We start from the raw sequence: 121,896 nt of genomic DNA on the forward strand, positions 1-121,896 counted from the left end.
GCTAAAAGCAAGAATGTAATAATCAACAAGGTATTTCATAGAATTCAGAATCTTAACTATGAATCTCCAGACTGATTTTCTGATTCCATTTTGGATTTAAGAGCTGAATGGGAAAATAAATAATAACATGGTTCTCACAATATTGTTTTATATTGTATCATGTTATACAATCACAGCTAATAATTATTAAATTCATACATTGGACAAGCAAAAAGGTAGGTTAGCTTTAACTTAGCATACTGTGTTAACTCAGCCTCAGTAACTAGAGCAAGTCTCCAAGTTAAAAATGTCCAGTTTTAAAGATAAGAATAGAGCTTATTGCAGAAAAATTCAAGTTAAAAACATAATTATACAGGTTAAATGCACAATGATTCAAGTCCATTACACAGTAGTACTTATACAGTATTATACAATAGTATTCATTTTTAAATTAGAGACACTGTGAATTAAGCATCACTGTGTTTTTCAGAGGATGTATAACTTATTTAGGTTTTAGGATGAAAAGAAAACTTTTTTTTATTGAAAAAGTTTTAAAACAAACAATTTCCCCACAGCCCTCCCACCCAACCCCCCCTCCCCCTCCCCGACTTCCCAGAGCAGAACACAAGGTATTTCTATTAACTTTAAACAATAAACTAAATTGCTTAACCAATTATTAAACTAACGCCCCCTAAAACAAATTCTTAACCCCCCATAGATTGGATGAAAAGAAAACTTTTGTTGTATTGCAGAACATCAAGTTTATTTCATGCTAAAACAAACATTGTTGAATTTCAGAATGTGGTTGATAATGACACAGAATTCACTTCACCAACTATACTCATATTAAACCTGTGCTATCGGGTGGCAAATGAGAAATGTGCTGCAAGTTACTTCTGGTCAAAACCGACAAACCATTTACTTTTTACACGGTGTAAAAGCCCCAATTAAATATAGTTGCTACATCCAGTCAATCCAGAAAGCTATAAGTAGATCTGTACACTAAAAGAGGAAACAGCTCTCTCTGAATATGCTCATTTTTTTTCTGAAAAAAGTGAGGTTCTATTGAGAGTAGAAGACACTATCATATTTCCCATTACATTTGAACCTGGGCAGTTTTTGAATTAAAGAAATCTGAAGGAAAAAAGTCATAATAGCATGTTTCCATTTCATAAAGAACTCTATTTAATTACTTCAAGTGACTATATCATATTACTTTTTCTCACCCTGATTCTCAGATCTCACTCCCTGGGGAATCACGTACTATCTATTGTAAGCATCCAGCTCTCTATGAAGTGTGTGACTGAGCTGAAGCAATAGTCTGTTGAAATAATCACATGGTTGCAATTCCCCAATCACATAGTTAAAAATAAGCTACATGCTGGCTTAAAACACTGCATGTTGTCTATGTGGGTGTCTTGGGTAAACTCTATTCTGTAATGACAAAGCATTACCATCTCAAAAGACATTTTAAGCTTATAGGTAGTCCCTGATTTAGGACTGGTCGCTTAGCGACCATTCAAAGTTACAATGTACTTCCCCATGAAAGTTGATTTGGTTCCACACTCCTGACAGCTGTCCTTCCCGTCCCGTCCCCCCGGTCCACCTTCACAGTCACAGAACTGCATGTTGGGTGCTTAGCAACCAGCCCACATTTATGGCAGTTTGCAGTGTCCCAGAGTCATGTGATCATGTTTTGCAACCGTTTTGCTGAAAACCAACATTTACTTCCTATTTTTGGCAAAAAATAGCAAACCATTGTTCATTTAATGACCACAGCAACCACTTTATGACCACATTTATGACTACTACCTTTGCTTTGCTTAATGACCACAATACAGGGTTGTAAAATTGAATGGGTGACCTATCCTACAACCATCACAATCCATTACAGTTGTAAGTCAAGGACTACCTGTATTCCATTTTTTGGCAATGACTTCCATCATCCCTCCCTGTACTACTTAAAGAAAAATAACTTTAAACATCCCACGCAGGCATGCCCACCACTTGTGCAAATGGAGCTTCACAGGCTCGCCTGCTGCTTGCATGGCCCGGTTCTCAATAGGCTGCAGACTGGCACCAGGCCACGAATCAGGGGTTGGGAATCCTGTCGTACAGCATGTTAGAATAAAACCTTCTAATATTATAATGATTATAATGATTTGGTGGTGTAATTATTATTATAATAACATAACTAGCAAAACTAAATCAAATGAAAATTTCTGACTTTATAGACAGTTGGAATCACATATCGTACTAAGAAACTACAGTTTGTCTGAACATGGCTTTAACGTTGATTATAAGCTTCAGCAAATTTGATTCAGCAGTTTACAAGGAATTATCAAAAACAAAGCTACTTTATGTAAGTGTAACAAAAATACATATTTTTGAAGTGTATAATTTATTTTACAGTGTTGTCAGAAAAAGGTCCTTCCATAGTCACAACTTCTATTACCAGTTCTTCCCAAACAGTTTGAACTGATTTTTGAAAAACAAAGACTAGTGATTTTGGGGTGATCACAAACTGGAAAGGCAGGATCAGGGATCCCATTCACATACTTGTTTCATGTTGGTGCAAATTCGAAATAATAAGGAAGGGAAAGCTATCAAGACACCATCTCTGTTTTTTGAGAACACGTATCAAATAATAGCATCTTAGGAAGACATGTCAGCTTAACGTCTGTGATGTTGGAGGACAGGCTAACAGAAGTTGCATGCTGGTAATAATGCTAGTTTCTCCTAATGAGGAACCAACATACCTTCATAGTCTTTCATCTTTCAGAAGGGAAAATGGTTAAAGTTCATTCTGAAATGAAACCACAGCTGACAGAGAAATAAATAAGCTCGGTTAAGAAACCGATGATGACATGATCAAACAGATGCATGGCAAAGATATCATGGAGAAGCATCCTTAGGTCCAAACAAATCGACCTGAGTTAAAAGGGTGAGGGGGCTTGTGAGAACTCAATGAAGTTTCATATCTTTCTAGTTCAGAGGCAAATCAGGCTGAACTAGTAGTTTCTTCTTTCTGGTCAGCTTTTTGCACATCATAGAAGGCCTGATTTTCTTCTTCTTTGAAAGAGGTTGAGCAACTGATCTAAGAGGAAAAGCCTTTCCTGAGAAATAAAAGTTGCATGCCTAATACTTTTAAATTCAGCTTATTTATGTTTAAATAAAAACAGATCCACCCCCCCTTGTCCTTCAGTTCCCATAGTCATTGTTCTTTTTTTCCATTTTTTCAAAATTACGAAAAACAAGTTCCTCATTGTATGAGGAAACTGAAATATTTGATTTATTGGTATTTGGAATATCCTGGAAATAGGCTGTAGATAAACATATGTTGCAAAAAAAAGAATCACAAATAACTAGACTTTCATCCTCCTTGACCCATCATTACCTACATAAGTATCTTCCAGCTGCATTGGGACTATTTCCAGAAACATGTTGGGAGTTATAGCCTTCCACGCATGTAAAAGGCCACATTTCAGAAAATGTTGCTTTATCCAGCTGTTGGGACATCTCATATTATTAAAGAATTGCTTGTTTGTTTTCTATCCATCTTTCATTTCAGGAGCTTAAGATAATGTACATAGGGCTCTCTTCTGGTTTTTCTTCCCAATAATTTCCTTCAATTATTTTACTTGTTTATAAGGTAGATTAGGGTGAAAGAAAATGTATGATTTTTTAATAATTTGATAAATTAATATAATAAATTATTTATAATTTATGATATGGCTGGCTCATCATTAAGAAGCACTATGTATTTGGGACAATTGCAAAAGTGACTGGAATAGATCATCAGTCTGATAACACACATCTAGTCATATATTCATTTGTATAATTTAAACTGTGTTGGAACAATAGGCCATTCTCCCCCAAAAGCAATACTTTGTACAGCTGCCAATGGCCTTTGCCAGCTGAGAAGCCTGGATTACTCTCTCCCCAGAGTCCACTCAAGACGCCTAAATGAGTGGCTTCTACTGAGTTCTTAATTACATTTAGGACTCATATTCAAGCGTGCTTAATACAAATTAATTACCTTCTAGCTCACTATAGCTGCTCTTTTGAGTGAATTAGCAAGGTGGTCAAAAGTTGGCTTCCTTGCTCATTCATTACTGCCTATGGAACAGAAACTTTACTTCCTTTTAATGTTTGTGAATCTTTACTTAGGAGAATTGTACATATCTGTATTATCCTGCCCTTATTATTGTTAGATTTCTCTTTATATATTTTGGTAAGGAGCATGGTGGGCTTGTGTGGTTAGGACATTGGGATGGAGGTTAGCAATCTCATGTTTGAGACCTGAGTGCTCCCACGCAGTGGGGTTGAATTTCCATCCAGCTGCTGCAGGAGACATGAAAGGAGCCCTCAACTGGGCGTGCCCTGGGCAGCAGTGATGTCACCGGCTAATCCTTCCAAACCGGAAGCACCTCGGTGCTTCTGACACAAGTGCAAGCAATATGTTTTGATTTACTCAAGGCAGATAGATAGCTGGATGATAGATAGATAGATAGATAGATAGATAGATAGATAGATAGATGATGAATAGATAGATGATAGATAGATAGATAGATAGATAGATAGATAGATAGATGATAGATAGATAAGAGACAGACAGACAGACTCCCAGAATTCTCCAGCCAGTACTGAAGTCCATACATCTTAAAGTTGTCAGGTGTGAAAAGTGCAGAATATGTTTCTCCAGGTGTTACAAAATATGTGCCTTTTTTTTATATGGAAAGAACTAGAAATGTCAAAAAGGCAGGCTTGTAGAAATTGCTTTCTATTTGGTGGAAAAAGTAATCATCTCAATGGAAGCTTATCCGCCAGAGTTTGTCCTTTAAAAAAAGAAGGCAAAGTCATTGTATATTGGGGGAAAAAGAGATAAAGATGCTATGTCATTTTTGGAAAATGTTTTTATTTTCCCTCTGGGGAAAATTGGTCAGTTGTGCTGGATAGGCATTTTGGCAATTATAGCCCTACATATCTGGAAGTCACCAGGTTTGAAGCTGTGCTAGAGAGTTATTAGCAGCTTCTTTCATGAAGCTGAATGTTTTTTTCTTGGAAAGGAAACATTATGAGTGGTGATGAGATTGATTATTTCAACGTATGTAATTCACTACACCAGTTGTTATAGGGAAAATAGGAGAAAGGACCAAGAAATGGAATATAAATTAGGAAATACATACATGCATGCATATATACATACATACATACATACATACATACATACATACATACATACATACATACCAGAGGTGGGTTTCAGCAGGTTCTGACCAGTTCTGGAGAACCGGTAGCGGAAATTTTGAATAGTTCGGAGAACCAGTAAATACCACCTCTGACTCGCCCCGCCCCGATCTATTCTTTGCCTCCTGAGTCCCAAGCTGATCAGGAGGAAATGGGGATTTTGCAGTAACCTTCCCCTGGAGTGGGGAGGGAATGGAGATTTTACAGTATCCTTCCCCCGTCACACCCACCAAGCCACGCCCACAGAACCAGTAGTAAAAAATTTTGAAACCCACCACTGATACATGCATACTACTTTGGTTATGCAAAGGTTTACCAGGCAAGGTACTGGGGAAATAGCTTTCTCATTGATTACACCTAGATTTTTAAAACTGATCACTGCTTTTGTTTTATGAGCTAGATGTATATGCCACCTTTTCCCTAGAGTTTCACAGCAGCTTTCCTGAGATTTGTTTCTTAGTATTTTATGTTGAAATACCTAGTTAAGAAAAAAATGGTTTCATGTTAAATTTGATTTTTAAAATGTATTTTGTTCCAATATGGTAAAAATTCTCCTTCTGTCTTGTGGCATTTCCAGCATTTATTACTATATAAATTGTCTATCTTGGCAATTAATGACAGGATTGTATAGCACCCTATAAAACATTATATACCAGTTTTCTTTTAAGTTGCAATTTGGGGTAAAAAAGATTTGTTCCATAATTCTTCCCTCTGGAGAGGGCAGCTGAATAATAATATAATATAATAATGTAATGTAATGTAATGTAATGTAATGTAATGTACTGTACTGTACTGTACTATAATATAATTAATATAATATAATATAATATAATATAATAATATAATATAATTAATATAATATAATATAATATAATATAATATAATATAATATAATATAATATATAATTAATATAATTAATATAATATATAATAATAATATCTAAATAACATTTTATATATACATCCTAACATATGGTCTTGATTCTGTAGAACATTTTAAATTTTGTCATTTTTAGAAGCCTTTCTAAACCGTTGAGGTCTGTTTTTCTTCTTCCAATAATTTGTAGATATATCAATCATGATATATTCCGACCTTCAACAAAAGCCTGCTAAAGATAGATTCCCCTTTCTTTAGACTGTTTGGGCTGACAAAAATAATTTACTGATTTTAGTTTGGTCTGTTGTGTGAACCTATTCACTGGGATTGGGAAATCATGATTAACACCTGCCAAACCTAGTTTAGCATCCGCAAGAACATTTAGAACTATACAGCTAAGGTTTGTTGGCATATTAATGGTTATTTGGGGTGACGTTTTTAATAAATTAAGTTCTTTTATCACTCTCCTTAAAATAAAAAATTAAAAGTAGCCTGAAAATTTGGATACAATCCACTCACTGTCATTATGTAAAAGGGAGGTCTGATATTGTCTCTGACACTGAAGATAATAACAACATTGTGCAGTCCCTTCCTTCCTTCCTTCCTTCCTTCCTTCCTCCCTCCCTCCCTCCCTCCCTCAAAAACTTAAAACCACATATAAAAACGTCCTACTATTGCAGCACCATTGAGAGTGTCCTGACATATGGCATTCTTGCATGGTATGGGAGCAGCTCTGTAGTGGACAAAAAATTTCTACAGAGAATCATTAAAACTGCCCAGAATATCATTGGACTCCAGCTACCAGCCCTGAATGACATCTTCGAATCTCGTTGTTTGAGGAAGTTGCATAACATTCTCAGAGACTCTTCCCATCCTGCTTACAATCTTTTTGGACTGTTGCCTTCTGGCAGAAGATACAGAACAATTAAAACTCGGACGACATGTTTTCTGAATAGTTTTCATCCCAGAGCTATAATTGCACTCAACAATGAACTAAAGGCCCACCATCAGTGAGCTGTTGGACAGCATTACTTGATCTGTTGTGTGGATGTTTGGGTGGTTTAGCGATGGGGAATTGTGGTGGGTGGGAATGTGTTTGGGGATTGTTATGTATGTTGGACCTGGTCTTTGGGTGTTAAGTGAATTTCGTTGTATGGATATGCTGGGTATACACGTACAATGACAATAAATAAAGTTGTTGTTGTTGTTATTATTATTATTATTATTATTATTATTATTATTATTATTAAATAACAATTGATCTACAGTGAAATACTACTAATTAAAATAAATAATTAAACAATGAAGATAAAGAAGTTCCTTTAAGTTCCTTAAAATCAACATACAAATATATTAAAAGGCCTGAGAAAATCAAAACATCTTTGCCTAATGCTGACAAGACAGTAAAGTTCCAGGACCACATCTGAACCACAATATAGGAGGATGCCTGGAGTAGGTTTATGGTTTATAGGTAACACATTGTATGTGGTTTTATGTAATAAACCATAATTAATAGTATAATGTGACATAGAAACCTAATCATAGGTATATTAATGAGAAACAAATCTAAGTAGCAATATAATATTTTAACACACCCACACCCAAATTAGTTTGTTTTGTTGCTAAAAGTATAATCTGCCTTTTGGCTTATGCAAAAATCAGAAGATTACACCAATTACAAAAAAATTAAAACAAAGCAAAAGTGTAACATCTGTCCAATTAAATCCTTATTTATACAGTATTCTTAAAGTATTATTATTATATATCAGTAGTATTTTAAATGAATAGTTTTGTGATTGAGATATATTCTTTGTCATTTGTGGAGGGGTCAAATACTTTTTCTTGGGGAATTTTTTAAAAAAATATTTTGGCAGCTATGCTAAACTCTGCTGTTTACCAGATTAAGGATGGCAGTAAGGTATGTTCCAACTGGGCCTCAACAAGCTTGTTATGCAGTCCCCAGTTTCCTTGGGTTTTAGCCCTGTAGACCTTCTTAAGTGAAATTGCATTTTATAGTAAGGCACAATTTCAAATTAATGTATATAGGGTTTGACTGCACACAATTCCATTGTGAATTTACTATACACAAACTGTTATGAATATAAACATCTTTATTTTTTTCAGTAATTCAATAATATAATATTAAAAATGCAGTTTCATTCTGAGAGCATCCTAGTTTTCACTAATGCCTCAAAAACTAAGGAGATTGGAAAAATAAGACCACAATCCTCTATGCTGTGCTGCAAAAGTCCACAAACATTATTCAATTTGTTAGAGCAGTATAAGTTGGAGGGTTAGAGGGGCTACACAACTATTTTGCATATGTCTCCCATGTCAACCTTCAGCTGGAAAGGAAGCTGAACTAGGCAATGTGGTTCCTCAAAATCCCACCTACTATAGTAATTGTGCAGGCAGAAATTGGATTCCTAATTTATCCACAATAACACCCTGCAGATACATTGGATAGATTCCTGCCGAAAACTATGCAGCCAGCCAGAGACTCTTTACAACTTTTGTGAAATAACATGTAGGTTCTTGATTTTCTTTTCTAATTTCCTGGGAGTGTGAAGAATTGAAGTGATTTTACATTCTCCCCTGAAGCTGAAAACATTGTTCTCTGCATCCCGATAGAGAAGGGTTCCTTGAGGATGGGCTCCAACATGAGTCCAAAAGCTTGGAAAACTAAACCTCTGGTCCTGGTGACTGATCAAGATTGGATCCTGGTGACTGATCAAGATTGGATTCAGTTTACAATTGACTCCTGCATCACATACATTCCCCCTCCCCCCACCACGCCAGTCATAGGGAGAATAAATACTGGGAAATGTCAGATCAGGTAAGCAATGATGCAATCAGGTAAACAGAGGCTGGATGGAATTGGGGGAACTGTGTATGAGTGGTGACTACTAAAGGCATGAGTGAGGGAACCATAGCAAATTCCAGGTGTTTGCATAGCCAACCTGAAATCTGGGAAGAAGGAGACAGAAACACCCCCAATGCAAACACTTAACGGCAACAGTTACCAATCAATTTGTTCATACCAAAGGTAGTAGTTGGTTCTCTGTTAGATGTGGAACTGGAAGATATTTGAATAAAAATGACATATCAATAAGATAGTTGTAGGAAGTGAGTACTATATATGTATGAGCCATATGTGAAAGTGAATCTTTTCCTCTTGCAAGAAATTTCAAAAAATAATGATGCTATTCTAAGTTGAATACCACTGAGCTCACTATTTATGTAGTGTTCTCTAGTTGTTTCTCATCTTGGTTTATGGCATATAATATAAGCAAAATCAGGCTCTAAGACATAGACATACATGATTAGAAAATGCGCCTGCTATTGTCTAGCACCGAGCTACTCGTGTTTTCCCGAAAATAAGACCCTCTGTCTTATATTTTTTGAACCCTGAAATAAGTGCTTGGCCTTATTGCCATGAACTCAAAAGCCTGATTGGGCTTATTATCAGGGGCTGTCATATTTTGGAGGAAACAGGGTATAATATTGACCAAGGTAGAAGCTGAGGGCTTAATGTACCTATGATTTCATCAGCACCACTTCCTGCTGCGCTGCCCAGTTCTGATGCCTTAGAGATCTCTTAGCTCCAGATCAACATTGAGCACATGTATTGTTTTCTTTGCTGGAACTTAACCCAAGTAAAGTAATTTATATTGCAGGCAATTGGAGTAAATATTTAAAAACTAAGCACAACAAGCTAGACATTTTTATTGAATGCCGCCTCTATATAAATAGGAATGGAATTTTCAAGCAAAGAGATTTGGAGACAAAATCCCATTTACCAAAAAAAAAAATGTAACCTCTACTTTGGTATTGATCTCCTTAAGCCTGAAGAGTCCCAAATCAAAGGTATTATGTCCAATTTATTTTCAGAATTTGTGCACAAATTGTAAGATTCTTTCTAGACAAAGAATTACTGTTCCCATGTAAACAAATCTCAGTAGGACAAAATATATAAAGATTTATTATTCCAGGAGAAAGGTTCCAGAAAGGGGCAGAAATCATATAACTGTTAAGTTATTTTGTTACCCCCCACCAATTGCGGCTTAGTTAATAGGCTGGAATTAAGTTAGTGTTGGTGCAAGAAATTTGGTTTCTTAGACCATAGTCTGAGTTAGTTAGATCATGGATTGCTGGCACAAGATGAACTGGAAAAATTGTATCTGGCTGAAGAATGGCAAGTTTGATTAGGAATGTTGATTACTATCCATAGTCTTTCATTTATAGGTGTTTCTTATATCTGTCATAAACAAGGGCATAAGTATATACGTTACTGGTAATCCTCGATTTAAAATCAGTCACTTAGCAACTGTTTGAAGTTACAACGGACTCCGAAAAAGAGACATGACCTGGATTCAAAGTTCTGATGGCTGTACCCTGTCACATGGTTACATTTTGGGTGCTTGGCAACCAGCCTGCATTTACATCCATTTGCTGTGGTCACATGGTTTACTGTGATTTACGACGTTTTTGGCAGAAAGTGGCATTTATTTCAGGTTTCTGACAAAAACTGCACCATGGCAAACTGGAATTCAGGACCTCTATGTTCACTTTTATGACTACTGCATTCATTTTATGACTGCCACAGAAAATCTTGTAAAAATGGCTGCGGTCATTGGTGACCAGCTTAACAACTGTCATGAAATATGACCAAAATTGCAGGCTCAACTATGGTCGTAAGTCAAGGACTACCTGTATGTCAAGCTCTGAAGAGTTCTTTCCTTAGGCTGGGAAGAGTCAATGGGCTCAGATAGTTCACAGGTATTCATGGTAATGGTGAGCATTCTGGAGTTACAGTTACGGAGCTAATTTCAGTTTGTAATTCTATGTCTTATTGTCTTTGATATATACTGTATTCTTATTTTGGCTTTATCATAGCCAGCAGAGATTAGCTGTTCTTTAGATAAATCAAGGGTGGCTTGTTTATTTTTAAAGATAAAAAGCTGGGTGCAGTAGAAAGTGGGAGTATTGCTCAAATGAGGCCCCTTGAACCTAAAAAGAAATAAGAAAGAATATTGGATCATAAGGTTCAGGATCTTCCATCTATATACTATTAATGTTCAGAGCATGGCAAATAAGCAAATTCTCCTTGTACAGAAAATACAATTTAATACAAATAGAAGAGCGATACTGTTTGAGAGATATGACTAGAAGATAGAAATTTTCAAAAGAAACACAAGAGAAAGGGAAAATTGTATGTTAACTGTTTCCATTCCTACTTAGAAATCCAGAGAATGAATCTGGCAGTGCTGCTGAGAACATCTGGATTAAAATAAGTAGAAGAACAAATAACAGCAGTACTGTTATGCTATTGTTGCCAATCTACTAAGAAAAAAAATTGCAGTTCTTTTTGAAAGACACGAAGTTGTAATGATGGGAAACTTTACACCAAGTATCTGTTGGAAAAGAACTAAAGCAGGATTCTGCCAGGAAATTCCTGACTTTTATGCTGATACTTTTCACTGTCAGAGAAGAGTGGAAGACGCTTGAGGATCTTCACAGTCAAGTGAAAATAGCAGGGATTTTATAGGGGGAAATGTAATGCTGGAATTCTTGATTTTAAGGAAAAGTAACATGGAATATAATCAAATACATGTCTTGACTTAAAAATAGCAGATTTTAAGAAACTCTGAAATAAATATAATCAAAGCAAAAAGAGGAGTCAGAGTTCCTAAAGAAAGAAAATATATACTGTATACTAAAAACACAGTAATTGCAACCAATTTCAATAACAGAAAAATAAAGACAGTTGAAGAAATTTGTGGTTGCATGAAAAATCTAGATTTTTAACTAGATTTAGTTAAAATCTAGAAAAAAATGGGCATATATAGGAAATGGAAAGAAGGCTAAATTATAAAGGAAAATGAAGGTAGCCTGAAACTCTAGAATAAGTGTTAGAAAAACAAAAATTCTGAATAAGCTGAAATTAATGAAGGATGCTAGGAATAGCAGTACCTTATTTAGTTATGAAATTAAAAAGAAAAGACAATTTGTATATTGTTCTTCAATGAAGACAGCAAATGGTTTAATAGATAACTAAAGGGAGAGTTTATTGACTTGTATTTTATTCATTTTTTCCAATAGAAATATGTTCCATCAGATAACTGTGAAAAGTGAGGTGAAGGAGAAGGATTGAAGCTTGAACATTATTTCTGAATGAATTTAAAACTGCAGATTCAGATGAACTGTATCCTAAGGTACTAGACAACTGATGGTCTGGCTCTACCTTTCTGTATTATCTGTGACCGCATGCTAGGAAGAAATTGTTGTTTAAAAATGTGGGGGGTGGGGGTGGAATCCAGCAAACTACAGGCCAGTCTGCTATGGATATCTGGAAAGATTCTAAAGTAGATCAGAAAGAGATCAATCTGTCTCTTTAATTCATCACAGTACAGTAATTAGCAGAGGGCAGCATGGATCTGTCAAGAACAAATCTTATCAATTAATGTTATCTTATTTTTGCTTGGGTATTTGCTTTAATAAACTGTGAGAACATTGTAGACATGATATAATCTGAGTTCATCAAAGCATTTGACAACGTGTGCCATGACATGCCTGTTAGCAAGCAAAGTGTGATTTAGATGGCATGACAATTAAGTGGATATATAGCTGCCTCAAAAAAATCACAATTCAAGAGTTTTTCAATGAATCCTCCTCAAACTGGAGAGAGGTCCAGAATACATTGAGTACTTTGCAATATTTATATTACATAATTATTCATTGAAGAGCTGGAAGGAATGCTTATCAGATTTGTAGATCAAATCTGGGTCAAATAGCTACTAACTCAGAATTGAAAATAAGCATGATAGGTTGGAAACTGGACTGAAAGAAATTGAGATAAATGAAATACTCAATAGAGAGGGGAAAAATCAAGAGCCCAGATATAGAATGAGGAGTATCTGGCTTGGTAATCCTGCTTGTGGAAAATATTTTGAAATAGTCATTGATTGCAAACTGAATAAAAGCCAAATGTGTGATCTGAGTGCATAAAAGATAAATGCAGTTTTAGACTGCATCAATAGAAGTATAATTTCCAAATCATGGAAGGTAATCATTCCACTTTATTTGCTTTAGTTAGAATAATATTATCTTGTGCAGCACCTGCAAACATCTAACACAGGTGCCTTATTGTATGAAGCTTTGGGGATAAAAGAGAGAAGAGAGGTTCTACTTGGTCTTCATCATTCAGTAGAGGTTTCCCCTTCGTATAGAGTATCAGAAAAGTTTGGGTTGGGGTGAGTATAGAGACACGACTGCACATATCTGCTTCCACTCCCCAACACCAAGGGGTACAGAATAATGTGCAGTAATAAGGAAGATGAAACAAAAGGCAGCAAGAGGTAATAGCCAGATGGACCCCCAAATCCATCAACCCTTCCTCAGCAAATCTGTCAGGTTCTTAATGGACTTCCAAAGCAGCATAAATGGAAAAAAAGGCCTGTAGAATTTCTGAGTGCAAGAGCTATTGCACAATGGTTAATTATCACACAGATTTCCTACTGCCACTTCGGTGATCATTTTGCATACATGGAGACCACCTGCTATGTATAAAGGTTAATATAGTACATACAAAAGGCAGCATTCTGTATGAATTGGAAGCTTAAGGCTCAAGCTCTTACAAGTATGTGTTAGGGCAGAAAAAGCTGTGTTTTATCCATGCACTACAGTAGATTTTACAGGTCTAGAGCTGTAACTATACATTCTCCTAAACTAAGAAACGGTCAAAGCTGTTGGTAAAATTCAAGTATCATAAATAGTTATACAGAGGTGAAATGTAGAAAGAATGCCTCTAGATATCCATTTAGACAAGAGAGAGATGGATCACTGCTTGAATTTTTAGTGAGGTGGAAGCTTCTGGCAAAAATCCCCTTTTCACTGTTTTTCAGTATCATCCAGCTAAGCCCTCCTTATCAAGGTCTATTTTCCAGTCCCCAGGAAATCACAACCCAGTTCCAGGAAGACAAAACTGTTCTCCTACACTGATTGGGTAGGAAGAGATCCCATAACAATTTATTGAGGTTATTGTTATTCCTTGTTACTTGCTTTCAGGCTATTCTGCAGATCTCTGAGGGTACAATGCCATTATTTGGGAGAAGGGTCCACCCTCACCATTGAAAACCAGCAGGACCTAATTTGGGGGACAGTTCCATACTCCATGACTAAAATTAACCAAACATTTAATAAATCAGAAATGGCTGGATTGATATATCACTCTATTAACACCACTGGTTAGACTCACACTGTCAGGCCTGGAAGCCATCTTTTGCACTAGGCCTTCAGACCTGCCACGTTTTCTACTGTGGGAAACTGGAAGGGGGGATTGTATGGAGCTGGGGTAATGTATAGTCATAATAACATTCCTTTCTCAGAAAGTCAAGGACAAATTGCCCTGCACCTGAAAGGCTGGACTTGGGAGGCATCTCCAGTTGGGACGATGTGTGATTGGACCATGTGATGGACTTGTGGGTGTTGGGCAGGGACTTGAACTTTTCTTTGGGTGGGGAAAACCTGGAAACTTTCAGATTCAGGTTTTCCCATTGTTAGTTGCAAAGTCGTGTCCAACCCATCATGATCCCATGGACAATGTTCCTCCAGGCCTTTCTGTCTTCTACCATCCTCTGGAGTCCCTTTAAGCTCATGCCTACTGCTTCAGTGACTCCATCCAGCCACCTCATTCTCTGTCGTCCCCTTCTTCTTTTGTCCTCAATCTTTCCCAGCATTAGGCTCTTCTCCAGTGAGTCTTTCCTTCTCATTAAGTGGCCAAAGTATTTCAGTTTCATCTTCAGGATCTGACCTTCTAAGGAGCAGTCAGGGTTGATCTCCTCTAGGACTGACTGGTTTGATCACCTTACAGTCCAAGGGACTCACAGGAGTCTTCTCCAGCACCATAGTTCAAAGGCCTCAATTCTTTGGCGCTCAGCCTTTCTTATGGTCCAACTTTCATGGGTTTTCCCAGATGTGCCAGTATGATATCTCTAATAAAATGTAGCTTTGAGGAATTTCAAGCCTCGGAGTTTTATTTCGTTGGGGGTGTTACTTGGAACCCTGACACACAATTCACACCAAGACATTTGTCAATTGCAGTATACTGAAGAATCACAAATTATACTAATATCTAACAGATCATGTTATGGCTTAGTATGCTTTTTAAATCTGAGTTCATATGTTATGCTTCACCATAAAGCAGTTTGTTTGGTTTTGGCTTAACATGATGTATGGGCCAACCATTTGTGATCTGCAGGTATGGTTTAGAATTTAGCAGAATGTGGGCACAGCTATCATGGCTTATTCTGCACATTATACCACAGATGTAATGCAACTTGTAAAAATAACAAGCATTGTCTGCCTTCTATAAACTGAAAAGCAGGACTTTCCTGATGGCATAGTACCATAAATAACTGAAAATCATTTACTTTCACCAGCATTTTCAGTTTTATATATCCCAGCATTTCAAAACATATTCAGTTAGCCTTGTATTATAAACAGGTCTTTTCTCTCTCCTTCAGGGAACACAATAAATATATCCAGTTTTAAATGTATTCCAATTATAAATATTGTGCATTGATAAGGGTAGAATAGAGGGAAAATTGGAAACTAATAACATGTTTCCCCAAAAATAAGACCCTGTCTTATATTTTTTTGAAGTCTGAAATAAGCGCTTGGCCTTATTGCCATGCGCTCAAAAGTCTGATTGGGCTTAATATCAGGGGATGTCTTATTTTGGGGAAAACAGGGTATTTATCAATAATCATAAACAGTTTTTTCACCTTGGTATTTTTGAACTGCAAATTTTGGTATTTAGCTCAGACATTTAAATTCCTATATTGTTAAAATTTATATTAAAGTTTAATGTGATTTAATGTTTTTCATGGTTAATTTTCAAATAAAGATACACTGTGCAGTAACTGTACCATCTTGGTAATTCTTTTGTTCACTTATATATATATACTGTATTTCTGTACTAATTAATTTTTCTTCATCATTTTGCTTCTTTGTTTACTCTGTTTTTTTCTAAAATTAGTAATAATTTAAAAGTATCTCCAGTCTAATGTATACATAGCACTTTAAATAGAGGATATCCCAATCACACGTATGAGCCCAAAATGTAGGTTGACGCAGCAATATAACCATTATTTACTTGATTTTTACCCCTCTATTATTTTTTAAGTAATATAAAATTAAATTTCTTATCCAGATTATTCATGTAGTTCTATTTCACTATTGTATATGATGTTTTTTAAAAAATTAATGAATCTATTGTGCTGAAACCATATTTTAATGTATTAAATGAAGAAACAAAACTAAAAGGAGGAAAAGGAATAATACACAGATGAGAAAAACAAAAACAAAAGCAAATAATAAAAATACTAATTGGCAGCAGACACATTCACATGCATGAATATTGAGAAATGCCATTTTTATTTTCTATACAAAACAATATTTTTTTAAAATAGAAGTAATGTACTAGTATTAAAGAATAAAATACTTTAAGAAATCATGATGATCAAATTTAACCAAGTTTGGCCTTCACTGTAAAATTTTCAAGTGAAATTTTTTAACTAAAGCCATTTCCCAAGCTTTTTAATATCACAAATTCAACAAAATAGGCAATTTGGTTTTCCAATCTTTCACTATCAACTAGAAGGTGATAAAGTAGGAAAATGTGAGTTAGACAGCATCACCACCAGATGGATTTGTAACTGGCTGACCAACCGCACTCAATGTGTAGTTTGCAATGGAACTGCATCTACATGGAGGGAAGTATGCAGTGGAGTACCCCAAGGCTCTGTTTTAGGCCCAGATGTCTTCAACATCTTCATCAATAGGGGGGATAGATGGGGAACTCATCAAATCTGCAGATGACACTAAGCTGGCAGGAATAGCTAATACTCCAGAAGATAGGCTTAAGATACAGAAGGATCTTGACGGACTTGAACATTGGGCGCTATCTAACAAAATGAAATTCAACAATGAAAAAAGCAAGGTTCTACATTTAGGCAAGAAAAAATGCACAGGTACAGTATATGTGGTACCTTGCTCAATAGTGGTGACTGTGAGAGGGATCTTGGAGTCCTAGTGGACAACCATTTAAATATGAGCCAACAGTGTGCAGCAGCTGCCAAAAAAGCCAACAGAGTCCTAGGCTGCATAAACAGAGGGATAGAATCAAGATCACGTGAAGTGTTAATACCACTTTATAATGCCTTGGTAAGGCCACACTTGGAATACTGCATTCAGTTTTGGTTACCACGATGTAAAAAAGATGTGGAGACTCTAGAAAGAGTGCAGAGAAGAGCAACCAAGATGATTAGGGGACTGGAGGCTAAAACATATGAAGAACGGTTGCAGGAACTGGGTATGTCTAGTTTAATGAAAAGGACTAGAGAAGACACGATAGCAGTGTTCCAATATCTCAGGGGCTGCCACAAAAAAGAGGGAGTCAAGCTATTCTCCAAAGCACCTGAGGGCAGGACAAGAAGCAATGGGTGGAAACTAATCAAGGAGAGAAACAATTTAGAACTAAGGAGAAATTTCCTGATAGAACAATTGATTAGTAGAACAACTTGCCTCCAGAAGTGGTAAATGCTCCAACACTGGAAGTTTTTAAGATGTTGGATAACCATTTGTCTGAAGTGATGTAGGGTTTCCTGCCTAAGCAGGGGGTTGGACTAGAAGACCTCCAAGGTCCCTTCCAACTCTGTTATGTTGTTCTGTTCCGTTCCATTCCATTTTATTCTAAACATTCAAAATGTTTCAAAATAAACATAACCATTTTCAATTTACATTATTTTGTAAAGTTACATTGATTTATATGAATTCAATTTTTTATATTAATGTTTGATTTTCTCTTAACTTCAAAGCATAGGAGCCAATACTGTGCTGTCAGCGGCAACCTGATAATAACTGTTCGATCGATCAATAAGCAATGTTTAGCAACCAAATTCAGCTCTGTGACTCAGTAGCGTATACATGCTGTGACAGCCCCTTCCATCTCTATTTCCAGCCCATCCTCTAGTCTAGATAAAGCAGTTCTTCACTTTCCCAGTCCAATATAGTATAATTATTACTGACAGTTAGTTTAAAGGTTGTGGCTCACTTATCAAAGCTTTAGGCAGCAATAAAGCCCCTATCTTAAGTTGCTTGAGTCTCTGGAGATCATCTGCCGCTCAGGGCTCTTCCTTTGTTTCTTAGATTTTTTCCCCCTTTAAATCTTCATCTTGTTGGTATTCTTTTTGGTTGTTGTCACCCGTTTCTTTTGAGGCTTAACTAAAAATATGTAAAATGTTTAAAATAGCCACTTAGATTAAGTCTTGGTCAGTGGAAATGGATATGTCAATAAAATGTAAAAATAAACATAATAAAATACAAAATGGAATAAAAGCTACTGTCCCTCTACAAGATCAACATTCTAGGAAGAGAGAGAAATTAAAAATAAAAACATGATACGTTTTTAGGAATATTCAGTGAGATTACACATCTCAATTCTTCCTCAAATTAGATATTATTTTTACCTATTATTTGATTTTCATCCCTTTATTATTTTTAAGTAACTCAAGGTGGAAAACATACACATTACTCACCCCTCTTCCTATTTTTCCTACAGCAACAGCCCTGTGAAGTGGATTGGACTGACTGACTGGCCCAAAGTCACCTAGCTGTCTTTCATGCCTAGAATGGGGCTAGAACTCACAATCTCCTGATTTCTAACCTGATGCCTTTACCTCTAGACTAGACCAAACTGGTTTAGTGCAGTATTGTATATCCAGTCAACTGTGGTTTTATCAAAAATCCATGGTTAAGATACAGCATGGTTTAATGTGAAATATGGATCAATAGAGAACAAAACTACTTTCTCTTTTTGTTCTTCAAAGTTCTTGTATGCTTATTTGTTGAACAGATTACAATTTCAAAAAGCTATTTTGGCAGGCAAATGGGAGAATGACAGAAGAAGGGTAATGATGTATCTAAGTGAATGTATCTTAGCAAATTATTTTTATCATCTTTCAAGAATCCAGCAGCAATAGCTGCTTCATTTTAAGATGTCAGAGATTGTGTTGTAATTTAGGAATATTTTTTTCCCAGAAAGAAAATAATAGTAGAGAGGAAAAATTCTAACTTTTAATACCAAGACTTACCTCACTTTTTATGCGGGACAATTCAAAGCCACATTGCTTTAGGTGTGGGTTCAAGATCACTCACTTTGGATGAATTATTATCTTCATGGACAAATGACCTATGCTTTAAAACACCTTTGATTAAAATAATTTATAAAAGTAGTAAAGGAACAGAAATCCCTGCAGAACCCTGTGAAGTACTATTTTCTAATTGGGAACAGATCATCTAGTGAAAATTAAGATGAATTTGAATTATTCACACAAACTTTACACAGCTAATTTTTCTATCAACTAAGAGGTGGCAGTGATGTTACTCTATGACATCTGAGAAGCTAAAAACAACCATGTGTCCTGGATGAAATACTTAGGCTGTAAATACGTCAGCATGAGAAAATTCACTAGGGTAGGGCAGTGGTCCATACCCACAGATATGTCATGAGTTCACCTGCCAGAAATACCTTAAAACACCTGCATCTTTTCCTGGGCCCACCCAGCTATCTTCTCCAGCTGCTGCATGATCTCAGAAAAAGTTGCTTGGGTTTAGGATGTTCAGGGCAAGTGTTACATGCATGATCACAATCACATTTTGTCTTTCAGATCTAGATTGCTGTGATGTTCTATATAACCTATTCATGACTTTGCAAAACCAAATAGAAGATGTACTATTTTTCTGGACAGAGTTATATTTGACTTTTGAGTGGGATGCCAAAGTCTCTTAAAAAATAGTGGGTCAGGCCAGGACAAAAACTAAATTTTATTTCATTTATAGTAAGTTAAATATAAACATAGTTAATATGATTCATCACCAGGGTACCTCAGAATTAGGCCTGGTTATAAATAAATAGTATAGTATAAATAATATACTGTTCTGTTACTTATTACATTTTGATAAAAAATTTTAGAAATTCCTAGGATGTAAAAGTGATTTATTCTGTATTGGAAGGAAATATTTCTTGTCCTAAAGAATCACCATGGGAATTGCTTTCTATTAAATCAAGTGCTGAACAAATGTGTAATGATATATGGGTAACAAAAAAATGAACATATTTACTCTGTTAGCATTGTTAGCATTGATTAGTACCATGGTTATCACTGAAATTGTTACTTAGTTGACTAACGTTGGATAATGAAATATCTTTAAGAAAACAACCATGCTCTCAGAGAGCATCAAGGACCCCACAATTCAACCCTGAGCTACAAATATTATTTTATATTAGCCATGGTTTATTTAACTGTAGTTTACTAAGTTACAGCAATAGCATTAGCACTTAGACTTATATACTGCTTCACAGTGCTTTACAGCCCTCTAAGCGGTTACAGAGTCAGCATATTACCCCCAATAATCTGGATCTTCATTTTACCGACGTCAGAAGGATGGAAGGCTGAGTCAACCTTGAGCTGGTGAGAACTGAACTGCCGAACCGCTACAATTGGCTGGCTTTACAAAATATACTAAGCCTCAAACAGACAAACTAAATGACTTACTATTATAATACATAAACCTAGTAACAGTAATAAAAGATTCCAAACATAGTGAAGTTAGTATGTAGTGAAATTAGTATGCAGTTGTAAATAATGTAAAATGATTATAGATGGGAAACAAATGTATATATTCATTAATTCTGATGATTCCCAACTCCAACTGACTCAAATATTACCTTTTATGTTGTGTCAGAACTAATAAAGAAAATAGTTCCTACCAATGATGGCAAAATTGTGATTTTCCAATTTTTTCTGTGATATGTTCTTTAACTTGAAATAAAGCTATGTTATTTATGTTAATGTTATTAATGATGTTTGATTATCATTGTATCATTGTACTGCAATACGTGTACTGGCAGAGCTGTTGATATCCCAAAGGTGCTTTTTCAAAAGGCAAGTGGACTTTGTTTTTCCCTTGAAGACTTTTTGCTTCTCATCCAAGAAGCTTCTTCAGTTCACTTCTTGGATGACAAGCAAAACGTCTTCCAAGGAAAAACAAAGTCCAGTTGCCTTTTGAAAGAGCACCTTTGGGACAACCATTACCTGGATAACTGAGAATCTCCATAGACATAGCTATTGATATCTACATTGGCACTCCCCATCAAGAAAGATAAAAGAGCAGTTCTCAGAGATAGAATAGAATATAATTTTTTATTGGCCAAGTGTGATTGGACACCCAAGGAATTTGTCTTTAATTTATAAGAAAGAAAGGGACTTTCCTATAAATACCAGACCAACCTAAGTCTTTTTTACAGGACATGGGCAACAAGGGTTTGTGATAGTTCACAGAAAAATAGTCACTGCAATTCCCATCTTCTCTGCTAATGCTGGGTTTGGCAGGCAGGGAGTGAAGATGTACCTGACACAGCTGGAGAACACCAGGCAGTTGGGATAAACTTCACTGGGTGCTGTGTCTGTTATTTTTCTAAGTGTTCCCAGTAGGAATATCATATCTACTTTGCTATTCATCAGATCACCCCATTGGGCATGAGAATTTCAGACTACTTATAGCAAAACATTTTTAAACTAATAGGCTGAGTGAATGGAGGCTAAGAGTCATACCACAATACAGATTTGCAACCTCACATTGGCAGCTTGATTTGGCTGACCTAATATGTTAGGATTGAAGTAGAGGGCTTGCAAGAACGTAAGGGAATAGTTTGTTGCAAATTGACCCGAATGAAATTTCAACAAACACATTACAGTAAGGTTATGATTTGCAAACCAATTTACAGTATCCCACAGCCTACAAGAGATGATTCTATAGTACAGTATGCCACTACAAGGAACCTTAATGCCCCAAACTGAATCATGCAGCCATGAGCACATAATCCTGGTCTCCGGTCACTAGAAATTGAAGGAACAAGAATAAACATGGATAGAAAAAAACAGTACATGACCAGTAAAATGCAAGAAGAAACATTTTGTCACATGGAACTCATGTTATCTTGTGGGGTGGGGAGTGTGTGTGTGTGAAATCCAGGATTTGTAAAACCATCAGGACTACGGCTTCACATTTTACAATAAGGCTTAATCTTGCAATGTTAAGTAGCAACGAATTAGTTGCACGGTAGTTTCAGAGAAGGGCGAAAATCGTCAAAAGTAAGGCCAAAGAAAGGCTGCCTGAAAGGAGAGTTTCCCACCACCACCACTCCCTTTCCAACGTTTTGGGAGACGATGGCGATGCCTAAATGGTTGTGGCCTGGAAAACGGGGTAACAGAAGTAACTACATTCTCAAAACGTGAAAGTCAGGTTGAGTAGCAGCCGACATTCCCACCTGTAGCAAGAGGTGCGAGCTTAGCTAGCCATCCCAAAGATTCGCACCCCCAGGGGCGCAAAATCGTTGGGAGGGCGATGGGAACTGGAGCCGATGCCCTGAAGTAGTGGACGCTACGTGGAAAGCGAACTCTCACTGAAGAAAGGGAACTAACCCGGGGGGGGGAGAACCTCCAAACCCGTGGCGCAATCGAAGGACGCCTGAAGCAAGGAAGGCCACAGGGGACCGGAGGCGGGAGGCGGCCCCAGAAGGAGCTGCTAAAAACCCGAGCCGAAAAAACTTGAACGCGGGGTTGCAGCTGGGGTCGGGAAGGCGCGGGGGGGGGGGAGAAATAGACAGCGCAAGAGCTTCCATTTGGTGAGGGGGCCAAAGGCAGAGTCCCCCCCCCACTCAGGTCCACGGGAGAAGCAGATGGGGACTGACTGGGGGGCGCACAGCGGGGCTGCGGAAAGACAGGTTAGGCGGGGGGGGCGGGGCCGGCGCAGAGGCGGCTGCAGCTGCGGCTGCTGCTGCTACTTCTGCCGCTGCTGCTGCTGCTGCCGCCACTCGCGTGGGGACGCCCCTCCCCCCGCGCTGGGCGGCCGTGTCCGTGTCCGCAGGGAGCCGTCTGCCTGTGCTGGGACCTGGTGGCTGGTGCGGAGATTGGTTAGCGGGGGCGGGCAAGGTGCCGTTTGATTGGCGGGCGCCGCAGAGCGGACAGCCGAGGAGAGCGCCATGATTGGCCGCCGACGAGGAAGCAGGAAGGGAGGACGGAGCGGAGCTGGGGCTCGATGCTGCCGCTGCCGCTTTCGGGGGAGTTAGAGCAGAGCGGCGGCGTTGGAGGCGGCGGCGAGGACGACGGAGCAGCGGAGGTGAGGGCATAGCGGCGCAGGGCAGGAGCCTTTCCCCGCGGCCGAGCGGCCGCCACCGCCCCCCATCGGCCTTGCGCGCGCGGGCCCCAGAAGGGGGCGCGCCTCCTGTCCCCATCCTGTAGCCGGGCGGCGACGCGGAGGAGGAGGAGGAGGAGGAGAGGAGGAGGAGGCAGCGGCGCTGTTGCTGCTGCTGCTGCTGCTGCTGCTGCTGACGCAGCAGCGTGGAGCCCGGGACTCGGGCGCCCCGGGGCGTTCCAGCCGCCGGATCTTAGCCCGTTTGGGGCCTTCGCCTACCCTGGGTGGGCCCCACGAAGTCAAACGGCGGTGGCGGTGGAAGCCACGACGACGGAGCAACCCGCGAGCGCCCCGGTGAGTGAGCCAGGGACTTGGCCAGCCCGTCAGTCAGTCAGTCCGCACCGGCCGGCAGCGCGATGGGGCTCCGCCCGCCGCCAGCCTTGAACGCTCGCGTGGTGGGGCGGAGAGGGCGCCGCGACGGGGAACTTGCGGGGCGCGGGCGGGTAATGGGAACAGGTGCCGCCGCCGCCGCGGTTGGGGTTAGGGGTGGGTGGCCGGCCCGGGGGGGAAAGGAAGCGGAGGGGGCGCGGCTTTTGCGGGACGCCCCCTCCTACGAGCCGGCGCGCTGGCTTCAACGGGCGGCCCCCGGGAAGTTTCTGCCAGGATCCGGTTGGTGCTGGCCCCTGGGCCGCCGTGGACGGAGAGCCGAGGTCTTAACGCGTGGAGCCTTCCAGCTCCGGGGGGCGCCCCCGTCTCCTGCTCTGCCTCATGTCGGTCCGCCTCTCCTCGTGTCATGGTGGGTGGGTAAGCGGTTGGACTGGCTGGCTGCGTCTCTGTTTCCTTCCCCTCCTCCCCTCCGGGTATTGGTGTCTTGGCGCTGAGGATCCCGGCTTCCCCAAGGGTTCCCCGTGGCCCGTCGGGTCGTCCTAAGCCTGATCTGAAGGGCCCTCCGGGCTGCTCCCATCTCACTCTCCCTCCCCATCACCCGGCCGCTAGAGAGCAGCGAGGAAATGGCCCCCGGTGGCAGGTGGGCTGAGCCTTGACTCCGACTCCCCGGTGTCTCCTTGGATCATATTAAAGCTTCTGCCCTTCTCCCTGGGATTACCTTTGGGTCTAAAGTTATGTAACAAACCCATTAACTTTTACAATAGCGCCGGGCGTGTGGATGGGGAGAAATCCCCCCCACTTTTTTTTGTCAAACAATCCGGGCCGAGGCAGGAACCGAATCTATGGGAAGCTGAATGATTTAGGGTTTGAGCTTCTTTCTTGGCGATTTTTCTGTTTTCCTTTCTTGATGGCTCTCCTGTCTTTGGAAGGTTTAGCCAGATCGGATGCTTCCTCAGTTCCGCGGGTCAGCTCTGTCTTGGGGTTTGGGGGAAGGGATAAATGAGGCAGGGAGGCAAGATATCTTTAAAATAGTATATAGGAAGCAGAGAAACCAGTCTTGATATACCTAGTTGAACGTTTTGTTGGAAGAGGAACTTGGAGCCAGCCCCAGAAAGAAAGGATGAAGCTTTAAACTGTTCTTCAAAAGGGGTGTGTATATTTCTGTATTTATATATGTGACAGGAGCTCTAGAAATACAATTCTGAGGTATTTTCTCTAGAAACAGCCAAATACTTAACAACTTGACCCTGCTCTAAGAGAAATTTATCTGTGGAGTAAAGTAATGCAGTATAAGCGTTTGAAAATATTGAAATATTGAAGGAAGCTTTGGGGGTCATGACAACAATACTAAATCCAAAATGATGCCAGAAAATATTTTTATTTTCTTATGTAGAGAATGATTTTGCCAGTGATTCAAGAGAAAAAAAACCATATTTAGTATTCTCCACTGTGCCATGGTTATGACATCAGAATCTCATCTTTTAAACTGCTTTAGCTGCAGATTTAAGCATATTAACCTGGGAAAGAGTGCTTTGTGAGTAGACATGTATAGGAATAGTTGTTTAGTTTTCTGAAGTATTCTTCCTTTCCATTAACAGTGCTTTATCCTTATTTACAAATGTATATTCATCCTGCTTTGAATGCTACTGCATTCTTTCAAGTAGTGGTGGTTTGCTCGCTATCATTAATATACAATCAGTTGTTTTGAAGGAAAAGGCAACCCTTATCCTTGCAGTAGCAAGCAAAAATTATGAACTAATCAATTTCCCTCCCAATATACCAGTTGGAAATACGCCATAGGAAAATATGACTAAATTTTAATTTGGTGGCAATGAGGATGCTTTCCTATACATTCTATAGATAGTACAGGCAGGAAAGTACAGGCAAGTACAAACAAGCTCTTCCAAAAAATATAAGAACTGCTGGGGGAGCTGAGCAAGTTACACTGCGCTTCTTCATGTGGACCATATCTGAAAAGTAACATCAGGACATCAAAAGAGGTTTGAAATGAAATTGGTTATATGCAAATAAAATGTATAATGAGTTTCAAAATCTGATACCAAATCAGTTTCATGTCAATGGTGTGAAGGAGGCTCAGTTAAAATATGTGAAATATATATGGGGATTTCTTCTAGTACTTCATGAGGGTTTTAGGCTAATACTTAGTAAGAAAATGTTCAGGGTATTTTATTTTCAATGTTAAGAAATTATAGTTGGAGATTTACTAGCTTTTGGAGGAAAAGGCATATGGAAAACTCTAGGAAGAAAAATATATTTGGTATACATGTATGTCAATCATGCAGTTAAACCAAGACATTTCAGAAACTGCAAAGTGGCATGTCAAACCTTCTGTTTCAGCTGCTTGCCTTGAGTTGACAAAATCTTGAAGCTGCTTGCCTAAGAGGAAAAAAAACCATAGGAAAGAAAAGTTTTTCCCTCACTTCTGTATTTTCCCCTAACTGTGGAAGGATGATATTGAGACTAAAAAAAACAAAGATTGGCTTTGTATTTGCTTGCTGATTTCCATGTCTCTCTCTGTAGATCACGTGGAAGGCAGGAGCAGGTTGTTGTTTTCTATAGCAAGGAAATTATTTCTAGGAGTTCCTCTTTGGTGATGCTGTTAAAGGGAGCAGGCAGCAGAATTTATGAGATGAAGACATTGATAGTTGCTTTTTATTTATCCACAGTATTTACATTTGCTTCCTGAATAATCCCAACGCATAGGATATTTCCTTATTCATGTTGTTTTCCCATGATTGTTTAAGAATGTTTCTTTTTATTATGATTATTGGAACTAAGATACATCTGAGTAAGTTTGCTTAAGGAATGAGGAACTAAGTTTGTATCTGAAACGTGGGCTTATTTTTTGCCCATCCCTAATTTCTCCAGGTCTTTTTACTTACGGGATAATACCAGGATGTCATATAAGTCCTATGAATTGAATAGCAGAATCCTGAGGATCGTAGACAATGCAATCTAAAAATGTTTCTATGACATTCCAATATGATTTCTGGAGAGCCCTTACAGAATTCTGGTATTTGAGACAATGTCTTGTATCTTAATAGAACAAAATATGTATTGTTTGGGTATTTCTACTGTGTATTGTTTGTAACCTGATCTCACAGACGCTTCTGTGGAAACATTTATGTTTTTATGTATTAAAAATCCGTGAACATTTAAAACTATACAGCACTTTGTGGCTGATGATAAACCTTTTGTCATCAAATGTGTGTGTTCCATATTGTGAAAGATTCTTGGAATTTCTTTTCTTAGAACTTGGCTTGTGAATGGGAAAAGGAGGGGTAGTATTAGAAGTATAATAATTTGTCGGTTGGGTGCTAAAGTGGCAGTGGTTGTACTTGTTTAAAGCCTAGCAGAAGAGCTAGACACAGACAGAAGCAGCAGATAGGACTAGTAAAAGATGGAAATTGAAGGAAAATTAACTTTAAAGCTACAGAATGAAGAATATGGAGAAAGTTTTGGTGAGATTATAGTGTTCTTCAGGTAGCTATCAAGTGGCAGTTTCTTGTAATGTCTGTCATAATGAATTGAATATAATGATTTCATCAAGCAGACAAAGAATGCTGTACATGGTTGTTATTACTATGCTAAATTGAGATGAAGTAAAGTATTCTAATTTGTGTAGGAAGCTGTGCAGCATCTTAACTCACATGCCAGTTTTGAGGAAATGAAGAATTAATTTACTACTGTTTATGTCTGTCTTTTTTAACTTGTATAATAATTTTGTGTATATTTCCCCAGATTTGATAATCTCCGTATAATTTGCTTATGTCTAATTCCATCTTGATCCATAGTCCATTTGCTAGGCACAGGACACATGCTTGGGTATTCATGGCCATCAAGTGTGTAAATCATGAATAAGACTCATAAGAAGGTTCAAAGGATGATGTGTTACGGGTAACACTTTTTAGGTGTTAACTTCTTGTCTGCATCATCTCCCCAAATAAGTACTTGAAAAAGACCACCAGGAATTGGACTTTAGGTTACTTAGGAAGTTAAACAAATCCTATAAGACGACAATGGTAAATGTCTTCTGTATGGTTGGCAGTAAAACTGCCATGTATCAAACTCCCTAGAAGTCAAGCTGAATTCAAAAGTTTTGAGCTCTTTTCTTTTTTAACAGCATTTGGTTATTATATTGTAAATAAAAATGCAATTCATCCATCCTGAAATAAGCCTTCAATGCAGGATAGTATGATGTCATAAGGAGAGCAAGACTTAGCCATTATCTATTATTTTCTCCCACAGCAGAACAAAATTATTTTCTCCAGAAAATGGAGTATGTGGAAAGGGGGAATTTAAGGTCTTTTCTAGCAAGTGGTAGGATGTGAAACAGTGCTGTCTATGGAATGTTAGGAACAATTGGGAGTTAATAAATAAAATGCTGCATCAGAATTTATTTTGCTTTCTTTGTACCTGCCCTGCATAGTTAATGAAAAAAAAATCCCTGGGTTCCATATTATGAGGGTGATATTGCTTCTTGAAAATGTTTTCTGTGTTCTTTTAGCACCTTGAATCATGTATTTTATTATGTTTTTCCTAACCTTGGAAATTGCCTTAAGGAAGTTTTGCCTTGAAAGTTGTTATAAGAATATTTCAAATCCACTAATGAGCTTATGGCTGAGTGGAGATTAGGACTAGAATTTCGACTGCTCAGTTAATATCAGTAAGTTATGATAAACTGAAGAGAGTTGAAGTGGCACATTTGTGCCACATTCAGAGACTTCCTTAACATACCAATTTTGCTCAGGCTGATTTCAGACAAAAATTTTCAAAAGAAGTTGATAATTTGTCATAGATGAGTTACTGCAAGGTCTGGAGGAGTCGGCCTTCCCCCCTCCCAGTTATCCATCAGCAGTGGTCATTTATTTCCTTTGGATTCTTTGATCTAGTCAAGTACCTGGCAGTAGCCTTGTAAAGCAAAGAGAAAACTAATACGTTTAACAAAATTTTCTGGCTTGTTGAATAGATTTACTTAAATATAGATAAAACCTTGCCCAGCATTCTGATTCAAGAGATACATTAATCTCTCTGAGCAAGGTCTGCAATATTATTTATTTTGGCACTTTTTAAGAGGCCTTCATTGAGGCAAACATTATGCCTGATGAATTTGACTACTGAGACAGCTAAATAAAAATTTTAAGTGGATTTTGGTATACTCTGTTTTAAAATATAATTGAATTAACTTGTGACAAAAATGTAAGTTTGATTCCTTGACCTAAAAACACTGTTAAAAGTTCTAGATACTAAAAGGGGTGCGATCTCTATATTTTCTTCATCCAAGATGGACATTTCTGACACTTATTTCTATTATAAATTTTCCTTTTCCGTTCTTCTCATATTTTCTTGGCAAAAAAATACCTCCATTTAATATGCCTTTATCGCTTGTATTTGTAGGTTATTGGCTGTAAAGCCCCATTGCCCTTTAGCTTATGCAGCTGTACTGGCTGTATTCCTGCACAATGCCATGCCAGAATTTATTTAACTATGAATGGTTGACCAAGCTCTAGTGGACTGGATTGCACATAGTGCTAACCCATTATGAGTGAATTTGCACAACAGACTAATCCAAATACATTATGGTTTAGCTTTAAAGGTAAACTAGGCCCATACTAATTAAATCAAGCTAACTTTTAGAGAGATCTACTTTGCTACAGGAAACCTATTACTAAATTTTCAGCTCTCTACAATATACCTTAAAGACTGGAAGAAGATGCCCCACACCGAGGCAGACTTCTTAATCTGTTTGGTCTAGTTCTTTCCATGTTGGGTGACAGCTGTTTCCAACAGGATCTTTCCTAGCCTTTGTTATATATAGCAGATCTTGGTTTGTAGAAAAAATTGTTTCTGAGCTGCAGCACTAAAAATGTTTTCCTTATTTACTAGACTTGAGCAAAACATTTTTTAAAAAAATGTACCAAAGCAGTTCTGTCAAATCCAAGACTTACATGATTCCTTGAAAGTTGTCCTTGTCTGTTTCCACCTGTATATACATGATTGTTTCATTGGCAGTCCCAGTGGAAGTGTAGATTGTTTGCATAGATGTGTGCTTGCACAATCTGGACAGGCTTTGAAGTAGCACAAGCTTTATAGGAATGCAGCTGTTTTATTATTTCAAAGAATACCTTGCATAACCATATTATTTACTTCATCCCATGCAGTCCGTAAATTATAGGTGGATTGTATGTAATCTGAATAGGAAGATATATCTATTCTATGCAATAAATTGGGTACATGCACAGGTTCAATCTTACCCTGTATCGTTATTACTCCTCCCTTATGACATTGGCTGGTTGTTATCTGCTGGCCCTTTTCCAGAGGTAAGAGTTATCCTGTTGATTTAACATCTGGCCACTGTGACCAATTTGCTTGACATTTATTTATTTACATTTTGGCTGCCTAACTCCAGTAGACTTCACTGCAAAATTGCTCAAATTTATCATTGTCTGGATTCTGTGGTGACTAGGCACCATCTTGTTTGGTTACTTGGTTTTCTTTTTGGTCTATTGTCTCCAAGGAAATGGATAAGGTGCTCTCTAGGATATCTGCAACCACCTGAGGGCTGCAGTCTTGCCCCATTGACTCTTTTGGGCTGCTGGGGAGGTAATCCAGTAGATTCTGAACACTTCCCTTGCACTTGAAGCTGCCATCCAAATCATGTCCTGGTAGCTGGAAGCTGTGCATTGGAGAAAGCAGACTTATACTGTTCTACAGCTACTTATGTACACCAGAGTTTCTCTCTACATCCCTGTTTTGTCTATAGATAGGGTTGCCCTGACTTTGAAGGAGCAAGTCCATAACTTGGGAATCTGCCTAGACTCACGGGTCCTGCTGGATCAGCAGGTTGAGGCCACATCCTGGGAGGCCCTTATGCAGCTTTGCATGTACATGATGCATCAGGTGCAGTTTTACTTGGAATGAGAAGACCTGACTCCAGTGGCTCATACCTTCCATCACCACCCAACTAGACGACTTCAACATGCACTAGTCTAATTTGGGGCTGCAAACTACCACCAACCAGTTGGTGCTGATTTTTTACTTAAAAAGCCCTTTATGGCTTGGTTACCATTTCAGTCATGCCAGGAAAAACAGACGGTTGAGCCATTATTTTCTACAGATTAGCAGGGCAAAGTCAAGAAGTCTTTTTCAGTGATGGGGCTGGTCCATCAGTTGGAGATTCACCCCAATCTTGTCTTTCTTCTAGTAAAAGCTGTAGGCAGAGCTTTCCTGGCAAGCTTTTGGGGGTCTGATGCTATGTACAGGGTTTTATTTGTTACACCTTTATCTTTTATCTTTTATTCAATATTCTCATTTTGTGAGGCACAAAAATGCTGTGATTGTGGCTGGATTTCATAAATGAATGATTTTATCTAAGATATTTTAGGCTACTGCTAACTAGCTAGTGCTGCTGATAAAAGTTTTGAACAGGGCAGATGTCTTTAGACTTGCATTCTCCTTGTGGATGGTATTAAAATACAAACTGATTTAAATGAGATGTTGATGTAAATTAATATATGGGTGAAGACAGCCTTGAATAAAGCCCTTAACTTCTAAACCTAGTCCCTTGCAGCTTTACTATTCTTTAGTGTTCATTATTTGATGCTGCTTATATATCAATTTAAATTTGTATTAAAACAAATGAACGATTAAGAACATACATTCTTCAGATATGAGTGAGATGTATTTAAATACTGATTTCCTATCCCTAACAATAATTAGAAGCAAAACAAACAACCAGAATAACTCGTTAGCTTACATTGGACATGCACTGTAGGTTATCAATTGATATTACACATAATATGCAACTAATATTGGTTAATGAAAAAGAATGAGCATCAGTTTTATTCATCAAGTGGAGATGGCCACTTTGGATTTTACTTCTGCATGGCATATTTGTCATCCTCCCCCCCTTCCCACCACTTTGCTGTGAAGATCCAGATAAAGAAATATTACAGCAAGGCTACCATGGGAACAAATTCCAGTTTCAGCTGATCAATTGAGCTAATTGAAACTCACAACATAGACATGTGTTTAACTATAATTCAAGTATACTATGTTAAACCAAAGAGAAAAAGGATAAGCATTCCACTTAACATTTTCTTCACAGGCATAAGTTTTTAGTCAGAGCAGGATAGCCCTGTGTTGTTATATTCTTCGCTCTGAAGTGCTGTGGCTGCCGTTTTTGTTTTTTAAAATAAGTTTTGGTGGCTTGGATAATTTCTGCATAAATTAGTTCTACTCTTGATTGATGATAAATGGGTAGATTGTTTAACTGGATCAAATACTGCACTCTGGGAAAAGTAATTTACTTTTTGAAAATGTGAAAAGGTCAAATTTTTACTAAAAAATTTTGTCCACCACATATCTATGGGTGTAGGTTGCTTTGTTGTAGAACACCAAATTAAATGTTTCTGAGTACCATCAGAATAAAATTTGGAATCTGGTTGGTCAAGCGAATGTTGGCAGTAGATCTGGTCATAAGAAAAGAAAAATGTTAAGTATGGTAGATTCATGACTGACATCAAGAAAAATAATACCTTGATGAAGTGTTTAGCATATACTTATAACTTGATACAGTATATGTTTCAAGTTATTTAAAACTCATTTTTAGAATACATTTAAAACGTACTGATGAGAAATGGATATACTTTTGTTTCTTTGTTAAATAAAGGGTCACTTGGAGGTAGAGAGGAGACCTGTAAGCACATTGTGCTTCAGAAGGCTTAGCTTAGAAATGAGGAAGATCTTTTCCAACTCCAAGATAAAAAGAATGCATCAGCTTGAATTGTCTGAATTGCAAAATGCCAAAGCCAACTCCATCCTTTCTCTTTTAGCTCCAGAAAGGAAACATGCTACTGGTTATGTAGGCAATGCACTGCCAAAAACTTCCATCTGCTTTAACTAGAGCTCAGCTTCTAATCATCTTCTCCTGGTTCTGAAACCAAAGCTGGAGGTTGTCACTCAGTGGACTTGCAGCATGAAGTTTGGAATTAAGGTCATAGTCCAATGTACACCTTGCAAAATAATCTGCACTGAGTGCAGTAGGGCTTGTTTCCTATTAACCGTACAAGAGATTTCATTGGAAGGTTATTATTCTGGCATCCAAAATATAAAGCAAGCAAGGTCAGCTAAAATGTTTAGACCTATGATTAGTAGGAAAGAATAAATGCAATTATCCATTGAGCAAAGAATAATAATTATTTTTTTTGTCAAATTTCATGTTTGAAACTAGAAAAACTGTGAGATGTTAACTATTTCCAAAGAACATTCTCTTTAGGGAGAACTTCTTGTTAAAGTTAATTCCTAATTATATACCTATGTAAAAGATTGAAAATGATTAATTGATAAATTAAGTATGGATCCAATGTTTATATAAGCTTCCACCTAATGCCAAGCCTAGAACTATTACAAATTATGTCGATTTGTTATTTGGCAAAAAAGCATATTAGTACATGAACCATATCCCCTCCCCCCCAGCAATTAAAAATAAGAAATTGGTTGTATAAACAACTTTGGCCTAACCTCAAATTATATATGCATATGAGAAATCTCCCTGTGTTCAGAACATATAAAGTTAAAGGTAAAAGTCAAAGGGGATGCATTAAACCTTGGTGAGTCAGTGCACCCATTTTGACTTACAAACTCCCCCAAATTTGTTTGACCTCACATTGCCACCTAATATACCACTTGCGGCCCTCAGAAGTCAAAATAATAAAGTGTCCCCTTCCATAATGGTACATGTTGCCTCTCTTGGACGGCACATGGGTAGTTTTTAAAGTTTCTAAAACAGTATAGTTTTAGAGAATTGAATAGAGCCATTTCTATTGATCGTACAAAGTCCTGTACATCCCACTTTTGAATTGAAATCAAATTGCTCAATATGGTTAACAATCAAGTATTAAATTACACCCAGCCATGGCAGTCAGAAATGTAAAATCTATTCTGCCTTATAATTCTAAGCCAAGATTCTAAAGAATCATTTCTACTTCCAGTAAGTGCTGGAGAGTTTTGGGCTATTTGAAAAGCAGTACCTGTCATGGAGCGCAAGAGCAGGTGTGTGTGTGTGTGTGTGTGTGTGTGTGTGTGTGTGTGTGCGCGTGTGTGCCTGAGAGTAACTGCTCTGCAAAGGTGGCCCCAAGGCAGTGGCTGTGTAGCCCAGTTAATAAAGCCTTGCTTTTACTAGGAGACCTGCTTACTCAGGCCTAGGTGTTGCTGTCAGACTGCTTCTTTTTTGGAGCACGTTGCATTCAGTGCCATAGCTTTGCTTGGCAGTATCCCTAGCTTCACAAAGCATTTTTGCTGATTATAGAAAATTATTTGGACAACTATATGTGGCATGTAGGTTTGAGACTCCTGCACTACAGGCACAGGCAAGCCACCATATCCTTCTGAAGGCTTGACTTCTATGGCATTCTGCACAGAAGCTACCCATCCGAATGTTTTAGTAACATGTTGAAAATCTACCTCAGCATCAAATAGCAGATTTGGAATTATTAGTACAGCCCTAGTGTCTTCTACTAATACAGTGCATTTGCTGGGAGACAAACTGCCAAGTGTGATCCTTTAAAAAAAATCCTTATCTTTTTTGCTGGGAGTTTTTTTCTTATAAGAGAGTAGAAGAGGATTGATCCCATCCAATAGAAAAGATTTTTAGAAAAAGTGGAAGGAGCAGGGATTAAATGCCCATCTAATATTGAAGTTCTTGTTTTTGAACATGGACTCAATTCATTATCTGGACTTCAAGGAATCACATTTAATAAACTCAGAACAATGGTAAATACATGGGAAAAAGAGCCCATTGACTAAACTTCCTAAAAAGTATATACTGTGCTAAAAGTATAACTCTAGCAGTTCCAAAAAGGAAAGAAAATGGGAAATAGCAAAAGAATCCAATATAGCTGCACACAAAGCTCAGTGAAGTTCTGGGGAGGGGGGTAGTCACATAAAGGAGACGGAAAGAGAGACACGTAATCAAGTAGGCACACACAAAAATAGCCTGAGATGATGTCAGAAAGGCTAAAACTCACAATGAACTGAGGTTGACCGAGGAGGCAAAGAACAACAAAATAGACTTTTCCAAATATGTTCAAAATAAAAGAGAGGGAAAAAACTTTATTAGCTACTGAATGAAGGCAGCAACACGATAACAGATTAATGAAGAAAAATAGAACTATGTTGGTTCAGTTTTCTTTAACACTGAAAATACGTGGGCAGTCAAAGCAGGATTCCAACTTGAGCTTGATAGAAGCAGAGGATACAAACTGACCTTGAATAAATTTAGATATCTCTAGACCAGATAAATTGCATACTAAGGTACTTAGGAACTTATTGTTAGTATAGTGGAACCTTTGTTACCATTGAGGAATCCTGGAGATTAGGTGAAACAGGAAAAATTTAAAAGACAGCAAACTTTGTATATTTCACAAAAAGGAGAATCTATAAAACAACAGCTTCCTATTGATATATGAATATATATATTCACAGGTAGATCACTGATTGGAAGCCTCCCAGACTTGGTAGCTTTATAAATGTTTTAAAAAGTAAATTACAACGTGATTTTTAAGCACTTAGAAAACATGCAATGATTATGAGATGTCAGCATGTATTTGTCGCGAACAAGTCTTGGCAGTTTAACTGTGTAGTACTTTTTTTTTCAGTGGGTAGCGCCTCCTTTGCAGATTGTGCAAATTCTGCGTGTATAATATAAATTTTGAGTCTATCAAGAATCCTATAATATCTGATTAGCAGGGATGTTTAGTGTGGCATGTCTATTCAGTGGATTCACAACTGTCTTAATCATACGCAGCTCCTAGTTAAAATGGAATAAGATGTTAAGGGGGTATTCAGGTTGTGATCTTGGGATTGGACCTCCTCAGCATTTTGCTTTAAGACTTACATGAAATAATGCAGGGAGCCCCTATCAAATGTGCAGAATTGAATGAGATAAATTTCTTAAAGAGGGGTAAAATATATTGAAGTACCAAAATAAATTCTAAATGTGCTATTGGGATTTCTTTATATGATGGGGCTTCAGCATAAAAGTTTTTAAAAGATCTGGGTTAATAAATTTAGAAATAATAAGCTATGTATTAAAAACATCAGATATTGATGGTCTAAAAATTATTATAACGTAACAAACATAGTATATTTGTTTATTGTAACATTTATAAACTCTTAATCCCATGCAAACGTGTAGAAATTGACACGCCATCTAACAAAATCATATATTCAATACCCTGTAATTAAAACCACAGCACGTAGACAGTACAAAAACTCAGTGGTGTCAAAGGAACTAGATGCTTTCTAAAAGAAAAAAATTAGTAGCCATTCTAAAATATGTGCCACAAAATTTCCTTGTGTTTCAAGGTATTCCATAGGGATGGTATATATTGAAAAATAATGTTTTCTTCCTTCCACATCTTGAGATCTGAGAACTATCTGAGATCTGATCTGAGATCTGAGAACTAAAAGATGAAACATGTTGATGAAGATTCTCAGTCATCCAGGTGGAGTTGTCTGTAAATTGAGTCCTGGCAAATGGACTTCTTGTTGGTTTGAAACATTTTGCTAGTTACCTAGCTCAGTTCCTTATTATGGTGACTGACTAATATGATCAAATTGTGTAATATTTTCAGGAACATTTTAGGATGGCCATGGTATATTTTAAGCATTAGTGCCTTGTGATAGTGTATTTCCCAAGAATTTGAATTATTTGAGTAGAATCAGGCAATAATTAAGAGACATAAGGACTGTTAGATAGTGATATGAGACATACAAGGAAAGACATGGACAAGATAATGAAGGAGATACCTAGTTTCTGGCAAGCAATACAAATTCTTTATCATTCAAAGTCCTTATCCACATTGATAAAGAATTTGTACAACAAATGAGGGTAATGAACTTTGCAGTACTTTGAATTCAGAAACATCAAGTGCTTGTGTGCATAAGCAATAATTCAGCCTTGGATATTTTATATAAATCATCATTATGTAAAAAGATTAAAAATAAAAGAAGAAATCATTTGAAAGGTGAATTGAAACACCAATGGGCACAGATGGTTAGATTTCCGTCTACTACTTCATACAGAGATATACAGAAGTAGAAATACTATATCTGGCAAGCAATAAACATTAAACAGGCAAATCTTGATTGAGAAAAAGGAAGCAGATTGTTTTATACCTGTTTATAGCGAAGAAAGCTGTCGGAAAAGTCTATGAGCTGATTTGGATGACAATGATTTTTAGAGAACATGGATTATCACATTGCTAAACACATTGGTATTAGATTCTGTTCCAGCAAATTGTAACACTTGAAGCTGTCCATAGGGATATTGAGAGATAATGTGTATATTCTCTAGGGTCACAAAGTTGGTTATCATTCTTGTGAAGTAACAATAGCAGAAAAAATCTTAAATTTGGAAAACGAGCTGCTGTTAAGCCTGCACAGCGAACAAAGCAGGGTGTTCCATAACTTTCTGCATTTCTATTTTCCATCAGCATTTGGAAGCATCAATATCTAATGAGACTTTTCCTGCTCCCTCTGTTACGGGCAGAGTATATGCCTGTATAATAAAGCCTTAAGATTCTATACAATCCTCCATACTCGGGCCTTATCTCCGGCATTAATTTTAATTATTATTGTTTCAGCAGACCTCTAATGCTTTCATGACACTATTCAAGGTTAGTGCTTGATTAGATGTGTCAGTGCAAAATGAGAGAGCCTTTTGGTCATGGAAAATAATTGCTGTAGTGCTTAGTGGCATAAACATAACCAGCAAAAGCTGTTCTCACTACTGGTGTACCACAGCTGTGCTGCTATGATGAAAAGATGGCTAGGTGTTTGAGGCATTACTACCGTAATAATTGCTATGCCTCAAGAATGTGACACAACTTGAATCAGTTCCATTGTTGTAAACCTTTTTAGGGAATGTGGCTTAGGTGTGCTTGAAACCAAGGGCTTGAAATAAACCATTAAACTAAACCTTCCTGGTTCAATTTAATGCGCTTTAATGTTTTTTGAAAATGAGTTGTCTGGACTGTCAGAAGCAAGGAGGAGCTTCATGTATGGTTTCAGTGTTTCAGTTGTGCACTTCCTTCACAGTAATACCTTGCTGAACTTGATCTATGGCTGGGCGGTAGCACCCAGCCAACTCAGGCAGGTCTGAAAAAGCTAAGCAGTATTGGACCTGCTTGGTCTTTGGATGAAAAGACATCAAAACAGTTTTTTTCTAGGGAGTGGGGTGGAAAATCCTATGGGGAAATGGAAAATCACTTTGGTATTTTTGCCAAGAAAAATAATGTGCATGTTTTATGTACAGATAAGTTTTAATATGACAATCTGCTTCCAAATTATATGGCACTGTTCTTGAATAATCCAGTATGCGATATTTGACATCCTCCATATGCTGCAAATCAGAAAGATATATTTATAAATCTATACACAATGCCACAATGAGTATTTCCACCTTTATTATTTGAAGGTCTTTATATCTATTAGGATCATATTTCAGGCCCTCCAAAGAATAGTGCTCTTATTATACATTGCAATGCATTTATTTTTGACAGAATTTAATTTTGAAATTTAGAATAGTTCCGATTATTACATATCTTATTTAGGTCATATCACAAATTATATAGACACAAACCTAGAATTGCCCTTTGTCAAGTATACAAGACTGATTTGCATTCCAGATTTCTTAAGTGCAGATGAAACATGGTTTGGAGCAATTTCCTGTTCAATTAAAATAATTCCTATCATATAAGTTGCTGAGAGTCAAATTGATTGCAGCAAGATACAAATGTAATAAATAAATGGCATAGAGTAATTTGCATTTGAAAATGTCTTAGTCAAGGGCATTCATATTTATCTTATATACTCCATATTAATAAATACCTGGAAACACTAATTACCAAGAAAGAAGAAAACTTGCTAAAACATTACAGGTAAATATTTAGTTTCTAACTTCCCTCTTGTACTCTGAGATAGATTGATTATATGCCATCAAGTTGTTTTTGATTCCTAGCAACCACATAGACGGATTTTCTCCATGACTGACTGATATACTGTACAATATTTATAAACATTTAAATTTTTCATATCTTTATGAGAATCTTTCAGTTCTTTGGTTAGTTCTTTTCCCCCCTTAAAACCATATTCTAAATGCTTAAATTTGCCTTGTTGCAGAATATATGCAGAAGTATTAAGTTTGGTTAAACTTACTACATATATATGCTATTGATTTTATCATTACTACATATTCTCCAATTTTTAACTTCCAATCTGATATCATCAATAATATATATCTTTTACAGAGATTGCTTTGAAATTACTAAATTTGGAGTTGGCACCTATTGATTATTATTAACATACTTTGGAAGCAGAAAATGTTCCATGGAAGATTACACATTAGAAACATCCCTTACTACATTTTCTAGATTTTGGCTCGTGGTCTCTTAAGCTTTTAAAATTGTGTAAAGTCCATTTAGTGTTAGATTACAGGTTTGTGTATTTATCTTTTCCAATCAATAAGAAAGTGAAAGTTGAGGGGTGGAATTCAAAGATTACTCACCCATGCATTATTCACTGATGTTCCTTTTCCACAGCACACACTGGAGATTTTGTCATGACAGCTGAACCTCTCAGATAATAAACATACCCTATTAGAACTTTTCTTATGCCTGTGTCATGTAAGAAATTTTGCATAACTGACATGGTTTTTCCATGTAACATGGATCATCGCTAAAGAAATGGGTACTATCCCCTCTCTTGAGCAGCTGTGAAATCCAGCAGAGTGCTTAGTATTTGAACTCTTTTAAGTGTGACATTTATGGGGAAATAAATTCCACATAAAATTCTGCCTATTCTGAAATGAAATGATGGAATTTTACCCATTTGGCTGTGGACATTGAATTAAAATCAGCTTCTAAGTTCTTCTTGTTGCTCAGTCTGTAAGTGAAAACAAAACTAAATCAAATCCTTTGAATTAAGGATAGTTTCACTTTCACTATAGAGAAGAGTGTCACTTTTTTTTTCTCAAGCTGGGAAAAGTTTGTATAACATCAAGTGTTTCAGGTTGGTTAAAAGATACCATTTGACAGGCAGCAGAGTTCCAGGGCTCTGCAGAAGAATTGCTTGCCATTTTTCCTAGTTTGGCTTCTCCTCCCACTGGACTGTGTAGATTGCAAGCTGTACTTCTGTGGTTTGTTTACAGTTAAAACATATTGCCTGAGTTAACCAGGGAGTGTAGCCAAGGATTGCTTTGGGTTTGTTTTGTGACAAGGTCCCCTGTTGAATTCCATGTGGGCGCATTCCTCATACTAAATTTGGCTGAGATGCTTATTTAACATCTTTAGCCAGGAAGAAGTGGTTTACAAAGCCATGCTGCCCAAAGGCTTTGACTCGGTATACTCACGTTATTCCTTCCTCTCTGCTCCCATAAGCATCCCACCATCAACAACTACTTGTACAGGCTACTGAATCAGTTCCCTGCAAAGCTTCTTTCTTTTTCTGGATGTCTTGTAAAAATCTCCTTTAGCAAAACAATATGTGGGTCAGATCATTTTGAGTCATCCTTGTATTTTCCCCAAAGAAAGGCATGCATTTCTACCCCTAATTGCCTCAGCGGTGGGCTAGCTATTGTTCACAGAATAGAGGTGGATCTTATTTAAAAGGCAACAAACTTTAGAAAGGAAGAGGATGTAACTGCAATGAGTGAGAACTCTAGAAAAATGTATGTAGAATTCACAGGTGGAAAGTCATGAACTTCATATACATTGTTCAGACGCCTCAGTCTCAAAGACGCAGAAGAAATGCCCCTTTTAAGACAAATCAGTAGTTATTGAATTAGTTGTTCTGCTTTGCTTTTTGTCCAGAGACATGTCATTTCTGGCCAATTTGCACACAAAATACACATAAGCAAATGTCATTTATAACACTGGATCTCTGGGTTTGGTTTCAGCTGGGAGTTGGCAAATTAGACAGACTTAGGACATGCCTTTGCCTATAATTCTTTGGCGGGGTGGGGAAGTTCTTAATTAAGGGTGATTTTCTTTGCAGTACATATGGTGCTTTTCTTAGACTGAAACATATTTATTTAGCCTGTATCATTGTAAGTGACTTTTACTGAGCCAGTTGTAATTTTGAACTGTTCTTAAACGAACAGTCTATGCCGAGGACTACCTGCAATTAAAACATCTCTAGTATATGTAAATAATAAAAGCGTCTACAATTTATACATTCAGTATAAATTCAGTTTAAAACAGAAGCTTACAGGCATCATGATAGCCTGTAAGAACTCTCTTTAACAGCTTCCAAAAGCTCATTGATGTGAGGTAATTTTGTTGTGAAAGAAAAGGCTGTGTTCCCAACCAACATGACGATCCTTGAGAAGTTGATGTTTATTGTATTTCTTTACTCATTCTGTTATTTTCAATTAATCATCTGAAATGTCATGTGGAAATTATTCCCTGCCAATGTCATAAAATACAATATGCTAAAGTGGTTAAATTGTATTAGGACTTGAATAGGCCATGAAATCCATTCTAAGTTTTGCAAAAGAAGTACAGGTACAGGACTTAAAACCATTCATTTAGTGGTTGTTCTGTTACTTTGTGCATGTATAAAAATGAACAATAGAGTTTTGACTATACCTAAAGTAAGTTTTTAAGGCCTTATTTCCTACAGTCCAAAGTCAGACACTAAAAGTTCCAAGCCAAGGGACACCAGCCCTTGCCATGAGATGTACAGATGCCATGAGATGTACTTGACTTACAACCACTCGTTCAATGACTGTTGAGAGTTACGATCACTTCGGAAAGGGTGTTTTACAGCCTGCACTGCACTCTTGGCTATTGAAAAATGTCACACTACCCTCCCCATGGTCATATAGCCAAATTTTGGGCACTTGGGAATTGGTTCACATTTACAACTTGTTGCAGTGTCCTACAATCATGTGACCACAATTTGCAATGATTTTATGCTGGTTTCCAGCAAAAAATGTCCATTCGGGAGAATTGGTTCACAATTATGACCATGTGGCTTGCTTAACGACTGCTGTCATAAAATCATGTCCATGTCATGTGAGTGCTGCTGCTTTCAACCATCATGACTTATGACCAAAATTCTGGTTCCAATTGTCACCAATCAAGAACTACCTCTATTACTACAGCTACTGTTCTTCTTCAGACTCTCATTTTTTCATAGCGCCTGCCAGAAATACCAATCACTAATAGGTTATTAACGTGTAATATTCAAGTAAGTTCCACCTTACTGTAAGAAATGCAACAAAAAGGAACTGTTGCTATTATCTGTCAGAGTTCTTCAAGTTCTAAATCAAAAAGAATGCATTGTTACAGAGGATTTCAGAAGGTGCTGCAGATTTTGTAACTGTGTGTACAAAGCAGAGATGTTTTGCGTAGTTCTGTTGCTTAAAAATGACTAGATTCAGTGACACTTACTAGTGTGTTACTCTGAATTGAAGACCAACTATAAAAAAAAGTGCAACCTTTACTTGTACTGCTTACAGGAGAATTTATAACTGTACAGTTCTCCTGTCAGGGTGGTCACGGCAGACAGGACGGGAGGCGACACGGGTGCGAGCTGTTTAGGACCGAGTCTGCAGAGGAAACGAAGCCCCGCCTCCCTGCTCCAGGAGTCAGTTTTTTCGACTCGGTAGAGTAGGACAGGCGTGTCTCATATCCTTTCCTCTACAAACCCGGCTAATTTAGCTAATTTCCAGCGTGAACGGTATTGGATTCCGCTGAAGACCGCTAGACGGTAGGGCGGGCGGCTGGCTGAGCCCTCGGCGCGCACGAGCCTGCTCTTCCGCGCTACGCAGTATTCGCCGATTTCGAGCTTGGGGCTGCGACTCGGGCTTTGCCCTGCAGCCGGGAGGCGCGACGGCCATTCCGCGCCTCTTCTTCGCGCCAATTTGCCTCTGCGGCTGGAAAGCCTCCCTCTGCATCAAAGGACGCTGAGAGCTTTCCTCTTCGTCTGACAGCTTCGGATTAGCAGCGGGAGCCTAGAGCGGGCGGTGCAGTGAGTTTTTTATTAGCCTTTGCCTCAGTTTGAGTTACCGCTCCTCAGCAACCTTTCAAGATGGCGGACGCCAGTTTAAAAGTAGTTTCCCGCTCTAAGAAGAGCAGGGAGAAACGGGCCCGAGGGCCCGATCCAGAGGAGGGCAGCTCCGGGACCCAGCTTGCGAAGAGGGCCAAGAGCCAGGAGAACCCTAGACCATCAGGGACACGCTCCTCGTCAACATCCAGGCATACGAGGGACAAGGAGCGTCGTCATAAGGCCATGGAGAGGGCCTTTAATAAGGCCTCTTCTTCTGCCTCAGTTCGGGAGAGATCCCTGGCTTCTACAAGCGTGTCAAAGGACAGCCGGCCGGCTGGACCTTCCTCCACCCCTCCTGAGGCTCCCTCTCTCTCCCCTGACCGATCCACTCAGGATGACGGGGTCTCGCTTTCTGACGCAGCAGCAGTATTTCAAGGAGGCCAAGGAGTGACAGTGGGGGCCCCCGAACCTAGTCAGGCCCCTCAAGTGGCAAAAGCCCTGACCCAGGGACAGGCGGTTCCTCTGACCTCATCCATCGCTAGTCAGGGACAAGCTATTTCGCCGGATTTGGCTAATTTAATTGCACTATCCATAAGACAGGGAATCGCCCAAGGCCTTCAAGAGAGAGCCTCTTCTCGAGTCTCCGAGTTTCTGGATGATCAGGCTATTTCTCTTCGTTCGGACCCCATTGAGTCCGTCCATCTTCATGAGGATCGGGCCCTATCTCCTAGGATCAGTCAGGGTTCCGTTTCAGCAGAAGAAGAAGAGGGAGAAATTCTGATTGACCAGGATTTGTTCGGAGGATGAGGGGTTACAACCTGACCAACCCTCTTTCGTGGGTCTTTTTCGGCCACAAATGTTCCGCTCCCTCTTGTTTAAGATTCTATTCCCGTTTATTTCTCGTCCAAAAGCCCTCTGGGGATTGGCGTCCCATCCTAGACCTTAAATCCTTGAACCGGCACATAACTTATCGCCGGTTCAAGATGCAATCCCTTCAAACTATATTGCTTTCCCTTCAGGTAGGAGATTTCATGTCATCTATTGACTTAACCGAGGCCTACCTTCATGTCCCTATACTTCCGGAGCACCGTAGATACCTTCGTTTTTGTTATAATGGGAAACACTATCAATACCGTGCCCTTCCCTTTGGCCTCTCCTCAGCGCCCAGGGTTTTCACCAAGATTATGGCAGCCCTTATGGCCTATGTCAGTAATCTCCCCATAAGGGTTCTCTTTTACCTGGACGACATTTTGATTTTGTCCCGTTCAGCCGTCCAAGCCCAACGTGACTTAGTTTTGACCCTTAGAATCTTGCAAGAACATGGCTTTTCCATTAATTGGCGGAAAAGCCACTTAACCCCTTCCACTAGACTACAACACCTGGGAGCTATTATAGATACGGTTTCCTCAGAGGTTTTCCTTTCTCCGGACCGTATCTTGAGTTTAAAGTCTCTGGCAGCCCGGGTACAGGGACAACGCTCAACCTCTCTCCTCACCTTGTCTTGTCTACTCGGCAAAATGGTGTCTTCATTTGGGATCGTCCCGTGGTCCAGACTACACAGCAGGGACCTCCAGTGGTTCCTCCTGCCCTTTCAACGGTCCCGGCGGGGGTCATCAGCCATAAGAGTGGTCATTCCCGCTCATGTGCTACGGTCTCTGACGTGGTGGACCACAGACAAGATCTCCAAGGGCAGTTCCTATCGCGAGCCCCAACGGCAAATCTTGACAACGGATGCCAGCCTGTCAGGTTGGGGCGCACATCTAGGGAGCCACCTGACGCAAGGACTTTGGTCTTCCCAAGAATCACAGCTGAGCATCAACGTATTGGAGCTTCGGGCCATTTTCCTCGCTCTTCAAAGGTTCCAGCCTCTGCTGCAGGGCCAGGACGTCCTCGTCCTAACGGACAATGTCTCAGCCAAGGCCCATATCAACAGGCTGGGGGGGACGAGGTCTCGTCTTCTCATGCAAGAGACACACAAGCTAGGCGCCTGGGCGGAAACCAACCTAGCCTCCATCAAAGCGGCACACATTTCGGGGACCGAGAATCGGGCGGCGGACGCCCTCAGCCGGTCCACCATAGACCCAGCAGAGTGGAGCATACATCCGGATCTCTTTCAGGAACTGGTGCAGCGATTCGGTCACCCGGCCATAGACCTGTTTGCCTCGGGGTCAAACCATCAGACGCCTCGATTCTTCTCCAGGTTTCCGACACCGGGAGCAGAGGCGGTAGACGCCCTTCGCAGCAGCTGGCCATCGAACCTTCTATTATACGCATTTCCTCCGATACCCCTAATTCCCCTAGTCATCAGGAAGCTTCTACAACATCGAGCGGAGCTCATCCTTCTTGCTCCCTTCTGGAGCCGACGTCCTTGGTTCGCGGATCTCAGGGCCCTCTCCGTACAGCCACCATGGCGGATTCCGGAAGATCGGATCGTGCTACTGCAGGGACCCCTGATCCACCCGGACCAGCAATGGCTTCGCTTAACCGCGTGGAGACTGAGCGGATCCTTTTAACGAACGTTCCCCTTTCTCAAGGGGTTATCGACCTCATTCAGGCTTCCAGGAGAAACTCCACGACAAGGATTTATGAGGCCACCTGGTGGTCTTTCTCAGCATGGTGTCGGAGGGGTCACCGGTTACCTACTTCCGCTTCCTTGGAGCAGGTTTTGGAGTTTCTACATGAAGGGTTTGTGTCGGGTCTCTCACCAAACACACTGCGGCGCCAGGTGGCAGCTCTCTCTTCTGTCCTCTCCTGTGGTTCGAGGGATCCCATTTCTCGTCATCCTCTAGTTCGGCAGTTCTTGAGGGGCGCTTCTAACGTCCGTCCTCCGCCAGTTCGCTGTTTTCCGACGTGGGACCTCCCTAGAGTCCTTTCCGCTCTTACGAAACCTCCATTCGAGCCTTTGCGGGAGGTGTCCCTCCGGCTTCTCTCTCTGAAAGTTGCTCTTTTAGTGGCTGTCACTTCCGCTCGAAGAATCTCAGAGATGAACTCACTGTCGGTCCGCAAGGAGCTCTGCACCTTTTTCCCGGACAGAGTTGTCCTCAGACTGGACCCTTCCTTCATACCGAAGGTGAACTCCTTATTCCATAGATCCCAGGAGTTGATTTTACCGAACTTCTGTCCCCGGCCACGACATCGTTTGGAACAAGAATGGCACATGTTAGATGTGCGACGTGCTGTCAAGATTTATATTGCTCGTACGGCCTCCATTCGACGAACGGATGCCTTCTTCGTGTCCTTTCTGCCCTCATCATTGGGACTCAAGATCTCTTCAGCAACCTTGGGCCGATGGCTTCGGGCCTGCATCTCAGCTGCTTACGTCTCCCTGTCTCTGCCGGTCCCTCGGGGCATTACAGCGCACTCCACGAGAAGCGCCTCAACTTCAGCGGCCTGGTCGACTAGGGCCCCCGTGGAGGAGATCTGTCGGGCAGCCACGTGGGCTTCTCCAAACTCCTTCATCAGGTACTATCGCCTAGACGCTTATGCCTCGGCGGATGCAGCATTTGGCAGGAGGGTCCTACAACAGGTCCATCAGGCTTCCGGAGTCCGGGGCCGGCCGTTACCCTCCCGACAGGACACAGAGCTTGGGTATGTCCCATCCTGACTGCCGTGACCACCCTGACAGGAGAATGAGCGTTGGTACCTACCTGAGACGCTCCTTCTCTGGCTGGTGGGCACGGCAGTCAGCCCCACCCTTAGCGGCCGTCCCCGGTCTGGTATCTGCTCGGGGAGGGGTGGGATACACTTACCTCTATTTCTTCATTTGTTTCCTCTAGACACGCCAGTCTGCATTGAATTCCTCGTCTCAAAACTGACTCCTGGAGCAGGGAGGCGGGGCTTCATTTCCTCTGCAGACTCGGTCCTAAACAGCTCGCACCCGTGTCGCCTCCCGTCCTGACTGCCGTGCCCACCAGCCAGAGAAGGAGCGTCTCAGGTAGGTACCAACGCTCATTTTCCCAACTTTGATCTCTCCAAATGGGTGGACTTACAACTCCTTTTGCCTAAGATTTGTATGATGAATTTTTATGAGCTATTTTTAATGTTCATATTAAAAATTTTAATTATTCCTAATTATAAATAAAATTTAGGTAATTTAAGGAGAGCCTTAAGTGCATGTTGGGATAGGGCTGGAAAAACCCAGGCTCCCAGGCATTCTCAGCCATAGAAACTTATTGGTTGACCTTAAGCAAGTCACTCTCTCTAAATTCAACCTACTACACAGTGGCATTGGGTCTGGAGAAAAATAGGAAGGAGTGCTGTGTATTCTTGCTTTATTCTTCTGCTTAGATCCATCATAAAGCAAAAACATAAAGAATAATTAATGGGTTGTACTTAGTCCAAGATGTCTGGTAACAGCTTTCAAATACATTGAGATTAAGGACAACTGGTGCCTAAATTTAAAGGCAATGAAAAGGTTCATAGATAATTATTTAAAAAGCATAAATGAGGCTGCACTCAGAAGGAGATGAGAAAAAAAAAGAGTAACATTGAGGCAGAGATGGTGATCAAAGAAGATTCCTGTGAAGATTCTTGATTACTTGATTGATTTAAATATCAGACACCCTGTTTCCCTGAAAATTAGACATCCCCTGATAATAGGCTCAATCGGGCTTTTGAGTGCATGCGCTAAAATAAGCCTCCCCCGGAAAATAAGCCCTTCCCGAAAATATTTAAACGCAGAGCTGGAAATCGGGTAAAATGGCAAGAGGAGCCCCATCTTGCTCCACGTGCCCCAAAATAATAAGACCTCTTCGAAAATAAGGCCAAGCGCTTATTTCGGGGTTCAAAAAAATATAAGACAGGGTCTTATTTTGGGGGAAACACAGTACCTAAATCTTTCAGGATTGGTATGCAAGGTGCCCAGTGCTTATTTTGTTTTGCAGTTTGGAATGCTTCCCTAACAAAGCACTGGATTGGTCAATTTGCAGTCAGTGGCTAAATGAGAATTTAGTAATCCATTTGGCAGGTGTGCATTTTAATACTTTTTCTGAGCAACTTCTTTTAATCTAATTAATGGAAGAAACAGATATCTCTCTTTAATCTAATTATAGAGCATAATAGCATAATTAGTGAGGTTCTAACCTTTCTGCAGGCTTTTGGGGCCTTATTCTTGTTCCCACCATCTACCAAGCGGGTTAAATGACAATCTTCCTCTTAATCTACTTGTATATGAAATTTCGGTTTCCTAAAGTAAGAATTTTGAAGTTGTCTCTTTTAAATATCCTTATGTTATGCTTAGCTCACTTGGCAATCAGAATAATTTTGAATTTTATTTCTGTCTTCTAGCATATTAGGTTTGCCACCTAATTTGTATTATGTGCACATTTGATAAGCTTTCCTTCCATTCCTTCATCCAAATCATAAATTTTAAAATTGTGGAGAACTTAACCTCCAGCACTGATTCTAACATCACCTCATTTGATATTTTGTTACAGCTGGTGAGAAGGAATCATTGATAACCATTCAGTGGATAGGATTTCTGAGCCAGTTACATATGTGTGTGATGATAGTTTTACTTATTTAATTTTAAAAAGAAAGATACTTACAATTACAATCTAAATTTTATATATTCATATGGGTCTGTTGCATACATATGAGATCATAAATGTTACAAGATTTCATTGTTCTTACCTGAAATATCATCAGGAATTTTGAATGGATATGCCATAATTTTCTGAGATTTGAGGCTAAAACACCAAGATTTCATAAAGTTGTAGAGCAAGATCGTGAAATATCTAATCTAGTACACAAAACAGAATGGAGAATGATGCTGGCAATGATGGCAAACTTTGAGTTTTGGTGCGCTGCGCCCATCAGCTGCTGAGCAGTGGCTCTCCACAGCTGCTGAACAGAGCCTGGAGCCGCTAGAATGACAGCAGGCTTCGGGGCAGCCGTTTTGACCTGCTCAACGTTTTAGGCGCGCTGCGCCTATCGTCTATAGAGCGGGGCTCTTTGTGGCGGTGGATCAGAGTCTGGAGCCGCTCCAAAGACAGCAGGCTTTGGGGTGACTGCTCTGCCCTGCTTGAAGTCTAGGCGTCCAACGCCAATCAGCTGTAGAGAGAGCTCTCCACGGCGGCGGATGGGAGCCTTGCCTGCTTGTTAGACCCACAGCGTGAGAACGGTGTTCTTGGTGACCCCTTGGCTCTCAGTGTGGTTGGCCATTTTGGATCACTTGGCCATTGCCTCCTGCAGCTTCGTGGATCAGGCCAGTAACATTGGTGCGGGCCCTGAACTGCTTTGACAGGGTGCAGGGAGGCCTGAAGTCCCTGACCACTTGGGCAGTCATATACTCCCTTTGCCAGGGAGCCGTGGCAGCAGCGTGACTGCATAAGCCAGCCTTTACCTGAATTGCAGCTCGGGATCCTGGCTACACAGTTTCTGGCCTTTCAACAGAGCTGTATTAGGAGAGAGTCACTGGTCGCATATACGGCCACTTCTAACCTTTTAAGTCACCGCGGCAGCGGTGAATCGCATAAGACTGCCTGGACTTTAGCAGCGAGGCCAGCATACGTTCACAAGCCTGGAAAATTTCTAGCTTGTTTACTGATCCTACTTAGAATTACAGCCTTTAGGATCAAGGCCCGAGGGTCATCTGTGGCTGTGGTGGACCTCTGCTCCTCCTTGGAGCTAGAAAGGATGGTGAGCTGGCAGCAGAGCTTTCGAGGGTGTCTGCCCAGTTTCCAGGCCTGCAAGGACAAGATGGAGGACAGTGGATGAGGCTCTGGCCTACTGCATGGGGAAGCTTGGTCTCCCCATGCCTCAGGACTGCCAGGGCCCCAGTCAAACCAAGGTCTGCCAGCCTGGCAGCAGCAGCAGCAAAGATTAAGGCCAAGGCTAGAGTCCCCAAGAGCAGAGGAAAGGGTGGCACAGCAGAGGTAGACGGCCTTGGATTTGGAGTTTGCAAGGGCAACAGAGGGGTCCACCAGGTGAAGCCATTCTGCTCACATGATGGTGGAACACCCTGGTGTTGACAGTCATAGGGGATTGCTCCTAGGGAGGCACAAACAGGTCCCAGAGGCAACCTTTATCCCAACTGCAGTGGGGCTCTGCCTGGGGGGGGGGGGTTGCAGGAGCAGGATACCAGCAGTGGAAGAAGAGAGTTCTCAGGGAGATGATTTTCCAGAGCACTCTACCTAAAGCCGATCGTCCCTTTCGGAAGGCAGGCTTCCAGGAGAAGGGGAATTTTCTGACTATGAGCAAGATACCCCCTGTAGACCAGACTTTAAGGGCCTATTTAACTCCACACATTTCAGGCCTCTTCTAGCCAAGGCACAGACCACTGCTTGACTGGGGAAGGACTCTGGTACACAAGAGCCAACCCCAGACTTAGGGGAACAGGAGGATTTTTTGTTTACAGAACAGGCCACTGAGGCAGATACCATCCCAATCCCCAGGATGTTTCTGGATGTGATACGTAGGCAGTGGAGTTCTCCTGCCATAGCCTCTCGACCCAGTGGCCTGGAGAACACGCTTTATGGCGTGGACCCTGAACTCCTTCAGCTGGTCCAGGTCCCAAGGGTGGATACTCCGGTAGCAGCCTTGACCTCCTCCTCAATCCTACCACTGGATGCGGAGGATGCTTTGAAGGCTGAGGAAAGGAAGAAGATGGCCCTCCGCAGGGCCCATCAGGCAGACTCCTGGGCGATCTGGGCCTCCACAGCAGCATCCTTTTTCACCAGGGCGCTGGCTCAGGCAGCTTCAAGCCCAGATGCTGCCGGATGGTCTCAGGGCTCACCAGGATCTCTGCAAGATCATTGCTGTGGCCGAATACACCACGGACACGTCTCTGACCGCCACCAAATTTTCAGCGCGGACCATTGCATCTTCGGTAACGGTCCAGGGCATATTGTGGCTACGCCATTGGCGCATGGACGCCAAAAACAAGTGGAAGTTGGCTTCTGCCCCCTTTGAGGGGGAAAGCCTCTTTGGGCAGTCTCTGGACCCTTTCCTTGTGGAAACCAGAGACAAAAGGAAGGTGCTCCCTTCCTAAGGCAGACGGGCGGATTTCCACTCCATGCCGTACTTCAGGCGGCCCTCTTTTCGGCAGGGGGAACTGGGACGAACTTTCCCCGACAACAGAGGCCCTTCCTATCCCGGTCAGATTACCAGACCAAAAGATCTATCTTTGGTGGCAGGGGCCGACAACAGCCATGGGGAAAACACTCTTTCCATGGCAACAGTGGCAGGGGTTTCAGACGCTACAAATGACATCAGGCCTCACCCTCCCATAGGGGGCCATCTTGGACATCACAAAGGATGCCTGGATCAGGGAGACCATAAGATCAGGGCTATCCCTGGAATTCCTCTCTCCTCCCCAGAGGTTTTTCCTCCGCTGTTCCATTTCCAGAGACCCAGTAAAACGGGGACTCTGGCAATCCAGCACTTGCTGGATATTCGGGCCATTCAGCTGGTTTTGCCAGACCAGCGGTGGCTGGGCTTTTCTTCAATTTTGTTTGTCATCCGAAAGGCCTGGGTGGGGTGGGGTGGAGGGCAATTCTGAATCTCAAGGGACTCAACCGGTATCTGATGTTAAGAAGATTCAAGATGCACTCCCTTCGTTCCATTCTAGAAGGGATCCAAGAGGGGGACTTCTTGACTTCTGTGGACCTGATGGAAGCGTACCTCCACGTCTATTCATCCAAGTCACAGACAATTCCTGAGGTTTTGTTATGCCGGGCACCATTTCCATTATGCGGCCCTGCCGTTTGGCCTGGCATTGGCTCCTCAGGCGTTCACCAAAATCATGGCAGCATGCCTCAGGATGATCCCTATATGGATCCAGTGTTACTTGGATGATTTGCTTATCCAGGCGTCTTCCCAACCGATGGCAGAGAGAGATCTGGCTACAACGATCTGGATCCTTCGGGATCTTGGGTTCTCCATCAACCTGAACAAGTGCCACCTGGTTCCCACAACAAGGCTTGTACACTTAGGGGCACTCATAGACACAATAACAGGACACATATTTCTTTCTCAGGAGCATCAGGACAGCATCAGGTCCTTAATATGCCAAATTCTGAAGGCAGGCTTGTCCCAGCTCCTGGGGAAAATGATATCTTGCCTTGCCATAGTGCCTTGGGCACTGTTCCATGCCAGGCCCCTCCAATGGTTTCTGCTCCACTACCAGAGGGCAGGCCACAGTACCTCAATGATAAGGGTTCAAGTACCACTGGAGGTGCTTTGCTCGCTACTCTGGTGCAGGTCCAGAGCACTGGCAAGAGGCTGTCTCTACAAGGAACCAGACTGACGATAATGTCCAATGCCAGCCTTTTCGGCTGGGGAGCCCACTTCGACTCCCAGCTTGCCCAGGGATGCTGAACACAGCAGGAGCTCCGCCACAACATAAATTGGCTGGAGCTCCAGGCAGCCCGCTTAGCCCTCAGGGCATTCCAGCAGGAGGTTGCGGGTCACCATGTCCTCCTCCTGACGGACAATGTCGCAACAAAAGCCCACATCAATCGGGGGGGGGACTCAATCAAAGTCCCTCATCAAGGAAGCAGAGACCTTCTGCCAGTAGGCAGAGACTCATCTCTTATCAATCAGGGCAGAGCACATTGTGGGAGTATCCAATGTGTGGGCAGACTGGTTGAGCCGAGCCACTATTGATCAGTCTGAGTGGCGTCTACATCTCTTCATCTCTCCGACGAACACTTACCTCCCCAGATTTTATTTGAGGTTCCCAGTGCCAGGGGCAGAAGGGGTGGATGCACTACGATGCCCTTGGCCCAGGGGCCTCTTGTATGCCTTCCGCCCTTCCCCTGCTCCCAGCAGTAGTCAGGAAGGTGCTGTCGGAGAGGGTGGAGGTCCTGTTGGTAGCTCCCCACTGGCCCAGACAACCGTGGTTTGCCGACCTGGTCAGCCTGTCAGTTGCCAGACCCTGGAGGATTCCCCCAGAGAAGGTCTCCCTCAGCCAAGGTCCCATCATCCATCCGGAGCCTCAGTGGCTCCAGCTGACCGTTTGGCGGTTGAGTAGAGACTTCTGAAATTCTCCAATAGGGTCATAAGGATGAGCCAGGCAGCCTTCTACCACGCACATTTACAATGTGACTTGGAAGACTTTCACTGACTGGTGTGTTAAAGGACACATAAACCCTACTTTGGTCTCAATGGCGGATGTACTGGGATTTTTGCAGGAGGGTCTAGAGAAGGGGCTCTCCCTGAACACTTTATGCCAACAGGTTGTGGCCCTGACCTTAGTTTTGAAGTTTGGAGATTCAGGCTCCGTCGCTTACCACCCAAGGATACAAGCCTTCCTCAGGGGAGCCTCCAATTTGAAGCCCCCGACAGTACGCTGTTACCCCACCTGGGACTTGACCAGGGTGTTGCAGGCCCTTACTAAGGCACCATTTGAGCCCTTAAGAGAGGTCAGCCTACGTCTCCTCTTGTGTAAGGTAGCTTTCCTTGTGGCCGTCACATCTGCCAGACGGATTTCAGAGTTGGCAGCATTATTGGTGAGAAAGGACCTCTGTATTTTTCATCCGAACAGGGTGGTCCTGCGGTTGGACCCTGCCTTTCTACCAAAGGTTAACTCCTTGTTTCACCAAGCACAGGAGTTGATCTTGCCTGATTTCTGTCCAAGGCCTCGGCATGCCTTGGAGCAGACCTGGCATACTCTGGATGTTAGGAGAGCCCTCTGTATGTACATCTCAAGGACTGCTTTCATCAGGAAGACTGAGTCCCTGTTCATTTCTTTTCAGCCATCAACTTTGGGTCACAGGGTGACGCCTTCCACAGTGGGTCATTGGCTACGGGCATGTATTGCCCGTGCCTATGAGCTTCAGGCCCTCCCGGTGCCTCGAGGGATCATGGCACATTCAACTAGAAGTGCCACCATGATGGCGGCCTGGGCTACCCAGACCTATATAGAAGAGATTTGTAGGGTGGCGATATGGACATCTCTGTCACCATTCATCCGACACTACCGACTGGACTCTTATGCGTCTGCTGAGGTGGCCTTTGGCCGGCATGTCCTGCAGTGTGTACATGAGGAGGTGGGGACTCCCGACCAGAGCAGTTCCCGCCCATAGGACTGCCAAGCTTTGGTATGTCCCATCATGGACTATGGAGAAGGGGCATTGGTCTTACCTGATACGCCCTTACTCATGGTGATCGACGGTTGAGTCCAGTCCTACCCGAAGGACTGTCTGGTTCAGATTCTGGGAGATGATATGTTTGTTTTGAGCAGGTATTCCAGATTCGCTTCGTCTTCGTTGTCAACTGGGGAATGTTACCAGGGAGGCGTGTCCTCAGAAATTCAACTCAGTCCATAGAGCTATGAGGCTAGAGTAACCCATCCTGGACTCTCCCATCGATCACCATGAGAAAGGGCGTATCAAAGCCCCCTTTCAAAAAAAATTTTGAAGTTCAGAGCAAAAAACGAGTTGTTTCAAGTTTAGTTCCAGTAGAACACAGCCAATTTGACCAGTCCAATGAAAATTTCTGTGCAGAGTTTTGTTTTCCTTTTGGTTACAAGCTCCAAGCATTTTCCACATGCTTATCTCTCCATTCTCTAACCTTGCTATCTTCCATTTATATTTGTTTGACTGTGGAATAACCATCCCATAAGGAGATACATCTGGCAGGACACCAAAGAAGGGCCTTCTCCATGGTGGCTCCCTCTCTCTAGAACAGTGTTTCCCAAACTTGGCTATTTTAAGATGCATGGACTTCAACTCCCAGAATTCCCCAGCCAGTATGCCTGGTTGACGAATTCTGGGAGTTGAAGTCCATATATCTTCAAAGGGTCAAGTTTGGGAAACACTGCTCTAGAACATCACGCTCCCTAGAGATTAGACTGCCCCCTACTCTTTCAGAAGGTCCTGAAGTTGTGGTTCTGTCAGCAGGCCTGAGGAACCCAGAGCAGTATGGAGCCCATTAAATGGCTAATATGAATGTGTGTTGTTGCCGGGGTAAGGAGTGAGAGTTATTTTATTATTATTTTTTTATTATTTTTATTTCTTCTATATGGTCTTTTTATATCCTTGTAGGCCGCCACAAGTTGCCATGTGTGAGTAGGTGGCAATATAAATTTTCTAAATAAACAAATAAATAAAGCATACATACTATGGGGAAATAGTTTTTATCTAAACCTTGCAAAAAGTAAAGAAGTTGGGCAAAATTCGTGTTCAAGCTCTGGGGAAAATGCAGTTTCCAATGACCACCTGGGGAAGAAGAATAATGTATTGAGAAGGTATTTTTGCCGGTTATAATGATGAAAGAGATGTATCCAGCTTCACTTAACCATTGAGAGAAAAGCATTGAGGTATCCAGAGGCGCAGGGAAAATTGGGAGTCGGTTCCACAGTTCCCCTGAGGCAACTTCCCTGCTGCTCAATTTTATAGAATAAATTAGCACCCCAAGAGAAATTTTTATGGTAGTGAGAAGAGGTAATCTCAAGCTTGCTTTTTGTCACAAAGGTCTTTTTCTTCCTCAAATGGTGGTATTCTGATTTACAGTATCGTGGCTGCCCTTAAGAACTCTGGCCATCTCTTGTGCATTGAAATTATTTCATGTGATCACATCCCCAACCCCACAAAATATTATAAGGCTGCTCTTGATTTACGGTGTCAAATCAGTAAAGTAACTCTAACTTATGTCCCAGTGTTGCATAGAACATTGGGCAGGAAATACTGAAGGATTGTCTTTGTTATCAATGTCGTCATCATCCTCATTATTATCATCCATCATAAATAGCACCTGCGTTAGAACTTTACCATTTAAATGCCTTCAGCTTGCCCTTCCTTCTTTGCTTTCCCATTCCTTTACCTAGCTTTTTGAGGTTTGCCAAGTTTGGTTGGGTGCTGTCAGCAAGCTGGGTTAACAAACATGTATAGTCTATCTTCTAGAGTTTTATGTTAGTATTATGGAACCTGCCAATTGGATTGGTTGAGCCCAAACACTCACTTCAGCCACTCCTATGCATTCCTGATTTTCCTTGACCTGTTTGGGATATTTTCCAGTGGTGAAATGTAGCCAATTCTATCCGGCTTGGGCGAACTGGTAGCGCCAGCGGCAGGAGGCTCCGTCCACCTGCCCATTATCACATCCGTTTTTTACCCTCTGTGTATGCGCAGAAGGCTCTGTGCATGTGTGGAGGAGGCACACACGCTCACATTTGCGAACCAGTAGCGAAGGTAAGTAGATTTCACTCCTGATATTTTCCCTAGATTTTTTTCTATTTCTGCAAAGCCTTTGGATTTACCCAAGCATGCTGATACCCTTTTCTCATTTTCAGATAGCACTTTCATTGTCAAAATATCACAATATTTTTTGGATTATTAAACCAGTGTATAAGACGCACCAAGATTTCGAAGAGATAAGTAAGAAAAAAAAAGTTTTTGTCCTCCCCAGCCCTCAGGAGCACTCTGCAGGCCTCCCAAATCCTCTGCGCGCCCCATTTTTTGCAAAAACGGCCCCATGTTGTGAAAAACATGGCATGCAGAGGGTTTGGGAGGTCTGCAGAGTGCTCCTGGGGGCTGGGGGAGGGCAAAAAACCCTGTTTTTGCGAAAAACGGGCCTGTTTTTTGCAAAAATGGAATGAGCAGTGCGGGGCTTCGGAAGGCCAAAAATGGCTGTATTCGGTGTATAAGACGCACCAACATTTCCATCCTCTTTTAGGGGGGAAAAAGGTACGTCTTATACTCCGAAAAATATGGTAATAAACTGTTGTTAAAAAAAATATTGAGAGCAAAGCAGTCATAAAAACATATAACCAATCCTGAAAGCTAGATAGTTTGTATTAAAAATGTCCGCCTGTCAAAATAAGTAACTAGTAAAGAAGTTAGAGATGTTCCAAGTGAGTCCTGGGCAGGCCTGTCTTGTGAGAACATCTGGTCCTAAAATCCCATGCAGAGAACACATCAATACAAGAATCTTCCATTTTTGCAATTCTACCTCCCTTTTAAGTGGTTTTTGGGTATTAACTGGAGATTTTATCATATGTTTGTAGAGAATCAGATGCTGTTTTTCCAATAATCGGGTGGAAGAAATAGATCTTCATGATTAGTAGTGGAAATAAACACATTGCAGAACAATTTGTTTAGATTGCATAAGTTACAAGCCAAGTTAGTTGCATTTGGTTCTGCTAAAATTAATGAGATTTACTGTAAGTAGATGCCACTTTTTGTAGGATATGGAATTTGGTTTTAAGTTTGACTTCTGTTTTAAAAATGAGAGCCTGTTTGGTGCCATGGGTATGGTACCAAGCTAGAAATTTGGGGATTGTGAGGTTTTTACTTGTTTGTTTGTAGAATGTATTAGTTGCCCATCTTACCACAAGATAACTGGGTGAGTATTTACTTACTTACTTATTTACCTACTTACTTACTTACTATCTGCATATTTTAGATGCTTTTCAATACAATTTACATATTTTTATAAACATGACAGATATTGAAATGTAGCTGATAGACATGACAATTTATTTTAAAATAAATGTGGTATCATAGAGTCTGAACAGTGTTGAATCAGCTGTTAGATATTTCCTTTTGGGACAATTTAAAATGCCTTTACCAAGAAAATTGTTGTTTCCCATCAATGCTATCACATCATGGTCAACTGATTTCTTTCTTACAATCTAAGTCTGATCTTTATAAACTACAAGATGCATTTATGTACCATTTTTAAACATTTTTAGTATCCCCAAAATGGAAATAGTATACAGAAACTGAAACAACAGATTTCTGCATGGAATAATGAATAAATTCAGTTTTTATCATAATAATGAGTTTTAAAAGGGTTGAGGAGGGGGGGGTACTTTAAAATTTCATTTACAGCACGAGCAAGAATATTTTAATTAAGATAATTTGGCTGTAATATTGAGAAATGAAACTTAATAACTTGGGGGGGAATAGAAAACTTGCTATGAGTCAGAAAACTGGCTATGGGCAATGCCCCATTACTACTCCCAGTTTCACGTTCCTGTTAAAATTTTAAGCACCTTAGCTTTGTGTATATTTTTAGTTAGAGCAGAAAATCCAGTCCATCCAAAGTAATGGAACAATTTCAAGATTCAATACTGTAGCATTTTATAAGAAATGTATATAATATATATGTTGAAATAAAAGATCACTGCCAATCCTGAACTCCCTCTGGATATTATCTTCCTCAAAACACTCCCAAGATATGTCCCAGGAGCATGATGGGGCACACAGACGCAAGCATGCCCGTACATGGTTCCCATAGCCCACGAATAGGTGGGGGAGATTGGTTCTTACATGGAGGGCAGCAGGTGGAAAGAAGAATATTACCTCACACTACCTATCTTCTGATCTTTTTTTCTATGTTTAAGAGAAAGTGGTGTTGCAGTTGAGGTTGTTTGTGTGTCTTGATGTGACAAGATTTCTAGCACTGATAGACCTTTCATTGCTTCTGGGTGTTCTCTAGAGGGGGAGGGGGAGAAGCTTGATTGTTCTTGATTTGAGAAGAGTTTAAATATTTGAAAAGTGTCAGTTAAAGTGATTGAGAGAATTACCATTTTGCATGGAAGTCATCAGAAGTTTCATTTGGAACAAGATCTCTCTTCTAGAAATTTAAAAGAATAATCCATTAGTAAAATAGTGAGCTAATTACGAAACCTTTTCTAATGTAAATTATTCCAATGTTTTCCTCTAATTCATTTATATCACAGATTATATTAATACTGAAAATAGCTTCTTCTGGGCATTGTTTTTATAACAGGGGTGCTCTACAATTAAGCCGGGATTTCTCCCCAAGAAAGCAAAATTTGTGCTTATTGAGCCTCACAAAAATCTAGTTATATTCATAGACGTACCTCAGGTGCTTCAATACAATTGTAGTTGAATAGTGTTAAACCTTTGGGACAGTTTTTTTTCTAGTTGGAATAATTATTTCATTGTGTCACTGAACATATGCTATTGTTCTTCTCTATGACATGCTCCTACCACACAATTCATAGTGTTGCTTACATGGTCAAAAATTAAGACTTGCAAGCAAAGTAATACTCCGCAGAATTTCAGTGCATGCAATTAAAAAAATGTCATGAGGGAAAGTGCAAGCCTATCGCCGGAGGCTTCTCTGCATGTTGTGCCTGTAACTGCTGGCTCATTTCTTTCAGTGCCTCATAGTCTGGAAATCAAACATTCCAGCTAAGGCAATTATTGGTTTTGATAACAGTATAGTGTGTCCTGTAATTTACTGTGGAGTGGGATTGCTTGACAGCAATATAATTGCTAGGATGGGGCATACGTCCACAGAGATTCAAGGTATCCATATGTTTGCAGCTATAGTTTTCAACAAGGACTGGGATTTGAAGTGTTTGTGGGGGAAAGCTACTGCTTACTTCTTCGGATAGTCTTGCAGTTTTGGTTTGATTGAAAAAGTTTACCGGCAGTTACTCCAGCGATTATGAGATAGCTACAGAGATCATCGGATCCTCTTGGCACTTTTCTTTTACTTCCTTTTTTAAAAAAGAGCTGAGCAGCTCTGTCTTGTGCATATTTTGTCAGTGCCAGATTAAGACATGGCACTTTTTCACAGCAGTGCTTGGAAAATGAGGCAAACATGCTGCTTACTCAGTGTTTTGTGCACTTAAAATAGTTATAGGAACAGTCTTTGGGAGTAAGGGTGACACTGCTTTGACACTGCTTCCATAACTTCATTTTCCAAACAAAATTTTAATTAACTGGAGAGAGGAATTCAAAGATCGCTCTGGACTAAGAGTGAAAATGAAACTTCAGATCTGTTACTGATAAATTTCAGTAAGGTGATTGTGCTGCATTGGTTGTTCTTGGATTCTGCTGTGACTAGAGGTCCCCAATATATTCTTTGTCAAATGAACTTTGATCCTTTGTAAAATGAAATCCCAGGGTCTTTGATGCAATACATAGAGCTTCTCGAAAAACCAAATTATGTCTTAAAAGGGAATTGCTGTATTAAAATCTGAGTCGCCATGTGTGAGTAGATGGCAATATAAATTTTCTAAATAAATAAAAATAAAATAAAGAATGTATCTGATTATTTAAATTTCAATATTTGTTTTAGCCCTGCCTAGATGCCAAAAAAGTTGGCCATCCCAACTTGGGGTTTCAAGGAACCTGTCGGCCATGTTGTTTCATTTTTAGCACTTGCACACGATTGTGTACCATGATTGCCTGATTCAGAACTAGACAGCATGTCTATTATTAAAAGGTGGTACTCTGTGTAGGTAATTAATTTTCACTGACATACTGAGGACAGAGATTCAGGTTGTAAGTAGCTTTTGGGGATCCATCCTAAGCATCGCTAACGCATAAACTGCATAAATATTCTAATTCCCTCAACAGCTTTCCTTATTGCAGCTAGATTTAAAAGACTTAATTGAAAGGCACTAAAAATGGGTGATGCGTCGACATTAGCCAAATAAAATTAGCAAAAGTAGTTGTCTTTGTTCTTTATACAACCTGTATAGCCCAGTCCTTTCACAGGTAAATATTGGTAGTGATCTTGTTGCTTGGCTAGTCTTAGAGATTCTTCTAGTACTCCTACAAAAGGGAAGGGGGAAAAGAACAGATAACGTTTCTCAGTTGCGGTTTACTCCCTCAGGGCACTTTAAATATGGTATTGATTCTCTTGGCCACAGTTTGGATTGTTTCCTCCCACACAGAGGTTTTTCTTTTTACAGGGCTTGAAAACTTTTTGGATAATAAATGCTGACACTTGGTGGCCCCTTTCATTTCCAGTGAAAGGAAAAATAAAAATTTGGACATTTTCCTTGATGCAGTAGGGGGCTCCATTCTATCTTTCAGTTGATAAATGTGGATGTTTCCGTTGCTGACTGAAGACTAACTGCACTTTAGATGAAGTTTGAGACCTGTTCATTTCTGTTTCTGGAAAAAATGAAAGCAGGGTTAGCTGCCCACCCAAGGAGAAAAAAGCAGTATAGTTCCTGCATTCTTTCCTGTTGTATGTGGTAGGGGAAAGGACTAAAATATTTCCATATATTTAAAAATTTAAAAACAGGCAGATATCTGCTATCTATGTGTGCTCCTCCAATCTGGCAGAGATACTGATATATTCTGGAATGTTCCTGAATGAAGCTTGTATTCCTTTCTTGCTGCCTAATTCACAGAATTTTGCAAAGACCCTAAGTGGGTATGATCCACTGCTCATGAGCCATATTGATATTTTATGACTGCAAAAATGGAGGAAAAATAGAAACGAGAAGAAGAAGCAGAGCATCAATATTTATTTTTAGCAGGTCTAGATAGAATTGAAGTGGAGGGTGCCCTCATTTATCATTTTTCAATAATATATGATTGCATAGCTATGTTGTGTCTACAAAACAAAGCCTTTCTCTTCTCCCACAAGTTTATTTGCACTGTGAAAAATCAGAGACAGGGAGGGAAAAAATGCCGATTTTTTCTGAGCTGGTATGAAATGGACTAGAAAAAAGTTGAAACCAAAATAATTTGGAAATGAATTCACATTACATTGTCCTGAAATAATACCAACACTGAAATAATAACAATTTTTAAACATAGAGAACTGCAATGGATACTTCAAAATATTTAGAAGGAATATTTTTTTTTTATGAATGAGCAGCATTTTTAGTTTGTAGAAGCAGAGTCATAACTAGGAAATCCTGAGTGGCAGTTTGGAATTGGGATTGAGGGAATCTGATGTACGGTAAGCAGAAAATTTAAAATTATGCTATCTTGATGTGGATGTCTTAAGAGGAGAAGGGGACAGCTACTTAACTTTTTGGGAAAAAAAGTGTGTTTTTAGATGACAAAATACACTATTCTGGATATATCTGCATTAACTGAAACCAAATTATTATAGAGTATGCAGGGAAAAGTAAATGCAGCTAGAATAAATTCTAACTCTTACACCTAAAGCTGTAAAGTTATAATTGCCTAATATATCTCTGATAACCTGACCAATCAGTTCCATCTGTGTGTGGGCGGGTGTTTTCTTTTTCTTCCTAATATGTACTTAAAGGTATATGCTGGTCCCACATATATGTATTACCAATATGTGATCCAAAAGCAGTGTGCAGGAAAATCAGCATTTCTGAGTCTTGCTCATCCTGGTTTCTAAGCCTGCCCTTATAACTCTATATAGCCATTCTCTGTTGGCTAAGAGATCCTCTGACCCTCTGCAGATCGGTTTCTCACCCTGGTCAGGATGTGTTCTTCTGTATGCAGGGATTTCAGAACCGCTTCCCATATTTTCTCCAGTCCTGGTCATGGGTTCTCTCTTTCTTTTGAATGCATTCTATGCATGCAGATGATATATTGCAAACACATTTTAGAGCTTTTTAACGGGATTTTATTTAAAACATGAATATTCAAAGATAACACTTTTCAAATACCAGATAAAAAAAAGCTAAAGTAGATACTCCCCCTTTTTAAAAAATGGGTTTCCCTAGTTATGTGAGAGAAATTCTACCAGTGGCTAATCCCTGATGGAAATCATCCCTACAGATGATGGTGAGATAGATCGGTGTTGGTTGGAATTAACAAAAGAGTAGCATGCTTCTGAATGAAGAAGGAAGGCTTCAGGGTTAGTCTTACGCTGTGTCCTGTTCTTTTCCCACAAAAATGGTGTCCTGGTTATGCGAGAGAAGTCCTGGAACTGGATAATCCTGATGGGAATCATCTCTCGGAAGATGATGAGATAAATCAGTATTTGCTGGAATTAGTGTAGAATAGTTACTAGTGTAGAGTAGCATACTTCTGAGAAAGGAATGAAATTTTAGGTGTTTGGTCTTTAGCCAAATGTAACTGTCAAGTTCTGTTTTGAAATGAAGACATATTTTAGGATAGCTGAAATCCTGATTTGGTTAAACACCTTATCCCTTGCCCCCAAAGATCCATATTTTGTATAGAGCACATATGTTCTGAGTATCAGTTGGTGTATTGTGTGAGGTAGCATTTATCTACTGCTGATATTAAGACATTTTCCTTTGTGTTCGCAGGGGTGGACATTGATCCTATGACGCATGCCCGGAAGAAACAGCTCTTGCTTCTGAAATACTCAGCTGGTTCTGCTGGCCAAGCTTTGTCACCGATTGACGGTGAGAGAATGGATAGGACTGAGGTGGAGGGCAGCAAGCAAGGAAATGGTACTGAAGGGCAGAAAGTCCAGACTAGACTTGCCAATACAACTAAAAGCAGGAATTTGCAAGAACTCCGAAAGACATATCCCTTAAGGAAACGCCTCAGCTCCTCTGTGGACAAAAAAACCTGCTCCGTGCTACTCACTAGACTTGAGGATGTAGCTGGATCACTGTCAGAGGAGACTCCAAGGGTGATGAAAAGAGGTCTTGCCAGTTGCATAGATGACTTCAGACCTTCCTGCCTTCCAGAACAAGTTCAAGGAGCAGGAGCAGGGAAACAAGACTCTTCTATAGGCAAATGCCAGCTGTCATGCCTTGGGACTGAGGAGGAAGGGCATAATGTCTGCCACTCAGAGCCCAGAAAACGGAGACTAGCCTCCTTGAATGCTGAGGCAGTGAACAACCTGCTCTTTGAACGGGATGACAACTTATTATCTGGCAGGCGTTTTCGAAAAGATTCCCCCCAGATTAGTGGGATTTGTTGCACTAATAGCATATGTTGCAAAGCTCAGGGCTCATGGCCCTTGACAGAAAAACGAGGCACTAAAACAGCGAAGGGAAAGAACCAAACTAAATCAAGTCAGAAGTGTGCTCCTTATAACCAGTCCCTGGGCGGTGGCTTTGAAGGGAAAAGACGGGAGGACAAAGGAATTCCCTACCATCCTGCCCCAAAGAGATTGGCCAGTCTCAATGCTGCAGCTTTTCTGAAACTGACTCATGAGAAAGACCAACCATTAAAGCCCAGAAGTAAATCAACTGGAGAAAGCAAGATGGAAGGACACAGTTCCAAATCAAAACTCAAGTGGGCCAAAGCCAATGGAAAAAATTGTGTTAAATCCAAAAAGGAAATATCCTCTGTCAAAATAGAGGGTCAACATAGCTGGCAAGGTGTCTCTGAGGGTGCATTTAGAAAAGCAGTTCATCAGGATTCTCCTAGAATCTATGGGAAAACGGAATCCATCAGTTACACACCATCACCTAACTCTTCTGAAGGCACAGAAGGTTTCTTTCACAGACTGCCTTTGCTAATGGGTGGGCAAGCTTCCATGAAGCCTGAATATGGAAGACCTGGAGAGAAATCTCCTACCCCCAAGCAGGAATTTCATCAGCCTTCCTTCCCAGTACCTCAGTTCCATCCTTTGCCTGTTCCAGGCAATCATCCAGATTGTGGCTGTCTCTTTGAATCGTCTGACTTGACGCCGTTGAATGGATTTTATGTTTATTATGGCCAAAGTGGATATAATAGTTACAGTCATTGCTCGATATACCCGAAGGATGAGTTGTCACAGGCAACGGGTTGTGAGGGGCTTTTGGTATCTCCTGGTTCCCTACCGTCTGATCCCTCCTTTCAACCATTTCATTGGTGTAGCTCTCCATATTGTTGTGGAGAGGGACCAGCAATTAACAGCTTCAGCCTTTGTGGAGTTATGCATGTACCTGAAAGCAGAATTGGTAGTGGGCATACAGGGCGGAATGGCTACCCTTATAAGATGCCTTTTGCAGCAGGTAAGTCTGCAGCTATTTCCTTTTGTTAAAAATGCTAATATTTACGGGCAATTGAGTCTTTGAATGAAGTTGTATCCTTGTTGCCAGTAGATAATATGCTTGCATTGCCTGGATGATTGGATGCTGGGATACCGTGCTGGCCTTCAGCATCTCTGAACCTGAAATAGCAAGTCCATGTAGGTTAGGTCATTTTTTTATTCACAGGCAAAGTTAGAGGTTGGAATCAGAAGAGTTCCCAGATGAAATCTCATGCTAAAAGGAGATACCAGTTGTGTCTATTTGAGCCGTGGTGGCTCAATGGTTAGAATTTTTCCAGTCTTTTCTATTCTTCTCAACAGGGAGCCTTTAATTGCAGATATTTCCTCAAAACTCTCAAAGTTGATGGTCCAAATCTGCAGAGCACCATGTATGGGAGGACTGATCTACTCAAACAAATCAGTTGATTTAAATCCAGAGGAGCAATCTTTTTGACTATTCACTTCTTCTTCCAGTTTTTTTTAATTTGTCGGAGTCTAATTCTTTAAATGTACTTAAGCCTCTCTGAGGGCTTATCACAATTTGTGTGTTTCTGCGTGTTTGTATTTCTTATCAAAAATTGCACCACCAGTTTTGGGTGACTTGCCCCAGATTTCTGCAATATAATGCTGGGGTTTCTGAGATTTATGGGCCATGATATAGCTCACAGGTTTTCTCTCCCTGAGCTAAATAGTTCTCCAAATATAAATATCTCATTCTCCAACAGTAGTACCCACAGTATAGACACTTAGAAGGAACACTTGCTGCCCATCAGCCCTAGACACTATCGGTTTAAACATGACTGTTTAGTTTTCCTTTCAACACTCATTCAACTCCCTTAACTCTACTAAAAAAAGTATTTTATTTCTACATATCTCATGTCATGGTTCAGCTGCCTGCACAAGCTACATGATGTCAGCCACTTTAAAGTGCTGTAGAAAGAATATTGTTGTTCCCTTTCTGTGCACAGCTCTGCAAAGTCAGATTGCTTAATATACAGGTAATCTCAATTTACAACTACAATTGGGACCAGAGTTTCCATTGTTAAGTAAGGGAGTTGTTAAATGAGTCACATCCAATTTCACGACCTTTTCTGCCAGTGAAGTGAATCACAATCACACTAGTTAAGTTTATAAGGGAAGCCGGATTCATTAGCGGATTCAGCCAGCTTTCCTTATAAGCTTTGCTTGTTGGAAGCTGGCTGAAAAATTGCAAATGGTGATCACATGACCCCGGGATCAATCCAACGATACAGAATAATAGAGTTGGAAGGGCTTTAGTGCATCTTCTTCACTGTTCATTAGCTATTCTTCTGATTCCCTTTTTTTCTTCTTCCATCGTTTGGTATACTTGCAACAATGCTTCTTGATAAATAGTCTGTCAATATCTCTGTGTGTATGACAGGAATGATTCATTGTAATTATTTTTCATGTCTTCCTATCCCGGCTGTTAGTTCAGTTTAAATCCAGTCCACCTTTCCAGTTCTATATCTAATAACTGGAATTGCCCAGTGGCAATCACCTTGTGGTATTTCCACCACTGAGCTTGAACATTAAGATCTTATTCACCCTTCTGATGTATTCACTACTGATCTTCTTGACTTCACTGTGCTTGATGATGTCAGCCTGAAGGATGCGCAAATATCAGTAGGGATCTTCACCCAGACTCTTGATGTTACTTCCATAGGGCATCTTGAATCCTTCAGTTGTCACTATTTTTTTCCTTTCGACGGTAAGGGTGGCACATTTGTCTAGTTCAAATTCCATTACAGTATCTTGGCTGTATATTTGGGCAGCAGTTGCTGAGTACCATTTCAGATGGTGTTTTTCTGTGTAGTTTCAGATTGCCCATGTAAAGGAGGTGGGATAGCCTGGCAGATGTTTTTGAAGTGTGGTAGCCATGACCTGACTTGTTCAGTACTATTGACAGAGGAATCAATGCAGAGATGGTGATGATAGTAAGTCTTCTTGAAAAATTCTTCTCTTAATATTAATCTCTCCCTGTCTATTAACATTTGCCAGCAACCGTTCCTTCCATTCTTGCCATTGATCTTTGCACAAAGCTTCTGATGTCTCCACTGACTCCTGTTATTTCTAGGCACTTGGTTATCCAATCATGTGTCAGCGTGTTGGATGACTTCTTGTAATCCATCCCAGCTACATTCAGGTTGGTCTTCCTTCTCTTGCAGTTTCCCAAAATCATCTTGTCAATTAGGAGCTGAACTTTTGTCCCTCGGCTGTTCAGGCAGTTTCCTTTCTGGCACCGTCCATTAGGGGCTGTTTGGATTGCATCAGCTACCATACCAGTTAGCAATTTGAAAATTATCAGTAAGCAGGTAAATAGCCTGTAGTTTGCCTGGTGCTGGCCGTTTGTTGGATCTTTCATTATCAGGTAGGTTTAGTCAGATGTTAACCAATCTTCATTTTGGTGCAATACTTCATTGCAGTATGTTGTTAAATTGTTTGGTGATGAGTGGGTGGCAAACCAGTTAAACGTTTCAACCCAAAACTATGCAGTTCATCTTCACCTGGTGCTGACCAATTCTTGATTTTTCTTGCTCATTTGCATATGATCTTAGCTTATTATTTTCTAGCCTGGTCTTCTGTTTTGGTGATGCACTGTTTGGCTTTTTTTCCCCCTTACTTATTGATTTTGCAGCTAAGGTCTTATAACTGCAGCTCTGCTGTACATCAATTGGTTTGTGTTTTGCAGTGGGCTGGTGCTTATATTTGATACTACAGTATTGACATCTTTGAATAGTTGCCTAAGCTATTTTTTTGTAACAGCTTTTAATGCTGACAAGCTTATTCTGTTATTTTTGTGCTGTCCTAGATGCTTAGTTATTCCTCATTTAAGTTCTTTTTGTTTTCCAGTTGAGAATTTTGTTCTTTCTGAGGAGAAGGCAGAACAGAGGATGGCTGATTTGGGAAAGTAAATGGTTCAGTAGTGATGCTGGCTTTATTATTATGGTTGGTCACACTGTCAACCAGACGTTTAGGCTGGATTTGATTTTTCTGCGTGTGTGTCTACCTATCAAATCCTTCCAAAGGACCTAGGACCATGATGGTGAACCTATGGCACGCGTGCCATAGGTGGCACGTGGAGCCATCTCTGCCTGTGCGCTTCCCACCAGCCAGCTGATTTTTGGGTCCCTGCCAGGAGGCACGTGCGCATGCACACTGGATGGGGGGGTCATGTGCGCATGTGTGGGGGATGGGGTGGAGTGCAGCGCCCCCTCTGTGCCCCGGTTTTGGTGCTAGGAGGCTTCAGGGAGGCCTGCTAGCACCAAAACGGGGATTGCGCGCACATGCACCCCCACGGGGGGACATGGGCAGGAGGAGTGGGAGCGGGGGGATCACGCGCACATGCTGTGAGGTGGGGGAGCACAGAGATCATGCATGCATGCGCAGGGGGCTGTGGGGGGCATTGCATTATGGATGTCAGCGCTCGCTTTCGGCACCTGAGTAAAAAAAAGGGTTGTCATTACTGACCTAGGATTTTTATCAGGGTGGGTTTGATTTAAATCGAGTTGATTTAAATCACAATTTAAATCATGATTTAAATCACTAGTAAAAAGGCTTGATTTAAATCAACTCGATTTAAATCATAATTTTTAAAGAGCAACTGTCATCTCTGCTACTCCTTTGACCCACTGTTGACTCACCGATAGTCCCAGTGTTGCAGAATATACAGCCTCATGCTACATAACTAAGCTCCATTTCATGCTGAATAAACTAAATTATTTATGTATCTTAAATAGAAAACTATCTTACGACAGATTTTTACCCCAAAAGTTTTTTATTAAAATAAATTCGATAAAAATAAAAAAAAATCCGATTTAAATAAAAAAAATCTGATTTTTTTTGATTTTTTAAAAAAAATCATTGATTTTTATCCACCCTGATTTTTATTATGCAAATCATGATTTAAGATTATGCATGTGAACATAGTAGCCTATATTCTCTTTTTTCTTGTTCTAAAAAGCAAATTGCTTGTTTATAAAAAAGGAGAAACAGGAAAGAATGACGAAGAGGCCTTAAAAATAAATACACAGATGCTACTAGCCCATCTACCCACACATACTTAATGTAAATGAAAAAAGAAGAAAACTTCTTTAAATACTTCTCTTTCTGGTGCTCCTGTTCACAGTTTGCTAGGCAAGTAATCATTTTCAAATCTTACTGACAGATTGGCTGGGATCTAAGGATTCTGGTTAAAGACCCTAACCCAGCTGTGCCAAATTGCTACCCTCCAAGGAGCTTATTCTTCAAATTTCAGAATTCACATGGGTCACTGAAGTTGAAGTCCAGCAGACCAAGAGGACATTAGGTTGGAGAAAGTTAGTAGATGCTTTTTCAAATATAGGGATTATATTATTTTTAGATTGCATAGATATCCCTCTGGGTCCCTTCAGTTTAAAAGCAGATTTTGAGGCATCTCTTAGTGCTGTAGTTAGGCAACCTCAGAACTAGAACAAGTGATGTCTAAGCTCTTTGGAATAGAATCCAATGTTGCATATTAATAACTAGAGCAGATGGCCATATCTTGGTCATATCTTGGTAGATTCTGAGAAAACTAACCAGGTTCTGATCTTGTTAGTTCTTGAATAAAAGATCACCAGTCTCTAATCTCAGTATATTAAACTTTTAAAGTTTAAGAAGACAAAGGCAAACCAGCTCCATATGTTACCATAAAATCATCATGAATGTCTTCATGTAGTCACTGAGAGTTGAGTTCAACACGAGGAAGGTTTTATCTTCAGTATCAAATAAAGTAAAGGGCTCCAGTGCTGTTGTATCCATTTGTTCCTCTTGGCTCCCTGTACTGTGGTCTTCTCAGCAGGCCTGCTCTGCCTTCAGCTGGAATTGCTGTTGGTTGAGCAATTAAATTCCTTTTACACACACCTTTTACAGAATGTCCTTTTATATTCTTGTACATTTCTGAAATCAATTCCTTCCACTTCTTATTCAGTACTATTTTTTATATATATATGAAAACATTTATTTATAATAAATATAAGTGCCAGTTCCGCGTAATGGTTAAGGCACCGAACTAGAAGCTGGGCAATTTAGTCCTGCTTTAGGCATGAAGTCAGCTCGCAGCCCTACAAAGACAACAGTAACTCACAGCCCTACAAAGACAACAGTGGCAAATCATTTCCAAAACTCTTGCAAAAAAAAAAAAAACCTGCAGGAACTCATCTAGGCAGTCACCAGGACTGATTCAAAAACATCCCCCTCCCAAACTTGAATATAACTTAGCTACAACTTTCAAACACCTCTAAGTATAATACTTTCAGCATTGAGATGATTCCAATTTTACTCCCCCACCCCCAAAAAAGCTTGTTTACTTTTTTTAAAAAAAAAGTTCATAACCCTCCCAAACTACATTAGAATTGTTTTCTCTCATATCATAAAAAAAAATCATTTAAAAATAACAATATTCTAACTTTCCTGCCCTATCATCCTTCCCCACCAAGAAAGTAAATTTCAACCAAATACAAGACTGGTGATGATGAGTAAAATCATCATCAAAAGTGCTTGTTTTTCAGTTGCTTGGAAGAATCATAAACATTTATATTCCCAGCTTTAAACTAAGAAAAATAAGTTATCTTATCCTCAGCCAAACTATTAATCTTATCTAGCTATGGACTACTTGACTAGTAGTGGGTCTCCACAGGTTCAGAAAGGAGTCTGTCAACTGTAAGTAAAATGCTGGAACTAGTGTCCTTTCCTATGCAAAGCAGATTCTCTATGATTGTATTATATACTCTAAAGATCCAAAAAGTAACTATTAAAGTCTGCCAAGTGGATCATTGAATTGCTGACCATTGAATCACTATAGAAGCCATAAATGACAACTAATGATACCATTTTCCCCAAAGGCAAATTTTCAAATATTTATAAAATCTTAAAAACTGTTTTAATTATTACTTTATACTTCATTGATTTATATTCACTGTTTATACAGAGGATATAAAAAGTCTGCACACCACTGTTAGAATGCCAGGTTTTTGAGATGTAAAAAAAATTAGAGCAAGTTAAATCCGTTTCCGGCCTCCAGGGGGTGGGGAAGGCCGTTTTCGCCCTCCCCAGGCTCCTAGAAAGACTCTGGAGCCTGGGGAGAGCAAAAAACCGGGCCTTCCGGTCCCACCGGAAGTTGGCAAACAAGCCATTTCTGGCCTCCGGAGGGCCTCCGGGGGAGTGGGGAAGGCCGTTTTCACCCTCCACAGGCTCCAAGAAAGCCTCTGGAACCTGGGGGTCGAAAAATGGGCCTACCGGGCTCACCGTGCCATCATGTGCCAAAAGTGGGGGAGAACGGGGTCGCGTGTGTATGCGCAGGGGGGTGCGGGGTGCATTGCATTATGGGTGTGGGCACGCGCACGCTAACTCCTTGCGCTCCCGCTGCTTTTGGCACACAATGGCAAAAAGGTTACATATAAGCTGTACAATTCAATTAGAAAACAAACTGAAATCTTTAAGGGGAAAAGGAACAATAAAATGTACAATAACATGGTTGCATAAGTGTGCACACCCTTAAAGTAAAATTTTGTTGAAGCGCTTTTTGATTTTATGAATGCAATAGAACATTCAGTCTTTTGGAGTTAGAGCCTATCAGCATGGCATATCCTGCCTTGGGAATCTTTGCCCACTCTTGCTTGCAAAATCACTCCAAATCTGTCAGGTTGTGTTGTGCCCAGCTCTCTTCAGGTCACCCCACTGATTAAGGTCCGGGCTCGGGCTGGTCCATTCCAAAATTTTGATCTTCAGATGAAGCCTTTCTTGTTGATTTGGAGGTATGCTTTGGGTTATTGTTGTGTTAAAAGATGAAATTCCTCTTCATCGTCTTCAGTTTAGAAGAATTTTGCTCCAAAATTGATTGATTTTTGGAATTGTTCATAATTTCCTCCACCTTGACAAAAGTCCAGTTTCAGCTGAAGAAATGCAGCCCCAAGCCAAGTTTCATACCATGCTTCACCTTGGTCTCATCAGAGCATGACACATTTTCCCATATGCTTTTGTTAAATTTGATGTACCGTATTTTTCAGAGTATAAGATGCACCAGAGTATAAGACGCAGCTTAGTTTTTGGAGAGGAAAATAGGGGGGGAAATCTACCTACCAGGTATTCATCTGGCTAGCATCCTTAGTCTGCTGGTTTTTTATCCCCTGCTTGGGGATAAAAAAACAGCTTCTAAGGCACAGCTGAGAGGAAGCAGCAATGAGAAAAGCAGGCAAAGCGGGGAAGGGGGGGAGGAGATCACTTCACTCGGCTAGCGCCTATTTAGGGCTGAAAAAAGCTAAAGAACAGCTGAGAGTCGGAGCAAAGTATGGAGATTGCTTCACTCGCTAGCGCCTCGTTAGGGCTGAAAAAAAGCTGCAAAAAAGCTACACTTGGAGTATAAGACGCATCCAAATTTTCAGCCTCTTTTGGGGGGGGGGGGAAAGGTGCATTTTATACTCCGAAAAATATGGTAAGTTTTTGTAAAATGTAGCTAGTCTTGGATGTTTTTCTTTGTAAGAAATGGCTTCTATCCTGCCATTCTGCCCCAGACATATGAAGAATACAAGAAATTGCTGTCACATGTAGTACACAACCAGTACTTGCCAGAAATTCCTGCAGCTCCTTTAATGTTTACGTAGGCTTTATGGCAGCCTATGGGACCTGTTTTCTTCATGTTTTTTCATCAATTTTGGAGGAACACCCAGCTGTTGGTAATGTCACTATATTCCATATTATCTCTACTTGTTGATGGCTGTCTTCTCTGTATTCCATGGTATATCCAGTACCTTGGAAATTGTTTTGTACCCTTTCCTGACTGATACCTTCCAAACTTTGATGCTTTATAAGCTCTTTGCTGACCATGACTGTTGCTGTAAGAGGCAACTGGGTATCAGAAAAATCCTACTAGAACAGCTGAATTTTATATGGAGTCATCAGAATCACTTTCATGGATGGCAAGTGCGTACTGACTACTATTTAACATCAGTTTGAATGTATTTGGTTGATTTTGAGCACAGCCACATCCCTGCTTATAAAAGGGCATGAACATCTAGGCAACCACATTATTCTAGTTTTTTATTTTTTATTTTTTTGCCTAAAAGATTTCAGTTTATTTTTCAATTTATTTGTACAGCTTATATGTTTTATATTGACTCAATATATGTGAGTCCTTCCTTCCTCTGCTGTGTGAGTGAGAGACATAGTTTGAGAGGTAAGCATGTAATTTGCATGTGCAATTCACAGCCAAGTGTCATTTTCAGCATCTCCAATTAAAGCAGGGACTTAGCAGCTGTAGTTCTAGGGATGCATATTGCACACCTTGTCAGCTTCTTTGAGAGCTGCCTAAATCAAAAGTAATACCAACTACCGTACAGTTCTCCTAGAGCAGTGCCCCCCCCCCCGCTTTTGGGTACCAGGGACTGGTTCCATGGAGAGAGGTTTTTCTGAAGACCGGAGGGGGTGTGGTTTTGCATGCTGCCTGGATCCCGTGGATGGGGCTTCACTTGTTTCTGCGATCCGGTTTCTGGCATGCCACAGACCGGTGCCAGTCCACGGACCAGGGATTGAGAACCCTTGTCCTAGAGTCCTCTTTAGCTAAACTTACTGAGGTGAAAGGGATAGAACATGGGTCCTCAAACTACGGCCCGCAGGCCACATGCAGCCCACTGAACCAATTAATCTGGCCCGCAGAGCACCACAAAGTTGCCCCGCCCACATCACCCAACCCACCCTTCAGCAGAGTGCAGGACTTGCTGGAACCAAAAGGTAAGCTCAACAATTTTAGCCTGCAGAATGCTTGTGGAGGGGGGGGTTAGAAGAGGCAAAAAACAGGCAAAAATGGCCCATTTTTGGCCAAAAAACGAGCCATTTTTGTCTGGTTTTAGCCTGCAAAATGCTTGTGGAGGTGGGGGGGAATGAAAGGAGGCAAAAAACCAGGCAAAAATGGCCCGTTTTTAGCCAAAAAAGGAGCCATTTTTGCCTGATTTTAGCCTGCAAAATGCTTGTGGAGGGGTGTGTGTGTGTGTGTGTGTGTGTGTGTGAAAAAGCAAAAAAACAGGCAAATATGGCCCATTTTTCACCTTCACTGCCTCCACAAGATAGAGGGGGGGGAGAGAGATAGAGAGAGGGAGAGAAAAGAGAGGGAGTGAGAGACAGAAAGAGGAGGGAGGGAGGGAGAGAAGGAAAGAGAGGGAAAGAAAGAATGAAAGAGAAAGAGGGGGAGAGAAGGAGAGAGAGAAAGGGAGAGAGACAAAGAGAGACAGAGAAAGAGAGAAAGAAAATGAAAGAGAAAGAGGGGGAGAGAGAGAGAGACAAAGAGACAGAAAGAGAGACAGACAGAAAGAATGAAAGAGAAAAAGAGGGGGGAGAGAGAAAGACAGAGAGAGGAGAGAGAAAGGGAGAGAGACAGAGAGAGGGAGAGGGAGAGAGACAAAGAAAGAGACAAACAGAGGGAGAGGGAGAGAGAGAGAAGGAAAGAGAGAAAGAGAGAGAGACAAAAAGAGACAGAAAGAGATTTCTCAAGCTTCTTGGGGCTGAGAAGAATTGCAGCAAAACTGAGTTTCCTGAAGTAGACCACTAGACTCCTAAACAACTGAAAAAACGATCTAGTAAAAAGAAAAGGCAACCAAAAGAGCAACATGCAAACAAAAGCAAATAAAACATCCCCAGGAGCAAAACAGATTAAAATTTAATTTATGTGCATTGTTCAATGGACTGTTAAATTGGCCCACCCAGTCACATGACCTAGGCACGCCCACCTAGTCACATGACTACCTAGTCACGCCCTCCCAGCCGATCCAGCCCCCCAACAGTTTGAGGGACTGTGAATTGGCCTCCTGTTTAAAAAGTTTGAGGACCCCTGGGTTAGAATTACAAACATTTCAGCAACTGAACTGTTTCCCATTTAGAACCTAATTATCCCAAATTTATTAGGCTACTGACCTTTTTACTTTATTTTGTATAGCCTTCCTGTGATCCCACGGGGAGGCAGATCTTCTCACTGATAACAGAAAAACTTGTGAATTGGTGGTTTGAATAACCATTTTCTAAATCTCAGTCTTGGAATAAACTATTAAAATACCTATAGTCCATCCAAAAATTATTGCCAAATTATAGGTTTTAAGGGGAGAGAGTTAATAAATGCATGTTGAGTAATTGTATTTGTGCAGTTAACTAATTTAAAGTTAAATGCAAGCGTGCCTCAGCTCAAAAGTGTCTGAAAAGGTGCTATCCATTTGTAGAGTGAAGGCATTAGGTAGAAAGGCTAAGGAAGGAGTTAGAGAAGAGCCTACTGTGCCATAGAGAACAATAGACTGGCTTCTGTAGAGCCAATTTAATATGTAATCTGATTCAAAAAGAACACTTCTGGTGTTTGCATAAGTGGGTTCCAGTGATGTGTATTTTACTTCTTTTGTTGCTTGTGTATAGAATTCTAATTCAGACTATTTAAAACACTTCTCTTATTTGCTGTGTTGGAAAATTCCATACCAGTATCTCTAGTTCAAAAGCTACAGGACTATATAATTCTAATAGCGGTTATTTAGACAATTAGTTGATAAAAGAGGTATAATTTCTTCTTCTCAGAATGGCAGGTGCCTCTGTGGACATCATTTTCTGGCTGTGTGCAACCATGCTGTGAGAACAATTTTAAGATTGCAGGAAGGGATAACTAATTCAATTAAACTGCTGGAGGATTTTAGGTAGATCAAAGCAATATTTAAACTAGGACTGTGGGAAAAATGGGTATTATGACTTACTCGTTTTGCAAGAAGGATACTGCCATTCAAAGAGAAGCATATGGATAAAGACTGTGTGACTAAACTTTTTTTTTTTATCTGCGGAATTATTGATTTCCCAAAATCCTGTCTTGCACTGAAGAGTTAATAGCTATATAATTCATTTGTAAAATTAAAACAGTTTTACTTAGTTGGCTATAGCTAAGTATTCAGAACTGAGATCGTGTTTAATATTCTGAATAATGCAGAAGCATGTTTGTAGCCTAATCAGTGAATGCTTTCCCTAGAAAAAAGACGAACTTGCTACATGAAGACTGGTATCATTCTTTGAACACTAAAGGTTCAAGTGGTAGTAGAGTAATTTGTGCACTGCTTCCAGCTTTCTGTGACTAGTAAACGGTCACTTTATAGGGAAGATGGACAGCATAAAATAAAGGTAAAGTGAAGGTAAACTAAACTAAAGTAAAATTAAATTTTAAAAATAAATAAATAACAAAACAAAACAAAACAGTAGCTAGAGAAATTCCATCTTTGTTGGATCACAAGCAGAAAATTATTTCTTCATTTTCTTTCCCTGAGTTATGGGGTCCTTCAGGCAACAAACCAGTTTGAAGTTATAACATTTGTATATTTTTCACAAGCACTTTTTCCATGATATTACACCTTGTCCCAAATACAGGTAGTCTGTGACTTAAAACCATTTGTTTAGTGACTGTTCAAAGCTACAGTAACACTGAAAAAAATGATTTAGTTTTCACACATGATCATTGTAGCATCCCCATGGTCACATGATCAAAATTCAGATGCTTGGCAACTGGCATGTATTTATGACAGTTGCTCTATCCCAGGGTCATGTGATCACCATTTGTAATCTTCGCAGTTGGCTTCCAAATAAGCAAAGTCAGTGGCAGAAACCAGATTTTTTTATGGACCGCATGGTTCACTTAATATCTGCAGTGATTCACTTAACTGTGGCAAAAAAGATCGTACAATGGGGTGCAACTCAGTTAACAGACTTACTCAGCAACAGAAATGGTGGGCATGGCCAGGATGGGCATGGCCAGTTCAATGTCACTCCTGTCCGGGACACCTGTGGGTGCCTGAGCCAATAAAAACGGGCTCCCGAGCTCTGTTTTTGGCTGCCACAGCCTCCTGCAACCCTCTGCCAGTGAAAATGGAGCTCGGGAGGCCGTGGTAGCCGAAAACGGAGCTCGGAAGCCCGTTTTCGCTGGCAGAAGCACTGCGGGCCGGTCCTTTCTGTTTCCAGGGTGGCCCCGCGGGCCATATCTAAGTACCCCACGGGCCAGATCCAGCTCCAGGCCTTGAGTTTGACACCCCTGACATAAGAGGAGGACTGCCTGTTCTGTCTCCTACTTTTTTGCAAGCATATAGAGTTTCCTGCCTGAGCATGGGATTGGAGTAGAAGGATCTGCAAGGTCCCTTCCAACTCTGTTATTCTGGTATTTTTTCACAGTGTGTTTTGCTCTGCAGACAAATTCAAATTCACTTGAAGGTTTGAGAAGTGCAGATTGGGTAGGTTCATCTAAAAAATACAGACTGAAGCTATTTTCCCTTCATCCTTATTTGAGATATATGAAACATCCCTTTTCTGAAATAAATAGTATCTCTCAGTTCTCCATAGACCATTCCCTGCTTGAGATACTATGTATGCTTTGAGAACATCTCAATCATGCTACGTTCTTTAGATCAAGATCAATGGCAATATTCTTTTTTTAAAATAGTTGTCGAGATTTCAGCAGAGGCTTGTTTTTATCACAGCTTGCATGTCAATGAACTTTCTTGCTTTCTAGGGGCTACACGAGGCATTATTGATTTTTATGGGTAGTAATACCTCTGCTCATGTAAAAATGTTTCACTCATCAGGGTGAAGGATGCTTCTTGTGGAATTGGTCAGGCGTAAGCCACTTTCTATCTGTACTCATTCCTGCAATTCAGAATCTTTACATTAAGATGATGACTCTTATTCAAAACGTATTTTATAAAGTTTGCATACTTCAGGCCACATTCTGTGTTCTTGAAAATCATGACCGATGTCAAGCATGTTTAACTGTTTATGTGAAGATATCCTTCATATTAGCACTGCATCAGGAGCTACTTCCACATAGAGCTGTGGAGTGATCTAGATTTGAAAGAAAAAGGTGACAGAGAGCATACATGGAGATGCATGGCTCACCTGTTGGCATTTCCTTAGGATAATTTGTCTCTTCCTGAGTTGCATGAGCCCAGGAAAAACAAGTTTTGTTATTTTAAGCAGGTACAATACGTAGGAATGTGTCCTCATGGACATCTAAGTCACCTTTTCCCCATTTAAATCCAGATCTCTGCACAGCCGTATTGAACTATTTTGATTCCCAATTCCATTATTCCCGTGCTCTAATTTTTCTTGAGATACTGAAACTATTTGATAATTATTCTTGCATTCATGCATATTGTCAGGAAAAAAATAAAAGATTTATCCCACTGTTGATTAAACAGAAACGTGGTCATTCCATTTTGCTAGTGTGGCAGGAATTGATGGCATGATTTATAGTGTGTAAAATATTTCCATTTGAAACATTCCATTTTGAATCCGTTCTTTCAAGTTAAAAATCATTTATTTTGCTTTTGAAACAAGGTATTTTAATCCTTTTGAGGTGTTTTGAAACACCTTGTTTTGATGCTTGGAATTTAAGAGCGAGTATTTCAAAATGATTTGAATATAGAACATTTTACACATCCCTAGTGATTTGTATTTCAAAAACATGGATTTTATAAATGATTGAAAATCCGAAAAAGACATTTTCAAACAAATTTATTTGCTCCAAGTTCCAAACTTTTTGTGAGGGGGAAGATATGGAAATGGAAAGCATTTTTTTCCTCAGATACTGAAATATGGGATAATAGCTCCCTCTGGGACTCATGGGTAGAAACTATTAAAAAGTATTAGGGAGGTGAGTATCGGATACTTTTGATAAGTATAATACCTAGGAAGTTTAAATGAAACTGCTTCTGCATTGTTTTTCTTTCTCCTATTCATCAGGTGTAGCACTAGAACTGCAGATTTTTATTTTGTGGAGGAGATATTCAAGGAAAATGATGTTTTGATTCTCAAGACTGAAAATAAGATTTGATAATTTAATATAGATATAGATGTCATACATTTTGTATACTAAGAATGCTAAGTTAATTATGATGGAAGCCAACTGACAAAAATACTACATATTCATATGGCCAGTAGATCACTTTGATGTCTGTTCTGGTAATTCTCAAATGTGAGACTTGAGTTCTGGCTATAATATGGTTGTAGTTAAATTGTGCTTTTCAATGTTCCTCTTGGGAATTATTGCAGAAATTGTAAAGGTTGAATCTTGGTCTGAAAAGCAAAACTTGTATTAGTTGTTCACCTCTTGCTTATCTTGTAGATAGCTGCAAGTCCCTGGACCAGCTGAGCCTCACAATCCCAGTGGCAGGACATCCCGTTTCACCTGCCCATCCTCTCTCAGGATGTCCAGTACCCAGTGTGCCACCAGCTGCAGAACCTGTTCCTCACTTACAAACGCCAAACTCAGAGCCCCAGACTATGGCCCGTGAATGCCCGCAGAGCTCCAAGCCACCCAGCGGCTCTAAATCTGGCCTCCGGAATACCACTAGCTGCTTGCACGTATCCGACAGCAAAACAGTCGGAAGTCACTTGCATCCAAAGCAGCAACGGATCAACCGGAGGAGAGCCACAAATGGCTGGATACCCATTGGAGCGGCATCTGAGAAGGCTGTCTATGTTGTGGTAAGCATTCTGCAAATGACTTTTCTGTATATAAATAAAGAAGCAGTTTTATAGTAAAGAAGAAAAACAATTTAGGTTACATCAGGATTGCTTGTGACAGAATGTTTTATTGCCTTTTGGTGTAGGAAGAAAAGAATCTTACCTTTATTGTAATCATTGCAATCTAAATCTTAGCTATTTGGGACAGGAGCAGAATGCCTTGTAGCAATTTCTCAGCAAAGACAGCAAGGCAAAGAGGCTAGTCATAGCTTGTCTTTGACTTAACAGTCTTGCTCTGATAATTTTTAAAGTATAATTTGTCTGAAAAATATATTAGAAGACTTTCCTAGAAAATATTTAAATGACCTTTTTAAAAAAAAAATCAGAAAAATAATAGATTTGTTAAAAACTAAGTTAAACTGGAAATCTATAGATTATATTTATACATATGCACGTTTGTATAGGAGAAATAAATATTAGGTGCTGAAATGAAATATATTATACTTGTTAAGGAAGTACTGTATCTCTTTCAGTGCTGTTCACAGCAAAGTCTTCAAACATCAGCCATCTCTCTTTAGGCAATAAAATAACTGTCCTAATATTGGAAGCCAGTTTGGTCTAGTGCTGTGATGGTGAACCTATGGCACGCGTGCCACCTGTGGCATGCAGAGCCATATCTGTGGGCACGCAAGTGTTGCCCTAGCCTAGCTCCAGCGTGCAAGAGCGCTCCAGCCGCCTGATTTTCGGGCCTTCCGGTCCCACTGGAAGTCGGGAAACATGCCATTTCCAGCCTCCAGAGGGCCTCCGGGGGTGGGGGGAGATGGGAAGGCTGTTTTCGTCCTCCACAGGCTCCAAGAAAACCTCTGGAGCCTGGGGAGGGCAAAAAACGGGCCTACTGGGGCCACCGTGCCAAAAGCGGGGGGAGCGCGGGGGGATCACGTATATATGCGTGGGGGGCGGGGTGCATTGAATTATGGGTGTGGGCACGCATGCTCGCGACCCCCCATGCTCCCCCTGCTTTTGGCACGCAACGGCAAAAAGGTTAGCCATCACTGGTCTAGTGGTTAAGGCATCAGGCTACAAACCAGGAGACTGAATTCTAATCCCATTTTAGGCATGAAAACCAGCTGGGTGGCTTAAAGCGAGTGATTCTCTCTCGGGCCAACTGGGTTGTTGTAACAAAATTAAGAGGAGGAAGGAGTATTAGGTATGATAGTTGCCTATTTATAAAAATAATCTTGTCTCTCAGGTCAAAAATGCAGGAATTAGAAAGGGGGAAATTATTAATTTAAATTTAAAAAGATTTAAAATCTTTAATTAAAAAAGTATATAGTTCTAGCCCAATGTTGGGCCTCATTAATGGCAGAGATATTTCCGAACAGCAAGTCATTCTGTATGCATGTCAGTTTCAGGGTTATTATAAATTCCTAATATTATAAATTTATACTAATTTATAAATATAATTATAGAAATACAGGTATAGAAATATACTATACAAATATAAATATCTGTAAATTATAAATACTTTATAAATGTATATTATTATAAAAATAATAAAGGTGGGATGAAAAAATGTTTTTAAAAAGCTGAACCCTAAGAAGGTAGAATTCCTGTTTAAAAATTTACTAAGGTTTGATGATTGTCCACAACTATATCTTTACAAAAAAAAAAAAAAAATCTGCAAGACAGATTCTAAAACTGCACCACTAATATTCACCCATGTTACCACCAAATATGACATTGGAGTTACTGTATATTCAAATTCTGTAAACACTTCAAAATGGCATATGAGTCAATTAGTTGCAATCCCCTAAATAATTGATCATTTGATGGACTTTAATGGAGTTCTGTAATCTGCAATTGGAGGCAAGTGCTTCTCTACTGTAAAACCGTGCAGCAGCAGCCTCCATTCTTTTGGGCATCAGGGACCAGTTCTGTGGAGAGAGGTATTTCCATGGACCGGAGGAGGCGTGGTTTCGCACGCTGCCAGCATCCCACAGATGGGGCTTCACTTCTTTGTGCGACCCAGCTTCTGGCATGCCACGGCCCAGTGCTGGTCCACGGAGCAGAGGTTGTGGACCCCTGCTCTACAGAACAAGGTATTCTATAAAATCACTTAGAGGTAGTCCTTGATTTAGGACAGCATTTGTTTGTTTGTTTTTTTATAAAAAGTTTTTTATTAGTAATACAAAATTTAAAAAACCATTGGACATAGATATGACATCACTGGTTCCATACATCTTCCGTCACTTTACAGTAATATTAGTACTCATATAGACATATAGTTCTTAAGCTTTGTTCACTATTTAAGCATAATATGATATGATAGTAATACTTTTTCCCTTATTTCTGCATATTTATTTATCTCTTAAACATATCTTTATCTATAATAACATCTATATTTTTGTTCTAACACTATGCATTTGTCTTGCCTACCCTCTTGTTATCTATCCAATCATAAAATTGTTCCCAGATTTTGTACTACTTAATTTTGCTTTTATCCTTGAGTTCCTGGCTCTTCTGGCTCTGCCAGAAGGCTTGGAGCCCCAATGCGGGAGCATCACACTGGAGGTGGTTGATAGATTAAGAGGCAATCCTACACACACACACACACACACACACACACACCACCGGGTACCCTTTTCCTTCCCTCCCCATCGTTTAATTTTATTTTAACTATGATTTCATTTTTATTGTTTTAGAAATATTTATCCGTCAGGATTTTAATGTTTTAATACTGTAAGCCATCCAGAGACCTTTCAATACGAGTTGTGGGGAGCAAATAAATAAGTTTAATAAATAAATAAATGTCAGTGCAATGGGGCTGGGGGGGAAGGGTGCATGGCTGGGGAAGACACAGCAACCTTTCCACTGGAATCTGCATTGCCTTTCTTGGGAAGCAGCAAGGAAGGTTACAAATGGTGATCATGAGGTGCTGCAACTGATTGTAAGTGCAAATCGGTTGCCAAGTGACCAAATCTCAGTCACATGACCATGGCAGTGCTTGGAAAGGAAGAACTCCGAGGCCCATTTGTTGGTTCGGATATAGGTGGAAGACTACTTGTACTCAAATGTGCTTTCTATTTATGCTTTTTTCTTCTGAAATTCAGCCCTTGCAATCTTTTCTCAGTTCAGATTTTCTCATTTATATTTGCCTTTGGCACTCATGGCCACTTTTTACAAGTTATAATCCTGTAGATATATGGCTGGCTTCTTGGGCAACTTTATTTCCAGCATCTATCAGTAAATGCTAGATCTGTGCAGAATAAAACTACACCCATTCATGACATAATAGATAAATGCACGGATCTAGCCAGAGTAATAAATGAGTCTACTCCCATGAAACTTTTGTCCAGTCACTGTCCCAGGCAATATCTTGATTTTCTGAAGAGTTGAGTGAAATGAAATGACTGAAAAAAATGTTTGATTGTGGCCAAAAACCAGAAACCACAACCAAACTTTGGTAAGAGCTCATGTTTTGAGACCCCTTTAGTGGCAATACAAACAGCAAAGTTCTCCTCTGCAGTTATTGTGTCCATTGATTCTATCTAGCAACTAAGTTCAGAGTGACCCAGAATCTTTTAGGAGAGGATGGGTAAAACAAACTCCCTGCAAATATCCCGCATAAATGAGAAAATTTCCTTGCAGATAAAGTAACCTCTGTCTGCTCTGGTTTGGATGCCAATGGAGAGAGTCCATTTCAGAGAGTGAGACATTGCTTGGTGTTGCTACTTAGAAAACATTTGATCTTGTGGAGTCCAACCAAGGAAGTAGATTGAATCCCCTGAAATACTAAATCTGCCTCCTGCATGTCCTTTCTGGCTTGTTTGGGTTGCATGGGGAGATGTAAGCAGCTAGCTCCAAGAGATCATCTTGGGGCAGGCATAATGCCACCTGCCTTTAAAAAAGGGAGGTAGTACATTGTCTCCCATTTGGACAATTCTTGCCTTGTTTCTAATCTCTTTCCTTCTTCAAACATGTGGTGGGAAATTAGCAACAAGAGATTTCTAGATGAAATCTTACCATCAGGATTCATACTTGATCATGGGACAGAAATGGCATTGGTCGCTAGAACTTTAGTGGTGGTGATGGGGAGCGCATCTCATATCAGTGTTTCATACCAATGCCTGTCCAGCACCTCTCTCTCTCCCTCTCCCCCCCCCCCGAATTTGATTCTTTCTTTGAGCATCATTTTTATTCCAGATCTTATTACTTTGAATATCAAGATTGGTAACTTATTTCTCACAGATTTCTTTCGGCAATTCCTTTTTATTTTGTAGCCACACCATTGTAAACATTCTGAAAACTTATTTTCAGAGGAATTCTAAAAGCACAGGAAATATGGTGCAACATACTTTTTCTGGTAACACATGGAACATATTAGAAATGTACAATAGCAGTGAGAGAAGGAGAACTGTTATCTATGGACAAATCTATATAAAAGTGTGCATTTATGTACATACTATAGCTAGAGTTGGTATCAATTTTTCTATTTTGAAACTTCTAACTATAACACACATTTTGTATAGATCTTTATTATGTGTGTGGGCAAAGAAATGTAATAGCACAAAAAGATTTCATTATGTAGGATTATCCACATATGTCCACACATAGATGTTTGGTTACAGTGCTTATAGCTGACTAATTTTTTTTCCCCTTCACTCAATTCTCGAAGACTGCCTGGACCAGTCCCTGCATTTTCTTGACAAGGTTTTTCAGAAGTGATTTATCTTTCTTCCTTAAGGCTGAGAGAAAGTGACTCACCCAAAGTCACCCAGCTGGCTAGGTGCCCAAGGTTGAATTAGAACTCAAAAGTCCCCTGGTTTCTAGCCTTGTACCTTAACCACTAACCATACTGGCTCTAGTAGAACAAATATCTGGCAACAGTTCTCACATGGCAAAACTTATTTTCAATGCACATCTTGGGAACCAGCAAATAAGGATTTAAAAGTGTAGCAGGCATGGTCCTTCAATCGTTTAACTCTTTGCAGCCAAGAGCAGTTCAGTATCAGTGGTCACACAATAATGATTTCTACACCAGACAGGTTAAAATGGATTAATGGGGTATTAGCCCTACAGTCTCCCACAGAGCCAGGCATGAAGAAGCTCCCCTTTTGTCCGGCCTTGGTCCTTAAAATGAATCTGAACTAAGTAAGGTGACTTGAATATTTCTTCTTCTCAGCTTTAGTAATCGTTACCTTTCATTTGAGCAGCATGTTTTGCTTCTGAAATTAACCCGCTGGGAAGAGAGAAGCATCCTGCTGTTTTGTATGATCCGTCTTCTCCACGGGCTCTTTAGCAATAAAGACACCCTTTTTTGGCAGGAAGCTGTCTACTTGGCGTAGGTGGATTAGTGGAGGCTGCTGGTGTCTGTTTCTCAGTATTGTTTTTGCAGACTCACTCCTTTTCTTGGCGCTCTCTCTTGTCAATATTTGTAGAATGAGCCAGAACCAGCTGTTCGTAAGAGCTACCAGGCCGTGGAAAGAGATGGAGAAATCATTCGGGTTCGGGATACAGTCCTTCTGAAATCAGGGCCACGGAAGAAATCGATGCCTTATGTGGCTAAGATATCTGCCCTGTGGGAAGACCCCAAAACAGGTATTGAGCACAAAACATAATGGTTAATTATATGATGGATGTTAGCTGTGTAATAATGTACTTGTTTACAAAACATTTGTGGAATTGGGAGTGGTGTGTGTGGGTGTGTGTGTGTGTGTGTCTGTCTGACAGTCGTTCTGCATATCATTCCCTGTGTACCTGTCTACCAAAGGCCCAGTGTGACAGAAATCCCTAGAATATAAAAGGCATATAAATGATTCAGGCAACCTATCTGTATCCATGATGGTAATACTTGCAAGCTTGGGTCAGGTCAGGAAGATCCAAGATAAGAAATTAAATTAACCTGGAAGTCCAGTTGGTAACCTGTGGAGCTTTATTTCATTCACTTTAATAAGACAGTTGATGCCTATAGACATTCTCAGCCATCCAGGTCATGATTGTCCCAAAGGTGCTTTTTCAAAAGGCAACTTTTTTCCTTGATGATGTCTGCATCTCATCTGAGTTCTGACTGAGCTTCTTGGATGAGAAGCAAAACGTCTTCAAGGAAAAACAAAGTCCAGTTGCCTTTTTAAAAAGCATCTTTGGGAGAATATAATTGATGGTGATCCCTAATCATTAGCCCAATGGGAAAGGAACAGCCTATATCCCAAAATTATATTTATTTCTTATTTTCTTTTCTATGGCATCGTGGCCTTTGTTTAATATTACTAAATAATCAAGTAAAAAGAAATCAAGTTATCTTCTGTTTCCTAGATGACAGACTACAGATGATGTTAGCCTAATTAGAGTTTCAAGATATTCCTGCTGTGGAAATATTTTGCGGGAGCTGCTGTTCCTGATGTCAACTTGCCAAAATCAGTGCAGCTCTTTTTTTAAGTTGGCAAATAGGTGCCTTATTACTAAAATTAAAGGCATTCAGAGGCTTCTGCTCTGAAATGAAGACAAGAGTAAACAACTCTGTCCCTGAATTAGGTTTTGTATGGGCAAAACTGCCTATGTCTCTTACAACAGATAATTACATCCGGTTGGTCAGTAGTCACCCATACATCACACACACCCCAAAAAAATACTCCAAAGTGGAATCTTTCTGAAGCTTTTCAGCTTACTTTATTTCCTAAGAAACTTTAGATATTGGTTCTAATAATTAGGGACGTACACCCTGGAAGCCATTGCACTGATTTTGCCAGGTTAACATCAACTCCCAGAAAATATTTCCACAGCCAGAATGCTTTGAACCTCTAATTAGGCTAATGTTCTTTATAGTTTGTCATCATGCTGCCAGAGAATTGGAAATAAGAAATAAAAATATTGGGGGGGGGGGGGTATAGGTTGTTCCTTCCCCATTGGTTTAGTGGTTAGGGATCTCCATCAATTGTATTATTGATGAAAGTAGATGGGCCATTTTCAAAATGCTTTCATTGAAGCCAGTTAGACTATACTTGCATCTCTCCATAACTGAGGATGTGGGGGAAGGGAGTGTACTGTTAACATGCAACACAAGCAGGCAGTTTGTGGTGCTGAATTTGAATTAGTTCACGATGTTTATAGATTCTCAGAATTATTTCCACATATTTTAAAAATGCAAACATGCCTAGTAAAGCTAGGGGCAAAAGAAAATTAGAAGGTTTGCATGGGGCACTCAGTTCACATTAACATCTCTTTCAATTGCAAAGCAGGCTGACATTTCTATGGATTGAGGTGGCATGATCTCTCTTCTTTGTGCATCTCACACATTGGGTGATGAGTCTTCAGAGAGTCAGTAATGGAAATTTCTAGAACTGCAGATGGTTTCTTTGGAAGCTTAACATCCAGTCCACATCTGAGAATGTTCTCCATTGCTTCCATTAGTTTCCTTCTGACACTTTAGCATCATCTGGATTCTTCCCTTCTCAAAAATGTGCTTAGTGATTCAGATGTTGTTTTACTATTTTTGCTTGCTCCCCTGCATCTTTCACTGAGGTAAGGTTTTGAAGGAATCCTCTGAAGATGTGGGGCAAAGGCACACTTCAAAAACTAGGCTAGCAAATTGCTCCCTATCAACAACCATTCTTTCTGTCTGCTAAGACTAAGAGAGCCTCATGTCATAGAAAGCTGTCTTGGTTGTTAAATAAGCTTGAAAAACACCATTTGCTCAAGTGTGAGGCTCTGTTTACGGGAGAAGGTCATTCTCATATCTGTTTGGGCTTCAGAGATAATGACAGTGGAAACTATGCCAGTCACTTCAGAATCAATAGCTCCAATTTGATCTTCAGTGCTAACCACTTTTATGGGTTCAGACTCAACCTGTGTGCTGATCTCATATTATTTTTTTACTATTTCAAGCACGTTACTGAATTTCCCATTCCAGTCGTTTGTCCGGTGATCTTCCTGGTTAAAAAATAGTCTTCAGTACAAAGTCCCTCTTGTGATACTATATCAAATGTGTCCTCTTTTGGGCCTCATTCAACTGCATCACTTGAGAGGATTCATTTGCCATAGCTCTCTCCTTGCCTTCAGGTTTGATAGAACCTGAATGATTTTCTAACACAGAGATTCAACAGTCCAGACAAGTTGCCAAGAAATCATGTTCTTCTCAGTCCAGGTCATCCTGTTCTTACTAAGAGTTGCCAGGAACTTCCTCAACTCTTCCTATTACGGCTCCTCTGTTGAAGGATCTTTATATAAACTAATATAGATCCTGTTTCTCTATTTTTCTTCCTGGCATTGTTATCTTTCCAGTGGCATCATTTAAGGACCAGATTTCAATGTGAATTCTACCAATCTGCCCCATTGGACATCACCACTGATACCTTCAAACTTTGCCTGCATATGTTCATTCAGATTCTGAGCATTATCACTTTGACACTTTTCCACATAATCAGACTACCTATTTCACTCTTTCATTTATCTCCTGACTCCATAGCATCTATTTCCTGAATTACAAATTACCTTGAGAACATGCATGAAATTTAAGGGTATTAATACTATCTAACAAGAGCCTTGGTAGTACAGTGGTCTAAGGCACCCTGTTATTAAGCTGGTTATTAAGACCAGCTGCCTGCAATTACTGCAGGTTCGAATCTCACCAAGGCTCAAGGTTGACTCAGTCTTCCATCCTTTCTAAGGTAGGTAAATTGAGGACCCAGTTGTGGGGGCAATAAGCTGACTTTGTATAAATATACAAAAGGATGAAGGCTATTGCTGAGCACATTGTAAGCCGCCCTGAGTCTCCGGAGAAGGGCGGCATATAAATCAAATTAAAAAAAAAAAAACACTTGATACCAAATTCTGTTATTATAGATGCTTCTCAAATCTCAGGCTTACTAAATCTAGTATATTAAAGGAGAGGCTGTTACATCAGATTCCTGGGTTCTTATTATAATTTGAGTATGTAGCACAATCTTTTTAAGGATTTGTTTGTCATTCTCCCTTATTCTTCATGTTAAGGTTCTTGAGATCTTCCAGAAGTTTGCAGTAAAGTCAGCCACATATATTCTAGTCTTCAAAGCTTTTAGTTCAATAGTTTCTTTAGAGATGATAAAAGAGATGGATTTAAGAAACTGAAGCACTTCAATGTGATAGAAAAATGTAGATAATGATTCTTCAAAACCTCCTGCCTTTATTAAAATTGGTTTGTATTAATTGATTTACAACATGCCTGTTCTCCCATTTCAAACGTTACAACACAGGAAATATCATTTAGTAGATGTTCTTTTCTTTAGTTTCTAAGGTATTCCATGATTACTCATCTCTGTCTTCTGATTATCCAAATATACCTGTCAGAGACAATTGTTGCTCTTTTTAATCCATCTTTGAAAACAGATCCATAGAACCCTTCATCTTCTCCATCGTTCAGGCTTTGAGATGTCTTATTTGCATTCTGCTGTATCGTTTCCCTTCATAGGGGCAATTCTAGATTCACACTGACCAGAATACTCTGGAAAAATGCTGTAAGCCTTCCCCAGCTGGCTCAATAAATACCGTGACTTGTGGATTATGGCAGTTTCTATTTCAGGATTTAGTCCACAAAGCTTTCTGTATTTAACTGTTCTCAGTTATAACTCCCACAATCATCATCTGAAAAGCTGACTTTGTCACCTGTGCAGCTTACACTTCATTCTTGTGTAGGGTTGAATCTTCCTGGAGGATTCACAACTGACATCCCCATCCTAGTTGAATTACCCACTGCAAAAGCTTCCTAATTAATGAATATGGGTGTCACCTGTTTGCTCCTCTTATGTTAATCATTTAGAATTTTTGGCATTCTTCAGTTATGTACAAAGTTCAGTCCTATGTTTTGGAGTCAGGTGGACCAGCTGTTTTTGTATATCAACAAAAATGAAGAATTCGTTCCTCATTCATGTTGCAACTAATCTAGGATATCAGTGTTTAATCCACAAGACATTGCCTAACCATCCCACAATAAATAGTTCTCCTAACACATGACAAGGAAGGGAATTAACCCAACAACCCTTCAGATAGCAGCATGGGTTTTTTGCAGTTCTCTTTCCAAGTAAGGACTATGTCTCACAACCTGACCGAACAGTGCTTATACTAATAAAGAGGCTTCTTTTTCTACTTGTATTTTGGCAATTGGAACATTTCAGTGTCCATCAAAGTGTATATTTAAATTCTCCTTTTTTGTGAAGTCAGGTAAACTTTCCTTATATTTTGTACATATGTATTTAGCTAACCGTTTTGCCTACCATATAAAAGTGATCATTTCTTGCTTGGTGTTCTCTCCTTTTATCAATGATCTCATCGCCTCTTACTCTGTTAAATCACCATTTCATCATTCATCTCTTGTCTTTTCCTGTTTGATTGCAAAACTCAAAGAACAGTTCTATAGCTTCTTAACTTTAAAGTTGTTATCGGTTACCTCAGCTTGCACTCCTCATTCCTTGAGTATTGATCAATTCTGTTTCTGATTTAACAAAGAATTTTGTTAAAAAAAAATCACAAAACTCACATCAGCCTTTTTTTTCCAAGCTAATTTCTTTTTGCCGTTCAAGCAAACACAATCCCTTTGAGTAATCCCTTTGCTTGCAGACATCAGTCAGACTTCGGGCAACTATGCTGGTTGTGCTGCTTCCTTTTACCCTTCCTCTCAAATGCTTCTGTGATGTGAGGAGCCCATGAAGAGTTTCCCAGTGTCAGTGCAAATGATTTTCCAAATGAGTGACAGTTATAACTCTGCTACATTTGATCAAAGGGGGAAAAAAGCCTCTTTGCCATGTCATGGTCCAGCAAGTCTTCTTATATAGCCTTTGCCTCCTGGCCAACCAATGGTATACTAAGTCTTGTTCTGGAACATTTCTTATTCTCTCACTTCTGTATTTTGCAAAATTGTAATTGTAATTGTAGCTTTCTATATCATAGAAATGTAAAAACTGCATGTAGCCCTCACTGTCCTGTTTGACGCTCCAAGAGCTATTCCCTCAGTAGAAATGGGAGGATGGGCAACTATTCTGAACCTTTTTCTCATGCTCTGAGCTTGGGGAGTTAGATTCCATATGAAACAGCAAGAAGTTGTGGACTGTGTGGCCTTCATTAAACATCATTATCTTGATATTAGAATTGGAACTTCATTGAGGGCAAATGATCCATCTTTTGTTCAATTACTCAAATGTGTATTGCACAAGGAACTATGAGAATAATAGTTTGCTTATACAACCCGCACACCATCTTTGCTCAAGTAGACTGCACTTTTTTCCTGTTTTGTTCTTCTTCAATCTGGGGAAACTGAGATAGGTGAGAAATTCCCACTAAAAACATCTTCTGCAGCTCTCACTAGCTACTAGTGTTGGTTATGCATGGAGGCATTTGCTATATGTATGAATGCATTAGTGAGCACTATTAGAGGTAAGTCTTTATGTTCTACTTCATGCTTGTGTGTTAGAGTATTTAAAAAAGAAAAACTACTTCATTTCTTTCTAGGGGAATTGATGATGAGCCTCCTGTGGTATTATAGACCAGAGCACACTCAGGGAGGCCGTAATTCTAGCATGCATCAGGTGAGTATTTGGCCATGATGATCAGGAATGGAAGTCCAGGACATTAAAACGAGTCAGCAAAGACTGCTTGATGTGATGGTTCTGATGTTTCTAATCCTTCTTTAATCGCTTATTTGCAAAGAAAAGGAGGATCATTTTATGTTCCTGCTTTAACAAATACTTAGTGTTTATTTACAGTTGGGCCACTTCTTTCTAGATATGGGAACATTTCCACTGTTTCATAAGCCGGAAAAAGTAGCAAAGACTACATTAAAGACTAACACATTTATTGCCTTGGGTGTTTTTGCTGTACCAAACTAACATAGCTGCCCTCTGGAATAAGTCGAGAAGTAATTTGAGTGGCAAGACATTTAAAGACTTTCCATTACCTCACCCCAAACATTCATAATTTTATAAACAATCCTAAATTACGCTGAAAGTGTCCTTTTATCTCTGTGAATTTGTTACAGAATAGTTCTTGTTCATATTTTAAACTTGGCTTTCCTTCACTTTAAGACACGAAAAACTATGAAAGCATTCGCTTTTGAAACTGCAAGGTTATCTTTAAAGGCTGGATTTTTTTCCCCCCTGCTAAAACCTACAGCATATTGTTATAGTGCTACTTTCCCAGATTAGTGTTTTATAGTACAATAAATGCAGAGGTTCTCTATCATTATGGTAATTTTGGTCCATCTATATGTTCTTTTTCTCTGTTAAGACTTCAGTAGCAACAAAAAAAAAAATCACCTCTTCCTCTCTCCCCAACTAGCTATTTCTATTATTAACTGTAATTCCAAATACAATGACCCCCTGATAGGATGATCCAACCAGCTTTGATGCTTTCAGATCTAAAATTTCTAGACTAACCCAGTGAAAATATAAATGCTGTTGCCTTTTAGTTTAAAATTGAGCTTTGAGGGAGTGAGAACTTTGAAGAAAAGGCCATAATTGATTTGAAGTGTTGTCAGGTTGATCCCAGAAATTAAAATATAAGAGTTACTTGAAAATGAAGTCTTCTTCTGGTCAAATTATATAAGCGAATGAATAGGCAGTTGAAGGCTGTGAAATGTCTATGCATATTTCTGAACTGGCAGACTTCCATTTTAGCTAGATACTTTACATTTCATAAAAAATATAAATGCTAATATATAATCTATTTCAATTACATTTCTTTTTTAGCTTCCTCAAAGAAGTGCTGTTTAAAGTGCTGTTTTTTCATGCACACATGAAATGCCTGGTATAACAGTTACATAACTTAATGTATTGATAGGTTGTTGTAAATTCTCTCATAAATTAATGTGAATAAGTACCGGTACTGGCATCCACCTCCTTTTCCCTACATCTAAGGAACTAAGGTGAGGTAGAAATTATTAGTCATTAAATGTATGCATTTAAACTTCAAAAAACCTGATGTGCTATTAAGTGCTGGGATAGGACCAGAGAGATCCAGGTTCAGGGTTCAAATCTACCCCGGATGTGAAAGTTCACTAGGTAGCTTTGGGCCAATTGTTATTTCTCAGATCAATTTACCTCAGGATAGTTCTTATGAGAAGAAAATTAGAAGAAGGAATGCTTTGATGCTGCCTATAGCTCCTGAAGTAAAAGCAGGATATACATTTACTAAATAAACAAATATGTTCATTATTGCTATGTTATAACATAGAAGTCAGCTAATTGGACACTTAGTGCAGTATCTCATTTTTAAAAAACAGAGACTAATATTGCCTTCGGTAGCCTTAACATTTCTTTTTTGCTTTTAAACCACCCCTGTTAATAAAACATTAGACCCCACACTAGTAGCCTAATCCCTGGGGCCCTCAGGCAGTAAATATATTCTTTGATTAAAATGTGCATCTCGGCGATGAAAAGTTTGCCTCACTTAGTATATGAGCTCAGAAGATTACACTCCAGAAGGTAAACGAAAAACCCACACTCTGAATGCTTTATATGTGACTTGAAAATGTAACCATTAATGTTCAAATCATCACATGTTGGTCTCCTAGTACAATCGACCTACTTCTTGGTAGAACTGGGCTTAAAGATGTAAACTGAAGAGCATGTAAAAATAAGATATATACTTTAACACACCACAGATAAAAACATGCGATAGAAGAACGTCCTTGCCAGACTCTGATCCCCTTGTACACTTTCTTGCAGAATGAGATCTTTGCATCCCGACACCAGGATGAGAACAGTGTGGCCTGTATAGAGGAAAAGTGCTATGTTCTGACCTTTGCAGAGTACTGCAGGTAGGTGGTGCTCTTACCATGCTTGTTTTATGGTCTCTGTGCTCCCTCAGAACAGTTCCGGAAGACGGTTTGTTTGTTTGTTATTGGTAAGGTTTTCTCTCTCCCGATCTCTCTTGGTAGTTGTGGTTTGTTGGCATCACAGATCGTTTTAGTACGGAGAGAGGGGGGAGGGGGGGAGGGAGAGAGAGAGAGAGATGATCCATAGACTGACATGTTATAATCAAGCTATTGTGGCATTTTCACAGATGTCCTAATGAGATCACCTTGGCATTTTTTTCCAGATATTTTTTGTATGTGCCTACTAGCATATGCATACCTAGATCACTAAAAGGATTGGTCTATGTTTTGCACCAGCCTCACCCAGCAAGGGTTGCAGGTTTGGTAATTCAGCCTATATGGAAGGCCCCAGATTGCCCATCCCTGCTGAAGACATAGCAGTAAAAAACATACGGAAGCACAATTGGCCCTTCCAGTCCAATTATTTGGCCTTTCAGCCGGATGTATTGATTTTGCTGTATTTTTATGAGTTTGGATATTTTTGCATTATGTATTTGTTCTGCAACATCCACTGTCATTTGACAGTGTACAAGAACTACGAGATAAATAAGTGAATGAATAAAATGTACCAGATCCAAATGTCTTTATAAATATGTTTGTGCTTTTGATCTTGGAGTAGGGATGCATGGGAAGGAACAATGGGACCATACTGTTATTTTTACTCACTTTTTTCCTCAAACGTTTTGCCGATATATCCTGAGCCAACTTTTGTAGATCTGGAACCCACAGCTCCAAATCTACAAGAAAAAGAGCAATGTAATCTACTGTGGGATTTTCTTCCCCTTTTATCATACTGCAAGATTGTGGCACTATGGTGGCACAGTGGTTAGAATGCAGTATTGCAGGCTAACTCTGCCCACTGGCAGGAATTCAATCCTAACCAAGGTTGACTCAGCCTTCTATCCTTCCAAGGTCAGTAAAATGAGGACCCAGATTATTGGAGCAATATACTATCACTGTAAATTGCCCAGAGAGTGCTGTAAAGCACTATAGAGCGGTATATAAGTCTAAGTGCTATTGATATTACTATTGTTATTGTACAGTAGCTTGTAGACCTTATATAGCCCTTGGAAGGCTACTGGGAGCCCTGATGGGCCACCAGGGCTCCCAGTAGCCTGTCCAACAGCTGATTGATGGGCAAACAGCAAAAGATTGCTGAAGTCCCACTGTCAAGTGATTTGAAGGTGTATCACTAAGTGAAAGGAAGGAGGAAGGAAGGCTCATGACTCCCTTTTTCATCATATAGCTTTCTTGGAACTCAGCAGTTTTTGGCTTGGGGCAGGGAAAAGATTTTTCACTATGTGCATATATGTGTGTGAGAGAGCGCACAGCCACTAGGCAACTTGCCACTAGGCAACCATAATGGCTAGAATAGAAAACAGAGTCTTTGCATTGGAAAAACTAAATAACTAAATAAAAGTAAAATTTGATAAATCCCTGAGTGAATGAAATATGCTGAGTGAATGAAAACTGCTGTCAAAGTAACCACTAGCATCATTACCTGGCTGTCTTGCAGATTTTGTGCCTTGGCAAAGCGTCGCGTGGAAGGGATTCCAGGCAAGAAAACGGTGATGGTGCCTCCTTCTGAAGAGTATTCCACCCCTGCCCATCGCAAGGTGCCAGAGGACACTGATCCGGAGCTGGTTTTTCTCTGCCGTCACGTCTATGATTTCAGGCATGGACGCATCTTGAAGAATCCACAGTAACACTACTGTGGCGTTAAGTGAGCAACGATAGCAGGCCATTAGGCAGGCTAAGCTCTTTGTCCATGTAGGGGCCTCCTTTGGTGGAGTGCTGCCCACGGGCACTGCATAACAACCCCGAAGCACTCAGTCCTCTACATCTGGGAGCAGATTTCCTATTAAGGCAGATCTTCAAAGCACAGCACTTCATATAAAAAGCATAAGTGGAAATATATATCTATAAAGAAATGTGTGTCTGTATATAGATATAGGTGCTTGCTTCTGTAAATCTATATCTATATATCTGTACAATGAGCTTCATATACTGGAGGGAGGGGGGAAGGGAGGATAAAAGTGGATAAAAGCCAGTAAACTGACTCTAGAGCCAATCTTGTTGGGGATGAGTAGAACATACTGAAGGAAAACTTCAGTGTAGAAGTAAATCAAGCTATTAAAAGGTTCCTGATGTCATGTCCTTCTAAAAAGAAGAAGGACATATATCCTTTTGGTTAGTATAATACTGAAAATGGAGATGAGACCTTGCTTTGGGAGCCATCAATACACTGAAAATCCTTCTCATATTCTACATGCATACTACTTGAGAAGGACTCAAGTATTTTGTATTGTGTGATTGCCCAGTCCAATTGTTGCTTCAAAGCAGAAAGTGGGAAAGATGTAATAGATCACCTCACACCATTATGAGAAGCTGCATATCCTTCTAAGATTGAAGCTCTAGGCCAATTGCTTAGCATTAATTTACATTGACATCTATAGGACCTATTTCCGAATAAATGCCATAAAAATCAGGATATCAGGAAACAGGCCCAGCCTTAAAGATCATGCTTATTGGGCACAGCAATGGTGAGGGTGATAAGGTGGCACTTGAAAAGTTCTCAGAGTTTGAGACATAAATAACAGCTGCTACGATACTGATCTCTTCTCTCCACAAACTTAGAGAGGCCTGCCTATTTTGGGCAGAGGTAATTTATTTTATTTTCCTTTCCACATCCCATTTTCTTTACTCTCATATACAGTCCTCATAGAACCTGGATTTGCACACTCATCTAACTTGGGAGGGCTAGAAGCCAGAGTTAAGAAACGATAGCATAGTGCATAGTGCTTGAGTGTCAGTCTTTGAAACAGGCATCGTAACCCAACTGAGTCTGTTTTTGCCTGCCTACCTCTCTTCTCTCCCACCCACCCTAGAATATCTTAACACTGACATATGAACATGCCCATGATGGTGAGACTCTGGCTTCCAAAAGGAACTGGCCAATGAGAGGTTTGCATTTTGAGAAACTGCTACTTGATTCTCACAGATACTTCTGCCTCTTGCCTTACATGTATAGCTCTTAGAATACTTTAGTTTAGCTTTAACACAAAGCTGTTTCAGTTAATTCTAAAGCAAACCAAAGGACAGCATAAGAAGAGTCCACCCAATCAGTCAACACCAAGCTGGGATTCCATTTGTAGATTGCACTAATTCGAAAGGAGAATCAACACTGTATTAGTCCATGTACCTGCTGACAGCCAGAGTTGCTCACCTGAACTAGGGACCTATGTAGTTGCTTTTTTTTTCCCTTTTGTAAGGGGTGAGGGAGATTTAATTAGTGTTCAGTTATTATCGAAGTATACTACGGCTTTAATATTGTTATCTTTTCAAGTAGAGTTAGCACTATATCTTCTGACCCTCAGGCTAGAAGCAAGAGTTTGGCCACCAGTGCTCTATATCTGTTCTGGAGAAAGTAGCCCTACCATATTCAGCTTCTTGTGTGTTGACACAAATGGTACCTGCAGACTTGCTCTACATACCAAAGAGGGGAAATGATGGGGGGAAAACTGTGAAAAAGTCTAACCGATGGTGGATAGCAGAGATCAGGTAATGATTGCATTCCATCAGGAATGGGTATATTCCTGTTTGGAGGAGGAATCTTCCACCCTAAGGCTGAGCATGAATTTTTCCAAGCTTGCTAGTGTCAAGAGTAGTGGCTTCCTTTTTATCAAAACCGCTGCTTGGGCACATAGAAGGGCTCTTGGTTAACTAGGGCTACAAAGCATATCTTGTGACAGCACAGGTATATGGAACTGAAGATTCCGTGCAACTTTTCTTCATGCAGGGGAAAGCAACCCTGGAGGGGGAACTGTTTGATGGAAGGGGTAAGCATTGGGGGCAGTATTATATGCTCTGCAGCCATGGCCTGTTCTTCCATTTGCCAAGTCAAGGAGGGAAAGGTAGAGATAAAGGGACAGTTCTTCAATGATCTGGGTTGGAGTGTGTATGAAGAGTTGGCTAGTCTGATCTATGCAGAATCAGATTCGGATTCTTTTTTTCTTTCTTCTTAACTAGAAATGGGAGAGAAACTGTAGTGCCAGAGAGCCTCTTCCCAAAAAGATATTTTAGAATTCATGGTGTGGTGGCTGGAATCCTCAGCATGGTGACTTGAGACCCAGATTCAGGGCAGCCTTCCTGCCCTCATGAAAGGACGATGAAATTTAGCTTCAGAAACAGAGCAACTTTGTAAAGTCCTGATTTCTGTTGCTACTTCCTCTCCCTCCTTTCTCTGGCTTCTCCAGGCAGGAAAGCAACAGTAGTCTAAAAACAAACAAAATATTTTTTAAAAAAAGTAGTTACCTACCCAATTCTGAAATAGGGTTGGAGCCCCTTTTCTGGAGAACAGAAACCCAAGACCTTCCCTGCTTCTGATAATTGTCAGAATCTACTTCAGGCCAAGAATATTGTTTTAAAGATTTGTGTAGTTGTTTTATGCTGTTTGCAGACAGCATGTAAATGATTTGAAATGTCTTATCTTCAATGAAAATATTTCATGCTTTTTTAATCTATTAGATATGGAAATATTTTTGAAACTGAAAATGCAGTCAGTAGAATTTAAATTGAAATGTAATACATGTAAAATATATTTTAGTTGATAATTTTGTAAAATGCACTTTTTGTGTCTCTTCCCTTGTTTCCCAGATCTGTATTTCAGTGTTTACAGATGGAATGAGAACATTCCCTATACTCTCCTTCTGTGAAAAAGATATATTAGAAGTAATTCTTAAAAATAAATTTGAGAAATTGTATTGACTTAGAAAACAAAACTAAAGCCGTTGTCTAGTTTTTATTACGGGTGCTGTATGTATTGGTGTGACTGCACAGTAACAGGAAAAGACATTGCGTTTATTTTATTAATTAAATGGATAATCCTGCCATACACTTGAAGTGGCTCACAAATAGTGGTATATAAAATACATTTATTCTTTAAAGTTGGATGAACCATGCACATTTTCATCACACAATATTTCATATTAGGAGGGAGACTCTGCTTGATGTCAGCACTTCTCTATCAACTTCCCTCTGGTCCTTGGAGGAAAAACGCATAATAAATGTCAAGCTCTCTTTGCCCAAAGTTTCCCTATTCTTGACTTCCAAAATAGGGGAGTGGCAGAGTAGCTGCAGTAATCCTGAGCCTGAGGCTGAAATTAAGAACCCTTTTCTTAATGAAAGATTCTTTTAAGCTGCAAGCAACAGCCCACACTCAGAGAACAGAAGGTTATATTTTGAAGATTGAACTTGGAGAGAAGCAACTCTACTTCAGTTTTCATTCTGTTCCCCTGCAGCATCTGATCTCTTGGTGATGGGTCCTTTTAAGTCTCTTCATCACGAGCACTTGAAGCAAAACAAACAGCAAGCACATTCCTGTAAGGGTTGGTGTTAAAGCAGACAAAGAAGTGAGGTGCTTGAATAAAACATTGAATGGGTCTGTTAAGAGGCTTCGGAAGCATTTCAAGAGCTTTGCTAGTGAATGACAGCAATGTGTTACGGGTTTTCTGTTAGAGCAAATGAGCAGTGCAAAGCAAGAAGGGATGGTGAAATACATTAAACATACGTTAGGGCACTATTTTATTGCAGAATGCCACTAATGCAGCTTTTCCCCACTTGCTAGTGTAAAAATACACCAGCTGCATTTCTGCATTTAATTCTGTTATGCAGGACAGTTAAAACAAGATTTTCAGAGACAGGCAATTAAATGGTAAAGAAGTGCCATCTGGTGGCAGAATAGCAATTTGGAGAAGCATCTCAGTCTTACCCACTTAAGGAACCGATAAATTGAGCAATCATTGCTTGACATGCTGTGCTTCATTTTTAAAGGCAGGAGCCTTCCTTTGGCTTCGAATGGTGGGGCCAGGATCTGCATATCAAAGAAGGGAGGTGGAACAAGGTCCAAAACTAAATTTATTTTTCATTTAATTAATTTAATGTAGCTAAGGTAAGTGTTATGTAACATAAGCAACATTTACGAATGCCCATCATCTGTCCATTTTAAAGTTACAAAGTGCCATCAGCTTTGCAAGAGAAGGGCCAGTTCTGCAATCCACATCCCAGGATTTCTAGAAGGGATCTGCTACTCTTAAACCTCAGATTGGACAGACCTGTTGTGTGAGGAATTAATTCTAATCAGAGGTGTGAGAATTCAACACACGCACAAAATCCCTTTCAGTAGTACTCGAGATAAATAATGCCCCAACTGATGGGCAGAAATATTTTTGCTGCAATTAGTTTATTACTGAATAGAATGCCACTAGCTATTCATGGATGGTGAGCCGGCAGGAACAGAAATAAACCCCCTTGCCTTTGCATAAAAGAAATGACACTGCCACCTAATTCGATGCTTTGGGGAACACCTCATCTTCCTTAATCTGGAAAATGCAGAAGGAAGAAAGATGACCCTGCTGCTCGGTAATTTCCAAACAGGCTTGAAATCTGTCAGATTTTTGCTTTTGTCTTGAGAAATCCACTAATCATTGCCCATATCGTGCAATGAGTGAGGTAATGGGCTATGATTAGGGAAAGAGAGAGATCCCTTGCTCTGAGCTCCGGGAGAAAAGGGATGTGGACATAAAAAAAATTTTAAAATGTGATTTCTTTTTCTGAAGCTCTAAACAAAATATCTATCCCTAACATTCCATTAAACCATTTCACGATGGTTATGTTTCAATCGAGGCAACAATCTAGGTGTTTCTTTTAAATAAAACTCAGTGCTACCCTGCGTTTCAGCACAACAGTAACAAATACAGAAAACTCTAATTCTGTTACTATCTAATGTTACCCAGATTTCTGCAGCCTATCTGTCAGCCTTAGCCCTGGTCTTCCTTGAACTCAAAGATTGAACAATCATCTGTCTTGGTGGGATGAGGCAAGGGGGAATAGTGGGCGTAGATGAGAAAACGAAGAGAAAATTTATTAAAATGCTAGCTGCATGTTTTTGATCTTTTACAAATGGAAAAATTTCAAAGTAATTACCTTATTGTTTTACCCAGCAAGAATTATGAAATTCCAATCCGTTCACTGAAAATTTGCTTTATTAATGTTTTAAATATACCTGTTCTAAAGCTATATTCTTGGTGTTAAAACTTAATCTTGCAGAGTATGGAATATGAATTTTGTCTCTTAACCCCTGTGTTTAAAAATTAATATATACTGCACGTTTACCATGTTACATTTAGGTGTTTTTTGTCTGCTTGCCAAAAACAAACAAGGAAAAATTAGTCATCTCTTCTCTGATGAAATGACAAGATTAAGGAAACAAAGAACAAAAAAAATCTTATTGGTCTGGCAAGCCAACATTGATATCCTATAGTATACATAAAGATCAGTATTTAATAAAACAAAACATTCATCATGACTATGGAAGTTCTCAATCGTCCAGGTCATGCTTGTCCCAAAGGTGCTTTTTCCAAAAGGCAACTGGACTTCCTTGGGGTTTTTTTTCTTTTCTTTGAAAACATTTTGCTTTTCATCCAAGAGCTGAAGAAGCTTCTTGGATGAGAAGCGAAATGTTTTCAAAGAAAAAAACAAAGTCCAGTTGCCTTTTGAATAAAGCACTCTTGAGCCATTCATCGTGAATTATGCATGCAAATTTCCTCAGAAAAGCAACTTACATTTACACTAGACGTGCTAAAGTGATAGACTGAAACACTGTGACAAAGAGGTCTTGAGCCAACAAATTCGAATGTACATTTACAGCAAATGCGCCATGCACTACATTCATGATATCAAAGAGCTGTGCAGCTTGCCCATGCTAAAGCTTAGCAGGCCAACCATTGTTTGCATTTTTAAATGCCAATGGTATCTTTACAAATGAAAGTGTACAAGAGAGAATGTAATCATTGCAATGGTTCGCTTAGATAAGTAGGCTGCTGGCCAAGCCAAGCCAACAGATAGCACCTCTGTTCTTGGCAAGACATCAAACACACAGCCCCAGGGAGGTACAGCATGATAATACTACAAACCTCTGACAATGCAGGCATTATAAAGTTTATTAAAACAAAGATAGTGTTGCCTCTGAGCAAACTAAACAGTACTGTAGTATCACAGAAAAAGGAAGCTGAAACTGAGTGGTTTGGAGGGGTTGGGTGGAAACTTTATGTGCTTGCTTTTTTATTTGGTTTTGTTTAGTTAAGAGCCATCCATGTTAACACTACTAAAACGTATTAGAGAACATTGCAGTTCCAAAAGCCATGAACATTTAGTAGCAATAGGTTTTGTTGTTTATTAAAAGAAGTTTTGAAATTCTTTAGTGGCTGACTTTCATTGTTTCCCCACAGGACTTCTCTGGCACCCTAAAAAGATTGTTTGGAAAGATCATCAATCTAATGTATAGTAAAATGGTTTAGTATATAAAGGGTTTTTGTCATCTCCTCTAGAAGATAAATGAGTCCACGAAGTCAAGTCCACAGGAAAGCTAACATTACTTTCATTCAGATTGGCTGTAACAACACAATCTTGCAAATGAGACTGTGCCATACCTTCTCCCCTTCTTGAGTTCAGCAAATTAGTTAGGTATCTATGTCAGCTGTTTCCCAATGTTGTAATTTGAATGTTCTGGATTCAAAAAAATGTTTCATCCCTTTCAGCCAAGCCAACAGCTTCTGCCTACCTCCATCACAGATCATCTTCTTAACCCTCAAATGCAGTTTTGAAAATTTCTAGACCATATACATTTCAACTTTTCAGCTTGGATGTCCTGCTGTAAAAAGCCAATCATAAAAAAAGGACTGATGAATAGGGAAATTATATTAATTATGTTATACAAGTTTATTCCAATAATAGAGAAATGAAAGAAACATAAGCAATTAAGTATGTGAGCTGGACATATTAGGAGGTTTTTCAACATTGAAGAAAAGGAGTACTCAACAATTCATTTAAATATTCTCTGTTCTTGTTCTGTTGTTCTCTGTTTTTAAGTTATGTACTGACTGTTTTATTGTAGTAATGAGAAACAATATCTTAGTAAGGACCTTCTTTGGGGGCGGAAAAGGATAATGCTACACCAGTGCAATTATTAAATGCCAAGGCAGGATTAGAATGTGGACCTTTTTTGAGCAACTTGTATGTACACAGTGAAGCTCAGAGGAAAAGGCATACTAAACTGAACTTTAAGAAAGAATGATTACTAAAATATGCATTATTCTCTAGGAGATATGATCCAATTGAACTTTGGAGTGTAATGTTCACAATAAAATCTATACTTTATTAGCAAAGCCCATAATATACTTTTACTAGGACCAGTCAAAGTAGTCCAAAACATCATGCAAGCTGTCAACTTCTCCAGAACTTTTAATCAGGCAAGATTAAAATTAAACCTAGACCTAAAAAATAATATATCAAGGAACAAGGTGGTTTATTCGACAGGAAAAGGGAAGTGAACAATAACTAGACAGACATAACTGGGGGGAAAAAATCCCTCTAGAGTAAGTATTTATTTATTTATTTATTTATTTAATTTGTATGGATTTGGGGGTTTTAAATTGGGAAGCTAATGATTTAATTCTTTTTAATTATCTTAACTTTTGTATTTGTATGTTTTTAATTTTGGCTGTTCACCGCCCTGAGTCCCCTCCGGGAGAAGGGCGGTATACAAATTAAATAAATAAATAAAAAATAAATTAAAAAAAAAGTAGACGAGTTTGTGTAACTTGGTTTACAAATTCTTTTTTTTTTTAATTTTTTTTAATTTAAGACAAAACAAAACATAAAACCACCATCGCTCAATACAATCACAGAAAGTTTGTTGATCGGTTAAGATTCTTTTGTGCAAAATCTCATATCCAAAATTATCAATTATTTAATTTCTCTCATTTAACAATTTTATATATCCCTTTATATTATTATTCTCATTTAACAATTATTTTGGTATACAAATTCTTGCTTTGCATAGTATTGCTTGCCACAAAAAGGAATAGCTTAACATGTATTTTTTATGCATTTGTGTCCATGTCATCTTTAAATAATAATGTTTTAGCTTACATTTTGACAGTTCATAGTTTCTACTGCTTAATTTAGCCACATACAATTTAAGACCAAATCAATGAGCTACAAAATGTTGTTTTCCATTTAAAAACAATAACCCTTCACTCTCATTCAGTACATTTTCATACTTTGTACCTTCTATAACTGCTTTATTTTTTCGATAACCTGCCTGAGTCCATCCATAACCTGTTAGTATGGTTTCATTATTAACATGAAGTCAATAATTGACATTATTGATTTGAACATGTAGTAGAAATATACAAAAAAGAATAAGTGCATTTCATTATAGACAAAAAAAGAATGAAATGCATAGATCAACAAGCATCAAAGTTAAAGTGAATTGCTGTTTTTAATTGTAGCAAATCAACTTTTGAAATGGTTTCATTTAATTATTTTGGACCTTATCTGCTAGTCTGCATAAATAATATATAGATTTGTGTAGATTACCAAATTCGATGCAATATTCTATGTAATTCACATACAGTTACACTTCTAAAATTATAAAACCTTTTAGGCATATCCATAACTATTTATATCAATAAATGTTTGTTATCAGAAAAAAAATGCAGCTTTATAGTACGGAAAGCTGACAGCCCAGGTGTAAAACCCAAGCTCCTGTTCTTGCTCCAGCTCCTGCCCACCTAAGCAGTTTGAAAGCATGGAAATGCGAGTAGATAAACGGATACCACTTCAGTGGGAAGTGGGAAGCATTTCGTGTGCTTTGGCATATAGTCATCCAATCTCTGAATACAAATACCCAGTTATAAGAATACTTTGAAATGTAATGGCTGTAAGAAGAATACAAATAAGGCATTTAGATGGTAAAACTGCTTTTTTACATCAAGAAATTTAAAATGTAAAAGATATAAATATGGAACATTTCCCGGTTTGATGATTCAAATCTATCAGAAACTAGCATGTAAACTTGAAAAGAGATAAGTTAAGAGCTTTCGTGCTACTTGAGAGATTTTAAAGAAAAGAGATGAGGAAGTCTTGTTAATGTTCCCAGTGGACAAAAATCTGTGATTCTCGAGACTTTTCTGAACTACAATACCAAATATCTCTTAGAAATATGGAGAGTACCTGAGTTGTGATTAAGATGCAGCTTATTTTTCTCTATTATCTGAATGTAATATATCATGAATCATCTATAAAGAAGCATCCAGGGGTGATTTTATTACATTAATTTATTTGAGTTTTTATGAGTTTTACTGTTTTTTAAATGTAGTTTTTTATATTCTGTAAGCCGCCTTGAGTTGCCATGGGCGAATAGACAGCAATATAAATATAATAAATAAATAAATAAATCCATGCATTTTAAATGGATAATTTAACCAGTGGAGGATAATGAATATTAATAAATCAATGAATAATAACAAAGTGGAAAACCAAGACTGAAAATGGCAATTTCTGCTTTTCTCTGGGATTCCAGGCAATATACATTTTATCCCGACAAGAACAACCATGTGAGATAGGTTGGGCTAAAAGGGAATCCCTGTCACAAAATCATTCAGTGAATTCCCTACTCGAGAACCTTAGTTAGGTTTCACTGATCCAAGTTCAAACTATACTAGCTCTCATAAAATAGCATCACCATGATATAATCTAGTAAATGAAAGTCCTTTTGTTGTTTGTTGAATTTGCTGTTAGGTTGCAATTCAAAGCTGGAACATCAGCCAGGATGATTTGGGTTTGTCCTTCTATTTCTCTTTGATCAGAAATTCATAATAATACTAATTACATGATAATCAGTGCCAAGCTTCAGCTGGAGGCCAAATAGTGATTAAGGAAGTGTCAAAAGAATTTCAGCAAGGTTAAACCTGAACTAGTCTTATTTCTAAATATAAGGTTCAAAGTTTGTTATGTTTGGTTTTTTGTTCTCCTCTACCTCAAATTATCCTACTTTGGACACATTTATCTGAAGATCTAGTTCTCTGGAAACAGCCTAATGCTGATGAAGATAGATGGAAAGAGAAGAAGACAACAACCAGGTGCAAATTCAGCTACAATAATGATGAGGGTACAGTTGGGAGATTTGAAAGACCAGGTTGGGGACAGATCATCTTCAATAAAATCTATGTCAGAGTTGTCAAACTCAAGGCCCGTGGGCCGGATCCGGCCCACAAGGTGCTTAGATCTGGCCTGTGGGGCCACCCTGGAAACAGTGAAGGACTAGCCCGTGGTGCCTCTGCCAGCGAAAACGGGTTCCTGTGCTCTGTTTCTGGCTGTGATGGCCTCCTGCAACCCTCTGCCAATGAAAACAGAGCTTGGGAAGGCTGCGTGCGACCCTCCCAAGCTCTGTTTTCATTGGCAGAAGGTTGCAGGAGGCCGTCGCAGCCAGAAACAGAGCACCAGAGCCCGTTTTCACTGGCAGAGTACTTGGGCCACCACAGGCACCCCTGAAATGAGTGACATCAAGCTGGCCATGCCCACCCTGGCCACACACACACACACCCAAGGTCAAACACAACCCTGATCCGGGCCTCAATGAAATCGAGTTTGACACCCCTGATCTATGTGGTCACTGGAGTCGAAAACAACTTGATAGCACATAATTAAAAAAGAAAACAACTAACAAAGACTTACCTCCTTCTTTTGGGCAGGTTGTCTTTTGTTTTTACAATGATTATGAGAAAACTCTCATACTCAGCATGATTTTAATCACCATTTATCAACAATGCTACATGTTCTCTGGCTGTATCTCAAGTATTTGAAGTTTATCAAGGCATCAAAGATTATTATGAATCATCTGTCAAGTGAACTACTCTGCACAATAAGTGAATGCCGAGTCCATGGGTTGCTGTTTTGTCAAATCCAATAGTCTTTTTATTATTTATTTTATTTATTATTTATTAAAATTATTTTTACAAATAACTCAAGCAGCAAACATATCCAACACACCTTCTTCCTATTTTCCCCACAGCAACAGCCCTGGCCCAAAATCACCCAACCAGCTTTTATGGCTAAGATAGGACTTGATCAAACCATGAAGATACCATCTATAGTATGAGATATCAAATTGGAGAAAAGTAACAAGTGGAATCCCATAGAGTTCTATCTTGAGGCCAATATCATTCAACATTTGTATTTGATAAGGGAGCCCATCAATTATTATACTCATTACCAAATTGCAGGTGTGGCAGAACAAGTGTGCAATTTAACCTACACAGGTTGGAAGATTAGGCTGTGAGGAACAAGATGTCCTTTCACCAGAAGGAAATATAAGGAGAAAAAATATAGGGCCTTAATGAGGGATTCATGGCTTCAAAGCATTACATCATCAAAGGCGGATTATCATTGATATTAAACTGAAATAGGCAAACAATGTGAGACAACTACTAGAACAACTAACACAAATATTAAAAGAACGGTATCAAAGATACATGAGGTCCCTATTCCTCTTTATTCTGCACACTGAGAGATTGGAGCAGCTTCAGAGGAGGGTGACAAAGATAATACAGAGACCTGAGGACTTGTCTTATCATGACAGGCTGAAGTAACATGGAATGTTCAGTCTAGAAAAAAGGAAGCACGGGTAGGCTGAGGGTAGACAACATATTATTTTTCAGAAACCTGAAAAGGTGTCATAGGAAAGACAGTTAGGAAGTGTATCCATAACCAAAGGTACTAAGATCAATTGCATATACATTTAGATTTGCATATACATTTAGTTTTAAATAGTGTATTCCATATACATTTAGATTTCATTAAACGATGAGCAAACACACACAAAATACCATGATAAGGTTTATACAACAGTAGAACAGTGGAAAAACAGTGGAACAATTTACTTCCAGATTTTAATTGTTTGTTTATTTATTATTTATTTAACTTATATGCCCCCATCTGATCTAGGGGCAACTCTAAGTGGCTTACAATCAATTAAAAAACACAAGATGAAACATTTAAAACAATAAATAATAGCATTAAAATTGAGTTAAAATTAACAAAGGTGGGAAGGAAGGGAGCAAGGTGTGCACAGGAAGGAGGTAGAGGTTTATCTTAGTCCATTAATTACCACTGGAATGACACCATTGGGGCCTTAGGCTAATTGCCAGAGCCAGGTCTTCAGGCCCTTTTAGAAGGCCAAAAGTGGAGGTGCAGCTCTTCCCTTGGGGGCACAATGTTCCAGAGGGCAGGAACCATGGCAGAAAAGGCTCACGCCAGGGATGAAATTCAGCAGGTTCTGACAGGTTCTGGAGAACCGGTAGCGAAAATTTTGAGTAGTTTGGAGAACCGGCAAATACCACCTCTGGTTGGCCCCAGAGTGGGGTGGGAATGGAGATTTTGCAATATCCTTCCCCCAGGAGTGGGGAGGGCATGGGGATTTTGCAGTATCCTTCCCCTGCCACGCCCACCAAGCCACACCACACCCACCAAGCCATGCCCACAGAACCGGTAGTAAAAAAAAATTGAATTCCACCACTGGTCCACGCCAACCAGAATTCTATGGCCTTTCTGTCAGTGGGGTGGGGTGGCCAATTCCATTGGGGTGAGATTGTTCCTCAGTTATTGTGGGTTCTCTGTCTCTGGATTTTTTTTAAAAAAAGAGGTTGGGTACCGTAGTCACCTCTTAGAATGGTTGAACTGGTTTTCCAGCACATTGCAAACGGTTGGATTAGATCGGTGTTTCTCAATCTTGGTAACTTTAAGATGTGTTGCCGTCAATTCCCAGAATTCTCCATCCAGCTAAGGTTGAGAAGCACAGAATTAGATTATTGTTATGGTGATTTTCAACTCCACAATTCTACGATCGGCTTTCATTAATCTTGTAGGTTTTTTATTTGTTTTGCCTTGGTGAAAGGCAATTCAGCCCATCACACCCTCTCATGACAATGAATGAATCTCCCTAGGCACCAGAGGAATACTTCCTTTTGATGGGCCTCTTTGTGTACTCTTTTGTTTGTGGCCTGATCTGAAATGCAGCAACCTGTCTTTCAGAAAGACCAGCCCAATTGAAGAAGTAGTCTTGCTTATTTTGCCCTGTTTGCTTGGATTGTTGTTTGTGCTTGAAAACACAAGCACAAACTAGTCTCCAAAGTATCTCACAGAGAAGAGAAAATAAGTGTGCTTTGGGCATCTTTCAACTCCCAGTAAAAGCCATTTCATGTGGTGATAATGAGGGCAGGGCCCCTGTAGTCCACAGGAGGCATATTGATTCCTCAAGCTACTCACTATGAAACTCGAAGAGAAAGAGCAGTTCTTCAAAGGTCTGGGCTTTCAGGACAACAGCTGTCACCGCAGTAACAACTTTGGTGTTTTTCTCTACAGGAGGGAAAAGGATTATTTCTTCCTTATGGTTAACAATCTCTCTGGGCTGCCCAGCAGTTATTAGGTAGTTGGTACCCACAAAGCAGAATTGGCTTAGCAGGGTAGCTGCCTCTGCTATCGCTTTGCCATTATTTAACGGGAGCTGTCAATAGTAGCTCAGCAAGGAAACATCACAGATTAACTGCCCCCAGATTGTATGAAGCTTTCTTGCATACAAAATAAATTGGAATTTTAAATCATAAGAGTATTTGGGCTAAGCTAGGGAGACACCTTTTAGTGCCAATGAGCACCTTTGATTCTTTGAAAACATGTAATGAAAGTTCTCACCAAGAGTTGCCTTCAAGAGTCACCAAATACCCATGTAGAATCACAGGTTCCAAAGGGGGCCATTCAGACCACCAAATGCAGCGCTCTGCCCAACGCAGACAACTCATGAAAACATCCCAGACAGATGGTTGCTCAATCTCTGCTTGAATATATTCAATGAGGAGGAAGCTACCACCTGTTTAGGTAATTCATCTGATTGCCAAACTGATCTAACTATAGGAAAGGTTGTTTCCTTTTTTTAAAAAAAATTATTTATTATTCATATTTCTATGCTGCCCACTCTCCGAGGACTCTGGGCGGCTTACACCAAAGACAGTATACTAAATAGCATATTGCCCCCAACAATCTGGGTCCTCATTTTACCCACCTCAGAAGGATGGAAGGCTGAGTCAACCTTGAGCCGGTGAGATTTGATCCGCTGATCTGCTGAACTAGCAGTCAGCTGAAGTAGCTGCAGTACTACACTCTAACCACTGTGCCACCTCGGCTCTAGAAAGGTTGTTTCCTAATATTCAGTTGGCATCTGCTGACATTTTACGGAGTAGGTGCTGTTGGCATTTATCAAAAAGCAAAATGGATCATCATTCAGAATATTCCTTACTATCTCAGCTTTCCTTCATTATTTTTTACTTCTTAGTGGATTGCAACTCCAACCTATACCTTACATTTAAATTTAGAAACAAATTAAAATTTAACATTTGAATGCTAAGAGTCTGGTGCTGTGCTCTGCAATCTGGCGGTGTCCCATTAATTTTTCTAATCTAAAAACCATAATGATTCATATTTTACGAAAAGGGAGCCTGGCAAGCAACAAGAAAGGTATCAATGGACACCACATTGTTTACCCCAACTTGGAATGTAATGGAATTCTATGAAGCATGAAAGGAATTAACACACATTATTTCTGATTCTGATATGTTTTTAAAAATGAAACCAAAGTGCTTAAACATAATAAATGCAAAAAATTAAAATGATTATTATTTAAAAAGCAAAACAACAAATAACATTCTAGTCTTAGAAGAGTTGCTATACCATAAATGCTTCTGTGCAGAGGCCCGTCTTCAAATATTTCCAAAATAATGCAATTGATGGGATCATTTCTTAGAAGAGAGGTTCATGATTGAGGTGCTACTGTTACCAAGAAGGGCATTCTCTTGGCAACTCATAGTGAGTCAAATCTATCTCTAGGATGGGTCTAGGACAACTTGCCATGGCCAACTCATCACAGCCAACTCGTAGTAGGATAACTCGCTGTGGGACAAGTCAAAACTGTATTAATCATTTCATTCAGTTACTTTTATTATTGGTGATCACATTTTTGTCAAAATTATTGTAACCCTTGTATTTCTAGATTGACTTTATTTTATTATTATTGACCACAGTTGCATCAAAATTAATGTAACTTTTGCATTTGCTGAATTGTTCTACAGTGAGTTGTCCTATGGTGAGTTGGCCGCAGTGAGTTGTCCATGGTGAGTTATCCTATTCTGTTCTAGGATTGTGAGCAAAGCCTTCCCATCTGATCTTATTGAGGGAGGCATTTTTAAAATGACAGGGTTCTAAATTGCTTAGAGCTTTATAGACTAAGGTCATAATTCCCAAGTAGCCCTTTTACTCCTTTCAAGGACTGATTTGATATAATCCCATTTAGCCACCCTAATTAACAAATTGATGATTGTGTTCTGGCCTATTATGGATTGCAGTAATCTGAGTGATTATTAAGATAAGTAAAGTCATCCAGATGTGTGATACCTAATGCACCAGCTAAAACTGGACCTGTGTTTTCCTTCTTGCTAAAGCTGTATATGTATCTAGCAATAGATTACTATCAAGGGGCATTTCCCTATCACCTTTTCCTGTAAAAGGAGTGGTACTTTATCCAGAACAGGTTACCTTCAAAGCACCCAGCCCTGAAAGCACCTATTCAACATCTATCTCTATTTAAATTCATCTCTGGTCTGTTTGAATCCTCATTACAGCCTCTTGGAAACTGTCAAGTCCCAGGCTTGTCTCTACTGATTCAGGTGAAAAAGACAGAATTAAGTGTCAAATGCATACTAGACATCAAACATGACATCTCCAGATGGCCACACCAGCAGCTTCAAATAGAATTACTAATTTGTGTAACTAAGTTGAATTCAAGAACAGCTACAGTTCTTGAAGAGACTGAGCATTGTACAGTAACTGATTGTCTACAACAGGGATGTCAAACTCAAGGCCCAGGGGCTGGATCCGGCCCACGGAGTGCTTAGATCTGACCTGCAGGGTCACCCTGGAAACAGTGAAGGACCGGCCCACAGTGCCTCGGCCAGTGAAAACGGAGCTCAGGAGAGCTGCAGGCAGCCCTCCTGAGTTCCATTTTCACTGGCAGTAGGTTGCAGGAGGCTGTCGCAGACAAAAACAGAGCTCGGGAGCCTGTTTTCACTGGCAGAGCGCTCAGGCCACCACAGGCGCCCCCGACACAAGTGATGTCAAGCTGGCCATGCCCACCCTGGCCATGCCGACTCCACCCACCTGAGGTCAAACACAATCCTGATGCAGCCCTCAATGAAATCGAGTTTGACACCCCTGGTCTACAAGATACACAGTCAGAGAGAAATATAGGTTTTTCGGGGGGGGGAGAGGATTGGAGGATGCCTTGCTACATGTTTTTGGTACTCCATGAATATTATTTATTTATTTATTTATTTAACATTTCTAGACTGCCCATTTTCCTCAAAGAGCAATATGGATGCAGTAACACTGACAGGAAATAACATGGACGGTATCTTCACCAAGTCTTAATATAAATGAAGAAGGAAATCTGATGAGCTTCTGAATGTCGAAATTGACCATTACACAATACTGATTATTTCAAAACATGTATATAAATACAACAGAATTAAAAACACTTTGACAGGTAACAGTGTTTCACCCTCCATTCCTGTTTCAAAATTCTGGTTTCCTTCAGAAATTCTAATATTTGTAACTAAATTTCACATTCTCCAGATTGGTCATATGTTATTACACAAAACATAACATCCAACCTGGCATACAGAGAAATAGTTTGAAAAATCTATTTGTATTTTCTTGATTTGCATTGATAGCATTGCTAGAATTATTTGGTGAAATGAAATGTAACCATTATAACCATGCTGGCATGGGAATTCTGGGAGCTGAAGTCCACATCTTTTAAAGGTTGAGAGCATTGATACAGGGCACATACTGTGTTTCCATGAAAATAAGACCCTGTCTTATATTTTTTTGAACCCTGAAATAAGTGCTTGGCCTTATTGCCATGTGCTCAAAAGCCCAATTGGGCTTATTATCAGGGGATGTCTTATTTTGGGGGAAACAGGTTATCTATTGTTATTTTTCTCCCAATATATCTGGTGCTTAGAGAACTACAGTATAACAGTCTTTTACCCACTGATGTAAACTTCTGATATATCAGAATGTGCTTTGAGATTTTCCTACACCCAGTAAAAAATGATGTGCAAAAAAATAAATGGACACATTTAATTTGGGTTCTAGTGAGTGGCTATAGTTATGAAGTTTCAATGCAGCAAAACGTCTGCTGTCTCATACTGCTACTTCTTCATTCAAATACAAAGAATTTATGCACGGAAACACCAGGGAATGAAATGATCACAGTGACTTCCTGTTTTACAAGTATTCACAAGGGACCAGTTCTACTTTGCTAAATGTAACAAGTATACGAAGTGTGCAAAGGGGAGGGAGAGCTCTGTTTCTGATTCCTTGTCTGCTGTACAGTTCTTGCCAATATGTTCAAATTGGCATGTAAAGTTTTTGGCTAAGACCTTGATTAGAAATAAAGTTACATATAACTTGACTTCCTGAAGCTTCATAATGTCCAAAAAGCAATTTACAAGCCAATTCCTATAAAAGTCATTAAGAGGAGAGGTGGGCGATCCCTTTGTCCTTATGATCATGGCTTGAAAAAAGCTGTTTCTGCTGACTCCCAGAGCTCTAAAATCCACTGGAGACCATTACTCGCTGTCACAGAGATCATCTGTAAGAAGCCCTCTGGATGATCTCAAGCCCTCTCTTTTTCCAGAGAAGAATTCAGAAAAACAGTTGGGGACAGAATTGCAACTATTCTGATAGCAGTTTATGAAACAAAGTCAAAAAGAAATAGTTGGATGTGTGGGGGCTAAAGTTGTCAATATGAGGTTGAAGATAAAACACTGAACATTTAATATGTATTAAAATACATTTTTTGAGAATCACCCTAATGTGAATGTTCTGTAAAATGGCATCAGCTTTATTTCAGAACTTACCACAAGGTCAAGAGCTGCTTCTGAATAATTTTCAAAACATGCACCAACCTAAACATCTATTTCTAGGGCCGTGATGGCAAACCTATGGCACACGTGCCACAGGTGGCACGTAAGCCATATCTGTGGGCACACGAGCATTGCCCTAGCTCAGCTCCAGCGTGGATGTGTGTGCCGGCCAGCTGATTTTCGGGCCTTGCAGTCCCACTGCAAGTCAGGAAACGGGTCGTTTCCAGCCTCCAGAGGGCCTCCAGAGGGCCTCCAGAGGGATGTGGAAGGCCACTTTCGCCCTCCCCAGGTTCCAAGAAAGCCTCTGGAGCCTGAGAAGGGCGAAAAATGGGCCTACCGGGCCCACCAGTAACCTTTTTGCCGTCGCGTACCAAAAGCGGGGGGAGCACGCGCATACGGGGGGATTGCGCATGCATGCATGGGGGGCGGGGCCCTGGGGACATTGAATTATGGGTGTGGGCACACAAGGGCATGCTCCCCCCCACGCTCCCCCCATTTTTGGCATGCAATGGCAACAAAGTTAGCCATCACTGTTCTAGGGCATTGAATAGAGGAATAATGGACAATTGCTTTTTTTTTAAAACAGTTTTTTTTATTGAAAAATTTTTATTTTATAAACAAGCATACATACAATATATAATCAATCAGTCAGTGTATCATCTAAATACATCTTTTTTCCTCTTACTCCTCCAATATTTATCATATCTTGATATTATCATTTCATTTGTTATAACATTTTCCCCACATTTACTTTTATATTTGTACCTTTATCTATTCAACAATTTTATCCCAACCCAACCCTCCCCCCTCCCCACCCCACCCCCGACTTCCCAGAGCAAAAATAGGGTATAACATTTAACAAGCAAAAGCTAAAATATACTAACCTACTATAAAGTTTAAAACTCCCTCACACTCTTTAACTCTTCTTTTACAAATTCATCAACCTCCCTTTTGTAAATTCTCAAAATCAATTGGGTTAAATTCTTTCTTCCTGAATATAAAAGCCTTTTTCTTGGTATGTAATCCAATAACTTTAACAATATTACAAGCATTAACAAACACTGATAAGTTTCATTTTCATCCCTCCAACACCTTTCTTTTTCAACATTGCTCCCTAATAAGATTTTAAATTAAACATTTATCCTCTTTATTCCTTCATAAACCCAATTGTCAATTTCTAACTATTCAGCATTAAAAATTCTAAATTAAACATTTTAAAACTTTAAACATTTTATCACCTATACCTCCTCAAGCTGCCATGGTTGAGAAACACTGTTGTGGAGGCTTAAGACATCCCACTGGGATTGGAGGTCTTCCTTTTTCCTTTAAAAGTGTAAGCATGCCAACTAAAGAGAGAATGCCAAGGTTTATGGAGAGAAAGCACAACCCTCTAGTACAGCATTAGCATTCAAACAGACCTATCATGTCTATTTGCCTGTTCCTCCCCCTCTCTCCATCCTATTGGTTTCTATAGCAACAGGAGGTTACTGATACCAGATTCTACCTGAATATAATAATAATAATAATAATAATAATAATAATAATAATAATAATAATAATAATAATAGACCTACTTTATATTTCCCAAGATTAAGAAAGATGGTTCCGGACAATATGTACTTCTCACATTTTATCAATACATTATTATGTTCAAAAGTCCTCCTGTCCAGAGGGGGAGGGAGTATTTGCCTTATTCTGAAGTGTAATCAGAATAAAACATGAGTGATAAATACCTTTACTTGAAAAAGCACTGCTCCTGCCCTTCCTTTTTAAGCATGACTCGTTCCCCCAATCATTGCCTTTTTTTGAGTTGATATCCAGAAACTTATAAAAGGAGAAATTGATGGGCCGATGACAATTTCTCATTCCCCTTCCTGCTTCTGAATCTCATGAGCGCCACAAAAAATGCTCAAAAGAAGCTATCATAAGGGCCTCAATACTTAACTAGTAGAGAGAATCACTCCTGTCCATCCACAAGACAGAAATCCTGCCTGTCATGCCTCCAGCAATGATGGTATATTTTATTGTTGTTGTTGTTGTTGTTGTTGTTGTTGTTGTTGTTGTTGTTGTTGTTGTTGTTGTACTTTAATGTGTATTGAGCTCCAACTGGTTAGCCAAACACCATCTCTTATTGTTTGAAAATTGATTTGACACTTCAAGCAGCGGTGAAATCTGCCCGGTTCTATCCGGATTGCCGAACCAGTAGTGGCGGCAACGGGAGGCTCCACCCACCCGCCGGGACGTCATTACATCCCATTTTTTATACCTTCTGCACATGTGCAGAATAGGTGTGCGCGCTCCCGTGCGCTCGCATTCCCAAACCGGTAGCGAAGGTAAGTGGATTTCACCACTGACTTCAAGGCACCCATATTCCCATCATCCTTTATTCTGGAAAAAAAGGTACATCCTGAGAAGCCAGATGCCATTTTGTAAAGTTCTGAGGTAACAGAAACATCTAGAAGCTTAGTCTATGACACATATTCTTCTTCTGAAGGCAAAATCTACATCCCATACTAGCATCACAGTTTCACTTTATCCTGTTCTTTAATAAAGTATCAAGATTTAAGTTTACAGTCTGGCTTATTAAAGGATAGGAGGATTTAGTTGCATATCGAAGTACACAGGGGGTAATGTGTAGCGAGGATGGAACATTGCCTCTGAAACCTAAGCAGATAATACAAAAAAAGAGTGTGGTTTAGGCTGCAGGTTGGCTCACATACATATTCTTTATCCTATCTTGTTCTCTCATGCAATCACCTGGGCTGCATCATCCTCCATTGTTGGAAGCAGACGTTTGGCCTTTCGACTTCTTGTTTTCCAAGCCACAGCCTGATAGGATATTAAATAACAGGAAAGAAAAGTCTCTGGTAGCTAAATCTCCATTAACATTACCAACCACATTAGACATGAATACCAGGAACTGCTAAGAACCATATTTCCTGTTTCCATGGAATTGGCAATCACCAACAAAGAATTCAAGAGGCTTTTGATGTTTAAGGAAAATCTGAAAAATCTCCAACTGAAAATCTGGTGTGTGTGCGGGACCAAAAAAAGAGTAAAATCAGCTGTAAATTAGGGTGTTCAGATGTTTCTCAGTGTATTTGGTTAGAAGATATGTATCAAAGCCTATATGTTCCATTGAACAATAGCTATTATGGCAATCGGCTACTAGGATAAAAAAAATCCCCATAATACATTAAGGTACCCACTAAGCCTTGGTGGCGCAGCAGACTAAAGCCCTGTTAAGTAACACCAGCTGCCTGCAATTACTGCAAGTTCAAATCTCACCAGGCTCAAGGTTGACTCAGCCTTCCATCCAAGGTAGGTAAAATGAGGACCCGGTTTGTGGGGGCAATAAGATGACTTTGTATATATAAAAAAAGAACACCACTTGGGGGGCGAAAGCCCTACTAAGCAGGTATATACAAAAATATGAAGGCTATTGCTTAACGCATTGTAAGCCGCCCTGAGTTTCCGGAAAAGAGTGGCATATAAATCGAACCAATAAATAAATAAATAAACGTAATTTTATCAGCATGCCACCCAGTTATATATTTCATAGACCTCAAAGAAGAAGTAAAAATCTACTTCCCTGGGAACTGATCATTAGCTTATGCCTTGCTTCTTCTTAATGTGCTTCTATACTACACTAGAATACTAGAACATGCCTTATCCCTGAAAATTGCATTTCATCCTTGTTTAACTTTCTGATAGTTTGCCCAGCACACTAAAAAGTTATGGTGGACATTCATTGCTCAAGGCCTGAGACTTAAAAAAATATCTCCTAGCTGAAATTCCTTACTTACAATGCAGGACTGGAATAAGGAGAGAATTTGCATGCTTCTATAAACCACTCAGAAAGGTTTAATGTGTTGTATGAGAGAACCCAATTGTCAACTTTGGAAGCCATATTAGTCCAGAAGCTTCCATGCTGCCACCTTCTCATGTGTGGGAAAATAGGAGGGGGGATTTAGTAGAGGAGTTGTCTGTAGACATAATAGCATTCTTCCTGTCGGTCAAGGTCAGGCCGATCCTGCATTTGGAGAAGGAGTGGTCAGAGTGATGTCTCGAGCTGGGACGGCGGTTGATTGGCGCATGTGATTGACTGAGGACTGAGGGGATGGTTTTGGGGGTTTTGATTTACTGAGGGAAAAACCAGACCTCTCAGATTCGGGTTTTCCCAGATGTACCAGTTTACCTATTCTAGTAAACAGAACTTGAAAATGCTTCCTTCAGAGTCTTTACTTGGAGCTGGGGGTTTTCTGGAACGCTGACACCAATGAAATAACCAGATGGTATGTGCCAGGCCTCTCTCATCACATCCAACCAGCTTAGCTAATGGGAAGAAGAGCTGTGAATTACAGTTCTGGACCATCTAGTTTGTTTGTTTATTCATGTCAGAAGCATCACAATTAAAATGACGCATTTTAAACAAAATAAAATATAAAATACAAAATTAAAATATGTACAAGTTAAACAAATCTTGCCCAGAAACTAGCAACATTAATTGCATTCTGTCATGCTGCCATGAAATCCTCAAGTGTACACTGATTAGGACACAAAGGGCAGGTATACATATGTATTGTTGTCTGCATGTCACCACAATTGCCAAGGGCAGAAGCCACCCGATAGCCCCATTTGTTCAGAGTGTCTCTGAATCTTGTTGTACCTGTGCTATACAAAGATTTCCATATGTCCCAGCTCTCTGCCAGACTCAGGTACCAGCTCCTCCATTGGTTCCATCCAATGTTGGTTCTTTGTAGCTTTCCATAAGTCCCCTCTGCTTTCAAATTCTTTGAAATCTTCCATCAACCTAAGGAAGCTTGTCCTGGATTTTAATCTCTGATGAGCTGGTTGTACACCACAGAGAGTGTTGTCTAGTTATTGACGATTTGAGCCGCTCTCTGTATGCTTCTTCTTCTCTGTAAACAGTAGGTATGTCAATGCCAGCAAATGGAACATCTGGTTCCCTCACCTCTGCCTAAACATGTAATTTAGGCAGAGGTGAGACTTTCTTCTACATATTTCTTAATAAATCTACTTTTACTTCTAAAAAACGAATTTGAGGGTAGGAAGGCCCGTTTCTCAACTGATATTTTGGCCTCACAGAATATCCTTCTCTTAGAATTACAAATGTTTTACTTGGAATTATTTATTTTGGTGGTTATGTTATGTTATGTTATGTTATGTTATGTTATGTTATGTTATGTTATGTTATGTTATGTTATGTTGTTACGTTACGTTACAGTATGTTGTTACGTTTTATGTTATGTTTTATATTATGTTTTATGTTATTTTTATGTTATGTTTTATGTTTTTATATTATGTTATGTTTTTATGTTACGGTATGTCTTTATGTTACGTTATATTATGCAATTACATTAATTGTTGGTATTATTTTATTTGGTTCTTAAGTGTTTTATCATTGATACAAATTACCATCATATAAATTATACATTTGATTGGTTATTGATTGTTTTAATGTATTTATATTTGCCATACATTTGTAACTTTTACACATGCTTGTCAATTATTTTACAAACCACCATTGAGTCTATATTGATTCAACAACCATGATAAATGTAATGATTTTCTGTTAGCATTCATTAGCAGTGGGGCTAAGCCCATATATTGTTCTGCTACTTAATTACTCTATATTTGTTGGGATCTCATTGTATGCTCAAGAACAAATATTCTTTCTCCACCCACTATACAGCTATGCCCTCTCTTATCTGTCCATTTCCCAGATAACATCTCTTCGCCTCATTTCTCAAGGTCTTTCTTACAAACCATTACAGAGGGAAAGGAAATGGATGACACCTGACATGACACTTAGGCCTAAAATCTTTGGCCATTTCAATATTAGAATGCCTAGAACTCTGGCATGAACATATTTACTTCCTAGTTTCTGAATAACCATGATCCAAGGCTTTCAGGTTTTTGAGCAATTACAATGGGCCAGATCTTTTATAATTCAAGTAGAGGGCTATTAAGTACTATAGTGCAGTGGTGAAATTCAAATTTTTTTAGTACTGGTTCTGTGGGCGTGGCTTGATGGGCATGGCTTGGTGGGTGTGGTAGGGGAAGGATACTGCAAAATCCCCATTCCACCCTACCAGCCAGAGGTGATATTTGCCAGTTCTCTGAACTACTCAAAATTTCCACTACTGGTTCTCCAGAACCTGTCAGAACCTGCTGGATTTCACCCCTGCTATAGTGGGATTACACATTTCACTAAAATCTGGGTGCTTTGATGTCAGAGTGCTCTAATACATCCAAACCTTGCCACCAATAGGAGACTGAAATAAAGGAAAAAGCACCACTTGTTTCCCCCTTGTTTATTATCCTTTGCAACTCAACTGAATATTGCAAAGAAATAATGTGAAAGCCTTTTGAACTCTGTCAATGTATTTGTTCATCAGCAGGATAACTTTCTGGAAAATAAGAGAACAGGACCAAATTTACTGCAGGGGAAAACTTGGCAAAAGAAAGTTTGACAATGGACCAGATCCAGCCTAAAGCTATGAAGAAAAACATTTCGGGCAGGGGGGACCCATCTCCAATGCATCCCCAAGGGAGAGGCACTTGCAAAGTTCATGATTGTCCCAGCCACTCTTCCCTCCTAATCTTGGGACCAAAGCAGATTTATCAGTTGATATCACCAACCAAGCATTTACTCCCTCCTAGTGCAAAACAGACCAATTTATTAGATGCAACCCAAGGGAAGGTGGAATTGGGTATGAGGAAAATGTGTTTGAAAGGAAAAAATGTATATAGAAATGATTTCATTTCAACAACTGCTCCCACTCTGCCTTAAATTAGCCTCACAATCTCTGTGGCATAGACAGGTTATAAGAGGTTTCCCAAAGATTCTGAGAATTTGGATTTTGAAAGGCAAGGGTTCCAGAGTGTAGGGTTAGCCAGAAAAGGCCCCCACCAGGCCCCCACTTCTTTTACTTCATATTGGATAGAGCAGGAGTCTCCAACCTTGGCAACTTTAAGCCTGGAGGACTTCAACTCCCAGAATTCCCCAGCCAGCTTTGCTCTGGGAGTTCAAGTCCGCCAGGCTTAAAGTTGCCAAGGTTGGAGACCCCTGGGATAGAGAACCTTTTGTCACTCTCCTGCAGCAATGCAGGGGTGGACAAAATCCTGTGGGATAGGTGGTTCTCTGGGTATCTGAAATCAAAGCCATAATTTACATTATTATTGTTTTTAAATTGTATGCCCTTGTTGTTTTAACCAGGAATTGCTCCAGATCTATTTTTGATAAAATAGCAGTATAGAAATTTAGAAAACAAAACAAAACTTAGTAAATATTTCATAGCCTTAACTCCATCCTCTCCCCCTCCCTGCAATTATTTCTGCAGATGCCTTTGTGGCTTGTCGGTCTGGAATCATCCAGAGGAAATGTGGGTGGCAGTGTTATACGTAGATACCTTCAAATAGTGAGCAATTTAAGTTGTATCTGTGCAATAAGGAGTCTTTTTATATAAAAGAAGAAAAAATCAATTTGCAATGCTGCTGCTGTTTGCTTATAGAAGCACAGTTCTAAAGAGCGAGACCTTGTGAGTAACTGACCAGCTCAAGCTGGTTCAGAAGCAGCAATAAAAATAACAGATATAGATTTGCTGGCAGAACACCAAACTCTTACATCAACAATTCAAGGGATCCTAATTACTCTTTGAAACTAAGAATTACTGGTACTTGTACTAGATGCCACCCAAAGAATAGAGGCAAGGGACAGATTGGAACTGCCCCAAATGTCAGTTCCAGAGCTTACCATGGAAAATGGATGGATGGATGGATGGATGGATGGATGGATGGATGGATGGATGAATGAATGAATGGATGAATGAATGAATGAATGAATGAAATCTTTGGGGGATGGAAATCTTTATACAACCTTGGGCCAACCTTCAATGCTGTGTTTAAGAAACCTTCTTGTCTTCGGCATTGTTGTTCTTGTTAGTTGTGAAGTCATGTCCGACCCATCACAACCCCATGGAAAATGTTCCTCCAGGCCTTCCTGTCCTCTACCGTCTTCTGGATTCCATTTAAGCTCATGCCTACTGCTTCAGTGACTCCATCCAGCCATCTCATTCTCTGTTGCCCCCTTCTTTTGCCCTCAGTCTTTCCCAGCATTATCTTCAAGCAAACCTGACAATCTCTCCATATCTTTCTAAGTCTATGCTTCCATGAAGTATTCTCACCTAAGCAGTTCCTGAATTCACTTGGAAGGGAAGAGAGTGAGCAAGACATACAGTTAGTACTAAAGGCCTTAGTCCAGGGAACCTTCTGAAAAACACAAAATGATTTGTATTGTGTTTGCAGCAAGTTACTATTCTCTCTTTCTTCATGTTACTTGCTCATGATGGCAGCACACCAGGGCAGGCAAAACTTCCTCTACTTTCCTTTGTCATCCTCTTTGGACAGCCTGGGTTCTGAGAGGTAAAGGCTTACCTCATAGAGCAGTAAATCTGCTTTAAATTTCTTTAGGATTTGTCACATAAGTCGGAGATGTTTCTTTATCTTGGCATTAAAACTGAATCCCAGGAAAGTAAATTTCTTCTGTTCCACATGAAAACATGCCCTTAAATGCTTTTAAGGGAAGGACAAGATGTTAGCAGCTAAATGCAGGTTGCTGATGGCATTATTTTCAGACATATCATCTGACACTGATTCTACTTTTAGCTGCCAAAATAAGGTCTGTTTTGATTCATTCTGTCAAGGATGAACCATCAGGGCAAGCATGCAATCAAAGCCACATCTTGACTTTTTAAAATAACTGCATCTTGTGAATGGCCTTGACAAGCTCTGTGAGAATGAATAGTTGGGAGACCAAAACATTCTCTTCCATATCTTCTTACATCTTAGAAACTTCTCTTCTGATTGTGCAGAAAAAGGCTATCTTAAAATTGCAAGAAAGGAGGCGAAAAATTGACAATATAAAATTAGTTCTACCATATATAAGGGTAAAGCAATAGATGCAATTTATATAGACTTCTGAAAAGCCTTTGATTCAGTGGTACATGACAAGCTACTTTTAAAACTAAAATCTTATGGCATTTCCTGATTCCTGCATAAGTGGATAGCTGTGTTCCTATCTAACAGGCAACAAGTAGTCAAAATAGGGAATGCCTTATCTAACCCTGCACCTGTTAACAGCGGTGTCCCCCAAGGCAGCATTTTAGGACCCACACTGTTTATACTTTACATAAACGACCTTTGCAATCATATTATAAGCAACAGTGTTCTCTTCGCTGATGATGTAAAAC

General features: G+C 39.8%; 1 protein-coding gene across 5 annotated transcripts; it reads left to right on the forward strand.

The window, feature by feature from the left end:
• Window positions 1–23,013: 23,013 nt before the first annotated feature.
• On the forward strand, window positions 23,014–97,525 carry BAHD1 (bromo adjacent homology domain containing 1). 5 transcript variants are annotated; one of them, XM_034417861.3, is made up of 7 exons: window positions 23,014–23,350; window positions 62,745–64,391; window positions 78,567–78,928; window positions 84,346–84,505; window positions 90,383–90,459; window positions 92,596–92,687; window positions 94,261–97,525. In XM_034417861.3, the coding sequence occupies exons 2-7, from the start codon at window positions 62,762–62,764 to the stop codon at window positions 94,448–94,450; spliced, it is 2,511 nt and encodes an 836-aa protein (XP_034273752.2). In that variant the 5' UTR covers window positions 23,014–23,350; window positions 62,745–62,761; the 3' UTR covers window positions 94,451–97,525. The 5 variants fall into 5 exon arrangements, with proteins under 5 accessions (XP_034273752.2, XP_034273751.2, XP_060543450.2 ...); XM_034417860.3 differs by having other exon boundaries at window positions 23,044–23,719; XM_060687467.2 differs by lacking the exon at window positions 23,014–23,350 and adding an exon at window positions 24,056–24,161.
• The last annotated feature ends 24,371 nt before the right edge of the window (window positions 97,526–121,896 follow it).

Source organism: Pantherophis guttatus, chromosome 1 (genome assembly GCF_059756535.1).
Source record: "Pantherophis guttatus breed Tessera chromosome 1, ASM5975653v1, whole genome shotgun sequence".
NCBI classification, from domain to species: domain Eukaryota; kingdom Metazoa; phylum Chordata; class Lepidosauria; order Squamata; family Colubridae; genus Pantherophis; species Pantherophis guttatus.

What these genes read in the sequence shown, in the direction of transcription:
- BAHD1 (XM_060687467.2), top strand. Translation starts at nt 24,134, where the DNA reads ATGTCGGTCCGCCTCTCCTCGTGTCATG. An exon ending in GTGGGAAGACCCCAAAACAG is followed by an intron (nt 84,506 to 90,382) that starts GTATTGAGCACA and finishes ATTTCTTTCTAG; the next exon opens with GGGAATTGATGATGAGCCTC. An exon ending in ACCTTTGCAGAGTACTGCAG is followed by an intron (nt 92,688 to 94,260) that starts GTAGGTGGTGCT and finishes GCTGTCTTGCAG; the next exon opens with ATTTTGTGCCTTGGCAAAGC.